At 49.4% G+C, this 143,137-nt stretch overlaps 2 protein-coding genes and 1 long non-coding RNA gene across 8 annotated transcripts; 1 reads left to right on the plus strand and 2 right to left on the minus strand.

Annotated features, from left to right (window-relative positions):
- The first annotated feature begins 13,540 nt into the window (after positions 1-13,540).
- Positions 13,541-34,572, plus strand: ADRA1D (adrenoceptor alpha 1D). The gene is made up of 2 exons (XM_060613162.3): positions 13,541-15,521; positions 33,159-34,572. Exons 1-2 carry the CDS (start codon positions 14,393-14,395, stop codon positions 33,761-33,763), a joined length of 1,734 nt encoding a protein of 577 aa, XP_060469145.3. The 5' UTR covers positions 13,541-14,392; the 3' UTR covers positions 33,764-34,572.
- Positions 34,573-42,460: 7,888 nt separating this feature from the next.
- Positions 42,461-92,068, minus strand: SMOX (spermine oxidase). Of its 6 annotated transcripts, XR_013554572.2 has the most exons (10): positions 91,868-92,068; positions 66,219-66,452; positions 62,727-62,953; positions 57,817-57,990; positions 56,895-57,654; positions 56,176-56,336; positions 54,215-54,304; positions 52,961-53,764; positions 45,907-46,178; positions 42,461-43,247 (listed from the first exon to the last, which is right to left on the minus strand). XR_013554572.2 is itself a non-coding variant. In XM_060613106.3 (8 exons), exons 2-8 carry the CDS (start codon positions 66,424-66,426, stop codon positions 53,627-53,629), a joined length of 1,758 nt encoding a protein of 585 aa, XP_060469089.1. In that variant the 5' UTR covers positions 66,427-66,452; positions 85,545-85,740; the 3' UTR covers positions 53,262-53,626. The 6 variants fall into 6 exon arrangements, 4 of the variants coding, with proteins under 4 accessions (XP_060469119.1, XP_060469089.1, XP_078300367.1 ...); XR_013554573.1 differs by lacking the exon at positions 45,907-46,178; XM_060613106.3 differs by lacking the exons at positions 42,461-43,247; positions 45,907-46,178; positions 91,868-92,068 and adding an exon at positions 85,545-85,740 and having other exon boundaries at positions 53,262-53,764.
- Positions 92,069-128,932: 36,864 nt separating this feature from the next.
- Positions 128,933-138,089, minus strand: LOC145715332 (uncharacterized). Its single transcript, XR_014137368.1, has 3 exons — positions 137,894-138,089; positions 130,776-131,110; positions 128,933-130,177 (listed from the first exon to the last, which is right to left on the minus strand). It is a non-coding gene; the product is annotated as an uncharacterized LOC145715332 (long non-coding RNA).
- Between the last annotated feature and the right edge of the window lie 5,048 nt (positions 138,090-143,137).

Below are 143,137 nucleotides of genomic sequence, written 5' to 3' on the forward strand. Positions count from 1 at the left end.
ATTGTTCAGCCACAAAATGAATAAAGTACTGAAACCTACCGAAATACAGATGAGTCTTTAAAATACTATGCTAGGGGTGCCTGGGTGGCTCAGTCGGTTAAGCGTCCGACTTAAGCGTCCGACTTCGGCTCAGGTCATGATCTCACAGTCCGTGAGTTTGAGCCCCACGTCGGGCTCTGTGCTGACAGCTCGGAGCCTGGAGCCTGCTTCGGATTCTGTGTCTCCCTCTCTCTCTGACCCTCCCCCGTTCATGCTCTGTCTCAAAAATAAATAAACATTAAAAAAAAAATTTTTTTTTAAAGTAAAATACTATGCTAAGTGAAAGAAGCCAATCACATGATTCCGTTTTAACGAAATGCTCAGACTAGGCAAAGTCTATAGAGGTAAAAAGTAGATGAATGATTGCCTAGGACAGGGGGTGGTGGGTATGGGGGAATGGGGAGTGACTGTCTATGAGTAGGGGGTTTTCTGGTGGAGAGAGTAAAGAGATTGTTCTAAAAATGAATTTGGTGATGGTGCACGCATCTATGAACCTGGTAAAAACCATTGGATTGTATTCTTTATTTTTTTAATGTTTATTTATTTTGAGACAGAGCGCGCACGTGCGAGCAGGGGAGGGGCAGAGAGAGAGAGAGACAATCCCAAGCAGGCTTCCCACTCAGCATGGAGCCCAACACGGGGCTTGAACTCACCACCCTGAGACCAAGACCTGAATTAAGATCAAGAGTCAGATGCTTAACCGACTGAACCGTCCAGACGCGCACACCCCTCCCCCACTTGTCATTTTTACTGCTTTCCTCATAAAGTCCTGTTTTGTCTGCTATTAGTACCGAAACACCATCTTTTTTGTTGTTGTAAAGATTTGCCTGGATTTTAACCCTTTCGTTCCCACCGTCTAGTGCTCCTTGATTTATGTGTGTTTCTCATAAACAGCATAGAGCTAGACTTCATTCATGTAATTGTTGCTTTTGCTTCAGTCTGAAAATCTCTGTGTGTATGGCTTAGATGACTATTAAGTGACCATCATTTATATATTTTTCTGATGGTTGCCATTACACTGGACTTATTTCTACCATTTTATTTTGTGTTTTCTATTTACCTGCTTCCTCTTTGCTTATTTTTTTTTTCTCCTTCCCTGACTTCTGTGAGATCACACATGCTTTCTTAATTCCGTTCTTCACCCCCACCTGTTTGGAGAACACATATTTTCATTCAATAAGTAGTTATCTTTATATATACTTCTCATTTTCACATGTTTCTCACAAACATCTAAGCAATATCTGTATCCCCTCCTTTTTTTTTTCTTTAAGTTTATTTATTTTGAGAGAGAGAGAGAGAATGAGCAGGAGAGGGGCAGAGAGAGGGAGAGAGAGAATCCCAAGCAGACTCTGGGTTGTCAGCACACAGACAGACACTGGGCTTGAACTCACAAACCACGAGATCATGGCTTGAGCTAAAATCAAGAGTCAGACGCTTAACCCACTAAGCCACCCAGGCGTCCCTGGATTGTATTCTTTAAATGGGTAAATTGTATGGTACCTGAACTGTATCAATAAGGTTTTAATTTTAGAAAATAATAAAACTATGCAAAGAAGAGCACCCAAGACGTGACCACACAAGGGAGAGTTGTTTCTTGGCCAGATGCTGCTCACCCAGCTTCTTCACACTTGAAAAAAAATTCTTGAAACTGTAATTATAGGCCCCTGTCTACTTCAACTTCACTTTTCAAGAAATGGAAAAGGACCACAATAACCCCTTGCTCCCGTTCAGTCTCAGCCTTAATACTCTAGTGGCAGGTGCACTGAGGGGGGGCATCACCTGCTAGCTCATTTAAGTTGCTGCGTGGAATTAAAACGAAAACCAGGGGCGCCTGGGTGGCTCAGTCGGTTGGGGAACCGACTTCGGCTCGGGTCATGATCTCGCGGTCCGTGAGTTCGAGCCTTGCGTCGGGCTCTGTGCTAACAGCTCGGAGCCTGGAGCCTGTTTCAGATTCTGTGTCTCCCTCTCTCTGACCCTCCCCCGTTCATGCTCTGTCTCTCTCTGTCTCAAAAATAAATAAAACGTTAAAAAAAAATTTTTAAACGAAAACCAGCATTTTACTCAGTCTTTCAGTATTTGCTGGACAGTTGAAAACTCTTGCAACCAGGAAGCATGTGGATTAATGAGCCCAGAGTCAAAAGAGTGGCTTCCGCCTTGGATGGTCAGTGGGCCAGTCATGACAAATGACCCAAGCCGAGTGGGGACCCAAGGGTGGACAGAACAGATATGTTCCTGCCCTCGTTCAGCCTCAAGTCTAGTAAAAGAGGCAATCATGAGCCACGTCCTCAGCCCAGGGGAGGACCCTAAGGGACAGTGACAATACTGCAGGAGCTCCTGAACGAGAGGCCACACAAGGACTAGGCAGTTGAGAAGGTCCAGATGCCCACTGGCAGTCTCCCATGGGACCGGAGTGGGGTAACATACTGTTTCTTCATCTGGGTGATGGTTACACAGGTGTGTTTACTTTATAACAACTCGGCAAGCTATTTACCTGTGATTTGTGCATTGCTGTCTCCATACGTTACGCTTTCATAAAAAATTTACTTGAAAATATTCCGATTCAAATATTCCACTGGAATCAAACGTAGACACCTTTCTGCATCTCTCTGCACTTCCTCTCTAACTATGGCGCCCACTTCCTCTCTATGGCGCCCACTTCCTCTCTAATGCAACTCACGCACTCCATCCTCATTCTCTATGCTCTAAGCTCACCAGCCTACATTTGGTGGCAGAAATGCCCAAATTGCCCTGGCCTGAGAATCTTCTACAGGCTTTTCTTCTGCCTGAGGTGCATTTGTCTGTTCTTCGCGAACTTCATATTTCTAAAAATCCCATCTGAGTTGAAATGGCATCCCCTCAGAGATGCCTGACCTCACCGCTCCACCTACATTGCCCGGCGCCCTGCAATGTGGTCCTGTCACAGTGCCCTGTGCATGTTTCTCATTGCACTAGACTCATTGCACTTTTGGGTCTTATCACCTGTCTCCCAGGATAGACTATAGCATCCATGGGAGCCAATGCTGTAGCTCACTCAACATTTTACCACCATGCCCAGTAAAGTGTTCGATGTGTAACACTTGTAAGAAGTGTTTGCAAATGAGTGAATAAAGAAACCGAAGGCAATGCTCAACCCAAGAGGGGAGCAAGGACATGGCCTTTCAGGCGCTGTGGCAAGACAATAAGTGAGGTGTGTTGGCAGAATCTAGTCACCCTAGACTAGCAATACTGGGAGATGATGAATTACAGTTACTCCTAGAGTCAACCTTTCAAGGGGAAGGTTGAATGGTATTAAGTGCATTTAGTAGCACAATGAAAGGAACAAAGCCCCTGTAATTCCCACCATCTCCTTACCCCTACCAACCTGGGAAATCGGTGGCATCACAGCATCTTGATTCTTAACACAATGGCACAGGGACAGTTCTGGCTTGTCAGAGGATGTGACTGTCAAAGCATCTTTGTGTGCAGGTGTGATGATGCTTTTCCCACACAGCAGGGACAGACTGCAGGCTGTAATTTTGCCCTGGCTCCCTATTATCAAAACCATACCATTCCTCCCTAACCTTAGAGTATATCTAAAAGTACTCCCCTAAATGTACCAGGTGCAGCCGGGGAAGGTCTCTTAACGCCGAAGGAGATGTTTAGAAAGTAGGAAGAGCTTAAATCAGCTCTGGTCAGAGAAAAGGCCAGCACCCCTGGGTCAGCCCTACACCAGTAACCTGCCCCCGGAAGGAAGCCATTGGCCAACCTCGGTGGCCTACTCTGACCAGCCACCTGCCCACAGCCCAACCCCTCACCTGAGTACAGCCTAACCCTCACTCTGTGCACAACCTGACCCTCACCCTGCCCACAACTTGACCCCTCAGCCTGGCCTCAGATGGACCCCTTGATTCCAGGTACACACAGTCTTGCCCTTCAGTGTACATCTTATTTCCTTATCCATACTGTGAACTTTCTGGGGCAAGACACCAATGCCTCCTGAGAAACTGAATATACAAGTGGACAATGACCAGACCATATTGGACAATAGACCCCTTCCCCACAATCTCTAGCAACCAGCCCAGGAAGTCAAATGCCCACAGCAACCGGCCTAGAATGGTCAGAAATTGTTCAGTGACTTCCAGCCTCTTTATTTCATGTACCCACGTCCAACCCAGGACCAACCAGGCAAAGGCAAATATGCTTCCCAAGCAGTCACATTAGATGCCCCTCTTCTAGCCAGGCTCCTTCCAGGGTCCCCAACAACCTCCAGTCACTGCATGCGTGCCTGAAGCCTTCCTTTCTATGTTTGCTGTAACATAGCAGCAAACATAACTTTCCCATAACTGTAACTTTCCCGCTCCCTGCCTGCCTTGAAGTCCCTGACAAATGCAAATAATGGTGGCTGACTCCCTTGCTATGACAGACTCTGAATAAACAGTTTCTGTTTGTTCTCACCTAGGTGGTCTTCCTTTCTGTCCACAGTTTTCCTGGAGGTCCCAACAAGACACTGCAGCCCCCAGCCTTTGGCCAGGTGCGTTATATGCTGACAACGTACTCGTGACTTCAAATCCACACCAGTGTGGTGAGTCAGCACTCCGGTCTGAACTCCCCTCTCTTTGCAGTGAGTCCTTAGCTACTTATTAGCTGCTCAGGGCCCAGGTTTTTTGGTGGTGTCTCCTTTGTTTGCATTCTTGGTAGAATTGGGCCATCCCTCTTCACCTCTTTGGCTGTCTTTTGTGCTTCCATTTTATGCTGTTCTGTTAAAATTCTTGGTCACAGGAAGGAGAATCACAGGCCAGAACACAAGCAGAGGCCCCCTGTAGACCTGTAGATCAAGCGAGCCTCACAGAGCATTGAGTTTGTAGTTCTCACCGCACTAGAATCCATTCAAAGTGCTGTGGGTCACCAACAAAGCTACATAAGGTTCCTCTTCCATCTCAATACCTTGTCTAGACGGTCTTGTCTCCGGTTTTTCCGAAAGAGCACAAATTGTCAGGTCTGTATTTAGAGACAGTCAACTGTCAGGACAGGAGGTCCTAAGACACAAGGGGCCAAAGCATGATGTCTCTACCACCCACTGCCAGCTCTCATGGGGTCATCCAAGTCCTTTCCTCCTCCAGGAAAACCCCTGCCTCTAATTTGGATGTTAGAATCCAAATTCTCGTACCTGTCTTTCTAAATGGCCTGACTTCACCACGGATCATTTGGACCCTCAGTGGCCACTCTGGGGAACACGTGACTTGCACACAATTGTTCATGTGAGAGAACTTTAGAAAACAAAGGGAAGAGGATATTTCGATCAGCGTACAGAGGTCCCCAAAGGAAATTCTGACTTAAACATTGCTTCACTGGAAGATTCTTTAGCCAAAGCTAATGAATAATTTGAAAACTTAAGTAACAGCAAACAAGCCTCTGCCTTTATCTTCCCCCTCCTTGCCCTCCGGTTACTTCCCTAGATGCAGCCCTGCCTCTGCCCCTCCCACCCTTCCACTGCTCCCCCTCCAGACCGCCAGTGACTCCTCCCTCCTCCTCCCTGCCACCCCCTACCCTTTCCCCAACAACTCCAAAGATCCTTAAATGCCAGTCACTGCTAAAGGCTCATGCCTACCACAGGCCAGGTATCCAGACAACTGTAGAATTTAAACCTTGGACCAGAACTGAATGACTGACTACAACGAAGGATTTCCCTAAATCCAGAGAAGACCAGCAACTATTCATAGAGGAATGCAGAATTCTTCTGGGAATTGAAGAATGGGACCCAGGGTTACCTGAGCTATTATCAATTTCACACACATTGCTCCGAACCTCACTGCTGAATCCCGGATGACAGAAGTTAATGAAACTGACCGGGATCTCTCTTACCACGGTAAACCCCACGGTCAAAAACAGGCCCAAAAAGTAGAGCGAGATCCCCAAAATCCACACCTGAAACTTCTCTAATAGAAGTCTGTTGGGCCGGGTGCCTGGGTGGCTCAGGAAGTTGAGCGTCTGACTCTCGTTTTTGGCTCAGATCATAATCCCAGGGTCGTGGGATGGAGCCCTGCATCAGTCTCCACATTGAGTGTGGAGTCTGCTTGGAATTCTCTCTCCCTCTCCCTCTGCCCCTCTCCTCTGCTTGTGCACTCTTGCTCTCTCTCTCTAAAATTAAAAAAAAAAAAAAAAAAAAAATGTGTCGGGCCACAATTCTAATCATGCAAAAGAAGAAAAACTAGGCTATGGTGCCCTGTTGTTTGCATTGCTGTTTGTGTTTCAAACACCAACCTAAACATGTTCGTGAAGGTATTTTGTAGATGTGATAAACGTCTACAGTCAGTTGACTTTAAATAAAGGAGATTACCCTCAATAACGTGGGTGGGTTTCATCCAATCAGCTGAAGGCCTTAAGAGCACAAACTGAGGTTTCCCACAGAAGAAGAAATTATGCCTCAAGACTAACATCAAAACCCTACCTGGGGCACCTGGGTGGCTCAGTCGGTTAGGCAACCACCTTCACTCAGGTCATGATCTCACAGATCGTGAGATCGAGTCCCGCATCGGGCTCTGTGCTGACAGCTCAGAGCCTGGAGCCTGCTTTGGATTCTGTGTCTCCCTCTCTCTCTGCCCCTCCCCCATTCAGATTCTATCTCTCTCCTTCAAGAGTAAATAAACAGTAAGAAAAAGAATTAAAACCCTACCTGAGTCTCCAGCCCACTGGCTTGCCCTACAGATTTCAGACTCAGGACTGCTATTTCATTCATCTCTCACCTGAATTTATAGCCGGCACTACAGATTTTGGTCTTCCTAATGCACAACTGAGGCAATCAATTCCTTTAAAATATATATATATATATATATATATATATATATATATATATATATATATTACAAGGATACGTGTAGGTATTATAAGCAAAAGGCACACTGGTAAAAGATCATTCCATTTTACAAAAGAAAAGTCCCTCCATTTAGGCCAATGAGGGTGCTCCAGAGAAGGAAAAAAACACTCAAAATCCTGCCTTATCCATAAACATCCAATGTAAATGACTGCACATAGCGATGGTCACCATTAACAATTCTTGGTAGACATAAGTGCTACGGTTTATACAATAAACCTTCTTTGTTCAACTTCTTCCTCGGAGTAAACATACCACCCAGGTGGCAGATATTTCAAATAGCTCACGGAATTTCCCTGTCCTCCAGCCCGTAACGATAACCCTCAGGCCTTGACTGAAAAACTTTCCTTCCTGCTCTGTGTGAGGCCCCTGCCAATTTAATAGAAAAAGATATATTTGGCCAACAGAATTGTGACACGAAGTGTATACCAGAGGGACTCTTTCTTCAGGTTCCAGAGGACTTTTCAGCTCATAATCAAGTCGGGTCTGTTCTGGGTATGCCTTTACCTTCTCCTTTAGATTTGATGCATACACCTAAAAAAGCCCTGGACACCATTTGTGACTCTCGAAAGGAAATGCTTTGGCAGCTAGGTGCCAATCTCAACCAAGGTGTATTCGTTTCCTGTGGCTACTGTTACAAAGGAAACAAACCAGTGGCTTGAGACAACAGGAATTTATTCTCTCACAGTTCTGACAGTGGAAGTCCAAAATTCAAGATGGTGGCAGGGCCACACTCCCACCAAAGGCTCCTGCGGGGGATCCATTCCTCGCCTCTCCCTGCTTCTGCTGGCAGCTGGCAATCTCTGGCCTCCCTTGGCTCCTGGTCTCTGTTCTCTTGTCTCTGTCTTCACGTTGCTTCCTCCTCTGTGTATCTGTGTCTCATCTCCCTGTGGCTCACTCGTACCAAGATACTTATCATTGGGTATGGAGTCTACTTGGATAATCTGGGACGATCTCCTCATCTCAAGATCCTTAACTGAGTTGCTTCTGCACAGACTCTTTTTCTAAAGAATGTAACATTCACAGGTTCCGGGGATTAGGAGGTGGACACATCTTTTGGGGAGCCACCAGTCAATCCACTACACAAGGTTATGAAGCTAACTAAACCACCAAAGAATAGGTCTCTGGAGGGATTCAGAGAGGCCCTTCTAAAACACCAACATTTAGCTTCTGATTTTCAAAAGGAAGAATGGAGACCAAAAAAACAATCTCTTCGTAACCTTTACTCACATAATCTCTGGCACTCTCAAGGTGGCCAGTTGGTAGGACCAGATGATCTCAAATGGATATTAGCTGAATGAGTCATCAGTGTTCCTCTGCTACGTATGTGCAGACCCAGAGCAGCCTTCTGCCCAGATCAGAGCACTCGCTGGGCCCTGCAGTGTCCAGTGACCACCTTCCTTCAAAGGCCTGAGGCCCTAGACGACAGCTCAAGCCAAAAACTACAGGAACATGTCAGACGCGTTCCAACCCTGGGCCCTTTTGATTCCCTTTCGGGAGCAGGGACATGTACCACTGCAGTCCAGCTCCTACTGGTGCCTCCCAGAAGCACTCCTCCTAGAACGAAGGTGCCCGCTCCTGCCCTAGACAGACCAGGCTCCCTGGAATGTAGGAAGTCCTCCCTAGTTACCTCTTGCAAAAGGCTGGCAATCAGGGACAGAGACATATGCTCTAACCCTCGACAACACTCAGAGGTGTGCAGTCCTTCATGCTTTGACTCACTCACCGGTTTCTTCATTTGTTGATTCACATGTTCCTCCACCGACTGAACAAACTCCCTGAGCAACTTCAAGAGCCCAGGCCTGCACTAGCTGCTGGGCACAAAAAGACAATTATGTCAGTCACTGGAAATCCCAAGAAGGCCACTGTCTCCAGATACCACAGGTAAACAGCGAAATTACAAAGTACTAGAGAGGAATAAATCAAAGACAATGGAGACCCAAAGGAGGTGAGTGGGATTTTTGCAGATACTTAATCCCCACGTGGGACAGTTATTATCACCATTTTACATTCATGGGGGAAATGGGGGATCAAAGAATAAGTGACAGGGGCACCTGGGTGGCTCAGTCGGTTGGGCGTCCGACTTCAGCGCAGGTCATGATCTCACAGTCTGTGAGTTCGAGCCCCGCGTCAGGCTCTATGCTGACAGCTCAGAGCCTGGAGCCTGCTTCGGATTCTGTGTCTCCCTCTCTCTCTGCCCCTCCCCTGCTCATGCTCTGTCTCTCTCTGCCTCAAAAATAAATAAAAACATTTTTTAAAAATTAAAAAAAAAAAAAAAATCAGTGACTAACCTACGGAAGAGAGAAGAAGGGGGAATTTAGTAGGAGCCCAAGGGATAAGGCATGAAGAACACTAAAGTGGGGAAGGCCAGTCTCACTTCCTAATTTTCTTCCTGGGATACTTGGGATTTTTTTTGCTTCCTCCATCCCTCTATCCTCCAGGGAATCATTATCAAGGGAAATCCTCCTTTTTTCACTGTCTTCTCCCGCAAATCTTGGCCCAGGAGAAAGGAAATGGAAAATGGCTTTGGGCCATCGTATTTGTGAGCTGGAAGGTTGACATCCCAGCAGGAGCTGTCTCAGCCTCCCTAATTGGGATTGGAGTCATGCAACCCTTCCTGGCCTCTCCAGTTGATTATAGGCCACTTCCTCTCAGTTGACCGGCCTATTTCAATTCTGTGTTAGGAAATCTCCCTCGTTAGCATTTGCTGCTCTGTTTGAGGGTCAGAGAATTGGTCAGGTTAGCAAAGTTTATCCCTGGAACTTTCTCATCGTTCTTTTCGTTTACCACAGAAGATTCTTATGGACCGTCTTCTCCTCTCCTGGCATTACACACAATGGGTAATCTGATCTCAGGGGCTGGATGAGATAGTAACTTTGTATGTCACCTCTACCAGCAGGTACAAAGAAAATGTGATGTAGTGAGAAACACTGGTTGTTGGAGTTAGGAGATCCAAATTATAAGGTAGACTTTTCAGCACTGATAAAGGAAGATGAGAGATTCCCCATTGGCGGTGGGTGGATTCTACTCTAAAGGGATCGCCAACTCTCCATGAAGGTTAAAGCAATGCTAGCTGAGTCTCCACTGCTCACTTTGATTCCCCTTGTGCATTCCCAGAGCTGAGTGAGTTGGAATTCTCACCATCGCCAGTTCATTGGTATCCCAACTCACCTTTTTGTAGCAGGCTGTGCTGGCCATGTGCATGGTAGGATTGGTCAGAAAGGAAGAGCCACATGAAAAGCATCCACTGGGCCTGGATGGAGTGTTAGCTGGGGTTCAGAGAAGCCAATCTACTTACTCTTCTCACAATCCATCCACGAGGCATTGCCTAACTAATGCCCACATCAATTCTTCCTGGGACTCTTGCTGTCCTGCAGCACAGACAGACTGGATGGTCATCAAATTCATTCCCTTTTCCCTGGGCAGTTGGCTGAACCACATTTCCCCCTTGCATCTAAGTGGGGGCATGGGCTTGGACAGAAGTGTTGTGTGTGGCTCCTAAAATGTCTGCATAATCTGCCGCAGTCCCCTCTGTTCTTTGGGCAGCTGGTCGTTGACAGTTTAGAAAAGGTCTCCAGGATCCTGGAGAATTTCCAGGCTCTGGGAAAGAGTGGAGCCACGCATTGGAAGGAGCCTGGATTCCTGAGTCGCCTCATAGAGATCTGTCCCTGAGAGCTGCCGACCAGGTACATTCACACTGGATGTTGAGTAAGCGAGAATTAAAGTTTCGTTGCACTAAGCCACGCACACTCGGGGGTTGTTTATAACAGCTTTTAACCTACCACAACTAATCTCTGCCCCACTCGGAAAGTTTTCCACCCCAGTGGGTCTTCCAACTCTGTACGGTATCCTGCTTCTCAGCTTATTTCCTCTCCTAAGGAAAATTTAAAAATAAATAAATAAAAATTAAAAAGAAAGAAAGAAAGAAAAAGAAAGAAAGAATATCTCTTAGGAGCAGAAGCAAACACAGCTGCAAAGCAAACACCAACTCCAAGGGTCTGCAGAGCCGTGGGCTGCTTGCCAGGCTCTGAGTGGGGTATCGTTCTCTTGGCTCCCGTTCCCAGCCTCTACCATTTCCACTGTGACGGGAGATACAGCCACTAACTTCCAACTCCCCTCATTTTAAGCAAAAATTAGCATAAATAATCAAATCATAACTGGCCTCAGGGCACGTGGGTGGCTCAGTCAGTTGGGCGTCCCATTCCTGAGTTCTGCTCGGGTCATGATCTCATAGTTCAAGGGACTGAGCCCTGCATCGGGCTGTATGCAGAAAGCACGGAGCCTGCTTGGGATTCTCTCTCTCCCTCTCTCTCTGCCCCTCCCCCACAAATGCATTTTCTCTCTCTCTCAAAATAAATAAATAATAAATAAACCTTTTTAAAAAAATCATAACTGGCCCCAAGTTCCCTGCAGGCTCAAGGGATGGGGCTAGAAGGACAGATTACAAAGTATCTCCTTCCGGCAGACAACATCCTTTCCCCGGATTCTCCCTGACCCACGACCACCAGGAGGTGCCAGTCCTGAGCTCCGAGCTCTGCTAGGTTGAGGGTGAGGGGAGGTAGCCTTGAGGCCTCCCCCCTTCACCCATCACCCCTGCTGACCACAGTATGTATCTGGGGCGAATGGCGCAATTAGGGAGATCAGGAAGGCTGAGATCATGGGTCAGTCAGGATTATAGGTCCGGTGGTAGTCAGGGGTACAGTCAAGCGCTGGTAAGCTTAAAAGTTAGGCTAGGACTAGAGATCCGTTTGCAGCTGAAGAATAGACTGGATGTCCGTGTTCTTCACAGGGACTGATACCGGGAAGTGGCAGCTTTAACCAGGTCTCCCAATGATATGTATGAGTTTGCACCCTTTCAGATTCCACTGCTATACGGGGAGGGTGGGGGGGAGTAGTGGAAAAGAGTTCCTCTGGATTTAGATCTTCTTTGAAGATTTAATCGGAGAGAGTCTCCCGGACTCAGATATCAAACCAGAGAAAACTTCTCCTCCTCCTAACTCTTAGGAACGCTTTCTGCTATTTGAATGTGAGCCCCAGAATGGCAGGGACTTTGCTTTATTCAACATCATATCCCCACTGCCAGCAACAGTCGCTGGTTTAAAGCAACCGTCATTACCTTGTGTTGAATGAACGGATAAAGGCTGGTGGGGTGGGAGGGAACTGGGGGCTGCTGGTCCCCGTAAACAGGATACCTATCAGGAACACCTTCTCCATCAGCATTCTCTCCCATTCAGCATTCTGACTCTGAAAGTGACAACTGCCTGCAGCATCTTCATGAGGGAGGAGGAGGTCCAGATCTCCTCAAATCCCTCATGACCTTTCGTAGGGGCTGAAGTCCAGGTTAACCAGTGCAGGAGTTAACTTCTCAGTTGTAGGATGAACTTCTCCTTTTTCTTTACACTTGCTCTAAAGGGGGTCTCATAAGGGAGGGGAGATAAACGCAGCTGCTAAGTTGTCCATCTTAAATAGAAGCGTTTGCCACTGGATCGCAGAGAACCCAAGGGCCACCAGGGCTCGCCTTGCTTTCATTCCAACTCCCTACAGTAACTTCTCAAAGACCCAAGAAAAAGGTGGACGATGCAATGGGAAAACTGAGGGCCTTGGAAAAGCTGTTTCTAAGCTCAGACTCTAACAGCTTTGGCTTCCTGGGCTGGGGAGGTCGGTATGAGAGGGTGTTACCCATATCTCAACATGTCTCCCATTTTCTGCTGTTTCTCCAAAGCACTTGCTCATCTAGGACTCTCAAACATCCTGCCCTGTGTCATCCACAACTAGCGGGGCACCAAAGCCGTGAGTTCTCCACCTCTTCCCAGACAGCTCTCCAAATACACCCTCATCTCCCTGGAACAGCTCAAGCCTTCCTCATCCTGCACCTACACGCTTACCTCTGCCCTGCAATTCCCTTCTCCCTGCCACCCAGAGTGTCCAGCATGATCCCTACCTACCCTGCTTAGTATCTTAACGTCAATCAAAGGAATGATCCCTTTTTGTCCCTCCCTACCCAGTCCTGCTAGTTAGCAAGAGTCTCCTCAAACCCAACCCTCCACCTGTGTCTCCGGTTCATACCAGCTCCACAACCCCTCGGCCCTCAGCCCTCCCTGTCCAAATCTTGCCCTGCCAAGCCTCACTCAGCCAACAAACCCAGGCACCCTTCTCAGGCTTCAATGCATATTAACTTATCCAGTGTTCACATCATTAAATAGACACTAACTTCTCTTATCCTCATTTTACAGATGAAGAACTGAGACACAAAGAAGTCAAAGAGCTCATATGGGACACAGCCCAGATTTGGAGTCAGACAGTCTGCCCACCCACCCCTCCCACGCCCACTCTTTAACCATCGGGCCAAGTGCCCTTTCCCACCCTCCTGCACTTAAAACCCTCCCTCCCCAGAAGAAGGCCACTTATTTAGTGTAGCAAAGAAGTTTTATTACAACTTCTGATAGGAAGCAAAGTAACAAGGCAGAAGTTGGTATATGCGAACCGATGTGTGGTGGGCAGGGTCCGAGGGCCTTAACCATATAGTCTTTTGTTCCTTTTCCCATCACAGGCCACACTGGCATCTGATCCCTCCCGGTCTCTCTCCACTCCACGGCACTGGACGGAGGTGTTTGAGACCCTCGCCCGGCCGGCGGCTTGAAAGGAGTAAGGAGGTGCGGCAGATCCATCCAGGCAATCCCAGGAGGCGACCCGCCGCGGTATTGCGCGGTCCAGTCCGCAGTCCGCAGATCCCGGGCGCTTGCTGCTCTCTGGCGGCCAGAGCCGGGAGCCCGAGAGCCCGGGGACCCGGGAACCGCGCCGTCTCCGCTCCGCGCGCCCAAGGGCACCAGCGAGTGACCGAGAGTCAGGGGGAAAGGGCGGGAGGAAAGGGGACGCGGCGGAGGGGCAAAGGGGAGGAGGTTCGGCAGAGGCGCGGAAAGGGGCGCGGGAAGGAGTGCGGAGCTGACCGCCAGAAGAGAGGGCGGGCGGGGGCACCCGCGGCGACCTGCTGCCTCGGGGCCGGAGCGGGCGTCAGCGCCGCGGCCCCTCCGGACCCCAGAACTGCCGCTCGCCCGGCGCGCACTGCCCCTTCTCCCGGCGAGTGGGGCGCCCCCTCCCTCGGCGCCGACCGCCCCCTCCTCCTTCCCGGCGCTGCCCCTCCTCCGTCCCGCCCCCCGCGCCCGGTGGAAAGCGAGCGCCGCAGTGGCTTTGCCTGCACTGCCCGGCCCCTGAGCCGCCGATCTGCCCGCTCGCCTGGGCACGCTCAGAGTGCGGCGCGCATCCCCGGCCCCCGGCTCTTCGCTCCGACTCCGCGACACCAGCCTCGGGAGCCCCGGCCGCCGCGCCGCCGGCCCCGATCCGCTGGCGGACAGCCGCGCTCCGCGTTACAGCAACTCGGGCAGGACCCCGACGGGACCCGCGCGCCAGGCTGCCGCCCGAGCCCCGCGGCTATGCCCGGGGCCCCTCGCCTGTCTGGCCTCTCGTCCTGCGCCCGGGCCCGGCCCCCGACGGCCGCGCGTTGAGATGACTTTCCGCGACCTCCTGAGCGTCAGTTTCGAGGGACCCCGCCCTGACAGCAGCTCCGGGGGCTCCGGCGCGGGCGGCGGCGGGGGCGGCGCGGGCGGCGCGGCCGCCTCGGAGGGCCCGGCAGTGGGCGGCGTGCCGGGAGCCGCCGGCGGCGGCGGCGGCGGCGGCGTGGTGGGCGCGGGCAGCGGCGAGGACAACCGGAGCTCCGCTGGGGAGCCAGGGGGCGCGGGCGCGGGCGGCGAGGTGAACGGCACCGCGGCCGTCGGGGGGCTGGTGGTGAGCGCGCAGGGCGTGGGCGTGGGCGTCTTCCTGGCCGCCTTCATCCTCACGGCCGTGGCGGGCAACCTGCTGGTCATCCTCTCCGTGGCCTGCAACCGCCACCTGCAGACGGTCACCAACTATTTTATTGTGAACCTGGCCGTGGCCGACCTGCTGCTGAGCGCCACGGTGCTGCCCTTTTCGGCCACCATGGAGGTTCTGGGCTTCTGGGCCTTCGGCCGGGCCTTCTGCGACGTGTGGGCCGCTGTGGACGTGCTGTGCTGCACGGCCTCTATCCTCAGCCTCTGCACCATCTCGGTGGACCGGTACGTGGGCGTGCGCCACTCGCTCAAGTACCCCGCGATCATGACCGAGCGCAAGGCGGCCGCCATCCTGGCACTGCTGTGGGCCGTGGCCCTCGTGGTGTCCGTGGGGCCGCTGCTGGGCTGGAAGGAGCCGGTGCCCCCTGACGAGCGCTTCTGCGGCATCACCGAGGAGGCAGGCTACGCCGTCTTCTCCTCGGTGTGCTCCTTCTACCTGCCCATGGCCGTCATCGTGGTCATGTACTGCCGCGTGTATGTGGTAGCTCGAAGCACCACGCGGAGCCTCGAGGCGGGCGTCAAACGAGAGCGCGGCAAGGCCTCCGAGGTGGTGCTGCGCATCCACTGCCGCGGCGCCAGCACCGGCGCGGGCGCCGGCGCCGACGGGGCCCATGGGACGCGCAGCGCCAAGGGCCACACCTTCCGCAGCTCTCTGTCCGTTCGCCTGCTCAAGTTCTCCCGCGAGAAGAAGGCAGCCAAGACGCTGGCCATCGTCGTGGGCGTCTTCGTGCTCTGCTGGTTCCCCTTCTTCTTCGTCCTGCCGCTTGGTGAGTGACCCCTCTCCAGCCCCTTCCCTTCCGCCTTGAGCCTGTGGCCGTGCCTTCCCTGCACCCAGACTTGGATGGCCTTCCCGGGTGGAGGGTGCCTCTCCACCTGAGCATGGAAGGTTGACTCAGTAACCCTCCTGGACTCTTAGGCGGGTGCACTTTGTGGGCGACAAACGAGAGGCCTTTCGTGCCTGCAGGATTCATTTTCCAGGCTTCTGACTTCTGTCCTCCCTCTGAATTGCCGTTCCGAGCCCAACCCCCTAACTATAAAAGGTCGGTGGAACCTGTGAGGGCACATGCCCATAGCATGTGGTCAGCGGTGTACATGTTCCTCTACATACCAGCCCTCCCAGCACACACCCAGATGTAAATGCCAGACCCCCTGCCCCTCCCCCGGAGGTGGGTGCACTGTGGGTGGGCCTACTTTCATTCAAGGCCAACATGCATGTACATTAGCAGGTACTGGAAGCCACCTGCTTTTTCCCACACTCACTCCTCCGTGTCTGTGAAAGCCCTGGGCTCTCACTTCCGAAATCTCCTCTTGGGGGGGGGGGGGGGGGGGTGCCTGTGTGCCATGAGAAGGAAAGGGATAGGGGCAAATTATCAAATGGGAAGTTAATATCGTTCATGGTTGTTTCTGACATTTACTGAGTCCTTTTTCTGAGAACTTTCTTATCTCTTTCGGCAGGCTCCCTGCCGCCCTGGGAGGTAGGCGGCTGTTCTCAGGGGCTTAGTTCCACCCCTGAAGGCCCCTCCTAGAGGGCCTTGGGCTGGGTCAGCACAGGGAGCAGAAGGGGAGCAGCATCTCTGGGGACGCATTTGCCCTGAGTCATTTTGCCCATGTCTGCAAGCTCAGTTTGGGGCCTCCCGAGCTGCCTTTCCCAGGCCTCGCTCCCTCCACACTGTGCGGCTGAGTCAGGAAGGGGACAAGGGCTTCCCTCCTGCTCCCCTGCAGTCCCTCTCCACGCAGCAGCCGGAGTGAACTTTATGCATTATAGATTAGCGTGTCGCTGTCTACTAAAACCCCTCAATGCTTTCCACACTGCCCTGGAAACAAAATCCAAACTCTCCACCATGGCCTGTGAGGGTGACCTTCAAATTTATTATTGTCCAAACCAAAATGAGACATTATGAATATTTATGCTGGGATCACAGGCACAAACCAGGACAGCGGGGGCAGACCCGGACACAGGGTCCCCCTCCTGGAAGGAGGGCCTTGAGTGATGGCCTCATGACTTTGCCACCCTACCGCTTCCTCACTGCGCGCTCTGGCTCCCCTGACCCTCTTCCAGTTCCTTGCCCACACCGAGCTCATGCCCTTGCATTTGCTCTTCCCTCTGTCTAGCCTGGCTCCCCCCACCCCCATCCCCGGCTAACCTGAGGTCTCCGTTTCAGTGTCCCCCTTCAGAGAGGCCTTCCCAGACACCTCAGTCTCAGCGTGTCCTTCTCTGTATTTTTCTCCCTGAGGGGACAAGTTTCTGTTCCCTCACATCTGCGTGTTGCTTGGCTGGTGCCTGACCTCCCCGCACTGGCCAGAAGCTCTTCAAGTCCAAGGCTGTGTGGTCACCAAATCCACAGTGCCCAGCACAGTGCCTGGCATGTAAGGAGCAACGTAGCACAGCAGCAAGCCCCGCGGGCTCCGGCTCCAGATAGCCTGGGTTCAAGTCCCAGCTCTGCCCCTGACTCACTGTGTAACTTCGGGCAAATCCCCGAACCTCTCTGTGCCTCTGTTTCCGCATCTGCAAATTCAGGACGGTGGTGATGGTAGCAGTGCCCACTTGCAGGGCCACGGCAGGAGTTCAGTGAGTTATTACGTGTGCATACAAACGTCACATGTCGTGAGTGCCATGTAAGCCATTGCTATTATAGTAGCTGCTTGCTGAATATATCAGCTGCTCGTTGAATAAATCACTGACTTGGAAATCAGCCAGCCAGAGGCTGCGGTGGGGGTGGAGGGAGGCAGGGACACTGAGCCACACACTTGGAGGGTTGGGCAGGCAGGCAGGAGAAAGCCAGTGCGCCCCCCCCCCTTTAGAAACCTGCCCAGGATTTAGAACGTTCTGCCCCCCCGACCAGACTCACCACCCAGGCTCCTTTCTCCCCCCAAACAACCCCCGCCATGTCCCTGCCCAGCTGTGCCCCGTCCCGGGTGCCCTCATTCCCCTCTGCCGTTCGCTTCACACTGGCCCCCTGTAGGGAATGATCAAGCTGTGTACAGAATTATGTTCTTTTATAATTTGGGGTTACAGAATGATGAACAGATAAGGAGAAGACAATATACCAAGCGCCCCTGTACCCATAATCACCCATATTGAACAGATGTTAACATTTTGCCATATTTGCCTCAGATCCTTTTCTTTCTCTTTTCGAAGAAATAGAACCCGGCCTCAAGTAAGTCCCCTCCTGCTGTCCCTTCTTCCTTTTCTCCCTCCCTCCCGAGAAGTGAATGTGGAGTCTGTTACCCCCATTCGTCTGTTTATACTCTTATCGCTGACATCCCCATCCATAGTAACGTACAGTGTGACTTTAGGATGTATGTAAATGGCATCAGGCCGTGCACATCATTCTTGAGTTTGCCTTTTCATTATGTTGGTGAGATTTATCCACGCCGGTCCATTTTAGCAGCAGTATCGTATTCCGTGCGAGGGTGTTCCCGTGGGGTGTTGATGGAGGCTTCTGCCGGACGTTAGTTTTCACGTTTTTCACTGTTAACAGTCAACAAAGGGCTACTGGGTTTGTTTGTTTTTTGGTTTTTGTGGGGTTTTTTTTTTTTTTTTTTGACATTTAGAGCACGTGTGCTGCTTTTCCAGGAAGTCATCCCTACATTTCCATGGCCTTTGGCTCTTTTTCAATCCTTCCATCTCTGCTGCTCCTCACGCTTGGTGTGGGACCCCCAGCGTGTCCCTGTCTCCTCCCTCCTGCCAGTCTGTGCTGTGCCCAGCCTCCTGAGCCCCAGGGAAGAGCCCAGAGCCCTGGTGGAGCCAAATTGAGTGGAATCTGGCACTAAGGAGTACGCAGGACAGAGGCCAAGCAGGGAACCAGAATATTCTGATCCGCCGTGGTGTGGCTTGGAGGGTGGGGCAGGGCCCCAGAGAGAAGGGGGAGCAGAGCTTGTAGTTGGGGCGGGAGTGGCCTGAGGGCTATGCAGAAAGGAGAAGGGGCCAGGAGGTCCCGACACCCCCAGCACTGGGCCCAGGCCTGGGAGGAAGGAGGTTTCTTTGAAGGAACAGGGAAAATTCTGAGCAACAACTTTTGGGGGGAATGTGGGATCCAAGGGGATGGTATATCTTGGTATGAAAGTACCAATATATGGCTGGGGCGGGGGATGCTGGGAACTTAGATAAAGGGGACCAAGAATGGAGGTGGTTGCCAAAACACGAGCATGGGGTACAGTCTCGCAGAAAGAGGATGGAGGGACAAAGAGAAGAGAGGGGCTGGGGACAGTGCTTCGGGGAGCACCCACTTTGAAGGAACCAGAAAGCGGCAGAGAAGGAGAGCACCAGGAGGACAGGCATCTCCCTCCTCCCAGGCCCCGGTCTCCATGCCAGGTGTGACCAGCACCAGAGTTGGAAGGATTGAGAAAGAACAGTGTGTGCCAGCTCGGACTATAGACTGTGGCACCTAGTAGGGCCACAACCTAGGGGTTGTCAAACAGACCCAGGGTGCCCCTCACCCAATCCTCTGCACACAAAGCTGAGTGGAAGTAGGAGCCACAGCCACAGCGGTGACACAGCCAGTGAGCAACCCCAACATCCCAGAGACCATTGAGACCCTTAGGAAGGGATCCCAGTGTCCCAGAGGGTCACTGGTCCTGGGGCCATGGGACTGCCATCTATAAACCTGAAATGCTGTGGGTCAGGCCAGCGTGACAGCTGAGAGAGACACAAACCCGTTGTCCTGAACCACGGAGCCTCTGGGGGCCCAAGACATTGGCTAGAAAAGACTGAGTGAGACGCAGACACCGCATCTGAAATCCTGAGGGGCCAGGAGAGGGATCTCCCACACCTCCACTGTCCCCTTTCCCCATAAGCAGCAGCAACAGCAGCAGCAGGGCACATGACAGGCAGGCAGAGGGTCAGCTCAAAGAACCTGATGTTCTTTCTATCACGTGTCTGACCCCAAGATGCCAGTCACAAGGCCAGGAAGGGCGGCATTGGCTCCTTCTGGGGCACCCGGGGAGCTGTGTATGGACACAAGAAGCGTCGCTCACCCTCATGGGAGGGTGCCCACCTGCCTGGCATTCCCTGCTGATGCCCAGCTGAGCCATCCCGTCCACCAGAGTGCCCCTGCATCCTGGTTTGCCTAGGACCAGTCCTGGTTATTTATGCCTGTGGACGGGCATGATTACTAGTGATGCTCCCCTTTCAGTCTCAGAGGTGTTCCAGGCTGAACAACAGAATATACGGTCACCAGTTCTTGGGGCCTGTGGAGGAGGGGCTCTTGGAAGCCCTTTCAGATATGTCCCCCCTCCCCTCACCCCAGCAAGCTGGCGCGGAACTTAGAAAATCACAAGACATTGTGTAAAGGCCCCTCCTGACATCTAGAGGAACCCAAACTTACGGAATACGTTTGGAGAGGGGCAGCAAGTTTGTAGCTGCTGCCTGAAGACTTCCACCGAGGACGCCCAGAGAAAGGGGGCATGGTGCAGGCTGGGGCCGGCCGGAAGTACACCTGATTAAAGCCTCTGGCCCAGGGCACTTAATGCAGGAGTCCTCTCACCCCCCCAGAGGTATGGGCCAGTGTTTGGGGTAGAAATCCCTGTGGGCAAGAGGGGAGCAAAGGAACTGGGGGAACCTTGCCCTGGCAAGCCCCCATCTGCAGAAAAACTCCCCCCTGGGACCTATACACACACACACACACACACACACACACACTCACTCACTCACTCATGACAGCCCCACCCTAGCAACCACAGGCAGACCCCCATCCTGCACTTGGTTGGGCAGGTCACCAAGCCTCACTGGCCTCCGAATTGGCCTCAGAATGTGCTCAGTCACGCAAAGCAGCCTCGAGGCTCAGAGCGCACAGTCCCCTTTCCAATACAGGGCGTACAAGCTGTCTGGAGGCTCAGATACCAGAAGTCCCAGGACAGTCCAGCCACAGTCCCAGAACCCCACCTCCAGCCATCTGTGAGCCATACCTGGGCCTCCCTCCCACACTGTCAGTCTCAGCCCTGTGATATCACTGCCCACCCCGACCACCCCTATATTTAGTTAGGTACTCCTTCATGCTCCCCTAACACTCCTCACATGTTTTGATCACAGTGCATTGTAATGGCCAATATTCTTACACATATCGCAAAGCATGAGGGCAGAGGAAACTATACATGTGTAGATACAGAAACGTGAAGATATTTGTGGGGTGCTCTGTGGCTTGGGAGACGTGGAATGGAGAGCCTGTAAGAAGAGGGGTCACAAGATGAGACAGGAGGCCATCAACAGGAGAAAAGGGAAACAAATTGTGGTGTTTTCATTGGCTGAACTACCACACAGCGAGGAAAAATAACAACCGTGTTGCCTGCAGTTAAGGTGGATGAATTTCACGGACGCTGTGTTGGGCAACATAAGCCAGATCTGAAGTTAAAAGCATGCATACTAGATGATTGTATGTGTATGAAGTTCAAAACCAGGCAATACTCATTGATGAGAAAAATCAGAATAGTGGGTATGTGTAGTAGGTGGTATTGACTGGAAGAGAGAGCAAAGAAACTCACTATATGCTAACTAATTTGGATGTAAATTTTAAAAAATAAAAAAAAATTAATAAAAAGAAGCCTTCTGAAGGACTGAGAATGTTCTAGATCTTGGTCTGGGCAGTGATTACATTGGGGTGTGCACATCACATAGTCATCAAGCTATATTCTTGCAACGCATGTGCTTTCTAACTTGACTGTCATCATCTTGTGGCTTAATTAGAGAGAAGACAGGAGGAGGCAGAAGAGAGGCTTGAGCCATGCTGAGGAATTGGTGTCCAGACTGGAAAGCACACATTGGCAGCCAGCTACGGAGGGTAGCATGTGCATGTGCATCTGAGAGTGTGGAAGGACTCATCTCCCCAAGTTCCCCGAGGTCGTGCAGGGACCTACGGTCACAGGGGGGAGCGGTGGGGGATGCTTTGCTGCAGGTCCTAAGTAGTGGCATCACTGTTCCCTGGCCCAAAAGCCTGAAGAAAGGGCTGGCAAGCCATCCCCTCTCCGTGCCTTTGCGGAACCTGGCACATAGTAGGTGCTCAGTTAATGTGCACAGAGGGAGGGAGGGGTAGAACCCACATCCTCCCTCTCTTCACATCCTTCCAGGACAAGAGTCTGAGTGGCAAAGCACAGCACTCTTTTTTGTTTGTTTTGTTTTATTAGGAGAAGAACACTTAACATGAGACCTGCCCTGTTAACGCATTTTGAAGTGTATGATACAATATTGCTAACTGTAGACACAGTGTTGCACAGTAGATGTCCAGAATTTATTCATCTTAAGTGAACGTTATACCTGTTGATTGACAACTCCCTTCCCCCTCCACCAGCCCCCGGCACCCACCATTCCACTCCTTGATTCCCATGACCCAGCTTCAACATCGCCAACCCAAGGCCAGTCTTGGTTCATCCCAAACCCCACCCACTGCCCCACCACTGAGGATTCTTTTGAAAGAACATCCAGACATCATATCAGTTCATCTGTAAATTCTTCAATATATATTTCTAGAATGCAAGAACTTTTTGAAAAATAGCCACAATCCATTATAATGCAAAAAAAAATGATTGTTTAATATCAAATACTGTCTACTTAGTGTTCAGATGTAGCCAGTTGCCTCATAAATTTGTGGTTTGTTTGAATCAGGATCCAAATAGGGTACATGTTGCAGGTGGTTGATTTGCCTGCTAGGTCTCTTAAATTGTAAGATTCTCCTCTCCCCACCTTTTCCTTGCAATTTATTTGGTGAGGAAACCAGATCATTTGTCCTAAAGAGTTGCCCACAGTCTGCAGTTTGCATCCACATGGTGCCATTTAATGTGTCCCTCTGTTCCCTGCACTTCCTATAAACTGGCTTGATCAGATTCCGGTTCAGGGCTTTGGCCAAGAATTCTATTTGGCGCCGTTAAGATTGGTCAGAGGCTCAGATGCCTGATAAGATGTTTCAGGCTCAGCTTGTACTTTTTTTCCCCCCAGAACCTGGGAGCCACCATTTCTCTGAAGAGCCTTAGTTTCTTTTAGTAGTAAATGATCATTTAAAGACCACAGTCTGAGCTCTCAGCTGTTCAGTGATATTGAGTTAGTCCCTGATTCAGCAGATAGAGCTAGGAAGTACTAAGAATGAATGAATGAATGAATGAATGAATGAATGAATTTATGAATGAGAGAGAGAGAGGAAGAGAGAGAGGGAGACAGAGGAAGAGAGAGGGAGGGAGGGAGGGAGGGAGGGAAGAAGGAAAGAAGGAGGGAGGGAGGGAGTGAAGGAAGGAAGGAAGGAAAGAAGCAAGGAAGGAAGGAAAGGAAGGAAGGAGGGGAGAAGGAAGGAAGGAAGGAAAGAAGCAAGGAAGGAAGGAAGGAAAGGAAGGAAGATAGGGGGAGGGGAGAAGGAAGGAAGGAAGGAAGGAAGGAAGGAAGGAAGACCACTGACAGGGTGTACCTAGGAACTGCTCCTCTGCCTACATCCCTGCTGCTACAGAAGGGTGTCCAAGGCCAGACAAGTAGTTCCCTGCCAGCCCCACAGAGTTCATGGATCCTGAGGCAAGCATGGGGGGCACAGGACTTCTGATCTATTCCTGGTCCGTCTCAAGCCAGGGGACCTACCAGTTACCTCTCACCATGGAAAACTGGCAAGGCAAGTTATCCAAGAGAATTGGCTTGGCACAGCTGGCCCCACAGTGCCCTCAAATCACCCCTCTGTGTTCTCACAATTCATCTGAGAACGGGCCCCTATCCAGGTCTCTTCTTCCCAACAGCCTTCCATGATTGTGCCCACTTCAAAATGGCCTTATCTCATACCACTCTCCCCTTCCCCTTCCCCGTTCCAGTGATCCTAACTTCTGTGTTGGCCTCCAGCGTCTCAGGTGCCCTGCTGCCTCAGGGCCTTTGCACATTCCCTTTCCACTGTCTGGAATTCTTTCGTCAGATGGATGCATGGCTCACTGCCTCACAAGGTCTTCAGGTCTCAGCTCAAGTGTGCTTTATTAGGCTTGTCTGACCCTTTAGAGTATAGCAAAGAGGTCTGCTGGTGGCAGAGGTCCCAGCCTCTCTTGACAAAGGAGCTATTGAAAGCCACTGAGTGAGACATTGAGAGAAGTGGCAGAGAGAAAGCAAGTCTAGGGCTGGGAATTCCTTCTCTCCTAGCCCTGCTGGCAAGAAGATGCCTGAATATCTAAATGAATGTGGTATTTTTTTTTAATGTTTATTTATTTATTTCAGAGAGAGAGAGAGCAGGGGAGGGGCAGAGAGAGAAGGAGACAGAGAATCCCAAGCAGGCTCCACACCATCAATGCAGAGCCCAATGCAGGGCTCAAACTCACGAACCCACGAGATCACGACCTGAGCTGAAATCAAGAGTCAGAGGCTTTACTGACTGAGCCACCCAGGCACCCCTGAATGTGGTATTTTTAACCCCGCTCTATCTCTCTGGCCAGAGAGAATGGCTGCCTGGGGATGGAAAAGTGACTCGTGATGGAGGGGGTGGGAGAGGGGGCAGGCTGGGGTGCAGCCTGATATTTCATGGTCGGCTGCAAGTTATGAGCAAGACTGGCTGTGAATTCTGACATTCTGCCAAGAACAAGTTTCCTTGTGGTGATGCCAGAAGAGTGCTGTTAATCACACAGTCCGCCCCATGGCTTCAGAGCGGCCACTCCTCAGCGAGGCTTGCTTGGCCAGATCGGTCCAGCTGCAGGCCTAGCCGGCTCCTCAGTAGCATCTCCTACACCTGGACGTCGCCGGTCCTTAGGAGAGGGGACTGGCTTGTGGTCATCAAGGCCCCAAACACAAACCTCACAGGCTGTGTCAGTGTCCCCAACCATGTGTGGGCCAGGCTGGCCCAGCCAACATACCATAGGATAAACTTACCTGCCAACAAAGGAGAGGCCCTGCCTTTTATGACTGGTGGACGTCCAGCCCTCCCTGGACATTAGGTTAGGCTGCTGACAGAGGCGCCCCAGTATAGGGAATGGGGAAGGGCAGGTGGGAGCAAGCCTGATGGACGCTCACGTGAGAGCAAGGTCAAGGAGAAGAGAGAAGCAAGCAGGAGTTGTTTGTGGTCTGCGGTCATCTCCCACCTGCGTTCTTACTGCCTCTCCTCACAGGCACCTAAGTACAACCCCTCAGCCCCTGCTCTGGGGTCAGGCACCTGTGTTCACGGCCAGGATGGAAACAGCCATCAATCTCATTCTTGCCTTCGAGAAACCGGGAGCCTAGAAGGGTAGACAGAGCAGTAACAAATTTTACTAAAATGCAGGCTTGCATGAAAGGGCACCCAGGCTTGGTGGGGAGAACATCTGACCTGAGGCCAGAGGACGGGGTGGGAGGAAACAGTTGGGGCCAAGCAGAAAGGCAGGAGGCCAATCCCTGTGGGAAGTCCTGCCTGCAGCTTCAGCCTTTGGCTTGGGGGCAGATTTGGAGGGAAGCAAGCTGTAGACAGCACCGTGCCCTAAAAAGCCTTGAATGCAACACCAGAGAGCTGGGCTTGGTCCTCAGAGCCACCAGAAGCCACTCACGCTTTTCAGAGGGATAAGGAGAGAAACCCGTTTTAGAAAAGGCCTCCAGCAGCTATGTGCAGAGTGGAGAGGCCAGAGGACCCCAGGGGCAGTCCCAGCCATGCAAACAAAATGAGATGCCAGACTAAGCAAAGGCTTCAGGAGCGAGGTGAAGGGAGGGGGACCCCCTCGAGAGAGAAACTCAAATGTCCCGGGCGTGATGGCCGGGTGGACACGTAAGGTAGAGAAGAGGGACTCCTTCGGCAAACAGCAAGCGTTCAGCACCTACTGTGTGTTCGGGGTGCTCAGGAGATCTCTGGGGCCACGGGAGTGCCGTGCCAAGCAAAACAGGCACGAGTCCTGCCCTGTGGACTTTGCTGCAGAGAGAGATGATGGACAAAATGAAAAATAGCACGGGAGACGGCAGGAAGTGCCAGGGGGCAGCAACGGTGCCAGCTGAGGGGGGTGGGGGGTCGCAGGCGGGAAGACCATGCAATTTTCCGTGGGAAGACAGGGAGATGTCACCACGAAAGTTAGGGCATGAGCCCTGTGGGTATCTGGGGGAAGAAGATTCTAAGGCAAAGCAAGTGCAAAGGCCCAGGGTGGGAGCGTGTCCGGCATGTTCAAGAAGCAACATGGAGGGCAGTGTGGCTGGAACAGTTGGGGGGCAAGTAGGAAGAGGGGACAGCAGAGAGGTTGGGGGCCACATGTTGAGCTGTGTAGGTCATGGGGTCTTAACAGAGAGGGGGAAGGGCAGCTTTTAGAGAGTCTGGGAGGCCAAGGAGTGATATGATCCATTTATATGTTTAAAGAGTCACTCTACGGTCGCCTGGGTGGCTCAGTCGGTAAGGCATCTGACTCTTGGTTTCGGCTCAGGTCATGATCTCGCCGTTCGTGAGTTCGAGCCCCATATTGGGCTCTGTACTGACAGCACGGAGCCTGCTTGGGATTCTCTGTCTCTCTCTCTCTCTCTCTCTCTCTCTGCCCCTCCCCCTCACATACATGTGCTCTCTCTCTCTCAAAATGAATAAACATTTTTAAAAAACAAAAAAATAATCACTCTAGCTGCTGGGTTGAGGATAGATTGCAGGGTATAAGGGTGCAAGCAAGAGACAGTGGGGAGGCTACTGAGTTCCTCAAGGCGGGAGATGATAGTGTCTTGTACAGGGTAGGAGGGCCCCTGGAGTAGGGTACTATTGAGTTCTGACCTCAGGCCCTTCCTCTCTGCCTTCAGTCACTCCATTCTATAGCCACCAGCCTCGTCATTGTTCTTCAAACATGCCAGGGCCACCTCAGGGCCTTTGCACTCGCTGTTCCCTCTCCCTGCAATACTTTTTCCCCAGGTGTCCACATGCCTCATTCAGCTCTTTACTCAAATGTCACATTCTCAGCAGGCCTTTCCTGGCCACCTTATCCAAAATTTATACCACCACCCCCAGCCACCCACAGACTCATGAACACACACCTCCCATCTTCCTTCCTTGCAGTACGTTTTCTCCTTAGCATATTTTATTACCTGATATGGTTGCATTTTCCTTGTTTATCCTATGCATTGCCGGCCTTGCCCAATGAAATGTAAGCTTCACGAGGTCAGGATAAGTGTGAAATGCCAGTAGACACCCAAGTAGAGACGTCTGGGAGGCAGGTGGATCTGAGTCTGGAATCTGGGAGAGCCATCTGAGCTGGAAATAGAGCTGCGGGCATGATCAACCTAAAGCCAGTGTTTAAAACCACAAGCTGGGGGGGGGTGCCTGGGTGGCTCAGTCAGTTAAGTGTCGGACTTCAGCCTCAGGTCATGATCTCACAGTTCGTGAGTTCAAACCCCGCGTCCGGCTCTGTGCTGACCGCCCGGAGCCTAAGGCCTGCCTCATATTCTGTGTCTCCCTCTCCCTCTCTGCCCTTCCCCTGCTTGCACTCTATCTCAAAATAAATGAATATTTAAATAAATAAGTAAGCGGGGATGAAATTGCCAGGAGAACGCAAAGGGAAGAGATTACAAAGACTCTTCTGAGAAGGACGCTCCCTACATTTTGCAGCGGAGACGTGCGGAAGAAGCAGCAAAGGAAATTGACACCGAGTAGAAAGTCCAAGAGCGTGGCGCCCTGGGAGCCACGGCTGTGATGAGAGGAGTCAGGGATGGGTGAGAGCGGCGTCTGCAGGTTGGGATCTGGGAGGAGTGGGGCTGTTGCAGCAAAGCAGTGAGGAGCAGGTGCGGAAGAGGCGTCGGCAGGTGTGGACAGAACGAATAGAGAGAATGACGTCATAGCCTGAGAACCAGCAGAGAGGGGGCAGCTGTGACAGGGGCATGCTTGCAGGGGACTGATGGATGGAGAGCACCATCAGCAGGGATGCTGACCTCGGGCAGGAGGAGAGACCCCTTTATTACCAAGGAGGAGGAGAGGTGAGGAAGGCTTGAGCAAGTGCCTGGCTTCTTTAGCTTCTGTTTTCTCTGTGAAACAGGAAGCGAGATCAGCTGCTCCAGAGGAGGCAAAGGTGGGGAAGTAAAGGCTCAGGGGGCTGGTGCAGGACTTCGGGAGAGCGGGCTGAGGGTGAGCGGCGAGGTCACTGGACGCCCCGGACAGAGCTGAGGGCGGGGACCCTAATGTATTCAGGGAGCCGGTGATTCGCTCCAGAGTTAGGGTCTGGATGGATAAGTACAACCCAAATCCAGAAGGATGCGGACACGGGAAGACTGAGAAGGGGCATCTGAGGTGTGAGTGGATAGGAGTCTTGGCTAAGCAGGGATGATAGGAGAAACCCAAGAGGCTGGCAGAAGGTCGAAGTACAGAGAAGAAAGAGAGGGCGAGGAGCTGCAGTGAGGAGGGGAAACCGGGTTTTGAGTGAAGAAGTGCTCAGGCTTATTTTTTAAAAGGCCCTCCCCAGCTGCTGTGTACAGGACAAGGTGCGGGGCTTCTGGGGCTGGAGCAAGGGGCTCACTTAGAGGGGCACTTTGAGGAGCGCCTGGGTGGTTCAGTCCATTGAGCCTCTGACTCTTGGTTTCAGCTCAGGTCATGATCTCATGGTTTCGGGAGTTTGAGCCCCACATCAGCCTCTGCGCCGATAGCGTGAAACCTGCGTGGGATTCTCTCCCTCCCTCCCTCTCTGCCCCTCCCCGGCTCACGCTATCTCTGTCTCTCTCAAAAGTAAATAAATAAAACTTTTTTTAAAAAAAAACTACGGAAAGGCACTTTGGGTAGATGAGGATAGTCATTTGAGGGTGGCACCAAGTGGGGGGATTCCAGGACCGATAGTTGTTGGTGACGGATGGGATGCAGGGTGTGACAGAGAGAGGGCTTGGAATGTGTGGAGCACCTACGATGTGCCAAGCACACGTGGAGAGCTTTCCAGTTTAAAGATAAGATAGACAGGGCCGCCTGGGTGGCTCAGTCCACTAGGCGTCCGACTTCGGCTCAGGTCATGAGCTCACAGTTGGTGAGTTCGAGCCCCGCGTCCAGCTCTGTGCTGACAGCTCGGAGCCTGGAGCCTGCTTTGGATCTGTGTCTCCCTCGCTCTCTGTCCCTCCCCCGTCCGTGCTCTGTCTCTGTCTCTCTCTCTTTCTGTCTCTCTCAAAAATAAATAAGCATTGGGGGGGGAAAAAATAATAAGGGTAAGATAGGAAACCCACAGTAGCCTGCAGCTTGGCCCTTAGAAGTGAGAAGATGTGCTATGGGGAGAGTACACCTAACCGCCAGGTTGGGAGGGGCAGCGCAAGGAGGGCTTCCAGGTGGAGGCACCTCTGGAGCTGGCACTAACAGGTGGAGGAAAGAGGAAGGGCACTCCAGGATGAGCAGAGGCCAGAGGGCGGCAAGAAGCGAGCGTGGCCGTTTAGCCGATGCACGAGAAGACGGAAGTGAAGACTGCTGAAGAGAAGCGGGAGCCACAGGGGAAAGGAGAGCCAGGGTGTGACGCTGGGCGCCGGGAGAGAGGGGTGGGAACTGAGGGAGGGTGTCCCACGAGGGCCGCTGTTTCTAATGACCGCTGCCAAGTTGAGCTAGCACACCTGGGCCCTCGGCCTGCAGGGAAGGTTGGGGACAGTGCGGGGAGTGGGAGAGGGAGCCAGCTCGGGGACGGAGAAGGGGGCTGCCGGGTACCGAGACACAGCGGCCTGGTCTCAGAGCCCCCTGTGCTCATTGAGGCTTTCCTGTAGCTGGGCTATGGGGCTGGCAGAGGCGTGCAGTGGGCCCCTGGAGAGGGACGAGAAGGCAAGACAGGCGAGGTTGGCCTGAAGTAGCCACAAGCCCGAAAGTCCAAGTGGCTAGGGACCAGCAAGCTGGGGGTGGCCCAGAAAGGGCTTGTCCACCAACGTCCCCACAGCAGGCCGGCATTGCAGGGACAGTGCCCGTCAGCCAAAGGCCCATCCTCAGGGATCTCGGGGCAATTCCCCATTTCATCCATGCACACAAAGGGCCGGGAAGTGCCCACAGGCCCCTCCGACCCCAGAGATCTTTGCTAGAGGTTGGAGCCGGTGGGGGGCGGGCAGGACAGCAGGGAGAGTGAGACTGGGTGCGGGGAGGCATGGAGGGCAGACGGCAGCACTCTGGGAAGCGCTGGGTGTGAGGCTCAGAACTGCCACTTGTGAGGGGAACAGAGGTGCTGTTGCCTGTGGAAGCTGGAGCCCAGGCACGGACGTCTGTATCTTCCGGGCAAGATGTCTGCGCACAGTGGGCAGAGAGCACATGAAACGATTGTGCCAGATGCTGTTAGTGACCCGCCCACCCCACCCCACCCCCTGGACCTCGAGGGGCGCATGGGCTGACTTCCACCCCAGGCCTGCCGGCATCTTTGCCCAGGGGCTTTCTCCACCCACCAAAATCCTCATCATCCACTCACACAGCAGGCAGGAGGTGTGGGAAATTAACACCCTTGGGAGTAGTCCAACCAGTGACTGATGGGAATGGGTGTATAGATACCCCACCTCCCTCACTCCGCTGGTGGGATGGCTCTGAGGTCCCTGAACTTCACGGTCTCCCAGAGCTCCCAGGGGGATTGTGCCCCCCAGTTGCCCGCAGTTCGCACCTTGCACTTGAATCCTTGCCTCAGGGTCGGCTTCTGGGAGAGCCCAAAGGAAGACAGAACCTCAGCAGGACACAGTAGGAAAATCTTGGGGCAGAAAGGCTGCGTGGTTCCCGGTTCTTTGTGTGTAAGGAATTCTCAGCCTGTAGCAAGCTTCTGCACAGGTTGCTTGAGCATAAATTAGAATAGTGTTTATAACACAGCCCGGGGCATAGTACAATACTCCATATCACCCACCGATCTGAGTAAACACCACGCTGATAACCATGCTGTTTGGCCGGCTTCAGGCTCGCAGCTGAAAGCATAGTCCACTGATTTGTCATCCTGCGCTAAATATAAAAGAATTGTGGCCTGAGTCAGAGTTATTTTCAGCACTGTGTCTTACTTTGCAGCCATTGAGGGATGCTATTCAGAGAGCCACCTTCCTGGAGCCTGAGGTCAACCCTGGTGGCCCCCACATTCCGAGGACAACTGTCCAACTCCTCTCCCGGGGGAAACTATCTTCTCAACATATGCTGACTGATTGCCCAGCCTCCCCCGAACCCACCAGGTCTCAGCTTCTGTTCCTGGCTCCTCTCCAGAGCTGGGAGCTGCGTCCCTTCCCGGGGCTGAGTTGTCCTCTCTCAAAAGCCACAGAATAGGGAGAGGGGAAATAAAGACACACCAGTGTTTTTATTAAGAGCCTGCTAAGTCCTGCATCTGAGATGTATTAATCTTCACAAATCCCTTCCTAGGAAATATTCTTTTTATTTACTTATTTTGATTTTTTTTAATGTTTATTTCTTTTTGAGACAGTGACAGAGCACGAACGGGGGTGGGGTAGAGAGAGGGAGACACAGAATCCAAAGCAGGCTCCAGGCTCCGAGCTGTGGGCACAGAGCCGGATGCGGGGCCTGAACTCACGGATCTCGAGACCTGAGCTGAAGTCGGACGCTGAACCGACTGAACTCCCCAGGCGCCCCGAGAAATATTCTTGTATTTCACAGAAAACGTGAGACTTGGATGGCCAAATAACTTGCTCAGGGCTGTGTGACCACAGTATGAGAGACCTGTCCCTCGTGTTGCTGTGTGACCTTCCTCTTCTGCCACCATCACCATGTCTCTTGGTACCAGGAATTCTCCCTATGGCGGGAGGTGGGTGATGTGCAAGGGCTCCCAGGTCAAAGAAGGGGGCACGGTGCCTCTGCCCCCTCTGGAGGGGACCCTGCTCATTTTTCTTTGGGGGCAAAGAGAAGAGAGAGCGGGTCCCCTGACTTGTCAAGGACCCCTGCACCTGGCCTGCTCAGCCTCACGGGCACCCACCCACAGCTTTTGCCTGGGATGCCATGCTCTCGCCACCTTCCCCCTCCCCCTGCTGCTGCTGAGGATGTGAGCATGAGACGGTGGCTTTTGCCTTCTGGGTCGTGCCCTTGCATTTTGTCAGGTGCCTTTTGAAGACGTGACTCTTTCAGGTCCGTGGTGGGGATGCCAGGGGAGAAGTTTGTGAGGAGGGTCTTTCTGACACAGCTCAGATCCTAGTGCACCTACTCCCTCCTGCCTGGCGCTCTGCTCCCGCAAAGCCATCCCCAGAGGCTTGCCTGACCACTTCCGCTGAGACAGCCCCCCTGACCTGCATTCCAACAGCCATGGGCATTGTGTTTATTGAGCCTTAATTCTAGGCTCTGTCACTTGCCTGCTTGAAAATATCCATGACTCCCAACTACTCACAAATAAATACAGAGATTCCCAGCATTTTTTAAAAAAATTTTTTTATGTTTATTATTTTTGAGAGAGACAGAGCACTAGCGGGGGAGAGGCAGAGAAACAGAGGGAGACACAGAATCTGAAGCAGGCTCCAGGCTCCGAGCTGTCAGCACAGAGCCCAGCGCGGGGATGGAACTCATGAACCTCAAGATCACGACCTGAGCCAAAGCCGGATGTTTAACCGACTGAGCCACCCAGGCGCCCCTGAAATTTCCAGCATTTAAGGCTCTTCACCATCTGTCCCAAATGACATTTCCTCAGCGTATCCCATAGGACACTCCCAGGCCCCAAAGTTGTAATCCTCTTACCCACCTGTCCCCTCCACTCCTAACACCTGCTCCTCGTCCTGCCAGACTCCAGTCCATCCTGTGAGAACCCTGGTAGCCCCACCCCCACCCCACATGCTGAACACTGCCATCACCCCCATCTTCATTCCCTTGATATTTTATGCACATAGCTACTGAAAGAACCTGGCCATGTTTGTTGTGAGCCCAGCACAGTGCCTGATGTGGGGCAAGCCTTGGTCAACATTTAATTCAAAAGTTCTTACCCTTTCTGTGCTAGAGACTACCTGGGCAGCTGGCAAGCTTGTGGAGCCCTTCTTAAGAGTTATGCTTTCAAATGCATAAGCCAAAATACAGAGGATTGCAAATAAAACCGATTTCACTGAAAACATCAAAATATTTGTGAATGAAATCTGCGATCTAGTAAGTGACGTGCTTCTGGGTTAAGGCATTAAAAGCAGGGTTATCTAGTGGTGGGTTCTGATGACTGTCGTTTCCAAATAGGAGCATACACAACATTGCAAAGCATCTGCAGCAACTGAATGTGATAGGAAAATATCTGCGGGGAATCAGGTGAATCTGCCAAGCCAGCACCAGTTTTGAGCTGGCTCAATTAGGTGGAATTCCAATTAGGTGGAATCAGGTGAAACTGCCAAGCCAGCACCAGTTTTGAGCGACAAGAGCCGTGATTTCCTATGGCTGGGTCTCATTCTATTCGGGTTTATTGGCTACACTCATCATGGAGGGAAATGCTCCATATCAGGTAGAAGTGAATAAAATGGAAGATGATTTTTCCTCCAAGTCCGTGGACCCTTCGAATTCTCTCAGGGACCCCTTGGGGGAGATACGTTGAGAGCCCCTGGTGGATGACCTTGCGCCTGAGGGCATCTAACAGGCGTGGGTCTCTGCCCCCCTCCCTCCCCGCAGGCTCCCTGTTCCCGCAGCTGAAGCCCTCGGAGGGCGTCTTCAAGGTGATCTTCTGGCTCGGCTACTTCAACAGCTGCGTGAACCCGCTCATCTACCCCTGCTCCAGCCGCGAGTTCAAGCGCGCCTTCCTCCGCCTGCTGCGCTGCCAGTGCCGGCGTCGCCGGCGCCGCCGTCCCCTCTGGCGCGTCTACGGCCACCACTGGCGGGCCTCGACCGGCGGCCCGCACCCCGACTGCGCTCCCGGCCCGGGCGCCGCGCCTCCTGGAGCCCCGCTGGCCCTCACCGCACCCTCCGCCCCCGGCTCCCCGGGCACGCCCGAGATGCAGGCTCCTCCTGTCGCCGGTCGTCGCAAGTCGCCCTGCGCCTTCCGCGAGTGGAGGCTGCTCGGGCCGTTCCGGAGACCCACCACCCAGCTGCGCGCCAAGGTCTCCAGCCTGTCGCACAAGATCCGCGCCGGGAGTGCGCAGCGCGCAGAGGCCGCCAGCACCCTGCGCGCGGAGGTGGAGGCGGTGTCCCTAGGAGTCCCCCACGAAGTAGCCGAAGGCGCCACCTGCCAGGCCTACGAATTGGCCGATTACAGCAACCTCCGGGAGACTGATATTTAAGCACCCCGAGCTAGGCCCTGAGCTAGGCCGGGGAGCGCGGTGAGGTGAGGGCAGGGAGGGAGGCTGGCTTTGTTCAAGAGGCCGGTGCGGCATCAGGGACCCGGACACTGATCAGGGCGGCTGCTCTCTGGCCTCCCTGAGGAACTGGGGCCGGGGTAAGGCCTTTGAAACTTGACAAGTTTTGGCCCCCTCCTGACACAGGTGCCCGGAGCTCCTTCTTGAAGAGGAAGGGGCTTTGGGCTCCGTGGGGCCACTGGCTCCCAATCCCTGTTTGAGAAACACTGTCCCATCCCTGCTCTGAACCCTGGGTAGACAGCCTCAAGTATGGCCAGGTAGGCCTGCCTCTCCTGGGGAGGAAGGGGCACAGAGGCCCTGCTTGGCTGTCTCCAACGCCTCCCCTGGGGAAAAAGTCCATGGGGCCAAGGCTTCTCAATGGACAGAACTTCTCCTTACTGCCGACTGGAGGAACCCAGTGGACCTGCCAACACCACCAACAAGCTTTGGTGGCAGATTGGGTGACCATCCTACAAGCCTGTTGTATTGACCCATGGACCCACTCCCCCCTACAGAGGCTCTATCGTGCATACCCCATCACCCGGCCCTGCCCCTCATTATGTCCAAGGGCCTTACTGTTTACACTCTGTACGTAGTGCCTGTGCCCATCACTTCTTGCTGGGATCTGGAGCCATCAAACGGGAAGAGCTTTGTTTGTCATTTTGAGACATATTTATTGGTAAGAGTACTTCTATTTTGTCCAAACTGTGCAAACTGTCCCTCTTTAGCTTGTAACCCATAAAGAATTACTTTTTTTTTTTTTTTTTTTTCTAAAATCTTTCAAGTTCTAAAGCCCCACAACAGGATAGATTGGGTCTGCATTCACTTTCTAATTGCACCTTAAGGCCTCTTCAACTGATGGCTGCTATCCTCTGGGAATTTTAGCTTGACCAAAGGACTCAGGAGTTTGGTGGCTTTTAAAATTCACATGATTAGTCTTGGGAATCAAACAGTAATCATAAGCATAAATTTTCGCTTTGTCAGTCTCCCCAGATGTATCTGTGATGCTCTGAGGGCCTCAGTGAGGAAGGTGGCCATCAGTTAAATGGGTGAAACATTACATGAAAAAATATACAAGCCCATGTAGACAAGTGTACATGATGAGTGAAAGAACACCTACCTAGGAACCATACTTGTTAGCTTTGAGTGAAATGTCCAGCACTTGTCACATTCTCAAGAGACTGCAGGTAATCTAGTCTTCGGCTGGATAATATCAATCACATACATACAACCAGAGTGGGGGTGGTGACTGTGGTCCCGTGGAGAGCTGGTTAGGTGATACCCCAGGGTGTCTGGAGTGGGGATTTTCTAAAACTGGAAGAGCCAGTTGCTGGGCCCCATGTGGACCAGTAGTTTGAGCCAGAAGTTTCCATCCTGTACTGAGGAAGTAGTCTGAAAGGTGCTTGAAAGGTCACCACAATTTTATACCTCTCACCCCAATTTTATAAGGTAAAAAGACTGCCATTATTGGTGCCCAAGAGCAGACATTTCATACTGTGGGTCTACAGCAGGGTCTAGACCCTCAGGCCTGGCATCCCCCGAAGGCCCAGGAAGGGCAGTTAAGGTGGGGGGTGCTGGGAACATGCTGCAGACCCCAGAGGGGGCCCACTTTACGGCACATTGGCCACCCTAAAGCTGGGGACACTGGGGGACAGTCCTTGCTCTTTTCTCACCGAGGTGGGGGCCATTCCTCAAATCAGGGGTCAACAAAGGGACAGACCCCATTGTCAACGAATTGAACATTGGGCTCCCGGGCAGGGGTTCAGTGGCAGGGGAGGGTCTCTGAGCAGGTAAACATGGGCTCCCACATGCCAGGGCAGGTAAGCCCACAGGAGGCCAACAGCGGGGACAAGGGAGCACGCTGGGGAGGGAGCCTTCATAAGGGGAATTTTGGGGGGTCCTCCCTGTCCTGTCGTGGTTAACCCATTAGGCATGAAGGCAGGTGGGGCTGGCAGCCTGCCCAGTACTTTCTCCAGGCACAATGACTAATCAGCAAAACATGTCTGATGTTCAAGTCTCAGCTCCCATCTCCTGGGCACCGAGGCCCTCTGCACACAGCTGTTTCTTCCTATACCCCCATACCAAGCCTTCAGGAGATCAGGGAGAGCTGCAAAGCCTGCAGAGAGGCTGTGCCACAGCTAACACACTGAGTTGCTGACCTTGGTGTCAGGACATGCCAAAGGGTCAGAGTAGACACATCTGATTAGAGATACTGTCTCTTCGGTACATAGAGAAATGAGGCCGTCGTCTCCGGGAGGCCCCCAGGAAAGGTCAAGGTGGCTGGGAGAATGGGAAGACTCTCAGCACTGATTAGAATGGGAATAAGAGTTCCTTTACACAATCTTCAAGAAATGGGATGAGGCCTTCAGGGAGTTTGTGAGTGGGAAATGGATGGCCCTGTGAGATGGGACAGGGCAGAACGAGCCTCCAAAGACACTGGCATTTGCCTAAGCCCTTTGCCCCCACCATCCTTAGAAAGTCTCATTCCTGCTTCCCACTCCGGGCCCCAGTCCAGTCTGCCCGCCCTCCCCATTTGAGCTGGGCTCTTGCCACCCATCTTGCCTTGCTTCCCACACTCTTTCAGGGACCTCTGTCCCCAGCATCCCCCAGAGCCGCTTTTGCAAGTCACCTGGGACGTCTCATTTCCCCGACCTCCTCCCTCTGTCTGCCACAGTCCACGCTGGTGGCTGAAATGTTCTTCTCCGCACCCAAGCCACGCCCCTGGGATCTCTTCTGGTTCCCTGGCCACACACACACTCTCTCTCTCTCTCTGCCTCCTGCGCAGGCGCCTCTCTCTGCCATTATATGTCCCCCAAGGTTTTCTTCTTCCTCTTCTCAACTCTCCGCACGATCTCATCCATTCCAAATGATCTCAGTGACCACTTGTATATAAATGGCTCCCAAGTTTGTCTATAGCTCCAGATGTGTGTTCACCCTCCACCCGCCTGGGTGGATCCCAAACACCCCAAATACCAGGCCACTTGCCTCCTGCAAGGTCATCTCCTCAGCTCCATGTGGGGATGACAAGGCCACTGGTGCTGAGGCCACAAGCTCCTGGAAGCCCTGAGCCTGCCCACCTTCTTCCCAAGATCTTTCCAGATCCCCTAACCCAAACGAACCCCCACGTATCCCTCAGCCTCCCTGGTAGCTTGCACCAAGGTCATCCTGGCTTCAGACCCACTGCTAGAATCCGTACTTGTGCATGGGGAGAAGGCCGTTCCCAGAACTGCTCAGGGCTGGGTGTAAGTGTTCGTTAAATCCTGGATTGATGGAGCTGGCCAACTGACCCTTCCCTGGGACACTGCCCCATTGCCCACCTAATACTCAACACCACTGTCTCACCCCTACTGGTTCCGCCCATCCTCACAAGGCTGGAGCCTGTGTCCTCCCCCAGCCAGACAGCCAGCTGTGCCTGGACTTCTGCAGGAACACCCGCTCTATGTGCCTTCCGACCCGCCACCCCTCCACCTGGAGCCCCACCCCAAGCCTTTAGTGCCTCCTGCTCCAGGCGCTGACAGGTCCTGGCAAAAGGTTTGGGACCTTGGTCGCCCTCCCTTCGCGACCTGTCAAAGCCCCGACTCTTCAGTGCCCTCCTGACCCTGTTTCTATTTCCATCCTATTACACCCCCAGGGACTTACATGTTCACCGTCTACTTGGAAAGAATTTCCTTTTTTTCTTCTTCTTCTTGTGGCTCCAGCGAAGCACAAAACCAGATGCTGGTAAAGGCTAAACCGCTCCCGCAGCCTCTGCTCAGAAGAGCTCTCTGGGGAGCCCTGTGGACTCAGGTGGTGTTGGAAGCAGGGTCTTTGGGCAGAGGGGCTGCTCTGGACTCTCCTGCAGTTTGGGGCTGGCTCTCTTCCCTTCCCCACCCACCCCCTGGCAAGAGCAGGGAAACAAAAGGCATGCTGGACAGGACCCCAGCCTACATTCTCAAATTGCTCTGGTCTGGGGAGGAACTAAGCAGGAAATGCAGGATGCATTTGGAATCCAGAAGAAATCCAAGAACTGGGGCCATGACAGCCTGAGCTCTCAGAGCTGGGATCTGGAGGGAGGGATGCATGGGAGGCAATTCCAGGGACCTCCCCCATGACATTTATGGGCATTCCCTCCAGGGGTTCATCCTTCACATGACTTCACCATACCGTTGTGTCTGCCTCTTTCTGTCCTGCCGGAAAACAAAGAAAGGGTCCTCAGAGGGGCCAGATTGGCCCCACTCATCTCTTGGGCCAAGCCCCAGAGGTCATAGGTCACTGGCCAGCCTATGGATTGGCTAATTTGGGGTCAAGTCTGATCAGCTGGGCAGGCAGGCAGAAGTGGGTCAGATCACGTGGTATAAAACACAGCTGTCCAGGTGCCAGTGTCCGTGGGTGGAGTGATATTCCCAGATGGGCCAGGAGCAGACAGCCATGGACATCTCTAGCACGCTGGAAAGGTGAAGAATGCAACTGCAGGTAACGAGGACGCTGAGGGACAGCTGCTTAAACATGGGGCGTCATCTTTCTCACTTGACAAGTTACAGGGTGGGTGGTTGCTGGCATTGTTCATCGCAGACACAAGCTCTGCCTCTGCCTTCTAATCTCTGCTGTGTTGACTTACATACTCTCTGTTGCCTGATCATGACCAATGTTTCCAAAATCCACATTCTTATTCAAGACAGAGAAAAAAGGAGAAAAGTCTGCTTTTATCAAGATAACAAAAAGCTTTCCCTGAGCCCTTCCCCTAACACACCTCCACTCGGGTCTTACGGGCCAGAACTGAGTCCTATGACCACCCTGCAAGGGAGACGGATGAAGTCAAAATAGGTTGGATGCTTGGGAGCGGAGGTCCACACTCAGCCTACCACGTGATTTTGTACAGCCCACAACCTAAGAATGAGTTTTACATTTTTCAGTGGAAGGGGTAGTAAGGTGGTTGAAAGAATATGTCATGATGAGAAAATTACACAGAAGTTTCCTCTTGGCTCACAAAGCCTAAATTTTACTATCTTGCCCTTTACAGGAAAAGTTTGTCAACCCTTGCTTTAGGGCAACAAGGATCCCAGCCTCCCACTGGGCACACTGCTATTCTGAAGAAAATTAGAATCCTGGCATCAGGAAGAAGCAAAGAATCACTATCCAGCAGTCAGGCTCAGTGCCCACTATCTATGCCAGTCAATACGTTTCAAGCCCGCATCCACTTATCTAATCTGCAACAGCATAAGCAAAGAGCTCCCCCTCTAGGAACCTGACAGAAAGGGGTTTTTCTGGAAGCCCCCAGCCTTGAGGACATCTTCCCAGACTGGCCAAATGTGTAGGATTTGGAAAGAGACTGGCGAAAAGGAAAGGGAGCTACTAGGAAGGATCAACACTGGCTGTGTCTCAAAAGGCTCAGTGGGACATTATTTGCTCAATGAACGTGCCCCCAGCCAAGGTGCAGGTTCTTAGTATTACAGGTCTAGAAAATGGATCCAGTTAGGGCTCCACAGTTACCAGCTTCCTATAAGCTGACACAGACAACCTAACTCACTAGGACATGAAGTTCCTAAGCCCAAGACCAATGTGCTCATTTTTAATGGAAAAATATAGCTGTATGTTTACAAGCCAGTGTCCTCGTGATGACAAATGAACTTGTTGGGAAGCCAAACTGTGGTCTGAAAGTCCCTTAGTGCATTCAGAGGCTGAGCAGGGAAGTTAATAGAAAGAGCTGTTGGTTTAGTGCACCAGGCACAGGGCTGCATCCTAGTTCACACATTCACCTCCTTGTGCATCCTGCCTGTTTCCATGATACATCCCTCTTCAACCACCCATCCAAACGACTCATGCCTCGATCCCAGCCTTTTGTCTTTCTCTGTGCCTTTAAGTTCGCTTTACCTATCTTCAATCTCATCCATCATGGACACGTTTCAGTCTGGAACCCTCAGAAACCAGCTCTCAGGGAACATCTCATGGTCGTCCTAGTGGGTCTACAAGCACCAAATGCCTGGACCTCTTATAGATCAGGTGGTTGGTGTTCCTCTAGCTTCAGATGTGAACGGCACAGGTGGGGCCCACATGCCCTCTGATGCATTTCAACCAGCTAGCACCCACCAACCAATAACAAATGGCCAGGCAATGGTCATTGAACAATGCATGCATTTGATAATATTTACTGAGCACCTACTTATGTGCCCCGTAGATGGGGAGACATCAGTGTACAAAAGAAAAAAATTTCTGTCTCCACAGAGTCCTCATTTCAGGAGACACAGAAGTGATGGGTAATAAACAACATAAAATATACAATAGCTGGTGACAAGGAAATGTAACAGGGAAAGGGAAAAGAAGTACTGAGGATGGGGGAGATCACCCTTTTAAATCAAGTACCCAGGGAAGTCCTCAGATAGGAGGTGATGTCTGAGAAAGGGCCTGAAGATGATGAAGGAGTGAGCTATGCAGACCTCTGGGAAAGAGCATTCTAGGCAGAGGGAGCAGCAGGTGAACCAGTCCTGACTGAGGAGGACACCTGGTGCGTTCAAAGGTTAGCGAGGAGGGCCGAGTAGGCAGAGCATCTCAGGCAAAGGAGGGGAGCAGGGGCTGAGGGTGCCAGACGCAGTAGGTGATGAGTGCCAAAGCGTGCAGGGCTGTGTAAGTCACAGCAGGACCCCGGCCTTCCAGGTGCGGAAAAGTGAGTCGGGTGGTGCCTTCGGAGGGCTTGAGGAAAGAGGAGACAGACAGCATTGGACTCTGGGTGAACACGGTCACTCTGACTGCTGTGTTGGGATAAAAAAGCAAAAGGACCAGAGCCGAAGCAGGAGACCAATTGGAGAGAGGTGACGGCAATAATCCGGGCAGGAGATGATGGTGCTGTGGCCACTGGCCCAGTGGCCACAGGGATGGAGAAGAATGACAAAAAAGGTAGATTCTAGAGATTCTGCAGATGGCATTTCCACGTGCCACACCCACACTCAACATCCCAAGCTACCATCTAGACCTGCTGTCTTGTCAGGAGTCCCTAACAACTCAGGAAAGTTGTTTTTTTCCTGCCCCTCTTCTATCTGTCTCCCTCTATATTTAAGCATATTCTCAAGTCCTATTCTCGGGTTCCTTTTCTTTCCCTGTCGCCATCCACAGGAACATGCATGTGCCAAGTTTGCATTTCCAACCCCAACACTATCTCTATAAGGTTGACTCTGGTCATCCGTACACAAATTTTCTCCTGACTTTACTGCTGAAAGTCATACACACTGTTGATGTGGGAAAGACTTTTTAAATAAGGACAGTATTTCCAACTTAAGATGGCATCCTGTCAAGCCCTTAAGAGCCCTCCCCTTAAAACACCAACAAAGACCTAAAAAGAGGATAGAAATTCAAAACAGATCTGTAGAGTAAGGATATCAGTCAACCATTTGCAAATTCAGCAAAGACTTCATGCTCACTGGACTGTCCAGGCTTGTGGCTCTGGGGTCAAAAGAGACCTAAGAGCAGAGTAGGACAGCAGAGCTTCTCAGATGTTCCATTTGATGGAAGAGGAGTAGCCATCAGCTCTGAATTTTTAGAACAAAGTTCTTCCTCATTAGCTGAGAACTGGGTAGTTTGGGATAGAAGATCTCTCCTCAGTCTGATAGAACAGAACTAAAAGAATGCCCATTGGCTTCTGTCTCCTCCAACTCTTTGAGCCAGAGTCAAGCCATGAAATGCATCCTCCAGGGAACTGAATCCCTTGGCCCGTTTCTGCCAGGCCCCTTTGTGGGACTGAGCCACCCTTGTACCCTGGGTGGCTCCCCCATCTATGGGCCCACTGCTTGTTCTATCATCAGTGCCTAGAAATATCCCCTTTGGGCTGAGTGACTCCCCAGAGAGAGGTGTATCAGTCAGCTTTTGCCACAGTAATGCTGCAAAACAAACCACCCGTAAATTCACAGGTTACAAGAGCAAGCATTTGTATTTCTTGTTCATGAGTCTGTCTGCAGGTCCTAGGTTTGGTTCCAGGCTTCTGTGGACACGGATCTATTCCATTTTTCTCCATATTCTCCAGGAAACATCAGCTATCAGGGGCACGTTCTTCCCATGACAAATGGCAAGTACATGAGAAGTGAAACCCAACTGTGCAAACGTTTAAAACTTCTGCTCATATCACATCGTGTCATGTCTATTCACGTTCCACTGGGTGAAACAAGTCAGATGGCCAAGCCTAAAGTGATTATGCAGGAAAAGAAACTCTGCTCCCAAAGGGAAAGGGAAGTGATTGAACATTTGCTGAATAATCTTCCACTCTATCACAAGTGGCTGGGTTAGGACATCAACATATGAATGTGGGGGACACAATTCAACCCAGAGTAACCTCTTTAGTGGGAGGAGATACAAAGTCACATGGCAAAGCATGGGGTCACAGGGAGGAGGGAAGAACTTTTGTCATCATCTACCACAGTGGCAACACCAATCTAGTTCTTGCTCTGAGCCTGAACGAACAATGGCCCAGACTGGAACACCCACTCGTGTGGCCTAGAACAAGGACCCCACCATCCCAAGCCCCAGGTTTCTCCGTCTGTTACTGGGGGCTCACATGTTCCGTGAGAAGCAAATGAGATCCTATTGTACATGTGTGTTGAAGAAAAGAGTTATAAAGAGAGACTGTGGTTTTCTGACCCAAATAGGGTATCATACAGGCATAAAGGCAAGAGGCAAATATTCCCAGACATGAATGAATTCTTCTTTTAAAACAGTACCCTTCGAAAAAGCCCAGTCAACATAAACACAATGAAAAAGAATAAATCTGAAACAAAAAGGGGCTATAACTGAAGTCCTAGAGAATACTGTGAACAATCTGAAAGCAGTAAACGTTTAAACCATCATGAAAAGGCTGATTTTCTAAGAAAATATAAATCCCCAAAATTGCATCCCGCCCCAAAAGTAGAAAATGTTAACAGAATGTGATCATAAAAGAAATTAAAACATCAAAGTTCTACTTCCAGAAAAACCAAGTGCAACCAGTTTTGCAAGTAAGTTCTTTAAACCTCCAGGAACCAGATATTTAACATTCTATACACACTTTTCTAATGCATATAGTAAAAAGATGCAAAGCTACCCAAATTATTTTAAAAGCCCAAGAGGGGAAGAAAGAAAAGCCTGGAAAGCCTAAGATAAAAAATCTTAGGTCACTTGTGAACATAGATGCAAAAGCCTAAATAAATATTTGCACGTGAAATCCATCAGCATATTAAAATAATAATATGTCATGACCAGTATGATAGATTGTATTATAATTATGAAAACATTTGCTGCCCCAACCTGCTGGGTACTTTTCTGCAGGAAGATTATATGCCTATTCACTGACATCAAGCAAATTCAGCCACTGATTTGCTTTGACCAATAAAATGTAAATAGAAATAACATATGCCACTTCTGAGTAGAAATGTTAAGATGTTCCAGTATCTCTCTTTTCCATCTACCATGAGATGCTCCATCAACGTGGGCCCTAGAATTAAGAAGACATGAAATCAATCCTTAGGGCTCATATGTCATGAGCAAGAAATAAACATCTGTTGTAATTCACTAAGATTTAGGGATTGTTACCAGAGCAGAATTTAGCTTAAGCTGACTAATACACCAAGGTGAAGATGGTCTCCAAAATACAAGGAAAACATTGGAAATATTAATGTAATTAACACATTAACAGATAAATGGAGAAAACCCCTATGATAATCTCAATTGATACCAAAAAAGCATTTGATAAAATTCAATATTCACTCATAATAAAACAGTTACAAACTAGATCTTGAAGGGGATTTCTTCAACCTGATAAGAGGTACCCACCAGAAACCAAAAGCAAACAGCATACTTAGAAACTGCAGAAGCATTCCCATTAAAGTTTGGAACAAGGCTATGATCCCCTTATCGCTCCTTTACTCAACATTGTACCAGTAGCCACACTTAATACAATAAGGAAAGAGAAAAAGACACAACAGGTACATCAACAGTAAAAAAAAAAAAAAAAAAAAAAAAAAAAAAAGGACTATCAAATTTGGCAAGTAATATGATCTTCTACCCAGAAAACCCGAGAAAAGTCCTGGATAAATAATTGAAACTAATAAAAGAGTTTGCATTTAGCCAAGTATTAACCCAATATTCAGGAATAGCCTTCCTATTCCCCAGCAAGACAAAAAATCAAATAATCATTTGATGGCATTTCATATCAGTGGGGAAAAGGTGGACCACCCAACAAGAAATAATCGGGATAAGCAGCCAATCCCTGCCTCATACCACAAGTCCACTAAAGATCTAAACACATAAAATAAACGTTTAAGAACTCTTTTTAAAAAACACAGAATCCTATCTTCATGACTTGGGATAGAAATGCATATTCTTAAATAGGTTACAGAAAGCACAAACCATAAAAGAAAAGATTCATGAAAGTTTGTTCTTTCTGAATTTAAAGCTTCTATATGTCAAGAGACCCCATAAACAATGCAGCTGACTGGAAGAAAATATATGCAATTCATATCATGGACAAAAAGACTATAATCCTCAATATATATATATATTTTTTAACTCCTACAAATCACTAAGAAACTACCAAAACTGTGGGCTAAGGGATAGGAGAGACAACCCACAGGGGGGTGGGGGGGGGGGGGGGGGCGGCGCCGGGGAGAGAATTTCTAACAATCACAAGAAAAAATATCACTAGTTGGGAAATGCAATTAAAACAAAAATGAGACACCTGGTTTTACCTACCTGGTGACAAAAAATAAACAAACACGAATTTTTCATTACACTGAGTGATGGCAAAACGGCGTAGATACAAGTGCTCACATACCCCATCTATGGGAGTGTAATTTGGCAAACCGCTTTTCAGGGTAATTTGGCAGTGTCTTCCAAAACTGAAAATACTTACACCCTATGATCCAGGGACCTTTACACGGTGCACACAGAGGCACTGTCTATGGTTATTACGGCATTGTTTATAATAACAAATAACTAGAAACAAGAAAACGTCCATCCTTGGCAAAGCGGATACTTAAGTGAAGCATGGTCATACAATGAAATGTTATGTATCAGTTACAAGGAATATATGAGATACATAATTTCAACAGAGAGTTCTCTTTTTGTTGTGTGAACAAAAAGCTAATTGAAAGAGAATATGGGGGCACCGGGTGGCTCGGTGGGTTAAGCATCCAACTTTCTTTCGCTCAGATCATGATCTCACCATTCATGAGTTCAAGCCCCGTGTCAGGCTCTGTGCTGACAGCTCGGAGCCTGGAGTCTGCTTCGGATTCTGTGTCCCCCTCTTTCTCTGCCCCTCCCCCACTCGTGCTCTGACTCTCCCTCTCAAAAATAAATAAACATTAAGATAAACTTAAAAAAAAAAAAAGAAAGAGAATACGTACAGGGTGATTCCATTTATCTAAAAATACATATACATACAAAACACTATATAATTTTCATTCACATATTACGTATGTAGAAATGTATTTTTATATTTTGGTAGGACAAACACCAAATTCTTAAGATGGGGGATCAGAATTCAGGAAATGATCACAGGAAACTCCAGCTTTATCTGTAAAGTTCCTTTATTTTTAGGAGAATATTTTCACAAGTACTTGTGTCACTAAAAACTAATGTTTAAAAATCTGAGAATTTTCGGGGGTGCCTGGGTGGCTCAGTTGGTTAAACATCTGACTTCAGCTCAGGTCATGACCTCACGGTTCATGAGTTCAAGCCCCACATTGCGTTCCACGCTGACAGTGCAGAGCCTGCTTGGGATTTTCTCTCTCTCACTCTCACTCTCCTCTCTGCTCCTCCTCCACTTGTGCTTTCTCTCTCAAAATAAATAATAAATAAATTTTAATAAATCTGAGAATTTTATATCAATTATATTATTACCTTCATCCATGTAATAAACTTTTTTGTAGCCTTGTTAAATACTTGGATGCTATGGGGATATGAAGAGGCAGTCACTGCGAACCACCTAAGACACATAATCGCATTATTGGCAAACAAGGCAGGTACGATGATGACAGTAAAAAATCAAACTGAAGTGCCCTGGGAATTCAGAAGACAGAAATTTACTTCTAGAAGGGGCAGGGAGTTATGGATAAGACAGTAAAATCACCAGAAAGCTCATTAAAGGGGATTACCTGGATGCTGAGTCTTAAAGCTTTGGCAACCTGGGAGAAAATCTTGAGACAAGCAAGGGAGAAATGACACCTTCTTATAGGGAGACACAATTGTAAAGACAGCGGATTTCTCATCAGAATCATGGAGGCCAGAAGAAAGGCACAACATTTAAGTACTGAAGAAGCTGCCCATCAGAATCGTACATCCAGTGAAAATGTCCTTCAGAATGAAAGGGATGGGAGGAGGCTAGAATGATCCATGTGGTGATGAAGACATCAGTAAGAACTCACACCTAACACAGATACGGATAGGTACATTAAAAAATACTCACAGATGTGTAGATACATAGGTTAGTATACACACAGCTCTGTCAGCCGAGAGGGCCTAGAAGCAATGATACCTCCGTGGCACAAGCACACCTAATGCCCAAACCTTGGTTTCTTTTTTTCTTTTTTTTAAGTTTATTAATCTTGAGGGTGGGGGGAGGGCAGAGAGGGAGGGAGAGAGAGAATTCCAGGCAGGTTCTGCATTGTCAACACACAGCCCCACGCAGGGCTCTAACTCACAAACCGTGAAGATCATGACCTGAGCCGAAGTTGGATGCTTAATCGACTGAGCCACCCAGGCGCCCTATCAAAAGGGCTAGGATTCCGTACAGAAATGTCTACTTCTATGACTAGGGCAGGATGTCACAGGATGAGCCTAGAATATCTTGTAGTGCCAGAAAGTAAAGAAGTACTCCAAAAAAGAAAAAAAACAAAAACAAGCCACACACACATTGATGGGGGTATGTCCAAGGGACATAGGAGTCCACTGAAAGATTTCCCAGTGATCAAAGCTGGAACAATATAATAACAAGATTAAGTAGTATTGGACAATCCAAAGTATAAAATAAATACCCATGAATCCATTCTGATACATAAAAATAACTGAATAAATTAATAAAGGATTGGGATGGGGGGAGACACAATGCTCCTGGGCAGAAGAATCCCAAATAAATTAAGGTAGATACTCTAAAGAAGGGGAGCATCACTCCTTACTTGCGGCTGCACAAAGTGACTTCTTTCCAAAGAGTAGAGCATGGAAAGGAGGAAAAGACTAACTTCCCGGTGCGGAAACCTGACAAACACAACCTCAACCAGTGAGCAAGGCTCATATCAACAGTCCTAAGTCATGTTGATGGTACCTATACTTGACACGATGACACAGAATGGCACTTGACTTCTGTGGTTTTCCTCCCCAAAACCTATAACCCCAGTCCAGTCATGAGAAAAACATCAGAAAAATTCCAGTAGAGAGGTAATCGTACAATATACCTGGCTGCATTCCTCAAAATTGGTAAGATCATCAAAAACAAGGAGAGTCTGAGAAAATGTCACAACCAAGAGGAACCTAAGGAAACATGACAACTAAATATAACCTAGTATCCTGGGTGGAATTCTGGAACAGAAAAAGGGCATTAGGTAAAAACTAAGGAAATCTGAATCAACTATAGACTTTTGTTAATAATAATGTACCATCATTGGTTCTTTGAGTTGTAACAAGCATACAATATTCATGAAAAAATGTGAATAATAGGGGAGATGGTTGGGGGAGGGGACTCTATATATTTACTTCTTCCTACATCTGAAACTGTTCTAAAATAGTCTACTGATACCACAAAAGAAAAAACCCTGATAGAACGAAAAGGATACATAAATACAAAATTCTAATTAGACCCTTTAACACTATTCTCTCAACAATTGCTAGAATTATATAGAAAATCAGCAAGGATATAGAAGAAACCAAGAATACCATCAACCAACAGGATATCATCAACATCCACAGAACACTTCATTCAACAATAGCAGAAAACACATCCTTCTCAAGCCCATAAGTCATGTACCAAGAGAGCCCATATGCTGGACCATAAAACAAACTCAATACATTTAAAACAGTTTAAATCATACCGTCCAACTTTGTTTGGGAAACCAAATAAGTCACGTTTTTTATTCATTCGTTCACTCATCTACTTAGTGAATGTATTTATCAAAGCATAATTAAATCTTGTTTGAGGCTGGCATACAAAAGGAAAGCACTAAAAGTCTGGTAGAGAAACGGAAGAGAACGGGAGGGTATGGAAGGCGGGAGGGAGGGAGGGAGGGAGAGAGGGAGGGAGGAGAGAAAAAAAAATCTCATCTCAGGGCCAACAAGGTCCCTTTTTACTGTTAAGAATGAAAAATAAACGATACTCCAGAATAAGTTACAATGTTATTTTACCCACTTACTCAACATAAATTAAAGGTATTTTCTGTGATTTGTTGGGAGGTCTCTTTGTTGTTGAATTCAGAAAAGACCACAGAGAATCCAGGGCACACACGTTCTCCCTGCAGCCAAGAGGGCTGTAGTCCTATATGGCCAGCAGATGGCGCCAAAGGACAGGTTTCAAACGATGAGGTCGTCCTCACTTCCAGAGACCCTGGAGTCAGCAGGGATCCTCCCTGCCTCTGCTAGCCTTAGTGAGAAGGGGAGCCAACCCAGCCCTTCCCGTGTGTGTGTGTGTGTGTGTGTGTGTGTGTGTGTGTGTGTGTGTGTGTGTCTTTCTGTCTCTCTCTCTCTCTGCAACCTAAGGATCCCCACCACCAACTGCTAGGGTAAGGATAGTGAGAATGCAGAGAGCAAGTGTAGAAACACTGGCATGAAAGGAAGGCAAGGGAAGGTGGTAGAAAGAGGAGAGGGTGCTGGAAAGACAAGAGCATCTTGAAATGTGGATTGGAAGGATGGAGTAGAGAGAAGGGGGAGAGGAAAAGGTGAGGCAAGGTCCCTGAGTTTGGAACATGAGATGCACAAGTGGAGGGTCACATACTTCCTTTGGGGTCAGGGATGGGGGAGTGAGGGGGGGGATAGGGGTGGTCCCTATAAGGACGGGTGTTTAGATTAGCTATTTGTAGACCTGCGGAGGAAGTTGCCTCCAATGGCTTCTAGTGAGCCTGTGAAGAAGGACACTTTGGGAGACATTGTTGTCTGTTGACAGTGAGGAGACAGGGGGGTTCGGGGGTTGAAGGGGAGAACAGACAAGGGAAATCTAAGAGGGTTGCCTCAAAATTGCTCAAATACTGAGCTCATTGAAATAAAACATGCCTGACATTTTGCATCCCCTAACAGAAAGCCAGGTTTTGAACACACCTGCAAAATCAGCGTCCAACAACCACTGCCGAAATCATGAAAGGCGAGAGCGGATTTTGTATCCGCATCTCCAGTTAAACAGTATGAAGCAACCCCTTCCTTTCTTACATTAAATGCCTACCATCAGCTCAGATGTCCTGGATGCCACCTTAGGGCCACGAGTCTTCCGTTCTGTTGAGATTAGATTACCCTGCCCAAATCAAGAGCAGCCTCAACAAACGGCACAGCCAGTCATTATGAGAAAACACGGCCTCGTGTAACTCTACCATTATGTTTGGCAGACCATTAATTAGGCAGGCGGTTCTCTAGAACTGAACCAGCAGCCCACCTCGCTCTGCACCTTGGGCTTACCCTTGGGCTCGTCTCAACAGGCCCAAGTAAGTCAATGCAGGGAAACTCAAATCAGAGATGCTTCTCTCCTACCTTTGTACACTGTGCAGACATTCCAAGTGGCTCCCACGAAGTAGGAGCTGTTAACCTGTCCCATAGCAGCAAAGGTGGAGAGGCACGGTACTTGCCAAGTACCCCAGGCCCCTTGAAGAAACAATTCTGAGGCTTCCACATGGCCACAACTGAAAGCCTTGCTAATGAGGTCACTGATGCCCACAGCACAAAACACCATGCAACTATCCTACTAGAATCCTATGGCCAGAAAGAAATTTCCTCTCAAGTGACCTTCTCTAGGTGACAGGAAATGTACAGCAGGTGTTGACGTGGGTGTTGGCCCGAGCATGCCACATTTGCCGCCCCTGATAGAGTCCTCTGAGTTTCAATCAAGGCCAAGGCTGCTTCAGAGACTTAGTCACAGCAAGGAATTCATCCCGTGTTCCTGGTACATCTAATCTGTCTTGCTTCTGAATGGCCCTTGCATTTATCTGCCTCAAATATGTGTATTTAATGTTTTATTTATTTTTGAGAGACACAGATTATGAGCTGGGGAGGGGCAGAGACATGCAGAGACACAAAATTCAAAGCAGGCTCCAGGCTCTGAGCTGTCAGCGCAGAACCCGATGCGGCACTCGAACTCGTGAACCATGAGATCATGACCTGAGCTGAAGTCGGACGCTTAACCGACTGAACCTCCCAGGCACCCCTGCCTCAAATCTGTTTTTGAAGCTGCCAATCATAAATGCTACCCACATTAAATGATTGTTTGATAGGGAGGCAGCACCCTGGAAGGCTCTGGCAAACTCTCCAGGGCCACCGCTCCCATGCCTGTCCCCACCTTTCCCCCAGGGCTGTTCCCTTCCCCCTCAGATGGCATCCCCTGCAAGCTGCATGGCCTTGCACAATCCCACACTGTCCTGGGAACCTCAATTTCCCCTGCTGTGAAACAGTCCCCACCTCCCTCACATGGCTGCAGGTGCCTAGATGCGGGGACATAGGCAAGAAGTCTGATAAATGGTGACATACTAGTAAACACAAGGCCAGTCCTTATCACCAGGCAGCCAGAGGGACATAAGTAGGTCCTTCCTCCCTTTATCTGCTTTCAGGATGTCATCCCTCTTGCAAGAGGAAATTTGTTGGGTCAACACAACCGTATATTTTTGGATGGAAGGGTGGAGGGAAGGATGTCCTCAGACTCTTTTTTAAACGTCATAAATTGAGTTATATCACACACACAGAAAAGTTCATAAACCTTCAGTGTGTAACCCAGTGCATTTTTACGAACGTATACACCCATGCAACCACCACCCAGGTCAAAATATGGAATAGTTCTGTAACCAGAAAGCACCCCTTACTCCCTCCCAGGCACTGCTCTGTCCCCTCATATCTAACACGATAGTTTTATAGGTTCCTCAACTTCCCAGAAAAAAACCACACAGCATATAGCCTTGTGACTGGCTACTTTCACTCAACATAATGTCTTTGAAATTAATCAATGTTGCAAATATCAACTTGTGTTTTTCTATTGGTACGTAGTATTCCATTGTATGTTGGTAATACGGTTCGCCTGCTTTACTATGGATGGACATCTAGCCGCTTCCAGTTTTTAGCTATTACAAACTATGTCACTATGAACATTCTGGTACATAAGTTTGATGGGCATATGCATTCTTATCCCTTGGGTGGGCACATGCCAGTTTTAGTAGAATCTGCCACAGAGTTTCCCAGTGTGGTTTGCCCATTTCCACTCTCTCCAGCAATGGCCTCAGGTTTCTTTCCTTTTCCTTTTTTTTTTTTTTTTTTTTTTTTGGTGGCACCAGCCTCTTCTTTACATGGTTCAATAAATAGAATGAGCCTGCAATGTGGAGTCAGACCTCCATGACCTTGGGTGCCATTACTTAACTCTTGTAAGACTTGTCTCCCCACAGGGATAAACTGCCCTCCCCAGCCTGAGTTGGCATCCATATCAAATTAAGAGACCTGTGCACCCAGCATTAACAACTAGCACCTTGCCTGGCTCTAAGTGACTATTCCCTCCCTCCCTCCCTTCAGCTGTCACCTGAAGCTCCCCAGCGTGCAATCATAGAATAAACATTTATAGCGCTCTGACCCTCATAGAGTCCTTTAAAATTCCCCTGCCAGTGAGCCTCAGAATCGACCTATTACTTTCTTCCCCCATACTTATGTGACAGGCCACTTCTACTCATCCCACCACAGTTAGTGGGGAAAATCCAGGACACGGGGAGGGTGCACACTGGATCACTGCCTCCCAAGGCCAAGTTAACAGAGGATGCTTCTTGCAAAGCAACTCTGGGCCAGGAGGGAGATACACCCCTGGACCAAAGCAAGGTCCAAATTTACATGGTCTGTTTAAGTGTTGTTATGGAATGATCTCCAAGATACATTATGTTGACTAAAACAAGCAAAGTGCAGGACAGGATGAATACTTGGTCACTTTTGTGTAAAAAGGAGAGAGCAGGGCCCATCTTCATATTGACATATCTAGAAATGGACACACAAGGCACTAATCACATGGGGTGTGGGGAGCAACAGTGGTACTGGGGGCAGGTGTGGAGGGAGGGGTCTCCACAGATCCTTTCATGACTTTGAGCTTGAACCACATCTTTAGCTCCTCCTATAATTTTTATACAGTTACAATCTTTTAAGCTATGTGGCAGGCGATTATGAACCCCTGACCTAAACTCCAGGGGGGACCAACCTTGGTGAAGCAAGGACACCTGTTAGCTGTGTGGGCATGGCGGGTGTGCATGCAGGGAGGGTGTGTCGGGAGGTGCAGGTAGGCATGTGTGTAGGCGTGTCTACGTGTTAGACATCTCCATCATAACCCAAGGAAACAGGGGACAGGATGTAGAGTCCTGTTAGGGGCAGTGTCTTCAACCTGTGAGAAGGGAGCCCAACCTAAGTGCACACAGAGTTAGGCCGGGGCGGGGGGCGGGGTGCCGAACCTGGATTTTCACAATTTCCTCCACCACCCAAACCCCCCAAGTCTATACAATTCAAACTCCATCATTAGCAATCTGGAGTCAAATCTGTAGTAATAAAATGACTAACTGTTCTTTAAGGTTCTGTGCATGTGTATGTCAACGTAGTTGTGTGTAGCTGTAAGGGTGTGGGGTGCTGTATCTGTGTGGGAGTGAGTTTATGTAGGTGTGTGGATGTGTGGATGTACTGTATGTGCACACAGGTGAGTGTATGCGTGTGTGCACACGTGTGCAAGTGACTGTATGTATATGCAATGTGTGTGTAAAAAAATAGCAGAAAAGACTACTCGCCCCACCCCCCCGCCCCCCGTAAGTGATAGGCCCTTGGAATACAGCAGGTGAGAAATACTTAGGTATATCACCAAAAAAAAGTGGCCACCCTATCCACCTTCCCAGAAGTCAACAGCAGCCACCCCAAAGGTCAGACCTAGGGCCCCACAGCCAGGTGACACTGACTGATAATTAATGCATCTGAGGTTGGCATGGAGCCACAACAGATGTCCCCTCCCATGGAACTCACCTTCGCTCCATGTGGCCATGCCACCCAGTAGGGCTCTGAGTAGTCCAGCAAAGGGCCGGTGGGCAGACACAGGCCCATCCTGAAGGAGCTGAGCTGAGTAGTGAGGAGCCCTTATCCCTGAGGGGTCTCGCCGGCAGCAAGGCAAACAACCACAAACAGATTGAGGTGAGGGGAGACCCCTTCCAGTAAGGCAGGCACCCTACCTTCTGGGGGCACAGCCAGGCCACAGCCCTCCCACCATCCCCTCATTCAAAGAGGATATGCTAACAAAAACTACAGACACACACATAAGAGGCTGAGGTAAATGGAAGAGACGAGCTGAGGGGTACGGGAAGGGCAAGCCTCTTTTATTATCCCAAATTGCAAAGTATTGAAGGCACTTACAATAACAAGGCAGGAGGGGAGGGGAGGCACAGGGAGGTCAGAGGTCAGAGGTCAGAGCACAGAGGTAAATCAACGGGCCCCACCCTGGTCACCACCCGGCACAGAGAAAAGGAAAAGCTACAGGACCAGATCTGAAGCCAGTCAGGGTGTCTAGCTCTACGAAAGGTACAAATCCATTCTACAGTGGATTAGGAAATTAGGAGCACACGGCAGCAAAGGGCAGGGCTGGCAGTCACGAGTTAGTGGCTCTTTAAGGAACACGCTCAGGAGTGAAGAGGGCCCTCAGGTCCCCTGCTGGAAGAGGTCCTGGTACATCTCGATGAGACGGGCAGCCTCGCGCTGGCCAGAGAGCAGAGCACCATGGGTGGTGGAGTAGTACTTGCGGTGAGTGGCCTCACCCGAGAACAGCACCTGCATGGGCTGGGCCAGGGGATGGGGAAGTGAGGGGGGAAGAGCAAGAAAGGCTAGGAGGCTACCTGTCTGCCCCAGGAACCCCCCCATCCATACTACAAGTCAGAGAGCAGGCACCTGAGATGCAGGTATCGCTGCTTCCACGGGATGAGGAGTTGCCCATCCCACCTGGCCACCTTCCCCTGCTTCTTCCCCAGACATCCAGGTCTCAGTTCTTTCTGCTCTGAGGCTGCTAGGAGTCCCAGATCTGCAGTCTCAGAGGCTCATTGTGCCTCTTACTAGTGAACTCAGGGCAAATGGTTTAACCTTCCTAAGGCTTGATTTTCTCATCTGCAAAATGGGTTTATACCACCTACTTCTGATGGTGGTTGTAGGGATTAATTGAAATAATGTATCTAAAGCACTTAGAACCTGGAAGAACATAAGCACTCAATAAAGTTAGGCGGTAATTTAACAAACCTTTATGGAGCCCCTATTAGGGTCCAGGGACTGTTCTGAGCACTTGGAAGATAAAAGGTGACCGGGCTGCTGCTTTGAGGAGCTTCCTTGCTGGTGGGGAAGCCAGACACGAAACCCAATTACTAAACGGCGTCATGTGTGACTTGATGGGTGTTTGGGCAAGGTGCTGAGAGCCCAGAAAAGAGGCCCCCTGTAAGGGGGATTGCACAAAGCTTCCCAGAGGACAGGACCTTTGGGCTGCTTCTCAGAAGATGCTAGGTAAACAAACAGGCAAAAGACATTTCAAGAAGAAGGAAAAATGAGGGCAAAAATGCACCAAAGCAAGGGACAGTGAGAATTTTGGTACAGCCGGGGCTCCACCTCGAGAAAGCAAGCTGTGTAGGTAGGGTCCAGGCAAACTACAAGTGCTTGCATTCCAAACTTAAGTTTGGACTCTATCCCACTGCGTCTCAAACTGAATGTGCAAAGGCACCAACTGGGGATCCCGGTAAAATGTAGGTTTTAATTCAACAGGTCTGGGGTGCACTGAGAGTCTGCATTTCTAACACAATCCCACATGATGCTGATGCTGCTGGTCCGCAGACCACTCACTCTGAGAAGTGCAAGCTTTAACCCACCAACAAGGAGCCCACAGAGGTCGTTAAGCCGCAGAGGGGTGGGGGGAGGCTTATCGTGGCAGAAGTAGGCGAGCTGCCTACTCCCACATCCATTCTGCTCTTTCTCCTCGGTAACAAAGCCCTGATTTTTAACTGGATACATTGCCATCCAGAATAAAAATGACGCATCCCAACCTCTTTAGCAGCTGCTACAGGCATGTGACTAAGTTCTGGCCAATCAGTTTCAAGTGCACTGTGGTTTAGAAGCACTGACTCAGCCCCAGGGGTTCCTCTCTTTTGCCTTGTCTGCCCTGAGAGTGGCAGCCTCACAGCCCTCTAGAACCACAAAGTGGCCTTGAAGACGGAGCCAGGTGCCAATGGTACTGGGTCCTGATACCTACCTCTGGATCTCCCTTTGTGTCTCTGTGTGATAGAAGCAAACTCTGTCTGCTTTAGGCCCCAGTTACTTTCATGTTGTTTTGCTTTTTGCTGGATGCACTAGTCCTAACTTGATGAAGGTGACAAGAGAAGGTATGCTTTTCAGGAGGATGGCGTAGCATCTAAGGGCCTTTTCCTCTCTCCTGCTGAGCACAACCAGGCATGCCCAACACACGCTGGAAATCTTCTTCACCAATTACACCAAAGAATTGTTTTAAATATAATTCTGCTGGGTTTTAACATTTTTTTTTTTTTGTACGTGTCTGCTTGATGGGGGAAACTTGAAGTCCGCTTTATAAAAACAGAAATATATACAATTTTTTTCCTCAGATTTATTATTTTTCTCTATTATTTATTATATAGTTGATATAATTTAGGGGAGGGACAGTACTCTCAACTTTATTTTCTGAAACATATTAGGGGGGAAAAGTAAATAAAACATATTGGGGAAACTTACTTCTACTGAATCAGCGCTGTCCAACAGAACTTTCCATGGTGCTAGAAATGCTCTATAGCTACACAATCCAACAGCCACTAGCCTCACGTGGCTATCAAACTTGAAATGTGGCCAGTGCAACCAAGGAGCTAAATCTTTAAATCTATTCATTTAAATCATAATTAATTTCAACTAAATGTAGCAAATGGCTAGAGCATAACATGAAATGGCTCAGCTTTTACAACCTCAAGAAAGCTTTTAATATCTGTTTGATTCCATTTTTTCTTCCAGATGTGAAGTGCACGTGACCTTGCTTTCTCCTTCATCATCTCCTTCATCACAGGAGCTACACCGTCTGCCTCAGCTTGTCGTCACTCCTCGGCGGAACACCACCCTCCCCCTCCCCCCCCCCCCAACCAAACCCACACACAAAACCCCTGCCCCCGCCCCCCGCCACCCCCCAGGACCTCCTCACCCTGCACCCCGCTCACCGCCAACTTGGAGCTCTCGGTGTATGGCAGGGGCTTGGCCAGCTTCTCCACATCTGCCCCACTAGATCCCACCTGCGTGTACGAATAGGAGCCTCGGAAGTAGGGGTTGCTGCCCCAGGCCGAGCGCAGGATTCGCCGAGGTTTTGGAATGTTGGGGTTCCCTGTTGGGAAGTCGCAAGAGCCGAGGGGAAGGAAGATGATAAATGGCTGCACACAGAGGACACCCCTGAGCGGACAACTGGCACTCCACCTCCCTGGCTGCAAGGCCAGCCCCCGCCAGCAGGCAGGGGGACGCAGGAAGAGGGGTGGAGAGGCTGGGGGCTCTAGCTGTTGGCCCTTCAGTGCCTCCCTGCGGACCGCCCAGCAAAACAGCTCATCTCTCTGGGTCCCTCGATTTCCTATATGAAAAATGTTCAACTCAAAGGATCTGACAGTGACACACAAATGCATCTCACAGCGGGGCAGTATGGGTAGGAAATGGGCGACCGGAGGTTTGGGAGTGATACCTGAGTTTTTACCATCAGCCCTTAGAAGAAACACAGCACCCACGGTTTTCAGGGTTTCAAGTTCCAAAGCGCGTGCGGAGGGGGGGGAGGGGTGCTCTCCCAGTGGGCACGCCCCTCAGCTGCACCATCTGGGGATGCGGAAGAGCCACCGCAGGCGCAGAAGATGCAGAGGGTGGCAAAGGACCGGGAGGGGGCGGCGGCGCGGGGACACACCTGTGAACTGCCGCAGCATCTCCGTGCAGATCTCGGCCACCGCCTCGTCGTCGCACTTCTCCATGACGAGGGCCTCCTCGCCGCAGATCCAGCCGCTCAGCACGTGGCCGTAGCGCTCGGGCGGGTAGAGGACATCGAAGCCGCAGATCTTGCGGTACCAGAGCTCCGGCGGGTAGGTGAGGGTGCCGCTCTCCGCCTCATCCTCCCACACAAACTGTATGCTGTTGCACTCGGGGCCCCAGAAGGGCTCCTCGAATTCCAGAAAGATCTTGTCGGTGGTGCCGATGCCCAGGCGGTGGATGGCGGCCACCTTCTCGGTGGGCAGGCCCGGCCGGAAGAAGCTGGTGTACTGCCTCTTGAGCACGCCCAGCGACACGGTCACGATCACGTGGTCCGCCGGGATCACCTCGCAGTCCTCACACTCCACCAGCACCGGCCACTGCTCGTCCTCATCCCGCCCATCCCCCCGGGGCTCCTCTCCCCCCTGGCCGCCCTCCCCAGCGTCAAGGTTGTGGTCACCCTCGCCCCGGGGCTCAATCTCAGGGCCCCGGGGGCGGGCCGAGGCCTGGTCCCAGTGCACACAACGGACGGGTTTCCCCAGCTGGATGACGTGGGCGGGGATGCCCTCGGCCAGCAGCTCCACAACCCGAATGAAGCCCGAAGGGATGATATGGTGGGCCCCGGGGATCTCGGTCCACTCCCCAAAGGCACTCAGGGACACATCGTCCATGCTGTGCGAGCTACTCTCACAGCTCTCCACCTGCGGGAAGAGCCAGAGAGGAGCCGGGTGACCACCAGGGCCAGGCAGGGGTCAGAACGGGACCTCAGAGCAGCCCCGCCCTCCTCGGACCCAGATGCCCCAGGATCCGTCTTCTTCCCTCTGGCATCTGTATTCAACAAAGTTCTGAGAGGACATGGATACCTTCAGGTACTGCTGGATCATGGCGAGTTTCAGGCACTTGGTGGCCTCAGGGTCGTCAGGGTCATCCCTGATGCGGTTGCGCACCTCCTCCCGGGTGAACACCCCCACGCTGTTCTGACTCTCAGCATTGACTGGTTTACCATGCCGGAAGAACTCCTGGGTCAAGTTATAGACCTGCCAGAGAAACCCCAGGAGACTGAAAACACACCTCTCTTCGCACCTCCCTCCATCTCAGACCAAAGGACCCCAGCTCAAAAGTCCCCACGTTCCCGATGCTCCCGGATATGCTGAGCTCATGGCTCCTCATCCTTGGTGAATCAGTGTGGCACTCCGTGCTGCGCTCAGGCTACACCAACAGGGCCAAGGTTCAGGGCTGGCAAGCTGTCCTGGACAGCCAGCCAGCTTACTTGCTTCCAGATCACCATCTAAGGCCCCGTGGGTCTACGAAGGAGGGATGGAGCCCTGGAGGCTCTTCTGCAGGGCCCTTGCTGAAAACAAAGGAACCACCCCCTCAAGGGCGCTACGTGCCCTAGCAGACCACCCACTGCAGAACCTGGGTCTGCACACCTTTCACTTTTCCAAGAACCAAATGCCCAAACCCTCTCCCTGCCACTCCTGCCCAAGCGTATCTGCTTCACCCTCTCCCAGGAGGGCAGTCTGGAACTGCTGCCTGGTCAGTGTTTGGGGGAGAGGGAGCAGGAGGAGCCTTGAAACCTGACCTCCCGGGAGCCCCTCCCTGGCCCTGCGCAGGTCCACACAAAGTGCCCCTTTACTGCAGAACCCAGACATATTTAAGCAAGATGACCATGTTGGGGCAGGGCATGTGGTGGGGAGGGAGGCTCCAGGGTCCCAAGGAATGAAAATACATTTCACAGGCATATTTTGGCAAGAACTCCAAACCATACCTTATCAACAGAAAGCAACAAACAGTCCCTTAGAGCAGGGTCCTATTATGTCCCGTGCCTGCCAGGCACGTAACTCCCACCAAACACTGGGCAGATCTCCCTGAAGAAACTAAGCCAGTCCTGGGCCAGTCATGGCATCCCCAGAGGGCAAGGTCTGAGTCCCAACATTCACTCAACAAACTTTTACGGGGCCGTGCCAAACACAGATTGTAACAGTGAGGAAGACGGACACAGCCCTGAGCCCCTGCCTTCACTCAAACTGGGGAGATCTCATAACTGGGCTGTTTCTACAGGATGCGCTGTGACAGGAAATAACCCTCAGGTTTTGAGATCAACGCAGATGACCTTGGACAGTTGGCAGTGAGAGACAGAGGAAAAGTATTTCAGGAAGAAGGAACAGCATACTCAAAAATGAGGGCGGGGAGAGAGAATGTAAGCGACTCAGTCTTGCTGAAGAGGGCAGCGAGGAAAGAGAAAGTTACAAGATATGATTTTGGAAAGGCAGTCAGGGGTGGGGCATGAATGACTAAGAGTCACGTCAAGGACTCTGGACCCTGGCATCACTGAAGGGCTGTGAGCATGAGCACACGCCCTCTCCCTCCCAGGACACTGGCAACAGGTGGGCTCCTTAGCCAAACATCTATGGCCGGTGCCAATTAGTGGTGTGGTTCCCTTCCTAAAGCGAGTCTGAATTCGGTCAGCACACGTTCACGGGAATCATGTCTGCCCTGTAAATAATCCAGCCCTGGTAGAGGCCCTGAGGCTGCAGGGTAGAGAAAGGAAGGTGACATTACCCATCCCCTACCATTCCACTCGGGGAAAAGCCTCCACATGAGATAGAAACATGAATTAAACATGTCTCTGTAGTACACAGTCTAAAGAAGAAGATGAGTTAACTTGTTCACTTTTCCTCCCTACAGTCACACGATGCTGGGCGTTTGGCCTTAACCGGAGTCCTCAGCAAATTCCTCACCCAGTACCACTGCCAAGGAGTCAGGCTTTCAGTGTGCCTCCTCCTCCCTGGGTTTTCTTCCTTGAGTGATAAGCAACATGGTAGCCAGTCTTTAGCTTATGTCGACCAAAGGCCGGAATGTACAGCTGAGGACAGATACATTTAGTCCACCTAAACACGATTCTTTGTGTCCACCACCAACTGGGACAGCCTGACCTGCACATGGGGTTGTCCTATGGGTACAGTCTTCTGTCCTGGATTAAATTACATCTTCCCAATGTGACCAAGGGAAATGGCACAGGCCTGTAAACAGTTAATAATATTCACCCCAATTCTCATTGAGCACTTTTCCATCAGGATCTCATTTAATCCCCGTGACATTCTGAAGTGGGTTTAACTATGTCTGTTTTACAGGTGAGGAAAGTTAAGACTCAGAGAGCCCCCAACAACTTGCTCAAGGCTACACAGCTAATTAGTAGAACTAATATTTGAATCAAGGTAGTCTTGCTCTAGGGACTAAGCTCTATATGACACGAGTGCACGAATTCACTTATTTGTTAACAAATGTAACAGACTGAAATGAGTAGCCCTTCGAAGTCACCTCTGGAGGGAGGCTGAAGATTTATTGTGAAGTCACCCTCCGGCAGGGCTTCATATGCTTAGAGCATATCTCTTCAGAATGGCCTCCAGCTTTGGTTAGGAACCACACACAAATAAATAGATCACTTTCCTCAGGGTTAACACCTTCTCCTGCCAACCCGAAGCATCACCCCTCAGACTGATAACCCATTTTATCCATGCTACTCTCCACAAGTCACACTCTTCGTTTCAAAAGTCAAACCCACAAGCGGAAACTGATGATGATCTACTTTTAAGTTTATATAAGAGAATAAGTAAGTCATGGACCCTGAAAAGTCATTCTCAAGAGGCATCCATGCTGAAAGCACTCACAATAACCTGGATTTCAGGACGTGACTAATTCCCAGTAGACCAGGAAGGTCTACTTTGAAGAATACTAGTTCTTATCCGCTTGCTAACAATTCAGTCTCCTAGCACATGAGTAAGAACATACAGTACCATGGGATTGCATATAACATACCTTGTGGGTGTACACATATAAGTCACAGCATGCCTGCCCTCCACTGAACAAGGACCATCCCCAAAGCAAGAGTCACTTCTCCTTTTCCATACCCAAGAGCCAGAAGATGTACAATAGGTGCTTTTTGGCCAACTTACTGACCCGGAGTGAAGGGTCGTTATACTACAAATGACAAGCAATCAGAAGGCAAGACCTACATGCTACCTTGCGTGTTAAGTGCAGTTCGCAGCACCACTGAAAGATACTAAAAATATGAACATTTTTTTTTTTTGAGAGAGATAGAGAGTACACAAGTGAGTGAGGGGCAGAGAGAGAGAGAGAGAGAGAGAATCCTGAGGCAAGGCTCAAGCTCACCTGTGGCAGGGCTCAAGCTTACCCAATATGGGGCTTGAACTCATAAACCGTGAGACCATGACCTGAGGGAAAGTCGGATGCTTAACCGACTGAGCCACCCAGGCACCTCCATGAACAGTTTTTTAAAAACCTGAACAAGACAAGGATGCATGTCATTGCCACTTCTATCCAACACTGTACTGGAGATGCTATCCAGTGCAATATAGCAAGAAAAGAAATAAGTGGTCTTAGGCTGTGCTGTCCAATACAGTAGCCACTAGACATTTGTGGCAATTTAAAATTAAGTTAATTAGCTCCTCAGTTTTACTAGCTACATTTCAAGAGCTCAAAAGTCACATGTAGCTAGCAATTACCCTACTGGACAGTGCAGGTCTAAAACATCTCCATTATTGCAGAAAGTTCTACTGCACAATGCTGGTGTGAGGATTAGAAAGAAAGAAAAAATTCTCATTTTTTGGTATAGTATTGTATACATAAAATTCTAAAATATTATTAGAATATAAATTAAAATAATATCTTAATAGAAGGAAAAAATTATCGTGTTTTGGTATAGTATTATATACATAAAATTCTAAAATACTATTAGAATATAAATTAAAATAATATGTTAATAGAAAGAAAAAATTCTCATGTTTTGGTATAGTATTATATACATAAAATTCTAAAATATTATTAGAATATAAATTAAAATAATATGTTAATAGATATAATATTAGCATTAAAATAATACTTCATCAAGATAGCTAAAATCAACATGTAATATAATCAGTTATAGTTCTATACATTGGGAAAAAATTGAAAATAAAGGGTTTTTTTGTTTTTTGTTTTTTGTTTTTTTAAGTTTATTTATTTATTTTAAAAGAGAGAAAGAGGGGCGCCTGGGTGGCGCAGTCGGTTAAGCGTCCGACTTCAGCCAGGTCACGATCTCGCGGTCCGTGAGTTCGAGCCCCGCGTCAGGCTCTGGGCTGATGGCTCGGAGCCTGGAGCCTGTTTCCGATTCTGTGTCTCCCTCTCTCTCTGCCCCTCCCCCGTTCATGCTCTGTCTCTCTCTCTGTCCCAAAAATAAAATAAAAAAAAAACGTTGAAAAAAAAAAATAAATAAAATAAAATAAAAGAGAGAAAGAGTGCGAGTGGGGCAAGGGCAGAGAGAGTCCCAAGCAGGCTCCGTACTGTGGGGCTCAAACTGATGAACCGTGAGAGCACGGCCTGAGCTGAAGCTGGACACTTAACCGTCTGAGCCACCCAGGTGCCCCAGAAAATAAAGTTTTAAAAAATTACAACTTAAAAGAGTATCCAAAAGCAACAACAACAACAATCACTACCCAAGTACCCAGTAATAAATCTAATAAAAGGTGCTTAAGGCTTTTCTGAAGACATATGTAATCATCTGTATCAGTGACTTCTTACCTCGTACTTCTCCACCCCTCACCTTCATCCTGTCCTCAAATTGTCCTGCTTTTCCAAATACGGGGCCCAGAGAGTGTGCAAAGACATAACCAGGATCATAGAAGACCCCAGCAGGCACTCAACTCCCCCCACACTGCCGGCGTGCTCCCCGCCTCCCACACCCAAGGGTCCAGCTGCCCTGCTAACACCTCACCTCGTTGTATAAATCACTGAATTCCTCAACCACGTCCTTGGGGATCCTGTGGCCACGGTTGGTGAGGTAGCAGGCCACGCCATTCTTGGAGTAGAGGCTGATACGGCCCACGCTGCGCTCCCCATCAGTTGTCTCTTCCAGAAGGCCATTGGCTTCTGCTAGATGATAGATGGGATTCCCATGGGAGCCATGGATCCAGGTGGCTCCCAACTCAAAGGTGGCGTGTCCTGACGGTGACAACAACAGGCCCTTAGAGGGGCAGGGACTTCTTCACAGAGGGCCAGAACACTGCCTCAGCCTTCTTCCTCCAAGAGGATCCTTCCATCCCCTCAACAGAGCAGGAAGGGGAATTAGGCCCCTATCTGGCAACCAACCAAAGTCTTCAGTGAAAAGCTCCCAGGGGAAACTACATGTGGCACAAAATGGATTCCACTTTACAGCTGAGATAACTGCCACCCTGAATGCTTTTGTGATTTGCCCCCAGAGTCGCTTCACTGGACTAGTTACAAGGCTCTGCTTTTCCATCCCACCTTTGTCTAACACAACACCAGACACTGAGCCCTCCTTTTTCATTGATGGCTCTCCCTCAGGAGATACTGTGTGGGCAGCTGAGGGTACAGTGGTCCCAGTGAGGGGAGAGAGGTTACCTGAGGTCCTCTGGCCCAAGGTCCTCATCTGACCTTACCCCAATTCCTCAACATTCTCCAATGGTCCCGGAGTCTAAGCCCCGATCCCAGACAAAAAGTGGCCCCCCTCCCAGCTCAGTCTGAGGCAGAGGAGGGAGGGCAAACATTCCAGGTTGGAAGACTCCTCCTGAAGGCAGTCTCAAATAGACTTCCAGAGAAAACTAAACTCTGTCTTCCTAAGGCAGAAACACCTTAGGTGGCAGAACCCCAGGAGTCTGTCTAGGGCAGGGGGCAACTCCTGGACCCAAGTTGGGACAGGGCTAGAGCTGGTGCTGGTCCTACCATCCCATCCAGAGCCAAGGTACCAGATGCTCTGAGGAAAGCTGCCTCTGTGCCTGGGCCTCAGTTTCCTCTTCCGATGCTGTAGGGATGGTGGCACATTGTCTCCTTCCCTGCCTAGTTCCCAAGGAAGTTGAAGCAAAGCAAGGGGAAGAGAGAGGAACATTTTTTGGTGTTTTGTTTTGTTTTGGAGGGCTGAGTCAAGATATCATGTGCAGTTAAGTTTTTTGCTGAGACAGTCACAATAATTCCTCCTCTGTCCTTGTACACATAGCCCTTTGCAACGTGACCTTGCCAGTCCTCCCATCAGGAGGTAGAGTCCATTTCCCTACCCCTTGCATCGGGGCTGGCCCTGTGACTTGCTTTGATTAACAGAATGCAGTGAAAGTGATGTCTGCGGCTTCCGAGCCCAGGCCTCAAGAGATCTTGTGGCTTCCACTTTCACACTCTTAGAATGTGACCACCATGGAGAGGTTTACCCTGTTGGAGACATGTGGCCCAGCCAAAAAGCCAGTGCCAACCACCAGACAAATGGGTAAGGCTGTCATAAACAAACCAGCCCCGGTCAAGCCACCGGATGACTGCAGGCGAGTGGGAGATTCCAGGCAAGACCAGTGAAAGAACCACCTGCCTGAGTCCTGCCCAAATTCCCGACCCACTGAATTTAAGTAAATAAAATGGTACTGCTGTAAACCACTACATTTTGGGGTGATCTGTTATGCAGCAATAGTTATCTGATATGCCATAACAGACAACAATCACCCCTCACCCCAGGAACTGGCCATTCTTTTTTTGTGCATCCCCTCTCCTGGCTGTTTCTAATTAAACCACTAGTTACTAAAAATAGCCCTGTATATATGTATGTGCCAAACAGCAGGCAAGAGAACAAAACGGTCAACCTCGTGCTACCGCCAGTGAGACAGAATTTCCTGAGGTCTCTGGGAGAAGATGCAGGAACGTGTATGTCCCTTTGTCCAGAAGGTGGGCAGATGGGATGGCACCAAAAAACTAAAAACCCAGTGCCCTGCTTCCAGTGGGTTCCTAGTGGGCATTGAGAGTATTTATTACTAATCCTCCTTTAATTCCTCAGGCTTGGGGTTCCCCAAAGTGTCTTGCCTGGTTTGAGCTCCCAAGAGAGGAAGAGACCTCGGGGAGGGGCCTGGACCCTCCCCAGGGCACGCAGGGAGCTCCAAACCACACAGTCACTGGGCAGTGACATCCAGGCGTGGGACAGCACCCTTCCTGGACGGACATTTGGCAAAAGCAGGAATGAGGTGAGGAGCTTGAGGTCGGCAGCAAACTCAGCACCCCACCCCTATTCCCCAGGCTCTGCAACAGGGGGGGTGGGCAGGCCCTGGTCGAGAGATATTTCCTGCCCTCGCCTGCCTGCCCCTCTATGACTGCGATCCTTGTGACACCCCTGCATCAAAGGGCACCAGCACCATCCAGTGTCCCTGGGGCTTCTGGCCCTCGACGCCTGCCCCGACCACTGAGATTCAGAGCCACCACCTCACATCGTAGCAGGTCCGCCCCTGGTTTCAGCCCCGTATGTCTGCACACACAACACACACAAATTCGCCCTCCCGAGGACATGCTCTCCCCGCTCCTGGCGGAGTCTGCCTTGATCACATACATCACTCCACGCGTATGGCCCCTTCTGCTACCTGCCCAACTCTCCCCATCACCTGAAGTCTGCCCAAGGTCCCCCAAGTCAGGAAGGCCCCCACCGCCAACAGGTCACCAGATCACGCTTCTTCGCAGCTTCCCGCACCCCATCTCTTCACCCTGCCGCCTGTTCCATGCGTGGCATGTCTCAGCTGTCAGCTACCCCTGAGACTAGGCCATTTGTCCTCATCTTCTGTTTCTGCATCATACACTGAATGTCTTATCAAGACTCAGGAACCACAATGGGAGCTGCCCCTTCCCTACCCACTCGGTCTCTCATTGGTCAGACCCCTGGCTGGGAAGTGCTGACCTCCAGCTGCATTTCAGGCAATTCCCCCACCCCTGGTAAAATCTGCCCAGTCCTGGGGAAAGTCTCTTACCTGGAGGCTTTCTCCAGAGGCCTCATTACTCTGTAACCTGGACAGATCATCTTCCCAGGCAATGCTAAGATCTGCCCATGACCCACAAGGAGGCCCCAAGTCCCAACCACTCTGCTGCCCTGAGCTCCTACTGTCCCAAGACTAGCTCTCAGTCATGATATGTTAATTCACACTCAAGAGGTAATGACTAATAAGAACTTACAGAATTACTCTTCTTGTGAAGCAGAAACTGGTCCACCCACTGCCGAGACACTGGCCTGGGTGTCCTTTCCTTCCTAAACACTTGAACTCTAGGTCATGTTCCAAACACGAAGGCCAGAGCCCCATCTTGCCCACCTCAGAGGGTTGCTCAGAGGGCAAAGGAAGCTTCTGGCAAAGGCCCACTTATCCCAGGGAAAAACCAAAATAATGAGATTTGAGGCAGGGCCAGAGCACTGAAGGACAAAAGGTGACCTTGGCGTGGGTGGAGGGGGGAAACTTACCGAGTTTCACGCTCTGCACGCGGCCTCCGATGCAGGTGGAAGCCTCGAGCACAGTGACATCCGTGAAGCCCTGCTCCAGAAGTGCTTTGGCCGCAGCCAGGCCAGCCAAGCCAGCGCCGATCACCACCACGCGAGGCTGTCCCCTTCTCCGTAGGCCACGACTGAGAGGGTCATTCGCACTGTCGCCACTGGATTCACAACTTTGCATACCGTCCGCACTGGCCTCCTAGGAACCTGCAGGGGGCAGGGGTGTCACAGCTTACCTGCTCTGCCTTCACTTCCCACCTGTCCCATGGGACACTCATGAGCTCTGCCCTCAAGGGGGCGGGGGAGGGGGGGACCTCCTTGAGCCCTCCTGCTCTTCCGGAGACCTGGACAAGAGGAGCCATCTCCAAAGGATGTGGCAAGGAGGAGGACAGACAGAGGGAAGGAGAGAGGTAGAAAATATGCACTGTGGGCCCCCGCCGGCAAGCAGGACTGCTGGGAAACCACCCTAAGCCCCTGGGATCCGTCAATCCCACCCCCAACCTGGTAGGCACACTGCCTATTCCCCAAGGCTGAGACTAGAGCCAGCCAGGAAGGTGATGACCCAAAAAGACCAAATTCAAGAGAAACTATTGACACTGCTGACCCTGAACAAGCTCGCTCTGACACGGCTGCTGTGGTCCAGCTCACACCAATCCCAGATGCCCACACAGACGACAGGATGCTCACACGGACCCCAGGATACTCACACAGACCGCAGGATGCTCACACAGACCCCAAGATGCTCACACAGACCGCAGGACACTTGCACACACAGCGCTGGACCCTCTACTTTCCCTCCCGTGCGTGGCTCTTCCCTGGCATTCTTTCTCCTTTGCCCCTTCTCTCCTCCTCTAGCTTTCTGTTAGTCTTTCACAGCGTGAATGAAGTGGCAATTTGGTGGGCAGGACATAGTCCCGCCCTCCCCCCAGAAAGTGCCACGAGGCCGGTATCGGACGAGCCTCTGCTATTCCGGGTAGTTCTCTGGTTGTTTTCCCCCAGCCACCCAGCCCCTCAGTCACCGCAAAGCAGCAAGGAGCCCAGGAAACGGTGGACTGTGAGGACCCATGGCACCAGAGGCCAGACATCAAATTGACAGTTACACTAAGCCAGCTTGTTCAGAGACGCCAGACCAGGGAGCTGATGGCTAGGCAGCCAAGGGGGGTCCCTGAATCGCCCCAGTGCTGGGAGAGGCTACCGCCTATTCCCAGAGTGACCACGAGGGCCCCAAGGTGCCTGTGGGCCATCCCAAGGGGCCGCTCGGCTCTCATCCTGTCTCTGTTCCCTCCCTGACCCAAGCAACTTCGATTCCAGTTGTCTTTGCTGAGGGTTCAGTGGTAGAACCTACTAACAACAGGGGAGGAAGGGTGTCTGGAAGGTGGCTGCTGGGCAGTGCAGCAGACAGGGGACATAAAACAACTGTCTCCCCTACCTAACAAAGCTCAGTATAACCCTTCCAATGACACAGCAGCCCCACCCCCCAGAATACGCCCAAGAGAAGCAGGACATAGTCCACCAAACACACATGCTAAGGAATGTTCATAGCAGCTTTATTTATAAGAGCCAAAACAACAGAAGCAACCACGGGAGAATGGATAAATCTTCTGCACTATGTGCAGCATTTTCATGCATATTCTTCAACAATAAACAGAACCAGGGGGAAGAATAACTGAAAACAGTCAGGAGGGAACTTTCTGGGGTGGAAGGAATATATATCTTGATCTGAACGGTGGCCACACAGTATACATACAAAGATCCACCGACCTGGACAGGTAGGATTTGTGTCATTTTTATATGTATGTGTGTGTACCTCAGTAACCATTCAGATATTCATTCCTGGCAAGGAAGGCAGGCAGGCAGGCAGGCAGGAAGGAAGGAAGAGAGGAAGGAAGGAAGGGATGAAGGAAGGAAGGAAGGAAGGAGAGAAAGAAAGAGAGAGAGAAGAAGAAAAGGAAGAAAGGAAGGGAGGGAGGGAGGAAAGGGAGAGAGAGAAAGAAAGAGTGGGAGGGAGGAAGGAAGGGTAGAAGGCAGGAGAGAGTAAGAGACAAGACAGAAAAAGAGACAGAGAAATTAAAAGAAAGAAAAAGAAAGAGGGAGGAACAGAGAGAAGGAGGAAAGAAAGGAAGGGAAAAAGGGAGGGAGAGAGGGAGGAAGGAGAGAGAAAGAGACGAGAAAGAAACAGAGAGAAAGAAAGAGGAAGGAAAGAAAGAGAAAGAGACAGAGAAAGAGAAAAAAAGAAAGAGGGAGGGAAGAAAGAGAAAGAAGGAGGGAGGAAAGAGAAAGAGACAGGAGAGAGAAAGAGAAAGAAAAAGAAAGAGGGAGGGAGGAAGGAAAGAGAATGAGAGATAAAGAAAGAGAGGGAGAGAAGAGAAAAAGGGAGGGAGGGAGGCAGGGAGGGAGAGGAAGGAAGGAAGAAGGAAGGAAGGAGCGAGCAAGCTACATACTGACTTCTTACATCTGGTCTGATCATTAAAGCTTCCCCCACCTTGAATGGCGCCCCTCAACATCTCTTTATCATAGGCTTAGCAAGAGGGTCTTTTTCTAAATACTCTGGGGCTGTTCCTCATGCCTCCCGCCACCCACTCCGCCGGCAGACGCCATACCTGGGCACCTGGGCTTGGACGGGCCTGTCCCCCCACTCCTGCCCCCAAATTCCAGGCAAACCCCCAGACCCAGGCCGACCGCCTGGGTGCCCGGGCAGTTCCCTAGACGGCCGGAAGGTGGCGCCCGCGGCCCAGAGCCCTCCGAGGCCGAGTCTCCGCTGGAGGCCGGGGCTCCCCGCCCCCTTCCAGGAGAAGGCGGTGCGGCTCCGCCTTTCCTCCTCCCTGCAGCTCCGTTCCCTCTCCTATCCTTCCCCGCTCCCTCCAGCGAGGTTCCTTTGGGCGTCTGGGAGCACGGGGTCGGGCGGCCTGGGTCCTTTCCTCCCTGCGCCCTGCCACCCTCCCCGCCCCCAGGTTCTCCTTCCGGTGGACTAAATTTAGAGGGGAGGGTGTGGCTGCCTGCACCCGGCGGCCAGGGCGGCCAGCGGGAGGAAGGGTCGCCGAGACGACGCGGGGTGGCGTCACGTTGGTAAACACACTGGGTGCTCGGAGCTGCCGCTGCCGCTGACGCCACCTGCCAGGCACCCCGCGATGCGACGTGGCGCTGCCGCCCGCCCCGCCCGCGTGCCTCACCCCCAGGACTGGGGGGGGCCCTGCCGGCGTGCTGGTGTCCTGGCTCCATCAGCACCCCCCGCCGGGGCCACCCTCCAAAACCGCCTTGCTTATACAGTAAAGGGGGGGGGGGGGGGAGGGGACCGCCGCAGTTCTCAAACCTGACTGGTGCAACCCCTTCTTGAAAATTTCCTGCGGGCTCCAGGTGTGACTGGGATAAAACTGGGAGGGACCCACTCCCCTCTGAAGTCTCCTCACAAAACCTCTAGTTCCCGTGGGGCACCCCGTCTGGAAACCGGGGTCTAGTGAAGCTGGAAGCTATGGGGAAAGGATACTTGGGGCGCAGCGCCTCCCCAGCCGGCTACCTGAACTTCTGGCTACCCTCAGAAGTGGCCAGCTGGTCCTCACTACATTGTTGTGACAGTCGAATAAGGCCTTATGCGGATGTGGCAAGACGGACAATATTTTCAAGAGCCTCAAGTGTGAAAATCATTTGTAAAGTTCTATAACTAAATTCTGAGCAGAGAGCCTTGGGACGGAGGCTCAGAAATGCCCCGTGGGGAACGCAGGTGGGCAGTTGCCTTTAAGATGAACACAGAAAGGACCCTGAGTTCCCAATGTATCAGAGACCTTGCACTCAAACAGCACAGGGGTGAAAGTAGGTAATGAGCAAGGGCCATGTGGGTCACCTGCACCCATGACCTCCTCCCCCCCCCCCCCCAAGGAATCCCACAGGCCAGTTCCTTCCACGGGTCAGAGAAGCCTTACACAGGGCCCACAGAAGGCAGAGAGCTGAGAAAGCTGCCCCATGGCCCCCCATATGGACACACGGAGCCAACACACCCTGGAGTCCAAACTGAAAGGGACAGAGAAAATCATGTGTAGGAACGCCTACTCCGTGCCAGGCCCTCAGCGAAACGCTGAACTGGGCCTTCCAGTGCTGTTATCTCCAGCCAGGGTGGAGAGGAGAGGGTGAGAAGCAACTTGTTTTCTGTTGATTTGTGGCATCTTTTCCTTTCAGCTTTTTTTTTTTTTTTTTAAATTTTATGAGAAACCGGCTTATTGAGGAAGAAGAATCAGTTCATGCTCCTCGGTGCCTGCCTGTCCTTCTCTCGCCTTTGGGAAATAAATAAATAAATAACATCCTCCTTGATCTGTATGCACAGGAGAAACAGAACACCCTGTACTTTTTGAGCAGATAAAGGAGAGAAGAAAAAAGTGCTGGCTCAGCCAGGCAGGGGGGGGGGGGGGGGGGGGACAGGGAGGGGGAGGAGGGAGGCACAGGGCAACGGACACTTGTCTTCTTGCTCCTGCTTCCATGGAAAAATGAGGGTGGGAGCCTGGGGCTCCCATGTGCCCAAAGAGGCCAAGCCTGGTAGCTTCAAGAAATCAGGCCAGCCATGGCATGAGTATCCCACCCCCACTCTAGATGCCCCACTGCCTCCCCCCAAACCTCTGCTCTGGCCTGCCAGCCAACACCTCCCCCTGCTGCCCACTGCCCTGACTGAACCTGCCCAAGAAGCCAGTCTGGAAAGAAGGCAGCAGCAGAAGAGAGGAAAAGAGGGAAGAAAGGCCCCATCCCTTTGGCAGGGTCACCCAAAAAAGAAGGATGAAGATGAGAAAGCGAGGCGACAGAAATGGGTGTTGGCGTTGTCACTTTCCCACCCCACCTTCTCTCAACATCCCCACCAGTTGCATCATCACCTTCAAATTTACCCTCCAAGAAGCGCCTCCAATTGCCAAATACCAGAGACGTACTTTAGTCCTGGCCTCCGACTGCTGACCCCCTCTTGGAAATGCCCAGTACTGAGCAGGGGGCACCAGGCATCTTCTTGTGCTTCCCCATCATGATTAAAACCACAGGACTGCCAAGCGGTCCCAAGGCTCAAAGCTGAATGCATCCTCACAGGAAGACCTGCCCTTATCCATCAGGTCAAGCCATGTCAACCCCCCAGAATCACTGTCGCCTCTCCCCTCAGTTTCCCCCCACACACCCCTGCCTCCTCCATCTGAACTGTACCCCTAGAGAATTGCTGGGCCTGCCCCAAGTCACGCCCAGGCCTCTCATAGACCAGGAACGTAACCCAGCAATTCACTGAGCTAACCGTGTACCAGGCATAGGGAAGGCCTCGGCATATCGGCCCTTTGCCCTCTGGACTCAGCTGACCTTTCTGGCTTCAATTCTCACTCAGATGCCCCCAAACACACACACACACACACACACACACACACACACACACACACACACACCCCAACTTCACTAAAGTCTTGGGATCCCCGGCACTGCCCACTGAAGGCCTCATAGGAAATATCCCTCTCTCACACATGTCACAGAAGCCAGCTCTGGATTCTCTTGACACGCACACCCTTGTACGGAGTATTGGTTATGCAGCTGTGTGACTGCACGGCTGTATGTTGTTGGACCCACCAGCAAGGCCTGCTCCCACTGACCTTTCTTGAAGCACCCTGGAAAGGGGAGTTCCTTCCACTGGCTGGGCTCTGCAGTGATCCCCCACGTCCCCACCCCCGTCCTTCTTCCGTTCCCCAAGCATGGACATCTCACCCCAAGAAATCCTATTGTCTGTTATTCCGTAATGAGGCTGCAGCCCCACAGTCACGGAGCAGGGCGTGGTCCCAGGCTACACTGGGTGACTCTCCCCGGCCCCCAAGCCCTGGGAGTGAACTGCAAGGAAGGGTCAGTAGCCCAGTTCACTGCAGGGCGCCCCTTCCGCCTCAGGCTGGAGTGCACTTCAGCTCACTTCAATCGGCAGGTCACTTCCCTCCCCAACAGCAGCCACTATAACAAAATACGGGCTGCCACAAAGGGCCAACTTCCCAGGTGCCCCACCCCCTCCCAAAGTCAGCCTTCACAAGAAACAAAAAAACTCTACCCATCCTTGGCTCCCCTCTAAACACAGCCTACTCTTGGGGTGTCTGGGTGGCTCAGTCGATTAAGTGTCCGACTTCAGCTCAAGTCATGATCTCACGGTTTCTCGGTTTGAGCCCCGCATCGGGCTCTGTGCTGACAGCTCAGAGCCTGGAGCCTGCTTCGGATTCTGTGTCTTCTGACCTCTGTCCCTCCCCCGCTAGCACTCTGTCTCTCTCTGTGTCTCAAAAATGGAAAAAAAAATGTTACAAAAAAAAAATTAAACACAGGCTACTACTCTCAAATGTGTCTGCCTGTCTTTTTCTCAAGGTCACCTCATTCTGAGCAACCCATTTCCCAGAGGACAAGAAGACGGCCAAGGCAGCTAGCACACCCAGCTCACCTCACCTCACCCTTTAGGATCCAGCCTCCTCCAGCCGAAGCGCTCCACTTCCCACCTCCAAGCCCCATGCTTCCTCACAGGAGCCCTACCCAGGGCTCTGGGGGCCACCTGCACTCTCCCCTAACCAACTTTGGGGACTTATAATCCTTTCCTCTGAACAGATACTACTAGTGCCCAAGGGCAGCAGCCCTACCTCAGTTTCCCTGGAGGGACCCCTCTCTGCTTCAGGCTTCTAACAGATGGGAGGGAGGGGCAGGGAAGCTGGGGGGCTGGCCCAGGGGAATCTCTTTGGACTGCCTGGCAGGTCTGGGGAGGGATTTGGATTCTCCTGGGCCCCCCAGACAATGCAATTATTCTTCAAATGTAAAAAATGCCCAGAAATCCCAGACCAGCTGCTTTGCACAGCCACGGAGACAAAGGGGCTCTGTGTCTGCATGTGAGGCCCCTCCCACTCCTCAACCCCAGGGAGGGGCTGGGCCCGAACTCCTCCCCACCAGACCCTCCCCAGCCCTCCTCACCCTGGCCAGCCAGCCAGGAAGTGAAAGAGGCTGGGCTGCTGGGCCAAGCCTGGCCAGCCACAGGGGCATGAGGGTGGGCAGTGAGAGGGCATAAGCATGGGGACAGGGCAAGGGCAGCCTGGGAGCCCAGACACCCGGGTTCAGGCCCCGGCTCAGTCTTTTCCTTACCAGGTGACCTGGACTAGTGGGTTCCCTTCTCTGGGTCCCACCCGGCCAACACCTCTGAACTTAGCCCAAAGACACAGCATCTGTACCCCACCTCCTGGACACACTGGTTGAAGCCCATCTGATGCTTAACGGCCTCCTTTAGTCTTCCAGCTTTCCCATCTGTAAAATGGGCATAGGGACCTCTACCTGGTAGGACAGCTGGGAGGAGTAAATGAGACAGCACCTAGCAGGCCCACCTCTGAGACAGCAGGAGAGGGAAGAAGACCCCTGAAGAAACCAGTACAGGGGCTTCACCTGGGACCCAGGACTCCATCTCACTTATAGAAGAACCCCAGTCAGCATCTGAGCTCAGACCCAGGCCTCAGCCTATGGCTGCAACCCTAGTATCAGACCAGACCTTAACCCTGACATCAATCAGAGTGCATGGACAGCCTGTGTTTGACTGGCCCCAACTCTGAGTCAGCCTACATCCTACCCAGTTCTGGAGGGTCGGGTATCAGAGACAATGGTCATTAGGCAACCCCAAGCTCATAAAAGGGAAGGCGTGGGAGCCTCATTCCACAGAGCCCACCCACCAGCAATGTTCTCTGGCTGCCACAGGCCCACGTGGGCAAGGGGCTCTGGGGGCCCCATCTTCCGTCCTGGCACTCAGACTTCTCTCCCAGCACAATGTCTTTGTTACCCACATCTCCTCCTCACAACTAGATGCATAAAGTCAAGTCCCTAAAAGCGCAACTTTAAAAGTCTTTGTAAGCCTTTTCAGAAAAGAAGCGGGAAGCCTATACTGCATCCTGCATGGAGAGAGGCAGCCCTTGACTTGGTGTATGGGGGGACAGAGCCAATGGCACGGCCCACACAGGCACTGGCAGGCAGGAGGGAAGGGCATTCCTGGAAAGGTGAGCTCTGTGTCCCCACCCCTACTTCCCTTGATGCTCCCTGGACCCAGGAGGATGGTTCCAGGACCCCAGTTTATAGCCGCCTACAGAGACAGGCCTTGGAGATAACCCAGCCCAGGCTAGAAGCCTCGCTGGGGGTGGAGGAGGGGAAGCAAGCATGGAAGGAAGCCAGAGAAAGGGTAGAGTGTTTCTGATGGGCCTAACGCTCAGCCGGCAGGCAGCCTCCACGACTGTGTAGCCAGAGGGAAACAGGTAGAGATGGGCCAGGGCGGAGCCCCAGACCACATTCCTGCCCCCACAGTCACACTGAAACAGCTTTGTCCCACACTCCACCCTAGAGATCTCACCCTGAGCACAAGTAAGTGAGTGGCTCACACTCTGATCGTAGATCAGGTCAGGGGCCAGTCATGACCACTTCTAAACACTCGGCCATGAACCTCTCCAAATCTGGGCCAGCCCGACCGGCTCAGCTTCCACCTCCGACCCCCGCTCCTCATCCCCCATGCCCTGGGTTCCCATTTTTGTGCGTGACCGCAGGCAAACATCCTCTCTGGCCAGGGAGGCAGCCAGCTCTGTGCCAGCAGGGCCCATCTTCTTCCCCTCAGATCCCAGAACTTTCAGGTGCAAGCAAACCCCGTGCCTCTTCGGCCCAAGGAGAGGTCAGGGGTCTGAGATGTGGACTGTGGACTCCTAGATGCTCCTGGAGAAGATGAAATTACCCAGACAGCCGCCTCTGCCCCCAACCAGTGAGGCCTTGGGAGAGTCCATTAGCACTTGAGCCTCACTTTTGAGCCTCACTTTTCCCATCTGTAAAATGGGAATAATAAAATGGGAATAATCACCCTTGCCCGGAGTGAGGCTAGCCCGGACCCCAGACCCTATTGGCCGGCTTCCAGGGTCTCCCAGCAAAGTCCTAAAGGCACAGGTCTCATTCTGGCTCGCTTCAGCAGCCCTCAGGATAAGACCCCAAGGCCTGGATTTCCTCCCTCCGAGCAGGACCTGACACCCAAACTCTGAGTCCCCCTCCAGGAAGTCATCAAGCACACATGTGTAAGAGACCACTGTGTGTGGTCCTTACCACATGTGTAAGGACCACTGATCGCTGTCCTAGGGACCACGCTGGTGCAGGGCTGCCCTTGGTGAGCAGAGCAGGCTGTGGGCAGAGTGGGCCTGAAGGGAGATGGTGCTCACAGAGACACTCCTCTGAGAGGAAGTTCTCCTACAAGGGCTGAACCTGAGAGAAAATTAGCTTCAAGAACAAGGCACCAGTCCTGTTCTGAGGCACCCAAATCACTATGGCCCTTGGGGAACCCCAGGAAGAAACACTTACCTCCCTCCCCGCTTCCCTTCCCCTACTTCCTCTCTCTCCCCTACTTTCCTTCCTCCCCTACTTTCTCTCTCTCTCTCTCTCTCTCTCTCTCTCTCTCTCTCTCTCACACACACACACACACACACACACACACAATCACAATCACAAAAACACACTTTCCTATGGTTCACTTGATGACCTAGCTTAGTAAACAGTCCCCTCTTTTGAGAACATGTTCTAGCATCATGGTTTGCATATAGGTTCTCCCTGGGATCAGATCACTTGTTTTTTAATGCCAATGGTTTGAATCTTTGTGACTTATTAGATGAGTGACCTAACCCAATGAGGATAGACAGTGCCTGCTTCAGGACACCTGGGTAGCTCAGTCAGTGGAGCATCCGACTCCACCTTAGGTCATGATCTCGCAGTTCGTGAGTTCCAGACCTGCATCGGGCTTGCTGCTGTCAGCCTGTTAGCACAGAGACCACTTTGGATCTTTGGTCCCCCTCTCTCTGCCCCTCCCCTGCTTGTGTTGTATCAACAATAAATAAACATTAAAAAAAAAAAAAAAAAGAGTGCCTGCCTCACAGGGTTGAGTGCGACAATGCAAAATACTTAGCCCAGAACCAGGCATGTAGCAGCAATGGTTTTTATATTTGTTTTCCTACAGGCCCAAGTGCATACTAATCAGGGTCACCAAGGGAGGCCTGGGCCAGGAGACCAAATGTGGCAGGGACGTTGAGCCAGTAGAGAAGTCTCAGACCTTCCTGAAGGATGACTCCAGAGCAAGACCTCCAGGCCTCAAAGAGAACCACCCCAGCCCATGGTGATAACTGCCATGGTCTGATGACAGGGGAGGAACAAAGATTAGGAGAGAAGGCCATCCCACTTCCTGGGGGTGCTTGGACCTCCCAGGCAAGACCTATGAGGCTGTAAGTACAATGAAATGACCACCCATGTGGTCACCAGCCTCCACGATGGCCCTCGATGACCTTTGTCTCCTAGTACTTGTGCCCTAGTGTAGTCCCCTCCCAAGCTGACCTGTGTAACCAATAGGATATCATAGAAGTGACAGAGCATGATTTCTGAAACTGGGTCAGAAAACATGCTGTTGCGTCCACGTGCTCTCTTGTTAATCAAAGGGAAGCCGGTCACCACCTTGTGATGACACTCCAGAAATCCTATCAAGAGGCCCAGGAGGCAAGAGTCCTACCACCAGCCAAACCATCTTGCCAAGCTGTGAGTGAACCACCAGGAAGCAGATCCTCCAGCCCAGGCAAGCCTTCGGATGAGTGTGGCCCCAACCGACATCTTGATTCCACCTCCTGAGAGACCTCGAGCCACAAACACCCACCTAAACTGCTCCCAAATTCCTGACCCACAGAAACTCTGAGGATGATGAATGTTTATTACTGTTTTAAGCTACTACATTTGGGGGTTGTTTGTTACAGCAATAGGTAACTAACTACAGTCAGCAATTCTGTCTCCCCAGAGACCCCCGAGGGAGAGACCCCCAGGCAAAATCCCCATTCTACCCAGGAGCCCAGCTCCCTTGTTTCTGAAATTCAGGGCTGTGGCAGAGTAAAAAGACAAGGTGGCCCAGGCCCCACAATTTACAAGCCCACGAGACAGGCACTCCTACCTAACCAGGGATTCACACTCACCTGGAGATTTTTACAAATGACCAATCCCCAGCCCCCATGCTGGGTCATCTAAATCAGACTCTTGGGGCGGGGGCGTACAGGACAGGGTCTAGCTCTCAGTGATCCTGGGGAAGACTCGATTTCCATCTGTGGAACAGTAGTTGCCCTCATATCTGCTCTGCTTTCTCATGAGTCCTAAGCTCTCCAATCAGAAGTCTTCAGAGAGATTTAGATGTTTTCTCTCCCCCAAGATACAGCCCTGCCTGGCACTGCATTAGTCCCTGGGGAGAACACAGCAATGGATTAAAGAGAGAATGTACATGATGTGATAACAGCCGTGATGCTGAAGATGTGATAACAGCTGGGATGGTGAATGCGGGAGAACATGGGCCAGGCACCTAACGGGGGCAGGGAAAGGAGTCAGAGAGGATTTCCAGGGGATACCTGAGAAAGGAGCTCCAGCAGCAGAACGGCAAAGGCTCGGAGAGACTGCTTACAAGATCAACTCTCAACACCGCTTTTCCCTCCCTCCAGGGCTCCTCCTCCAAGCTGCTGGCCCCACGTGGCCGCATTCACCTGACCTTCCTCTGCAGCTGCAGCCGCCACCACCTAAGCCACTCTGCAGGCATGACGGGCGCCCCTGAGCTTCCCCAGGTGAGTCGGCCACGCGTGAAAGCTTGCCCCAGTGGGGGCACCAAGGAGAAGGGGCAGGATGGCCCCGACACCCCAGAGGGCACAAGATTCCACAGGCGGCATCCCAACCCTCCAGAGAATGAGGCAGGATGGTCACGCTTGCGCTCAGCAAACAATACAGGCATTGCAGACCCAGCATAGTGCAGGGTGCAGAGCAGTGAGATGTCCAGGTGAGATGCCCAGGACATGGAGCAGGGGTGAGGATGGGGAGGAAGCCTTAGCTGCATCTTAAAGCAGGGGGGCATGTTCCAGGCCTAGGGTGTAGCCAGTGGGGAAGACACTGGAGATGCATGAACAAGGCAGGAGAGAAAATGAGGCCCAGGGAGGGGAGGGGTGAAAACACGGGCGGGAGGAAGCAAGGGACAGACTTTTCATTCACTCATTCATTCATTCATTCAAAAATGTTTGGTCTTCACACCCATTAGGACGGCAACCATAAAAATAAATAAATAAATAAAATGGTGAGGATGTGGAGAGATTGGAACCCTTGTGTGCTGTAGGTAGAAATGTAAAACGGTGTAGCTGCCATGGAAAACTGTGTGCTGGTTCCTTTAAAAATTAAATATAAAGCTACCATGTGATCCATCAATTCCACTGCTGGGTATATATGTGGAAGAATTGAAAGCAGGGTCTTGAAGACATATTTGGACACTCATGTCCACTGAAGTATTATTGACAATAGCCAAAAGGGGGAAGCCACCCAACGTCCAGGGACAGATGGGTAAACAAAATGGAGTATATGCATGCAATGCAGTATTATTCAGCCCTAAAAAAAAAGGGGGGGGGGGGACATTCTAACACCTGCTACAACATAGATGAACCTTGAGGACGTTATGTTAAGTGAAATAAGCCAGTCACAAAAGGACAATTACCTTGGGGCACCTGGGTGACTCAGTCGGTTAAGCTTCCAATTCCCACCCAAGTCACGATCTCACAGTTTATGGGTTCGAGCCCCTCTTCAGGCTCCAGGCCGATAGTGCGGAGCCTGCTTGGGATTCTCTCTCTCACTCTCTCCCTCTCTCTCTGCGCCTCCTCCACTCACACTGTCTCTCTCTCAAAAATAAATAAACCTTAAAAAAAAAAAAGGACAATTACTACATGATTCCACTTATACGAGGGACTTAGGGTGGTCCAATCCGTAGACACAAGTAGGACGCCAGGGGCCAGGAAAGGGGGGAGATGGGGAGTTAGGGTTTAATGGGGCTAGTTTCAGTTTGGAAACATTAAAAAAAAAAAAACCTGGAGACAGACAGTGGTGGGGATGGTAGCACAACACTGTGAACGCACTTAATGTCACTAAACTGTGCCCTTACAAACTGGTTAAGGTGGTAAATTTTAGGCGATGTCTATTTTACCCCCAAAGAAACCGTAAGAAACAACTACGGCCACAAAAGCGTTTGGTGAGTGCCAAACCTTACGGCTGGCACTCAGGGTACAGCAACGACCAGAGGCCTCTGCCACCCGACCCCCCAGGGGATCTAACAGGTCAGGGTGACAAGTTCCACCAAACAAAAGAGGAGCAGGGTGAGGGGAGACGCAGCTGCTCTGCGTGGGGAGGTCAGGGAAGTCTGGCCGATAAGGTGACATTGGAGCAGAGGAAGTGACAGGCAGGAGGGGGGGATCAGAGGATGAGAGTGCTCCGGTGACCTCCTGGGGATTGCTGGATGACAGGATGTGGGGGTGAGGGCGAGGGCAGGAGCAGGATGACTTGGGTGACCAGTCATGACACGGCCAATCCTGACAAGTTCCGTGTCAACTAGTTTTCGCCTCTCCCCTTCACGACAAGCCTGTGGGGAGGAAGGGTGAGAAACTGAGGCTGAAGAACTTGGTGCGGGATTCTCGGGCAGGGGGGAGGGCCCAGGGGCTATCACGGCCCGGAGCAGCAGCCCCCTGACCGGGGCTCGTGTCCCCTTGCGGAGATCCACCCATTCCGCGGAAGGGACCCTTGAACTTGAAGCCTGGGAGGCGTGAGCTGAGCGGGCGGCAGACGAGGTGGCTTCCCTGCGGGGCTTCTCCTCTCTCCCTGCCAGGAGCCGCAGCCTCGGGTCTGGAGTGAAGGAGGACAGCCCAGTCAGCACTTTCCACGGACTCTTTCAAAACCACTGACAAGAACCGAGGCTGTGAGACAAACTCAGCCCGGGCACAGTGCCCCCTGGCCGGCCCCTCGTGACTGCACAAAGCCCGTCTGTGCTGCGGCTCCAAGCCCGGGGAGGAGGGAGGTCTCCTGCGAGCCCATCCTCTCTCCTGAGCCACCACGGGGTCCCCACTCTGCCTAGCCCAGGACACCCCGCCCACAAAGAGGCAGCCCCGGTGGCAGGGCTGAGCTGCCCAAGGCTTGCCGAGCCCAGGCAGGGTTCGTGGGGCCGTGAAATGCTTAGCACTGATTCCTACCCCTCCGCTGTAAACCCTTTTCCGGCAAGGCCCCCTCTCTTATGGCCTCCCCATTCACCCCAGCTTATCACAGGCGAAGGTGGCACACATACCATCACAAAAGGAAAAAAGGAAAACAGGAAAACATCCTCGAGAAACCCAGCCACCAGACACACTCCGTAGCAAACTTCTCTTTACTGAGCCCTTGGTGTGCCAGGCCCCGTGCTGGGGACTTTCCATTCACTGAATCATTTAATCCTACACCCTGCTGCCCATTTTACAGATGAGGAAACAGGCTCTCAAAGGTTCCCAGATGGGATGAAGGCCACCCAGAGAGAGTGAGGGGCAGAGCAGGGCTTGACGACACTGAGCTCATCTCTTTCTGCCCACTGCTTGCTGGGTTCTCAGGCTCCCACTCAGCCTCCCAGGACAGCGGGCCCGAGGGCTGCCCTCAGCTTGGCACTCCCGTCTTACCCTCCCCACAGGCTGACACTGAACACATTGTGCCAGGCACTCGGGGCTGGCAGGAGGCATCCCCAAGCCTGGCGGCTCAGCCCAGCTGCCCTGCCAAAACCTAGGCTGCCACTGGGAGGCCACCTGCCTCCTGGCCAAGGTGTTGGTGGGGTATGCTGCGGCCACCCTAGCCTCTCTACCCGGTGAGGCTTGGCCTAAGGCTTGCCAGGCACTACGCTATGCCGGCCACAGCCCTTTGCCCTTGGTTTTGTCTTCCATAAACACCTGGCCCTGTCCAGGAATGGTGTTCTAATTGCTTTTGCCTACATGATAGAAAAGTCTAAGAGCAACTAACTCGTACTTCCTTCTAGACAGTCACCTCCTTTCTCACTGGCCCAAGACATTCCCCTCCCGGTAACTTCAGAATGGTTTCACTGTGCTCTTCTAACGAGTCCTAACACAGGATCGCCCAATAAAGGGCTCTCCATAAAGTTCAACCCTGAAGCAGGACCCCCACCCTCACCCCCGCCCCCACCCCAGCAAGAGCTGGAACCGGGTCTGAAAAGCCAGTGGTGTTCATTTCAAAATGCACACGTGGGCCCTGAGCCCATGATTTAATCCATAAAACACCTACAGAGTTAAGACGCTGAGCTTGGACAATAAACATATTCTTCAAGTCCTTTTGTTAAGTTCAAAGACAGACTTAATAACTCACCAGCTTTTGAAATCGAGAAATGTCTGTTCTTATAATTCTGTCATCATTATCACTATTTTTTGCTGAGCACATGTGAAGTACAGAACACAGTGCTGAGCACTTCACGTAGAATATATCAGTTAATCCTCACACCAATTTGTCCATCCCACAGAGGAAGAAACTGAGGTTCCGAGAGGTTCCATAACCTGCCATCCAACATAATGCGCTCCAAAAGTCACTTAGTAAGATATTAATGCTCAGGCTTTACGTTTTAAAACCAAGAAATGAGTCGATTTCATTGTCTTTTCCTGAGATAAATTTTCAGATTAACTCAAAAGTTTTGCATTAATTGTGTATGATTTTTTTTTTAATTTTTTTTTAACGTTTTACTTATTTTTGAGACAGAGAGAGAGACAGAGCATGAACGGGGGAGGGTCAGAGAGAGGGAGACACAGAATCTGTGTATGATTTTTTTGATTTTCTAAAATAAAGAAGATCAAAAGTCATCCGTGTATTTAATTTAACATTTAAAAGCCTCGTTTAAAGGGGCGCCTGGGTGGCTCAGTTGGTTGAGCAGCCGACTTCGGCTCAGGCCGCCATCGTGCAGTTTGTGAGTTCAAGCCCCGCATCGGGCTCTGTGCCGACAGCTCAGAGCCTGGAGCCCGCTTCCCGCTTCCCGCTTCGGATCCTGTGTCTCCCTCACTCTCTGCCCCTCCCCCACTCGTGCTTTGTCTCTCTCTCTCTCTCTTTCAAAATAAAAATAAAATATTTACAAGCTTCGTTTAAAAATCTTTCCCAAGGATGTTTGCCCATTGGTGATCCTAAGTGTCTCCAGTCCGAGTCATCTTTTTTTTTTTTAAGTTTATTTACTTTGGGTGGGGGAAAGGGGAGGGGGAGAGAGAGGGAGAGAGAGAGAATCCCAAGCAGGCTCCACAGTATCAGCACAGAGCCAGACTGAGGGCTCGATCTCACAAACCATGGGATCATGACCTGAGTTGAAATCAAGAGACAGCCACTTAACCAGCTGAGCCACCCAGGTGCCCCACAAGTCACCCTAAAATCTAGCTGACCTGAAGTCTCATCATTTTTGGCCAGTCCAAAAGAAGGACCCACCAGCCTCTCCTCCCTGGGGTCTAGAGTTTGGAGGGCTGGGCTGGCTTGGAGGAGAACTGGCAGTGGGTAGAGAGGTATGGTTGAAGGTCTGGGGACAGGCCCTGTAGGGGCTGTGAGGTAAAGAAAGAACATCACACCAGATGTCCTAGAACCTTGGCTTTGAGACCCAGTCATGCCATTCAGCACTGCCAGTATCTCCATGCTCCAAATGGGGCAACAGCTCATGCCTGGTGCAGCCATGTGGAGAGGACAGGAATTATGGGTCTGCCAGGGCCTGGCACAAAGTTGGCGGAGGGTGGCTAGGTTCTTTCTTCTGTTTCCTAATAACTTACAAATCATTTCCAAGTGCTTCTTCTCCTGGTCTTAAATCACACCTTCCTTAACATTCTCCCCCAAGAAGCAACTAGAAGATAAAGGAATCTGGACCGAGGAGGGTGGGGGAGGTGGGGGGCGGGGGTCTTCCCCTCCCCCACAGCCAGGCCACCCTGCTCTGGCTGAACCTGAATGCTTTTCTTCAGCTTCTGTCCCTCTCAGCCTCTGATGTAGAGGGAGCAGGAAAAGCCCTGGTGCCTGCCTGTTTGAGGAAGAAAGAGACGGGGCACCGAAGGACAAGGGCCTGGAGCTGGGCTCAGCAAGAAGGCTCAGGAAGCATCATCTGCCGGGGCCTCCCTGAGCGCTTCATCACTGCATCAGCCTGTCCGCCCCAGCGCCATGACAGCAACTTCTCCTGGGTCACCTTGTGAGCGGCCACACCCCATCTCCTCCACCTGAGCTACTGAACAAAGAATCCTCACACCAGGGAGGAAATGAGGTTTGGCAAGGGGCAGGGCAGGGTAGCCTCAGTGACAGTCCCCACCGGCCACCAGGGAGGGGAGAGGGAGTGGAAGGGCACAGGGGAACCTCCCCTTCCCCCTTCTGCATGTGCAACACCCCTTCCGGGAAGGTGACATGGTGAGATTCTTAACCTTTTGGAAAAGTGACTCAGAGCTCTGAGAATCTGAGGATAAGGGTCAAAGGGTCAAAGGTCTATAAGGGTCACATAAGCAACCCAGCCCTCCCTGTGCTTTGGGCCAAGAAGGGGCACAGCTATTCTGTGAGGAAACCCAATGTGTGCATTTGAAGGGGGTCCCGCACCGCCACCCCACCATCACTGCACACCCATGCCATATTTCGCACTGAATCATTGTTCTTTTTTTTTTTTTAATTTATGTTTTATATTTGAGAGAGAGAGACAGAGAGCGAGTCGGGGAGGGGCAGAGAGACAGAGACAGAATCCGAAGCAGGCTCCAGGCTCCGAGCTGTCAGCACAGAGCCCAACGCTGGGCTCGAACTCACAAACAGTGAGATCATGACCTGAGCCAAAGTTGGACGCTCAACTGGCTGAGCCACCCAGACGCCCCTGAATCACTGCTCTGATCCAACCACTGCCCTGCTCGAAGACTCTGATGGCCCTGGAGGCAGGTCCCTGACACCTTCCCCCTGCCCTCAGGGCCCCTGTCTCCCACATGCACCCTCTGGGTCTTCTGACTCCCACACCCAGAGGAGGGCCTGTGAAATCTCATTAGGTCAAAATCTCCCCACCCTGCCAGCCACTCCTCCAGGAAGCAGGTCCTTGCTACCCTCTACAGATTACTCCTCCAGTCTAATCAGGACCCCACCCTAAGCCCCACCAGGCTCTCTGGTGGCCTTTGTGCCTGTTCATGTCCCCAGCAACTGTCCCCTTCCCTGGGTCCCTCCTGGAGACACTGCCTACAGCCATGTCAATCCCACAAAGAGCAGCCAACCAGTATTTGCGTGTCACAATGGCCCTACCAGGGAGGTAAGGTCATCCCCATGGTCCAAATGAAGACACTGAGCCACAGAGCAGTTTGACTTCTTGCCCAGAGATCACAAACCCCCTCTCCAAGGTGAAAGGCTGGGAGACCTTAGGCAAGGAGATGGCAGGGGAAGGGGAGGGGAATGATCCTCCCAGAATCACACAGACCCCGGCCTGGCGACCGCTGTGTCCTAGGCACCACACACATCCGCCCAGGTCCCTTCCTCAACCACCCAGTGAAGTGAAGCAGAGCTGTTGCTGCAAGAACCCAGGGCTGACTCTAGGCCCACGTTGCCTTCAGATCAATCCTCCCTCTGCAGTGCCCTTGTCTTCCACTGACTGTCCAAATAGTATCCATCCCCCAAGCCCACTTCCCCCAGGGAGCTACCCATCCATCCTTCTGGGCCCACCCATCTTTCCACATCTTTCCACATCAGTCCTTGCCCACCAGGTGTTTTCCTGGTGAGTGGAACATATTATTAGGACACCTTCTCCCCAAAAAATTTTCATGGTCAAATCAGTTTAGAAAACACTAAAAGGTTTCTTTTTCTGCAGGACTTGTCAGAACCTTTAATTCTCCTAAATGCATTCTGAATCTCCCATAGGCTGATGGAATGAATTTGACAGTGTCTACCCTTATCTGTCCCCAAACCCTTGAGGTTTCTCAGAATAGTCTTTGTGAAATGCTGCCCCTTCCCACCTTTCAGAACAGCCTGGCACTGTACAGGGCACACGGGCAGGGATCATGGCAGGCGGTGGGGGGGTAGGGAAGAGTATCCTTTTAGGACATCGATGGGACATTTGGGGAACTCAGACTGAGAGCCCCTCAGTCTCTCCTTTCCACCCTCCCCCGGATGAGGTGACTGTCTACTCCTGCCAGCATCTGGAGGGACCTCACCTGACTGGGGCCCTCAGATACCACCCCCCACCCCAACCCCACCAGGCTATGTAGGGCCCAGAGAGCAAGGGGCCTCGGAAAATCCCTAAAGCAGGCTGGACAGTTCTTCTGGGCAAATTACTTAATCTACTCCATCATTACTAGTGAGTTTTAATATTAAACCAAAATTAAAATGCATTAAGCTGCCATTCTGAGAAGATGCGGTTCCCCACTCAGCAAACCCTGTCACCCTCCCCCCTGCTCCCCAGGGAGGGGACCAAGTCCTTCAGTTAACAGAAAACTAGGGCCTCAGAGGGTAGCAGACACTTGCCTGTAGTGGCCCAGTCAGGGGCAGCGCAGAGAGAAGCATCCAGGCCTCCTCACGTCCAGGTATGCAGGGAGGTGGCCCAAGTGGGATAAGACCCCAACAGTGGCTCACGTAACCATCGGTGGCCACTACAAAGACTCACACAGGCCAGGGAAAGGGATGTTGTACACACTGGGGGTGACAGCTTAGTAGCTGGGGTGACTTTGGGCACTTTTAGGAGAAGATGGCATGTCTGGGGCTGGAGTCAGCTGTCTCCCCAGTCTCCTCGGCCCCACCCTGGCTGCAGGAAGAGTGCTCACCCCAGATTGGCTACCCACAGGGCCGGGCTCAGCTGTGGGCAAAGATAAGATGCCCTGTATCCCGGCTGACTTGGGGCAGTCGCCTAAGACACCTTTTCATGGTCTTGAGAGTTCCTCACAGTCAGGCGCTCTGAAAATCAAAGGTCTCAGACCTTTGTCACTGGTCTGAGACCCAGACTCCCAGAACCCCTTCACCCAGTCCCACCTCCCAGCAGAGTGGCCCCTGCATCCCACAGCCTCTACATACTTCCCTCACCTCCCACAACACAGTCCACAGGAGCCAGCATGGTCCCCTTTACCTCTTCTAGATCCCACCTGACCTGCACCTGTCCCTGTACCCACCTGCTTCGGCCCCCGAGTCCCCAGTCTCAACCCTCACTACACAGAGATGGCCCATGGACCAGGTCTGCACCACCCAGGAGCATGTGGGAGATGCAGAGTCCCAGGCCCTGGCCCAGACCTACTGAATTAGAGCCTACATTTTAACGAGATGCCCATGTGATCCATGTCTATGTTAGAGTTTGAGAAGCACTTTTATAGACCACTGGTCTAATCAAGTCATTGCACCCGAGGCCTATAACCTTCAATGGCTCCCCAGGGCCTAGTGAATCAGGTCTAGACTCAGCAGCTTGGCAGTTAAGACCTTCCCTGACCTGGCTTCAACCCAGTACTCCAAGCTTGGGCTCCCCCTGCCCCCTGGGAATGTCATCCCCTCGTCTGTTAGCTAACGCTGCCCAGGACTTGGGGACCCTCTACAAGCACTGCCTCCTCCAGGAAGCTGGTCTGAACAGTACCTCATTATATCACATCTGGAGTGGCTCACTCATTTCCTGCAGAGGAGAGCTCTTGTCCTGTGTAGCCAGTAGCTCTGAGCACCAGGCTGGGGCACTGGGTGCTGACCACAGGTAAGAGGGTCCAGCACCCAGCTGGAATGTCCACCCTCAGCTCCAGCCTGACAGTGTCAGGCTGAGCCCCAGCTTTCACCTCAACTCAGTGGATGAGTCTCCCTGCCAAAGAAGGGGCACTCCCGAGACCCGTGGGCCTGCTGAGCTTCTAGCAGCCATGTGCTTACCCTGCGCCGCAGTTTCCCAAAATGAAAAGAATGCCACCAACTCTGCCTCCTTCTCTCCCTGGGGGACTGGAAGGATCTGCTGAGATAGATGAGCAGATTCCTTAAACTGTGGGGCTCAGAATTTGGAGCCAAGAAACTCCATCCCTGTATGGTCAGCAACCCTTGTTTGGCCGGCCAGCAAGACCCTGGGGAAGCCAAGTGACCTGCCCAGAGGCGTTCTCATGACCAAACAGGAAAGCCTCGAAGGACAGGGCTGCCACACCCACCGCCCGCCTCCCTCCTTCCTGGCCCAGTTCCTCGGGGCTGGCACCTCATGGGAAGTCCTCACTCCTTTATGCTGGGTGTGCAAGAAGCCACTCAAGCATGCAACCTCAGGAGTTGCCAACTTCTGCAACCTCTAGGGAGCAAAGAAAAAGTCTCTCCAATCCCATTTTACAGACAGACAAAAAGAGGTAAGGACAAGACCAACAGTGATATGGATTAAGCTGAATTCGAGTCCCATTTCTCCGGTCCCCCAGCTCTGCTCCCACATTCAACCCAGCCCTACTCAAACCTCCATGCACACTCCCCAAGGCCAAGTCCAAAGCTCCACCTCACAACATTGTAAAGTAATCCAAAAACAGGCGGTTTATCTGCAGAGCCCCTCCTGACCTCATGAGCTCTCCAGAGGCAGATGAAGAGGGGAAAGGGCCATGCTAAACCCAGAGGGGTGACCTTCTAATGGCATCCCGAGCAGAGAGCTGCTTTTGCACCAGAAGTACTTGACCTCCCCAGCACCCCAAAACCACAACACGCATGACGCCCAACTACTTGGCCTGGGCCTGGAGCCCTTTCTAGAAGAAAAAAAATGGGGCATGAAGCAGAGGACCTCAGCTGCCCACTCTGAGTGAGGACCCCTTCTACCTTCAGGGTATGGCTTCTTTCCTACCTCCCCAGCCTCCAAGGCCAGGCGCCTCTGGGAGTCAGGCAAAACCACTTGTTAGTTAAGAAGCCTTCAGCTGGTGTGGATGTGAGTGGCATGGGAGAAGTGTCACAGTGGAGTGGTTTACAGCACAGATTCTGGAGCCAGGCTGCCTGGGTTCAAATCCTCACTCTGTCACTACTGAGTTATAGGACTGTGCCTCAGTCTTCCCATCTGTAAAATGGGCATGAGACCTACATTCTAGAGCTGTTAAGAAGAGTAAAGGAGTTAATATTTGCAAGGTCTTTAGGCCATTGTGTGGCACCCAGTGAGTATACCAGGTCCCTGGCCCAGCCTCTTGGCCTCTGCTTGATTTTTCCCACCCAGGATATTCTCCTTGCTCCCACCTATTCCAGCTCAAGACCTTTCATAGGCATGTCAGCCTGACCTTAGATCTGAACCCTTAGCCCCTATTCCATTGTTCCCCTCACAGTGTCCCTTGGCCCTCTATTCAGGGCTCTCCCAGATCTGAGGTCCCCTAGCTCTTAGCTCTCCATTCTGAGATCACCAGCCACACAATTTAATTCTCAGCTGGCTCCTTTGTGCAAAGAAGAGAGCTGTGGGTGGAGAGACAAGGGTCTATAGAAAGATGCTCAGCTCCAGCTTCTTCTTCCAACTCCTGTCCTCCAGGGCTGGGCACCCAGCAGGCACCCAAGGGATAGGCCTGAAATAAATCTCTGTCTGCCCAGATCACCCCCATCTCCTGACTTAGAGAAAACACACACACACACACACACACACACACACACACACACACAGCCCTCTGTGGACCCAGCCTGGATTTCAACCAAAGAGAGCAAAGGAAATCATTTATGCCCAACCCACCACAACCCACACCAACTCTACACCCCCCAGACCTGCCCAATCTTCCCTAAGCAGACAGGCTTGCTTTTAAGCCTCCTGTACCCTCCCCATGTCCCTTCTTCACATCCCACTGGCCCTCTCCAATTTTTACAGCAGTTTATACAACTGCTTTTGTGGAAAGAAAATAAAAGTCCTTGGGGTCACTGCTCCTGCACTGACTGCAATACCCATGTCTTTCTCCCTAACCCAGCCCTGACCTTCCCACCTGGCTCAAGATTCCCTGAGAGTCAGCCAGGGACTGTGTTGGATGCTCTAGATACAGCAATGGGCCATTCAGTCAAGGTCCAGCACTTGAGAAGCCGGACAAAGTAAACAAATAACTGCAACAAATACTATGGACTGTGATAAATATAATTAAGAAAGGAAAGAAACCAGGTGCTATGACAAATTACAGGGGAGTGGGGAGGGGGCCTCTACCAAGACTGGGAAGGCACATTTAAGTTGAGACCTGACAATGAGAAGGAGCAGAGCCAGCCCAATAGAAAACCCTGGACGAACATTCCAGGCAGAGGAAACTACACAAGCAAAGACCCAGAGAAGGAAAAAGTTTAGGGTGTTCAAGGAGCCGAAGTGATACAGATGTGGCTATCAGGAAGAACGCAAAGGGGACAATGGTCAGGATAAGGGTGGAGGAGGTCAGCAGTGGCCAGATCATGGAGGGTCTGATCTTTGAAATTTTATTCCAATGGCAGTAGGGAGCTATCAAGGGTTTTAAAGGAATGTGATTATGTAATCACTATTTTTCTAAATCATTCTTGCTGTTCTGTTAAAACAGATTTGAGGTGGGCAAGTGGGAATTTGGGGGAAAGCAGGTAGCAGCTACTACAAAACCTGGGCAAGACCCAAAAGGTGGCTTGGCCTGGGGCAATGGCCTGGGGCCATAGCAGTGAAGTCAGAGCATGAAGAACAAGCCTGAGATAGATTTTGCAGCAAGAGTCAAAAGGACTTGCTGTTGCACTGGATGTGGGGAGGGGGGCAAAGGGAGGAGCTGGTACCATCTGGTCCTGTCTTTATTTTTTTTTTTTTTTAATTTATTTATTTATTTTTGGGACAGAGAGAGACAGAGCATGAACGGGGGAGGGGCAGAGAGACAGGGAGACACAGAATCGGAAACAGGCTCCAGGCTCCGAGCCATCAGCCCAGAGCCTGACGCGGGGCTCGAACTCACGGACCGCGAGATCGTGACCTGGCTGAAGTCGGACGCTTAACCGACTGCGCCACCCAGGCGCCCCTGGTCCTGTCTTTAAAGGTAGGTGGGTTATGGGCTATTTAGAGAAGGCCCAGGAAGGTCACATTTGGGGAGTGCAGCCAGGGTTCTGTGTCATCCATATGAAGTTTGCATACCTATGAGACATCCAGGATACCCTAAACCATCAGATGGGTGGCTAGCTAGAGAAGCTGGGGCTGGTGACAAAATCCGCTACTTAAAATCATGAGAAGAGAAGTGATGTACATTTAAGATCAGTGCGTTTGTAAAGTAATGCTTGATTTGAAAAATCGGAAGAAAGAATGAGGGCTTGGAGGATAGGTAAACAGTGGGGAGTCAGGAGAGCAGAGGGGCTGAGGACAGAGCCCTGGGATCCCCCAACCTTTAGAGCTGAATGAAGGAGTTGTCCCCAAAGACAACTAAGGAAGGGCTAGCCAGGGAGAGAGGAAGAAAACCAGAAGTCAAGAGAGGATACTAACTCTAGAAAGAGAGAAGATCAACAAGACCAAGGTGTGTGTGTGTTGGGGGGGGGGGGGGGGGGGGTCGTCAAAGAAGACCTGCTTGTAGGGGTGTGGGAATCACTGGAGACCTTGACTGGGGCAGTTTGCGGTGAAGTGGTAGGACCAAGCCGGGTCAGGTGAGCTGAAGGAGCCGAGGGATGTGCTCCAGAGGAGCAAGTGCGGACAGCTCTTTGCAGAAGTTCTGCTGTGAAAAGAAGTAAAGAAGTAGATCTGTAGCTGAGGGGGAATGAAGGATGAAGGAAAAAATAAAACCAAAAAAAGGAGCGATAAGTGAGGGGTGGAGGGTATTAAGGCATGTTCTTATCCTGTTGGGAATCGGGGGATAGGAAGCCACTTCTAACCCTGGAAAGAGGGGAAGTAATCGGAGTGTGGGACAGGGAGCAGACCACCTTGGAGCCAAGTGGAGGCATGGGCGTGTGGCGGGAACTGGAATGCTTTCTCCCTGCCCCCCTGCCCCCAACAAGAGGGAAGGGGGGCAAACGTGGGGCCTTCACTGCACACACTTTCCGATGCACGCCTACTCAACCCTGCATTCGTGCCCACTCCAACGACCCCTGGGGCTTGTTCCAAACACCAAGTTGCCCCCCACGGACTGGCACGGATGTGTCACCACCAGCAGGTTCTGCAAACAACCTGTGGGCACATCTTACCATTCGTGCCAGCCACTGCACTTATCGCGTCGAGGCTGTGGCCCCTTCCTAGCACTAGCTCAGAGGGGGTCCACCGGCCCTTCACCTGCCCAACCCCCAAGGCAGTGGCCTCCCTCAGTCCCTCCCCCAAAGTGAGCACTCAACACACCCTACCCCTTTCCCAGCCTGGCTCCCTATTTGGCCCTCTGGAGAGAGCGGCTCCCCGCCCCCGAGACCACCCGGACAGCCGGAGGGAGGGCGGCCCAGCCTCTCCCCGAGTCCCGGTCGTCGCCCCGGCGCCTTCTCTTCTGTCCCCAGCGCCCACCCCCCGGACCGCCCGAGTCGCCGCGGGGCGCCCGCGCCAGGCTTTGTCTGCGCCCACCGAGCGCGCCCGCCAGGCGCCCAGGGCTCTCCCCTGCTGCACGGAGCTCGGGGAGGGTCCGGCCTGCCCTCCACCTCCGCGTGCTGGCCTGGCCAGCGCAGCCCCCGCCCCGGGATCACCGCCCCGGGCCGGACCACCGCTTCCCCCGGCGCGAGCGAGGGGGCGCGGCGCCCACCGCTGTCCGCGAGCCTCCGGCACCGCCGCGCACCCCAGCCCTCCCGCGCGAGCGCCGCGCTGGCCGCCGGAGCCCCGGACCGCCGGAGCCTTCGGGGCCGTTCGGAGCCCCTCACCTTCCCGCGGCGGCCGCAACCCCTGCGGGCGTGAGCGAGGGCCGGGGGCTCGGGACTGGGGGGAGGGGGGGCAAGGGGACTGGGGGGCGGACGCTCTGTACCTTTCCCTGCTGAGCCGGGGAAGTGAGTCTGTGGCGAGCGGCGCTCCAGCCTCGGCCTCCTCCTCCTCCTCCCCTCTTCTTCCAGCCGTCTGGCTTCCTCCTCCAGCCGCCGCCGGGACCGTAGGGGCCCGAGCCAGCCGCCGCGGCCTGCGTGGGGCCCCGCTCCGCCTCGCGTCCCCGGCCCACCCCGCCAGGTCCGCCTGGGCCCGGCCCCCTGCTCCGCCTCGGGGCGGGGACGCGCGAAGCTCCTCCCCAAGCCCGGCCCCCAGGGAGCGGGGAGGCGGGGGCCGCGGGGGCCGCGGGAGCCGCGGGCCCCCGGGAGGAGGGGTGGGGGCCCGCCCCCGAAGCCCCCGGCCCAACGCTCCGTCTCTAGCTGGGCGCCAAACGTACTCACTCATCCCCGAAAGGAGAGTAACCAGCCCAGCCCTGCCGGCCCGATGCTGGGCGTAACTCGGGTCAAGGCTGCCTGCCAGGCGACCAGCAGAGCCAGGACGCGGGCCTCAGTTTACCCGCAGAGTTGGAGGGAAGGGGCGCCCCTCTCCTCCCGGAGCTGTCTTCACTCCCGCAGACCCTTCACTGGATCTTAGTTGGGGTCAGTGGGTTCGTCCCCAAGGGCCGCCTCATTTTCTCCCCAACACCCGTTGCCTCCCCTGCCACCGCCACCGCCACCACACTCTACCCCGCCTCTGAGACCTCCGCGCCTCAGTCTCCAATCCTAGACAGCAGGGGGTTTGCGCAGGGCGCACTCACGCCGCCACAGCCTGTCACTTCGCAGCCCACTACGTGGAAATGGCCTCTGTAAGAAAATAGCCTTCGCTGGGACGCGCTGCCTCATCCTTGGTTTAATAAAAAAAAAAACGAAGCAAATAGGTGTGAAACCAAAGCAAATAGGTGTGAGGGTCACTTTTTCTTTTCCTTTTTTAAAAAATCATAGTTATTTGGAAATTACTTGTTTATTCGCCATTTGAGATTCTGCAAGCACTGCTCTGGTCCCTTGTAGAGTTTTCATTTGTGCCCGTTTATGGGGAAGGTCACTCGGTCTCTGACCATTTCATTCTGTGAACATCTCCAGGGCCTCCTGGAGCTGATAGAGACCCAGTCCAAGGGGGGGGGGGGGGTGGTGGAAGCCTTGGATGGAAGCCAGGCCCCTGCCTTGAACTGTCTTTCAGGGTGAGGAGGGTGCCACATCTAACCTACACCCCACAGCCAGTCCCAGTGCAGAGCATAGGTCCGCATGAGTGGAGGCCAGGAGAGCAGAGGTGACCCTACAGAAATGGGGTTTGATGCTCCCCTGCAAAAGGGACCCACTAAGCGTACTGGTTACGGGGTAAGGACATGGTGCATTTGAGGCGAAGTTTCTTCTCAGTAGAAAAGTCCTGGTCATTGCCCACGCTAGTCCCTTCACCCAGAAAGCCTTTCTGCCCCAAACCCCTATATCCCCTTCGAGTTTAATGTCACCTTCCTCAGTGAATCCTTCCCTGTCACCAAGGAAGCAGAATGCTTTTGAGTAGGCTCTCAGAATTAGATTTCCTGGGTTTGAACTCTGCCTCCGTGTGGCCTCCCTGTGCTTCAGTTTTCTCATCTATAAAATGGGACTAATAAATAATACCCCTACTCCAAAGAGTCATTGGATTCAATAAAAATGCTAACATGGGCTTGACAGATTACAAATGACAGAAAACTACTCAGAATGGCCTGGTGTAAGCAAATAGGACATGTATATGCTCACATAACAGAAGACGCCAATGGTCTGAGATCTGCACACCAAGAGGTTTGAAAACTACCAAGACTTAGTCTTCCTGTCCTTATCTCTCTTCTCTGCTCCTTGCTGTGGCAAGATGGCTGCCAGCAGCTGTAAGTACCAACCTCACAGCTCAAGTCCTCATTGCTTTCAGCTGTCCCAGCAAAAAGCCAAGGTTACACCAAGTTGGCTCTGCTGGGTCACATATCATTGTTTGGGCCTGAATCACATGCCCAGCCCTGGAGTCAGTCCCATCCTAACCACAGGGATGCGGAGTGAGGAAGGGTGATGTCAGGGCACTGTTTACAATTAGAAGGTGAATGGACCCAGAGCTGTGTGCCAGACACCCAGAGAGTTCACATTTAAAAAAAAAAAAAAAATTGGCCATTGTTGGGAGCCTTCATCAAATTTCAGGGGTGGCCAGTACCTTTTGAACACCCTTCTGTGTTTAGGGAACTTTCCAGGAGCACGAACCCTGCCCCCCCTTCTCCAAAGCCAAAAATGCTCCTTCCCAGTCTTCTCTGCAGCTGGGGTGCTGGCACCAACCAGGCCCTGCAACCAGATGCACCACTGAAGATTTTTATGTGGAAGCGAGCATGTGGGAAGACAGGCGTCACCCAGAATCCGTTCAGGAAGATGGTAGTAAGGACAGCCCTGGAGGCATCTGGCTGTAAGGATGACTGTGACAGAGGTGCCAGAATACTTGCCTAAGGACATGTCAGTTGTCTCTCGCTGCATAACAAACCCCCCTCAAAACTCAGTGGCTCCAAACAACAATTTCTTATTTCTCACAACTCTTTGGGTGGACTGGGCTCAGCTAGACAGCTCTTCTGCCGCGTGCTTGACTGGGGCTGGAACAATCCAGATGGTTTCTCTCTCCATGGGACCTCTCCTGCAGAATAGCCTGGACTTCCTTACAACATGGCAGCCGGGCTTCTCTCTGGGGTGAAATGGAAGCTGCCGGGCATCTTGAGGCGTAGACCCAGAAGTGCCATTTCATTATTTCTACCACACCCTATTGGCTTAAGAAAGTCACCAAGCCAGCCCCTATTCAAGGGGAGGGTAAGCGGACTCCCCCTCTTGATAGGAAGGGTGCAGTGTGGTATTAGTTTGGAGGGCTGCTGCAGGAGAGTCCCACAAAGTAGATGGCTTAATCAACAGACATTCCTTGTCTCACAGTTTTTGGAGGCTGGAAGCCCAGGATCAAGGTGTCTACAGGTTCGCTTCCTTCTGCCAGGGAGAATCTGTTTCATTGCTGTCTCCGGGTTTCTGGTGCTTTGCTGGCAATCTTTGGTGTTCAGGGGCTTGTAGATCCATCACCCCAATCTCTGTCCTCATTCATCTTCTCACAAGTTCCCCCTGTGTGCATGCCCCTGTTCTGTGTCCAAGTTCCCCTCCTTATAAGGACACCTGTGGATTAGGGCCCATCCTAATAATTTCACTTCTACCTGATTATCTCTGTAAAGACACTATCTCCAAATACAGTCATATTCTGAGGTACTGGGGATTAGAACTCCAACATATCCAATAAACGTATGGGGGACACATAATTCAACCCATAGAAAATGAGCACACAGGAGTGCAAGGAATCCTTGGTAGCCATCTTACAGATAATCTATTACAAAGCAGAAGCCTCAAGGAATACACACCTCTCTCTTATCTCCAAGAATGGATTTCTAGGGTACACAGTTTCAGATTAGGGCCTAGAACTTATTTTATTTTATCCTATCCTATCCTATCTTATCTTATTATTTCTTAGAGAAAGTAAGCCAGGGAGGGGCAGAGGGAGAGGAAAAGAGAATCTTTTTTTTTTTTCAATATATGAAATTTATTGTCAAACTGGTTTCCATACAACACCCAGTGCTCATCCCAAAAGGTGCCCTCCTCAATACCCATCACCCACCCTCCCCTCCCTCCCACCCCCCATCAACCCTCAGTTTGTTCTCAGTTTTTAACAGTCTCTTATGCTTTGGCTCTCTCCCACTCTAACCTCTTTTTTTTTTTTTTTTCCTTCCCTTCCCCCATGGGTTTCTGTTAAGTTTCTCAGGATCCACATAAGAGTGAAACCATATGGTATCTGTCTTTCTCTGTATGGCTTATTTCACTTAGCATCACACTCTCCAGTTCCATCCACGTTGCTACAAAAGGCCATATTTCATTCTTTCTCATTGCCACGTAGTAGTCCATTGTGTATATAAACCACAATTGGAAAAGAGAATCTTAAGCAGGCTCCATGCCCAGTGTGGAGCCCAACACGGGGCTCAATCCCACAACTGTGAGATCATGACCTGAGCTGAAATCAAGAGTCAGAAGCTTAAGTGCTTAACTAGCTGAGCCGCCCAGACACCCCAGGGCCTGGAATTTTAAATACTTCTTACAAATCCTACCACCACCACCAGCTACCTTGGGTACAACCAATTTTTCTCTACCCACCCCCACCATGAGCCAAGCGGGTCTTTGGAGCCTGATTGGTGCAAAGTGGATTAGAGCTAAAATGGTTCCCTATTGCTTCCTCCTGGAACAATAGGTCAGGTTTAAGCACCTGACTAGCTGTGAGGCCTTGAGCAAGTTCAGCAAAAGCTCCCTTTTGTCGTTCTTAAAATGGGGGTGATGACAGGAGCCTGTGGCTCAGGGTTGTGACGAGGATTAAAAAGGAATAAGAGATATAAAAATCAATAACCAAGCCATCAGGCCCTCTCCAGATATCAGTAGTTATTAGCATCAGTCTCTGCCACATCCATACAACTGATTTAGATTCTGTTTTGTGTTGAAACATTAGTCAAGCACTGATCACAGTGAGACTTCACATGTGTGGAGCACTTTATAGTTTACAAAACACTTCCACACCCACCACCCCGGGGAGAGGTCAGAGTAACAAAGAAGGGCTTTAGGAAATTTACTAATTATAAGTAATGCTGGTTTCTGTAAGAAAGAGACCCAAGAACACAGTGGTTCAAACATAACAGAAATTCATATCTTACCTGGACAATAAAGAAGTATTCCTATTTCATAACAGCTTTCCTCCGCATTGTGATTCAGGGATCTAGGCTCATTCCAGCATGTGCCTCCAACAATCATCAAGGTCTTGTATTCATCAGCACAAAGCCAGCCGCAGAAGAAAACCTTAGCTTGAAAACTAATATTACTTCTACTCACATACCATTGATCAAAACCAGTTTCGGGGAGCCTGGGTGGCTCAGTCGGTTAAGCGTCCGACTTCGGCTCAGGTCACGATCTCGCGGTATGTGAGTTCGAGCCCCGCGTCGGGCTCTGTGCTGACTGCTCAGAGCCTGGAGCCTGTTTCAGATTCTGTGCCTCCCTCTCTCTCTGACCCTCCCCCGTTTGTGCTCTGTCTCTCTCTGTCTCAAAAATAAATCAACGTTAAAAAAAAAAAAATTTAAAACCAGTCTCATGGTCATACCTAACTACAAGGGAGGCTGGGAGATATGTTCTAGCTGTGAATCCAGGAAGGGTAGAAAAGTGACTTTTGGTGACCAGCCAGCAGTCTCTGCTATGAGGAAGTTTTTAAAAGTTCTGGAAGGGATGGGACATGTAGCCCCAAGGAAGCATCATTCATTCCCAAGGAGGATATAGTGGGTTGACTTAATGGCCACAATTCTTCACTTCCCCGTGTAGTATTTTGCATCCATATTCTTGCCACAATTGAGACAGGTGGAGTGTATCTTCCCACCCACTGATGTTAGGCTTGAACGTGTGGCTTTCTCTAGCCAATGAAATGGAATAGAAGTGGTGGTGAGTCTGTTTTGAGCCTCAGATTTAAGAGTTCCTGCATGTTTCCATTTCCTTTTGTGCTTTCTCCACCTCCATTAGAAACGTTCCCCTGGATAGCTACTGCCTTTCAGCCTGAAGCTGCAGATGAACACATGAGAGGCAGACCAGAGCTCAGCCCAGAGCCAAGAGCCAAACTCACCCAGACCATATCTTGAAGCACCTATCTGATCCAAGCCTAGATCAGCTAACATGCAGCCAACCTGTAGATGCATGAGAGCAGCACAGCCAACCCAGCCAGCAAACATACACGTGAGAAATGAATACTGTTGTGTGTTTCGTGGTTGTTACACAGCACTGTTGTTGCCATAGCCAACTGATAAAGGCAAAGAGCAACCTCACTTACCCGGGCTTTTCATAAGTATGTCAATTCCATGTGACTGAAGAAAGAATTAGAAAACAAGAGACTATGTGGCTCAAAACCAGACCTGCATAGCCATACAGTACATGAATATGGCATCTGATGTCAAGGCACACTGTATACTTCTGTCTGTCCTCTCCCCATATCCTGACTGGTGTCCTTAGGTTTCTCCACCAGGACAGGAGTACCTGATCTTCAGCCAACCTCTTTGGCTACTATATGGTTGTCCCGATGGAACGATGGTGTATCAACGGAAAGACACTAACAGACCCAGGCAAAGAAGGCAAGTTCCATCATTGTGGGTAAGCCTACAACTTTGTACACCCAGGAGTGGGAGACAGTGCAGCAGGCTGTGATGGAGAGACTAGCACCCATGGCCTTCAGGTCCCCACTGAAGGAAACCAGCCGCTGCTGAGACCACCCCATCAAGATGAGGCTCCCAACAGGTCTGCTAAAGCAGGTCTTCTGAGACTGCAGACAAAGCAACTGTGAAAACACAAATTCTGATTCAGCAGGTCTGGGGTGAGGCCTGAGATTTAAGCTCCCAGTTGAATGCCACTGGTCCTCAGGCCAGACTTTGAGTAGCAAATCTCCACAGCGATGGTATCAGTCTCAACCGCACACTGGAATAACCTGGGGGGGCTTTTAAAAGCACCGACACCTGGCTCCCATCCCTCCATAGGCAGGGGGCCTGTGGAGCACCTGGGAACTCTGGCTATTCCAATGTATAGCCACTGTTCTAAAAGCTCCCTTCACTGTTTTCAAGGGGTATGTGCCATCTTGCCCCCTCTCCACTTTTCTGGAGGCTCTGGCTCTCCGTTTGCCCACCCTTTTGCCAGGTAAGAGAATTCAATGTTTTTAACTAAAGTGATTCCCACGTTGTGAAAGAAGAAACAATTACAGGTGCCTGGGTGGTTCAGTCAGTTGAGTGTCTGACTCTTGATTTCTGTTCAGGTCATGATCTCACGGTTGTGAGATCAAGCCCCAAGTCAGGTCTGGCTCCGCACTGGCCGTGGAGCCTGCTTAAGATGCTTGCACATGCTCTCTCTGTCTCTCTCAACTCTGTGTGTGTGTGGAAGAAGAAGGAGGACGAGGAGGAGGAGGGGAAAAGAGGAGGAGGAGGAGGAGAAGAAGGGGAAGGGGAAGAGGAAGAGGAAGGAAGAGAAGGAGACGGAGAAGAAGAAGAAGAAGAAGAAGAAGAAGAAGAAGAAGAAGACGACATATATTGGGGTGGCCGGGTGGCTCAGTCGGTTAAGTGTCTGGTTTCGCCTCAGGTCATGATCTCATGGTTCGTGGGTTCAAGCCCTGTGTCAGGCTCTGTGCTGACAGCTCGGAGCCTGGAGCCTGCTTCAGATTCCGTGTCTCCCTCTTTCTCTGCCCCTCCCCTGCTCATGCTCTGTCTCTCTCTGTCTTTCAATGATACATAAATGTAAAAAAATAAAAAACACATATAAAAAGGCAAAATAGGAAGGCAAAAATGGAGTCCTTTAAATTGAACAAATGTGACCTTTTGAAAATCTCACTCTCCTGCCCTTCTTTTCCTCATTCCCTCTTGCACAGCACAAACACCCCCAGGTCTCCCTTCCATCCACTGGAAAGCTGGCTAACAGGATGAGCAGGGCTTTAACTAATTCACAACCAAGGGAAAATGCACAGGAAATGTGTTGCTTTTTAACTAGGATAATTTAATAGCTGTTTTATATCAAAACAAGGATAGGAACGTGGAATTGAGCTTAAATTTTATGTGAATTTTTGAGATGAAATCCCAGACTTCAGAATAATGCAGGGTTTGCCACTGACGGCCTCTGGATGGGGGGTTAAGGGTGGGGGCCAACCTTTGGGGGGACTTAGAAGGGTTGCCAGATTTAACAAATTAAAATACAGGACACTCAGTTCAATCTGAACCTCAGACAAATAGACTGAGTGGCAGAGTTGGGCACCCCCAAGCCCAGGTCTGTCTGGCTCTTCATCATAACAGTAGATACACAGTCAGGCTATGAGGCAGACCCTGGTGAGCTCCAGATGACCTCAGGAATTCCGAGAATCCTCTCGAAGCATCAAGGGGCATCCGCCTAGACTCTTAGCTACTGTGGATTTTGTTTGTTCTTTGGTTTTTTTGTTTGGTAATCTTTGTGTGCTTGGGCCCTGGGCTCAGAGTTTAGTAGGAGTCGGGTCCCGGGTAAGCACCCTGAAAACAGCGTCATCTTCCTGGCCTTGGTGCCTCCATACCTCTGTTTAAATGCCCATCACAACCACCACCTGTCTCCCCACAGGTCGGGCCTGCCTCCTGCCCCTTTCCCCACTCATACCACTAACCCCGGAAAACATCCTTGATCAATCCTGAACAATGCCACTGCATAGGATGTGGGGAAATCAAGAAAAACAAACTAAAATGTGTGTCTCAAGTCCCATGAATTAGGAGGGAAGGGCCCAATCAGGAGAGGCAGAGCAGAGGGGATGCGGTGAAGAGTGATCCATTCCACAAGCCTTTTGCCTTCTCTGCTCCTATCTCCCTTGTGCAGAAATGGGCATGCTGAGCGAGCTGCCTTCTGACACTGTTATTCCGGGCACTGCCCTTCTTGCTTCTGAGACCTCCCCACTGCTGAGGAGTTGTGCACTGGGCACTCAGCTTCCGTGGGGAGATCTTGTCTGAGCCCTGTGTTTGTGCCAAGCACACCGGGCCATGAACCCCAGCAGCAGAGGAGGTGACCTTGGCCCAGCTGATTGCCCCACAGCATCCCAGACATCAGACCATCAGACTAGGACCTCCTGGCACTGGTAAGGCAGACGGACCTGGTCATGGCTGAGTGTGTATGCTTGAGTGTGTCAGCACCCTGGTCCCCACCCCACCCTGGGGGGGCTGTGGACAACCTCACTGACCACAACGCACCATGTCAGCAATAAGTAAACAGGATGGATTGATTGCTGCCTCCATAAGCGGAGAGATGCCAGTCACCATCTAAACAGGAAAGAAAACACCCTGTGGGGAGAGAAGCCTTCACTATTCTCTGTGATGTAGGAGAGAAGGGGGAGGAGACAAATAGAGAAAAACAGATGGACACAGGAGTGAAGGAGAAGAAACACTGACGGAGTCAGACCCAGGAAAACAGGCAGCACCAAATCCAAGGTTTGGGGGCTGCTGTGTGTATACCAGCTGCTCAGTGCCCTAAACCCCACCCTCCTCCCCGTGGAGGCCTCCCGGCTCCTCCTACAGGCCCTGCTCAGACTACAGCTTGTCCTAGAAATCCTCAAGGATAAACCACCCCCAGGGATCCCTCTCTTTTGCACAGAAAAGGTCCAAAGGGTGTCTCCAGCCAGACATATTCCCAGAGGCTCATCTCTTCTCCTTCTGGGTCACTGCTGAGTCTCATATTGTAGAATACACGATTTCTCCCATTTTCAAATAGAGACACTGAACCCTTTGTGGGTCCACCCAAGGCCACCCCCAAGTGAGGAACAAATTTAGCCGCCTGCATCTAGCCTTTCGACCCCCATCATCCTTCCTGGTCCCCTTATCGCTGACCTTTCTCGGCGTGCCCCATCCCCTGCCGTGTCTTGATGGGAGCACCCAGGGCGGGTGACTCAGGTAGGGGGTGGCTAGGGCTGCTCACTTCGTGGGAGGAGCCCTTACCCATGAAACAGACCATCCTCTGAGTCACTAGGAGATCCTGGAGGTTGGGAGAAGCTGACTCATCCTCGTCTCTATTTTGTCGGGGAAGGAAAAGGCCTCACACACGGGGGAATGGCCAGTTCATCGTTCTTTTCTCCCACATAATTGAAAACTGCAATGGAGCCATGTGGAAAGATGGAGCAGGCCCCAAAAAGGTCCTTGTGACAACTCTAGAAGACGTGACATGGGGAGAGAAAGGAGAGCCTGGGGTCCTTTCACACCACGGTGGGCAGGAAACTCAATACTCAAATTTAGATTTGAAAAAAAAAGTACCTTTGAAGGACATTGTTTGTCTTGCAAAATAATCATTCGTTGGAAAGCTCTGAGTGTCTTTAAACAGCATTCCATTCGGGGCAGTTCCCCTGGGGGGTTTCAGATCCATCAGGGAGCTCACAGCGCTAGGAACGGCCGCCCTTCTGACCTGCAGGTCACAGGTCGCCTCCAGCGCCCTCGGTTCCCCCACGCCAGTTCAGAGCTTCTCAGACTTCCAGAATCACCTGGAGAGCTTGTGAAAAACACAGGTGGGTGGGCCCCACCCTAGCGCTTCTGATTCAGTAGGTTTGGGGTGGCGCCCCATCACCTGCATTTCAACAGGTTCCCAGGTGATGCTTGAGCGGCTGGTCCACGGAGCACACTTTGAGAATCACGACTGAGACCCACCTGCCTGTGCTCCCTGCCAGGAAAAGTCACCCGACCTCGTCACTGGTCTCCACCTGCTGTCAGGGCCGCAGGGCTCCACAGGGCACTCCGCCTTGCCCGCCCCAACGAACTTCCTGAGAAAGGGTGTGGTCTCTTCCCACCTCTGCCTGGATTTGTTCATACCTTCTCCTCTGTCCCCAAACTTCCCACGGCCCCTCGGCCCCTCGTGCGCCCAGCTCAGCCGGTGAGGAAGCAAAGGCCACTGCCTTCCCACCCCCAGATCTTCAGACCTGCCCGCCTGGGGCACACTCTCTCTCCCGTGCTCCTCAGAAATGGAGGACGTGCGGGCTCCCAACCTAAGGCCTCCCACACCACCCAGTGTCCCTCCTCCTTCGGTTCTCTCTTGGCTCCTACATCTTTCCTCACCCCCTCTCTTATGGGAAGAGTGGACCATTCCCATGAGCACACATTCCCCAGCATCTCTCATCTTTTGAAAAAAAAAAAAAAATGGGGGGGGGGGCGGTGGGGTGGGCAGGGCACTTGGGCGCTTCAGTTGGTTGAGCCTCGGACTCTTGGTTTCCACCAAGGTCATGATCTCACGGTTCTTGAGGTTTGTGAGATCACACCCTGCATTGGGCTGCGTGCTGACAGGGCAGAGCCTGCTTGGGATACTCTCTCTCCCTCGGTCTCTGCCACTCCCCTGCTCACGCTCAATCTCTCTTCTATAAAAATTTTTTAAAAAATGTTACTAAGTTTCCAAAAGGGGAGGGGGATGAGCTATCCTAGACCACGCCACACCCAGGTGTCCTCACCTCGGTCAGTCTCTCAGAAATATTCCAGACGGCTGACCCCTGCCTCCCGCTGGGAAGATCCTCTGCTCTGGGACCTGCCTCCCCCCCCCCCTTTCTCTCTCTCTCTCTCTCTCTCTCTCTCTCTCTCTCTCTCGCCCATGGCTTCAACATGGTGTCTGCTAAATCTGCATCTATAGCCCATGACCACTCTCCTGAGCTTGGATTTTATCCAACTGCCTATGAGCATCTCAAACACAGCATGCCCAAGACAAAACTCTTGATTTCCCCTGACCAGTTTGGAGGTAAAAAAATTTTTTTACCACTTTTTAAAGTTTATTTAGTTTTGAGAGAGAACGAGGGAGGGGCAGAGAAAGAGGGAGAGAGAGACTCCCAGCTCAGGCTTCTCACTGTCGGCACAGAGCTTGGCACGGGGCTCGATCCCACGAACTGTGAGATCATGACCTGAGCCAAAATCAAGGGTCAGACGCTTAAGTGACTGACTGAGCCACCCAGGCACCCCCCAAATTTACCATTTTTAGGTCTGCAGTTTAGTGGCATTAAGGGCACTCGCAGTGTTGTGTAACCATCACAACACTGCCACCCACCTCTCATTTCCAGAACTTTTCCATCATCCCAAACTGAAACTCTGTACCCATTAAATAATATTATTTAATATTGTTCCCCACCCCCACCCTCAGCCCTTGGTAACCACCAAGGCTTCTGCTTTCTGTCTCTTTGAATTTGACTATGGTAGGTACCTCTTATGAGTGGAATCTTTATCTTTTTGTGTCTGCCTGCCTACTTTTTCCTCTCTCAATTTCTGCCATCCCCTAATTGCCCAAGAATACTCCCCAACAAATAAACTGGAGACTGGCCAGCTGCTCTGAGAAGGTTCCTGAGGTGTTCCTCAATTTTTTTTTCAAGTATTTGTTTTGTTGTTTAAAACTTAAATACGTAAAATAAAACAGCCAAGAACGACATAACACCATGCTCCTACTTCTCAAATTTATCATTGTTGACATTTTCTGTCAAACTGCTTTGTCAATTTTAAATACAAGAAATAAAGCGTTATGATTCAAATTGTAAACTCCTTTTAAGTCCCACCACCAGAGACAACAGTAGATAAATTAAATATACATTGTCTAGCCGATTTTTATAGTGCACACTGAACCTGTATTTCATCTAATCTGAGACACGTCAGTTGTAAGATGCACTATTATTTTAAGCCCCACTTAAAAAGAAAATCACCGCCCAGGTGCCTGGGTGGCTCAGTCAGTTAAGCGCTAGACTTCGGCTCAGGTCATGATCTCAACGCTCATGAGCTCAAGCCCCAGGTCAGGCTCTGTGCTGATGGTTCAGAGCCTGGAACCTGCTTCTGATTCTGTGTCTCTGTCTCTTTCTGTCCCTCCCTGCTCGTTCTCTCTCTCTCTTTCTCTCTCTCTCTCTTTCAGAAATAAATAAACATTAAAAAGAAAAACACTATCAGTTTAACTATGGCATGACTTTCTAACCTTAGATTTTTATTTACTTATTAAAAGACCTCCTTTAGATCTATTTAGTCATATATTTTATCATACCATATTTCATCAAATCTAAAATGCCATCCATTTTAAGACACAACCTGATTCAGGAACTTTTTTTAAGGCTTATCTGTTTTTGAGAGACGGAGTATGAGCAGGGGAGGACAGAAAGAGAGGGAGACACAGAATCTGAAGTAGCCTCCAGGCTCTGAGCTGTCCACATAGAGCCCAACGCGGGGCTCAAACTCACGAACTGTGAGATCATGACCTGAGCCAAAGTCAGCCGCTCAACTGACTGAGCCACTCAGGCACCCCCAGAGACTTTTTTTAAGTATCTTAGAGTCAGTGAATTATGGCTTATCACTCATGTGCATAATAAGAAGACATTTTGAAGAACATAAAATTGGTTAAGTATTCCTAAAACTTCACATCTAAAGTTCCACTCATCTGTGTCACTTTTTAAAAGGTTAGTAGACTTCTTTTAATGTTTATTTATTTTGGGGAGACAAGAGAGAGAGTGCAAACAGGAGAAGGGCAGAGAGAGAGAGAGAGAGACACAGAACCCAAAGCAGGCTCCAGGCTCCGAGCTGTCAGCACAGAGCCCGACACGAGGCTCGAATCCACGAAGTGCGGGATCATGACCTGGGCCAAAGTTGGACCCTCAACTGACCAAGCCACCCAGACACCCCAGGTTAGTAGACTTCTTAAGAGTTTTAGGTTCGGGGCGCCTGGGTGGCGCAGTCGGTTAAGCGTCCGACTTCAGCCAGGTCACGATCTCGCGGTCCGTGAGTTCGAGCCCCGCGTCAGGCTCTGGGCTGATGGCTCGGAGCCTGGAGCCTGTTTCCGATTCTGTGTCTCCCTCTCTCTCTGACCCTCCCCCATTCATGCTCTGTCTCTCTCTGTCCCAAAAATAAAATAAAATAAAAAAAAAAAAAAGAGTTTTAGGTTCTTTGGTTTTTTAAGTTTCAATTCAAGTTAGCATACAGTGTAGTCGTGGCTTCAGGAGTAGAATCCAGTGATTCATCTCTTACTTACGACACCCAGTGCTCATCCCAAAAAGTGCCCTCCTTAACGCCCATCACCCATTTAGTCCATCCCCCCCACCCAAAACCCCTCCAGCAACCCTCAGTTTGTTCTCTGTATTTAAGGGTCTCTCATGGTTTGCCTCCCTCTCTGTTTTTATCTTATTTTTCCTTCCCTTCCCTTGTGTTCATCTGTTCTGTGTCTTAAAGTCCTCATATGAGTGAAGTCATATGATATATGTCTTTCTCTGACTGACTTATTTCGTTTAGCATAATACCCTCTCGTTCCATCCATGTTGTTGCAAATGGCAAGATTCCATTCTTTTTCATCGCTGAGTAGTATTCCATTGTATGTCATATACACATATAATAGAATACTATTCGGTGATGAAAAATAACGAAATATATATTATTAATATTAATATATGTTACACCTTATTTATTACATATTCATATATTTATGATATATATTAATATTAATATATTATTACATCTTCTTTATCCACTCATCAGTGTATGTGTGTATATATGTGTGTGTGTGTGTATACACACTACATCTTCTTTACCCATTCATCCATCGATGGACATTTGGGCTCTTTCCATACTTTGGCTATTGTCGATAGCGCTGCTATAAACATGGGGGTGCATGTGCCCCTTCGAATCAGCATATTTGTACCCTTTGGATAAATACCTAGTAGTGCAATTGCAGGGTCATAGGGTAGTTCTATTTTTAATTTTTTGAGGAACCTCCGCACCGTTTTCCAGAGTGACTGGATTTAAAGGAAAAATTGAGCAAAACATATAGAGTTTTCATGTACCCCCCTCACCCTCCCTCCCAATTTTCCCTATGTTGAACATCTTGCGTTATTGTAGTACATTTGTTTTCATTGATGAGCCGATTGTTTTTTTCCGATGAGTCAATATTGATGTATTGCTATTAACTAAATCCAATCGTTTATATCGGATTATATAGGGTTCACTCTTGGTGTTGCACATTTTATGGTTTGGCAAATGTGTAAGGACATGTAGCCACCATTACAGTGTCATATAAACCAATGGTCTTACTGTCCTAAAAAGTCCCCTGTGCTCCATCTTCATCTCTCTCTCCCCACCAAGCCCCTGGCAACCGCTTTTCACTGTCTCTATAGTTTTGCCTTCTCCAGAATATCCTATAGTTGGAATCACACAGCATGTAGCCTTCAGATTGGCTTCTTTCACTTGACCTAAATGGTTAATTGGTCCTCAAACTGTCTGTAAACCTGGAGGGATGTCAGTGTGTGATCATAGTGCCAAATCACTATACCTTTTGGTGAGCTTATTCTACTCTTTAATAATTTGAAAATTACTTCCCATGCTAGAATAAAAATGCCCTGAGGTGTTTAGAGGTTATTTGTATCCTCATAGGAATAAGGACAGAACATTTGAGGAGGAGGAAAGTTCAGATGTATTCGTCGAATCCAATTCTTGGTAAAGTACGTGGAAAAGTCCTCTGCCAAAAGGAGAGAGAAGGCTGGAAGGAACAGTTCTGGAAATTTGACATGACAACAACCAATGTTTTGGGTGTGTTGGGGACAGGGGGTTGAACACGCACACAAGCGTGTAATGAACAGCATTTACTTTCACGTCAAAGAAAGTGAGATTGTAAAATACCCTGAGGATTCCTTGACTTTTTTATTGTTGTTTTTTTTTTAAGGTATCAAGTACCTCCAGGAATGTTCACCCTTGTTAGTATCTGTTTCCGTAAGTCTTGAAAAACATTTACGTTGTGTTATCACCACCACAACTGATGTATAGAACAGTGCTATCACCCCAAAATAATCCCTCATGCCCCTTGGTTGTTAATCCCTCCCCCTTCTCCAGCCTCAGGAGACCATTGATCTGTTTTCTGTCCCTATCATTTTGCCTCTTCTGTAATAAATGGAATCATATGGTATGTAATCTTTTGTGTCTGGCTTCGTTCACTTAGCCTACTGCATTTGAAATTCATCAATGTTGTGTATATTAGTAGTTCATTCCTTTTCATTGCTGAATACTATCCCATTATATGGATATATACCAGATTTCATCTATTCACTAGTTGAAGGACATATGAGTTATTTCTTGTTGGGAGATTATGAATAAAACTGCTGTAAACATTTGCATCCAGATTTATGTGTGGACACTTGGATAAAAGCCTAGAAGTTGGATTGCCGGGTCATCTGGTAGGAGTGTAGTGAAATCTCAATAGTAGTTTTAACTTACTTTTCCACAATGGCTAATGATGTTGAGCATCTTGTCATGTGTTTTTTTGTCATTTGTATTTCTTTTGTAGAATGTCTGTTCAAATCCTTGCCCGTTTTTTATTGGCTTGCTTGTTTTATCATTGAATTGAGACTTCTTTTATATTCCTGTTTTTAAATAGAAGAGCCTTGAAATGATTCCGTCATGTGTTTCCTTTAACCCATATTTTTCTCTCTGTGGTTTCCATCACATATTTCGAAATAAAGGTAGTCATAGTCTTTCTAATGCAGCAAATAGTCTGACCTCAAAATTACTTTTTCTCAACCTCCTAAAGCATTTCATAGCAGTGCTTTATTTTCCATTCAGTAGCTCCTGAGAATTGGGCAAGTGGCAAAGCCATGAAGAGGAAATGTGTCTGGTGCTGGGAAGTGAACAGAATGGAAAAATACACAGACACGTTTACATCTCTTTCTTTCTTTTTTTTTTTTTTCTCTTCACCTATTTTTTTTTGCTTCCTGGCCCTTTCATCTGAGTTCATTTTCCTTCTATCTAAAGCAGTTATTGAACAATCATTAGTAAAGTTCTGCTGGGGATAAACTCAGAATTTAGATTTTTACATTTTATGGAAATGCCTTTATTTCACCTTTCTTAAAAGATGTTTTAGCTGGGTATAGAATTATATGGATTTTTTTTTTCCCAATACAGTGAAAGTATCATTCCACTTTCTTCTCACTTCCACTGCCAGCTGACTAAATGTTATATCTTTTTTCTGCCCCCTCTGGCTGTTCTTAATATTTTTCTCTGTGTCTTTGGTCCTCTATATCTAGGTGCAGATTTTATTTTATGTAGACTGTCTGGAATTGAGCTTCTTGAATATGAGGGTTGGTATCTTTCAATAGTTTCAGAAAATTTTTCAGTTATTATCTCTTCAAATATTGCTTCTGTCCCTATCTCTCTTGCTTTTCAACTTCTGGAACTTGGATTAAATATATATTCAAACTTCTCACTGTGTGCTCTCAGTCTCTGGCCCTCTGTTTGTATTTTCCTTCTTTTTGTCTCTTGGGCTTATTATCTCACTGTTCAAATAAATGCCCACAACATGAATCAAGAGTAATGTATTGGGTAGACTGCTTGCCGATGGCTCCTGTACATCTATTCTAGATACCTGTTAGCTAATCCTCCATTGGCTCAGACAGCATCCATCCATTGTTTTATACAGCTGATATTAACATCTTTGGGGAAAGTACTATTCTCGGAAATTGCTTTATAATTTAAAATCAGGGTGACCCAGTTTGCTTGGGACAATCCCTGCTATCCTTACATAAGTATCCACACTTCTTTCACTCTCATAAGTATTCTGTTTTGAAAATTAAACTATATGAACACCTTATTCACATAAAATACCCTGGCATCTTTGGGTTAGTGGCAACTACATATAGCATCACAGTGATTTGCTTATTTTGGAAATCTGTGCTTGTGATATTAATTTCTTTAGTGATTTTAGAATGGACGGTACAATGTTGAGGTTTTTTAAAGAATGCGTGACATTGTCATCATTCCCTATTTGCCTAAAATAATAGTTCCATTTGTCTCTGACATCACTAGACATTAAACTGCTTCTGTTCAAAGTCAGCAAAAAGCTTCTGGGAAACTGATTTTCAAAGCTCCGACAATAGTTGCCACGTGATACATCAGCCACACCCACCAGCCTCTAGTTGTCTTGAAATGTCTTTCGTGCAATTTGAGGGGGTTGGGAATTTCTCCTGCCTTGAGCCACCTTGCTTGGCAAGTGACAGGCAAGCTTTTTGGCCACAATGCTGCTTTATCCACTCATGGAAATCTTTATTTTATTTCATAAAATCCCTGGTTGTTGTTTTATAAGAAAAAATAGAATTACATGGGGTACCTGGGTGGTTCAGTTGGTTGACTGTCCAACTTTGGCTCAGGTCATGATCTTATGGTTTGTGGGTTTGAGTCCCACATCAGGCTCTGTGCTGATAATGCAGAGCCTGCTTGGGATTCTGTCTTTCCCCCTCTCTGTGCCTCCCCCCACTCACGCACTGTCTCTCAGAAAATAAATAAACTTAAAAAGTTTTAAAAAAAAGAGAGAGAGAGAGAAAAAAAATAGAATTGCAGAAATTCCTTCAACATCATGTATAGGCATCCTTTGTCTTATTGCACTTCACAGACACAGGATTTTTTACAAATTGAAGGTTTGTGACAATCCTGCATCAGGCAAGTCTGTTGATGCCATTTTTCCAATAGCATTTGTTCATTTCATGTCTCTGTTACATTTTGGTAATTCCTGCAACATTTCAAACTTTCTTATTATTATATGTATAATGTAATATAATATGATCTAATATGATCAGGGATCTTTGATGTTAACTATTGTAATTGTTTTGGAATGCCACAAACCATGTCCAGATAAGACAGCAAATTTAATAAATGTGAGTTCTGATTGCCCCACCCACCAGCCATTTCCCTATCTCCCTTCCTCTCCTCAGCCCCCCCTATTCCCTAAGACACAACAGTATTGAAATTAGGCCAATTACTAACCCTACAGTGACCTCTAAGTGCTCAAGTGAAAGCAAGAATCACACATCTCTCACACATCAATCACTCCCAGAAATGATGAAGTTTAGTGAAGAAGGCATGCCCAGGGCCAAGATGGGCTGAAAGCTAGGCCTCTTGTGACCAAACAGTTAGCCAAGTTATGAGTACAAAGGAAAAGTTCTTGAAAAAAAACTGAAAGTGCTACTCCAGTGGACACACAAATGATAAGAAAGTGAAACAGCCTTATTGTTGATATGGAGAAAGTTTGAGTGGTCTGGATAGAAGATCGGACTAGCCACAACATTCCCTTAAGCCAAAACCTAATCCAGAGCAAGGCCCTGATTCTCTTCAGTTCAATTCAATTCTGTGAAGGCTGAGAGAGGTGAGGAAGCTGCAGAAGAAAAGATGGACAACAGCGCAGGTTTGTGCATGAGGTTTAAGGAATGAAACAGCTCCATAAAACAAAAGCACAAGGTGATGTAGCAAGTGCTGAAGTAGAAGCTGCAGCAAGCTATCCAGAAGACCTAGCTAAGAACGAAGGTGGCTACACTAAACACAAGATTTTCAATGTAGATGAAACAGCCTTCTATTGGAAGAAGATGCCAGTCAGGGCTTACATAGCTAGAGAGGAGAAGTCAATGGCTGGCTTCAAAGCTTCAAAGGACAGGCTGACTCTCTCGTTAGGGGCTAATGCAGCTGGTGACTTGAAGTTGAAGCCAATGCTCATTACCATTCCAAAAATCCTAGGGCCCTGAAGAATTATGCTAAATCAACTCTGCTTGTGCTCTACAAAAGGGACATCAAAGCCTAGATGACAGCAAATCTGTTTATGACATGGTTTGCTGAATATTTTAAGCCCACTGTTGAGAACCACTGCTCAGAAAAAAAATTCCTTTCAAAATATTATTGGTCAGTTACAATGCACTTGGTCACCTAAGAGCTCTGGTGGAGATATATGAGATCAGTGTTGTTTTCATGCCTGGTAATACAACATCCATTCTGCAGCCCGTAGATCAGGGAGTAATTTTGACTTCTAAGTCTTATTACTTAAGAAATACATTTTGTAAGACTATAGCCACCATAGATAGTGATTCCTCTGAAGGCTCTGGACAAAATAAATTGAAAATATTCTGGAAAGGATTTACCATTCTTGCTACCATTAAGAACATTCATGATTCAGGAAGAGGTCAAAATATCAACATTAATGGGAATTTGGAAGAAGTTGATTCCAACCCTTAAGGATGATTTTGAGGGATTTAATACTTCAATGGAGGAAGTTGCAAGAGAACTAAAATTAGGAGTGGAGCCTGAAGATGTGACTGAATTGCTATGATCTCATGATAAACCTTAAATGGATAAAGAGTTGTTTCTTCGGGATGAGTAAAGAAAGTGGTTCTTGAGTTGGAATCTACTCCTGGTGAAAATGCTGTGAAGATTGTTGAAATGACACCAAAGAATTTAGAATCTTACATACATTTAGTTGGTAATGCAGCAGCAGGGTTTGAGAGGATTGACTCCAACTTTGAAAGCAGTTCTACTGTGTGCAAAGCTCTATCAAACAACATCACATGATGTTCATGAAAGGAGGAGTCAATCAATGTAGCAAACTTCAATGTTTTATTTTAAGAAATTGCCTACACCTAACGTGGTGAGCATAGAGTAATGTATAAAATTGCCAAATCACTATGTTGTACACCTGAAATTAATACAACATTGTATATCAGCTATACTTCAATTTAAAAAAAGGAAAGAAATTGCCACACCCACCCCAACCTTCAGCAACCACCATTCTGATCAACCAGCAGCCATTAACATCAAGGCAAGACCCTCCACCAGCAAAGATTATAACTCACCAAAAGCTCAGATGATGGTTAGTATTTTTTAACAATAAAGTATTTTTTTAAATTAAGGTATGTACATTTTTTTAGACATAATGCTTTTTCACACTTAATAGTGAATTTGCCTGCCAGCAGCTCATGGCTACCCCTTCTACAGAGAATTGCCCTCAGTTGATGGGAGCCACCTGGAGATTTGCCCCCCTCCCCCAACTCTCAACAGCGGTCTGTAGTCAATGACTTTGGTGGGAGTACAAAACTTCAGCTCACTTGCCTCAAAGTGAGACAGTTCTGTGGCCATTTGTGTTCCAGAACTCCCCATGGATCGGGCTCAGATGGATTCCAGCTGAGATCACATCCTTGCTTAGCTCCTTCCTCTACCTTATCCAACTTCCCTCAGCATCCTTATTCTGAGAGCCCTGTCTCAATAAATCATGTACACAAGAATCCCCAACCTAGGCTCTACTTCTAGGAAACATGACATATGATTGGCATATACCTATAAATGGTAATATTAGAAAACAAGAAAAGCAGAAAATTATTGTGCTTATCAGCCAACATTAAACATGAGAGAAAAGACGTGGCTCCTGGGAGGTTCAGTGGGTTAAGCATCTGACTTCAGCTTAGATCATGATCTCACAGTTCATTAGTTTGAACCCCACGTCAGGCTCTGCACTGACAGCTCTTAGCCTGGAGTCTGCTTCAGATTCTGTGTCTCCCTCTGTCTCTCTGCCCCTCCCCCATTCATTCTCTCTCTCTCTCTCTCTCTCTGTCTCAAAAATAAACATTATAGGAGTGCCTGGGTGGCTCAGTCAGTTGAGCGTCCGACTTCAGCTCAGGTCATGATCTCACGGTTCATGAGTTCGAGCCCCGCATTGGGCTCTGTGCTGAGAGCTCAGAGCCTGGAGCCTGCTTCAGATTCTGTGTCTTGCTCTCTCTCTGCCCCTCCCCTGCTCATGCTCTGTCTCTGTCTCAAAAATAAATAAAACGTTAAAAAAAATTTTTTTAAATAAACATTATAAAAAAAGTGAGAGAAAAGAATAATAAAATAAATCTGGAAAAAAGCAGATGGAATGAAATAATAAAATTTGGAAATTAAGTACATATATATTACATAATATATAAGAAGGCCCAACCCTAATAATACTAAAAATGAAAAAAGATGCATAATGATAAAAAAATACAGAAATTTAAACTATAAGCAACTATAAACTATGAACAGTTTTTGTCTACTAAACTTAAAAACTTAGATGAAATTCATATCTACTTAGAAAATATATCTATCCAAAGCTGACTCAAGAAGAAATAGAAAAGATAAGTAATTGCATTACCATTTGAGAAATTTAATCAAAAGTTTAAAAACCTATCCTTTAAAAAGGGGCTCTGGTGATTTTATAGGCAGTTTCTTAAAGCACTCAAGGAATAGATCATTCTAATCTCACGCAAACTGTTCCGGAAAATAAAAAAGAACATGTTCCAAATCATCTTATGAGGTTAGAAAAACCTTGATACCCAAACCAAACAAGAGCAAAGTAAAGAAATATCACAGACCCATATCACTTATAAGCATAGATATAAAAATTCAAAACAAAATTCTACAAACTGTCTGCTCTACTTTATTTAAAGCAACAACATATTATACCCTAGTTAATTTACTTCCAGAATACAGAAAAAGTTCAACATTAAAATATATTATTCACCTCATTATTAAATTTTAAAAATACACATATTATTAAATTTTTTAAAAATTTAAAAAATCTCAAATGAAAAAACATTTTTTTCTTAAATATCACTCATTAAAAATTAAAATTCTTGGGGTACCTGGGTGGCTCAGTTGGTTAAGCATCCGACTTCAGCTCAGGTCATGATCTCATAGTTCATGAGTTTAAGCCCCGCATCAGGCTCTGTGCTGACAGCTCAGAGCCTGGAGCCTGCTTCAGATTCTGTGTCTCCCTCTCTCTGTGCCCTCCCCAATCATGCTCTGTTTCTCTCTCTCTCTCCCTCTCTCTCTCTCTCTCTCTCTCTCTTTCAAAAATAAATAAACATTATAAAAATTTGTTTTTACTTAAAATTCTTAAGTAACTAGAAAAGAATGGAACTTCTGAAACCTGGTAAATGATATCCACCAACATCCTTTTTAAAGAGACTCTTAAAAACTGAGAACAAACTGAGGGTTGATGGGGGGTGGGAGGGAGGGGAAAGTGGGTGATGGGCATTGAGGAGGGCACCTGTTGGGATGAGCACTGGGTGTTGTATGGAAACCAATTTGACAATAATTTTCATATTTAAAAAAACAAAAATTTAAAAAAACAAAAAAATAAAAATAAAAAACATACTTAATAGAGAAACATTACATTTTTACTCTTAAAATTCTAGAATAAACAAAGAAACTCACTGTCATTGCTTCTATTTGCCTTGTATTGGAAGTCCTGGCCAGACTCCTTCCAAAACTTCAGGAAAACTAACTTCACATAGAAATAAGGAATAGAAAATTATCAAGGCCAAATCCTATATAATGTAATTATTTTTTAAAAAGGAGAATATGGGGCAAAATAACATCCCTACAGACAATGAACACGACTCAGAAAGATGTGCCCACAGTGTGCTGTTTCGAAGGGGCACATGCACCCCAATGTTTATAGCAGCACTATCAACAATAGCCAAAGTATGGAAAGAGCCCAAATGTCCATCGCTGGATGAATGGATAAAGAAGATGTGGTATATATATACAATGGAGTATTACTCGGCAATCAAAAAGAATGAAATCTTGCCATTTGCAACAACATGGATGGAACTGGAGGGTATTATGCTGAGTGAAATGAGTCAGTCAGAGAAAGACAATAATCACATGACTTCACTCATATAAGGACTTTAAGAGACAAAACAGATGAGCATAAGGGAAGGGAAACAAAAATAATATAAAAACAGGGAGGGGGACAAAACAGAAGAGACTCTTAAATATGGAGAACAAACAGAGGGTTACTGGAGGGGTTGTGGGAGAGGGGATGGGCTAAATGGGTAAGGGGCATTAAGGAATATACTCCTGAAATTATTGATGCACTATATGTTAACTAATTTGGATGTAAATTTAAAAAAATAAAATTTAAAATAAATAAATAAATAAAATTTATTTATCAGCAAAAAAACCCCCCAAAAAAATGATGTGCCCACAAAACAGATGTTAAAATGTAATCTTCTAGGGGCACCTGGGTAGTTCAGTCAGTTGAGGTCCAACTTCGGCTCAGGTCATGATCTCACGGGTTCATGAGTTCAAGCCACACATAGAAAAAATTAAAAATAAGGTAGAGCACTCAGAGAATTTTGAGTAAAATAAAAAATCATCTCATAAATGAAGACTAAACTAGAATGAACACAGGTAAGCTTCCTTTTAAGGTACAACCAGGGAATTGTATACATCACTTCCCACTCACATTTCATAGACTTGGATACATAGCTATATCTAACTGCAGAGGAATCTGGGAAATGGGGTCCTACCTGGGCAACCGAATGCCTAGCAAAAACTCCCACTGCCATAGCATAAAAAGAAAATAGAATAGGGTACAATTTAGTACTATTTCTAACAGTCCACCACTTTTGCCATGCAAACCCTTGTACCCACACATAGAAAAACTCTTGCTCCTCTGCAAGGGAGATGACCCCCAAATCCTATCCAATGAATGACTCCAGCTCAAAAGTCAAGATCTATGTAAGATCTCTTCATCAGGTCTGGATTAACTTCTCTGTGTTCAACGACCAATAAAATAAAAGATAAGTTATCTGGCCCCTACCACACATGGGGATGTATATAATGCTGGAGTGCAAACAGGATAACAACAACGAAAGCTCTCATCTGAAAAATGGGAGGATGGGAAACCTGCCTAGCAGTCAATGATTCAAGCTATGATCAAGCCCCACCGGGAGGGCAGGAGTCATGGAACCCAATACCCTGACAATGGAGTGAGTTCCTTGGTTGGCCCATTTAGTGCTGCTCATTTCCTCTTTGGCCTTGACATTCCCCACCTGGATATTAATTCTTCTCAATTTAAAATGGACTTTGAAACATGGGCTCTTTGGGGTTCTGTAGAGCTTTCACAGCTGGCTTCTACTGGTTCAGGTCTGGGGTTGCTTTAAGGGTTTTAGACCAGGCTTGGAATTTCTTTAGCAATCCATCCCCTTCAAACCCCTGGAAGGCTTCAGGCGTATTTATCCACACTCAATCTGATGTTTAAGTAACCTTACCCAAAGAACATCTTTTTGTTTTTCCTTTACCTTTTCTCATAACTTTTATTCATCGGCCTCTACACTATGACATCCTCCTGTACTCAGCTTAATGATAACTCCCTTAAGGGCATAAGAAATAATAGACTTAGATGTTCCAATGTACGTGTCTTTTCCAATACCACCAATTAATTCTCCAATTCTTAGAGGACACTGACCAGGTGTCCCACAATTCAACTCAATTCTGACACTGTCTACCTGGAGATACCATCAGCTCCCACATCTTCAGGACTCTGTCCTATCAGACTGACCCCCCATCCCACTGGCCACTTCAAATACCAATACCAACCAAAAGCCCAGGTTGTCCGCTGTACTTCTGACTGACCCATGGCTACAGATTGGAGGTTCCATGACCCCCTCCTTGAGTTTCATTAATCTGCTAGGGCAGCTCACAGAACTCAGAGAAACACTTTACTTACTAGATGACCAGTTTATGACAAAAGGAACAACCGGATGGAAGAGATGCGTAGGACAAGGTAGGGAGGAAAGGACATGGAGCTCCCAAGCCCTCTGTGAGCACGAATTTTCCCAACACCTCCATGTGTTCACCAACCCAGAAACTCTTCCAGCCCTGTCCTTTTGGGTTTTTATAGAGGCTTTACTACACAGGCCTGATTGAATATTCATTGGCCATTGGTGATGAACTCAATCTCCAGCCCCTCTCTGCTCCCTGGAAGTATCAGGGGGCAGGAACTGACCATTTGAACCCTCTAATCTCATGGTTGGGTCCCTGGCAACCAGCTCCCATCCTTGGGGCTTTCCAAAAGTCCCTCCTTAATATAAACTCAGGTGAGACTGAAAGGGATTTATTATGAACCAAGATACCTTTATTGTTCTTATCACTTAAGAAATTCCAAGAATTTTAGGAGGTTTGTGCCAGAAACCAGGGACAAAGACCAAATATGTATTTCTTATGATAAATTACAATATCACAGTTGTAGTCTGTGAAAGTAACAGCTGGATTCTGATCTTGCTGTTGGACAGATGCCCACTGTACAGCCAAGAACCCTTCCTATAAATGCTTGAGAAAGCCTTGAGATCCCAGCCCATCTCCTGCTTAGGATATCTTTTAAAAGCCACTTCTTATAGACACCCAAGTATCTGGGATGGTTCACCTAGAAGGTCCTCATGCTGCGGTTGCCTCCTCATGCCAGGTAGCCCTTTGGGGAGGGATCTGAACAATCCTTTTGCTTCCTCTGTGTGTCCACATCCGGCACAAGAAGACTAGCCCCTTTGACTCACCGCCTCTGGGGCTATAGTTACTTCCCAGACGTGATCACATTTCCACTTAGATCCCAGACAGTCCGTTCTAGGCACAGTCCTTTGATAAATAAAATTTTCGGTTGGTTCCAAGGCCAGTCTCCTGTGCCCTGCAAGCTCCAGGGGCATATATTCAGCTTTGTGAGTGGTACCATTGAGGCACCTCTCATTTGACCCTAGTTAAGGGGGAAGGACCACTCTACCTCATCCCAAGGAAGACAGACCCCTGGCAAAAGTGCTTCCAAAGAAATTCAAATTTTCTACTCTCTCTCTGCCTCACCAACCTCTTTGATGGGCCAGCATTGGGAGGGTCATTTAAGGTTCCCAAAGTTGGTATTTGACACCTCTCCCCACATCCTGTATAGGTGGTCTAGCAGGACTTCCCTTGGTACTGAGGTTGGGATGGTGCCACTTATTCTCTCCACTGAAATCAAGACACAAAGAACCCAATCCTGCCATATGCATTCACATCCTGCCATAATCAAGGGTGACAAACAACCCAGCAGAAATCTCCAAACCTCAGGGATATTTTTCAACTGGGAACATGAGGCTAAATTAAGCACTTCCTCTGTGGGAGGGAATGTTTGGGGGGGGTGGGGTTGTCATTTAATTCCAACTCTTTTTCATGAATGAAAAAATAAATAAATAAAAAGCATTCACCGGGAATATCCTCACAGCACGGAAATTCCACGGTCAACTCAGCTCCCAACACCACTTCCTGCTTCAGAAGGAAGATGGGTTCCGTTCCAGATATTCTGGGCCCAACCCTGGCTGGCTTCCCCGGATGGTGTGTTTATTTGGCAGTTGCCACATTCCTCCTCCACCCCCATGTCCCACCATAGCTTGCCTCCACCCCCTAGCTGATTACTGAGGGACGGTGGAGAATGGGAGACCCTTTACAAAGGGCCCTGCCTCCTCCATCCCTCCATCCCCCACTCTCAACTCCTCCCTCTTGCTCCAGGAGCATACCTTTATTGACCTCTCCCTGCCTTGTGTTCTCCTTAGCACTCCAGCCCCTGGAGCTCTTACTTCCACTCTTCTTGCTCCATGGAAACTGTTCTTCAATGATAACATCCTCAGAGCACCTCTATGCATCTTCATCTGACTTATTCTCTTGGGATCATTCCACTCGCTAGCCATTTCCTCCTTCCTTGGCAGCGTTCATAGTATCTTTGGCACTAGGTCCTGGCTTTCCTTTTTACCTTTCTGGCCACTCCTTTTCAGTCCCTTCTTCTAACTCTTAAATGGGGCAGTTCCTCTGCATTTGGCACTCAGCCTGCTTTTCACAAGACACACTCTCTTCCTGGGTGGGCTTCATTTGCCACGCATTTGCTAAAGCCCCACAAATCTGTACCTTCGGTCTAGACGAGTCCCCTGACCTTTCATATTAACTCCCAACTATCAGATGTCTCTGCCTGGATGAGCCTCAGGAACTTCAAACAAAACACACGCGAAGGGAAGCTCATTTCCCCTCCCACCCACCCATAAAATCCTATTTCTTTTTTTAAATTACCTGACTCATCGAACATCCCATATCGGTCCAGCTGCTCAAGCCAGAAGTGGGGAAGCTTTAACCAGTTTGACTTATCTCGCTGCTCATCCTCCCACATCCAGGCAAAGCCAAACCCTGCCGCACTTATCTCCCTAACGCCCTCACATCCATCTACTCAGGTTGACACTGTGATTATCCCCTGGATGACTGCAATACTCCCGGGTAGACCTGGCACCAGTTCTGTCCTTCTCCAACCCATTCTCCATTCTGTGGTTCATTCATTCAAACAACATTTTTGAATAGCTGGGCAGAGAAATTGCTCTAACATGAAAATCTAACCAGGGCGCCTTCCACCAATCCTGATGCCTCTGCCACTCTGAAATACCCTCCCTGACCACCCCCAGCCTCAGGGAGGCTCCCCTCCTCTACCACGGCCAGCACCAAGTCCTAGTGCCTCCCACAGCACCCACGGCCATCTGCCTAATTGTCTTGTTTCCTGACGAACACTTGGACTGCAGGCTTCCAGAGAACAGGACTGGGTCTTGGTCTGAGCTGTTCTACTCATGAAATGTTGAATGAAGAGTTGAGTAACAAAACAGGATATTATTTGATAATGTCAGGGAAGGCTTCGTGGAGGAGGTGCGGCTTGCAACAGACCCTGAATCTGCAGCTGATCTGGACAGGGGAAGCAATCCAGAGAAACATCCCGCGGAGGCAAATGACCTAGGGAGGGAGGGCTGACTGTCACTGAACCAGATTGTAGGACATTCCACAAGAAAATGGCACCTGAAGTCTTTAGAATCTTTATACTTACATGATTTATTCAGATGTGTTTAGACGTGAAATGTATCACAATTTACGTTCAAATGCCTTGGGAAAAAACAAAAGTACATATGTATAGATTAAGCAAAGACAAAACAATATCACCACTTTTGAGCCTGGGGGGGGGGGTATGTTGTATAATGTATGGGTGTTTTTTGTACTGTTCTTTCCATTTCTTTCTGTGTGCTGAGAAGTTTTCATAATACAAAGTTGAGGAAATAAAAGCTTTCCTTTTATAATGGGGGTAGGAAAGGAAGCTGGCACTCAAGGAATAAACGTGGGGTGGGGGTTATAATTATTCTCATGGTTTCATTTTTCATTGTTGTATACATAATTCATGTTGGTTTTAGAAAGTTTCAAAAATGTAAATAAAAACAAAGACATAAATAGACATCACCCATAATCACAGATCCCAGGGAATAAAGATGCTGTAAATGTTTTACTATATTTCTGTCCGATCTTTTTATGTTTTTATTTACCTAGATTCCCCTTGTCCCTCATACCACGCGCCGCCCCCCCCCCCATGCCTCTGGACAGACTTGGGGCCAAAATTACCGAGGTTTTGATGTCTTTGCTCCCAACCTAGAATTTTAAATCCCTGAAGTGCCAAAGCAAAGAGGTGGCTGGAGCTCAGACAGGTCGTCCCACTGTCCTGTCCAGCAACACCTGTTATGCTCCCAGTGGGCTCCAAAAGGGTAGCAGGTGAGAACCACATCAGGCCTGGGGCAGAAAGCTGACACTGAGGGAGAGACTGACACCTTCTGGGAGGGTGGTGGAGGGAGGGGTGATGGGGCCTCTGGCCTTGGTTACTATCTCTCTGTAATGGAACCCAAGCCCCAAGCTCACATATGTAAACATACCTCTAAGTCCACATATGCAAATAACATCCCCTGCACGCGCGCGCACATACACACACACACACACACACACACACACACACTTGCCATCTGCTCTGATACCTGCCAGGAACTACTAGGGAAATTAATTCATGCCTTGTCTTTGTTTTGCTTTTGTTTTTGTTTTCTTCTTTCGCTGAACACAAGAAGTAGACACTTTTCTCTTTCCCCTCTCAGGAAGGGCAGCTGGGGAGGAGAATAGTTAAAAGGTTTTTTTTTCCCCCCCTGTGAAACATGTCCCTCTGTTGTCTTCACCAAGAATAGACAAGCTGATTCTTTGAGGCCAAGAAGAAAATGGCCCCACCACAGTGGTGGTCACCAGCACCTGAGATCCAGGGGCCTCCCCAGCATCTTGGGCTACAGAAGGCTCTCCTGGCTGACTTCAAACCAGCTTGCAGAGGATAGTCACCAAGCATGGTCATCTTGGTAGGCAGGGCCTCAGAGCCAGGTTTATTTTTATTTTCCCAAAGCAAGCCAAGTGGCATTTTCTTTTCACATCAGGGTGTTGTGCATTAATTCATACCTGTTGCACCAACAACTCTAGGCATTTGGGGTAAGCAGCATTTTGGAGCAGTTAAAGTCTAGCAGTTAAAGCCTTGACCTAATTCACAGGGGGGCTCTAGAGAGTAATTCACACGAGAATGTCCCACCTTGAGACAGGGGCCAGCCTGTTGCACCCCAACCATCAGTCATTGGCTGTGGCCTACTGGTGGGGGTGGGGGAGGCAGGTGTGCACCTAACCTCTCAGGCGTTTCTGGGCACACAGGTTCTGCAGAGGGCAATGCTGAAGAGAAGGGTCAGCTGGAGGCTGTTAGCAGCCAACACTCACTCACAGGAGCCAGGGCATTGGGGCATCTGAGGCTACAGGAGATCTAGGTGGGCGCCAGATCGTCCCCTTCTGCACCTTCTGTCCTAGCAACAGCCCCATGCTGTTCCCACAGCAGCTCCAAGTGGCTTTCATACTTGAGTGAGGATCCCCTGGGGGACCCCTGCAAACGCACTTGCTGGGTCCTACCCCAGGGTCGGGCACGGGGCCCGAGAATGTGCATTTCTAACAAGTTCCCCGGCGACGCTCACACGGCTGGTCTGAAGTCTTTACTTTGAGAACCACAGCTCTAAACATTTGGGACAAGCAAGTCCCAGCGACTGAACGCTGAGTTATGACTGCAGATGGGCTTTCCTGATAAAACGGTCATTAACATCATGTGCTCGGCTCCCTGCACACCAATTTGGGGCAGGGTTTGGGGAAAGAACAAAGAGAAGGAGGGAGGAGCCAGAGCACAGAAGGCTTAGCCCCCACGCATGAGGCTGTTACCCTGGCTGGGAGCCTGAACTTTCTGAATGAAGAATGGGGGCAGGAGAGCCCTGGCTCCCCTCCTGGAGGCCACAAGGACTTGGGCTCTGAGAGCCAGATTTGGGTCGGCTCTGCTCCCGGCCTTCACACCCAGCCAGCGGCTTCCGGGGAATGATGCTCACAATGGGTCAAACCCACTGGCAAAGCAGGGCAAGAAGGTCTCCACGCGGCTCCCCGTGAGAAGCCAGGGCCCGAGAGCAGGAGGGACATGTCCACCGACCCAGATCACTAAAAACAAACCCAGGGTTGAACCCAGGCCTCCTGAGAGACTCTTACAAGCAGAGAGAGGCCTCCTGTGTGTACAACTCTGTCCTGATCCCCCTCCCACTCAATGGTAGGCCAGTGGAGGAGAGGCTCAGTGGCTCCTACCCCAGCCAGGACCCTTCCCTTCACAAGGTCTGGGAGACCCAGAACACTTCAGACACCAGAGGTGGGGGAGTCTTCCCACAGCCGTGCAATCCCATTTCTCCGGTGGCCACCGACCACCCTACCATTTAGCTCAATTCCGACACTATCTACCCGAAAGTATCAGGCCCCACAGGTTAAAACTACCCCCAGCTTCGGAATGTAAAATCGTTGCAGCCGCTGTGGAAAACAGGATGAAGGCTCCCCCCAAAATTAAAAATGGAACTATCATCTGATCTGGCAATCCCACTTCTGGAGATGTATCCAAAGGAAATGAAAATAGGATCTTGAGGAGATATCTGCACCCTGATTTCACTGCAGCATTATTCACAATAGCCAAGATAAGGAAACAGCAGAAGTGTCTTGTCAACAGATGAGTGGATAAAGAAGGTGTGGTGTGTGCGTAAAATGAAAGATTACTCAGCCATGAGAAAGATGGAAATTCTGCCATTTGCAGGGACTTGGATGAAACTTGAGGGCCTTCTGCTGAGTGACATAAGCCAGACAAAGAAAAGCAAATACTGTGTGATCTCACTTATGTTGCTGAGAAAGTAAATCTTAAATGTTCTCATCACAAAAAAAGAAAGAAATGATCATTACGTGGCAAGATGGAAGTGCTAGCCAACTGTGATAATAATCATTTTGCTACATGTAAGTACATCAGATCAACACCGCGTATGCCCCTTGAACTCGAACAATGTTATATGTCAATTACATCCCAATAAAGCTAGGGGAAATTAGACTGCTCCTCACTTCAAATGCCAATCCCAAGTCCAGACCACCCAGACTTCTGACTGACTGGCTGTAAAACCGGTTCCCACAACCCCCTCCTCAGCTCCAGTAATTGGTTGAATGGCTCACAAACTCGGGGAAATATTTACTCACACTTACATTACCAGGTTAATATAAAGGATACAGATTAGCAACCAGATGAAGAGGTTCATAGGAGTTGGGGAAGGGTCCCTCCCCCCTCCGACCAGAGGCTACATAGGGACCCCACCCTGAATCACCTCATTGGCATAAAGTCGCCTATGATCCAAAGGCCTTGTTAGGAATGACAAAAGACATTCCTATCACCTAAGAAATTACAAGGGTTTTGAGGAGCTCTGGGCCAGAAACAGAGACAAAGACCAAATACACAGATTTCTTCCTATTGCACTCCACATAAACTGGCTTTAAGCAAAAAGGGAATTCAGTGGTTCACATAACTGAAACGTTCCAGGGTAACTAGCTTCAGGAATGGCTTAATCAGGACTCAAACAATGTCTGCCTCTCAGCGCTGCCTTCTTCCTGGTTGGCCCCTCCAGACCTCTCGGCGGGTCCAACAAGAGAGAACCTCTTCCTGGTTAGAAGGTCCTGGGATCAGTTTGGTGAAGCCTGATTGGCTGATTGGTTTAGGTCAAAGGTAAACTAAGGGGCTGACAGGAGGAGAAGAGAGGCTCCCCAAAGGAAGGGAGAGTAGGGGCTGTAGAGCTGCAGACCCAGCAGCTAGACATTCAGCAGGTGTTGATGTCTACACGTCTGCACGCCTGGCTGTCCAGTCACCTGGTTGTCTAGTTATCTGAGTTTCTACTTGTCTGAGTACCTGGTCGCCTGATCAGAAGGGATCTCTCTGGGGGTAGGGTGCAATTGAGGGAACCAACTTGCCTCCATCAGGCCCTGAAACTGAAGAAGGAGAAGACACAACTTCTAGGTCCCTGGTTCCCAATTAGCTGAAGATGGGAGCTCTGGCGGACATCTTCGGGAAAACATGAGGGAAGGTTCCCACCTCTCCAAGAAGCCAGGGGGTAGACCCCGGCCTGAGTTCCTGGACATCCAGTCCCTGACCCCGCTATCCCTAGGGACTGGGAGCTACAAACATAGACTTGGGAGTGCAACAGAGAACAGAGATCCTTGTACCAGCCAGGGTCCCAGAAGGAAATAGATGCAAATTCAAATCGCGGTAATTCTGGGAGAGTTTGATAAAGGGCCTATTTACAGAGGCTTGGGCAGGGTATCAGGACATCTCAGGGGAAAAAAATAGTAGTGACAACTGGACTCCATCACTGGCTGGGGCTGGCGAGCCAAGGGGAAGGAGCTGTTAGCCAGGAGAATCAGACCCTAGAGACAGGGAGGGCAATATGGAGGAAGCTGCCTGACAGGAGCTGTGACCTGGCACAGGGACCCAGACAGGGGGTGGGAGTTTCCGGGTGGGGGAAGCTGGTGGAATAAATGCCCCCCCCCCCCGCCCATTCCTGGCTCCCTCCAGTTTCTGCCTCCTGCTCCCATTGGTGACACTCAACCAGAAGCAGGGTGCAGGCAGCCCACCGGGGCAGCCACCCAGCCCAGCCCCCTGGGACACAGAGCTGGGTGGACGAGCTGGGAGAGATGGGCTTAGGGAGAGCCTAGAGCACCCTGTGCACCAGGAATATGTCTGGGGGCTCCCCAGGGGCTGCTCAGACCTAAATCCAAAGGTCTGATGATTAGCCGCAGAAAAGGAAAGGGGCCTCAAGGGATCCACCCCACACCCCAGAGCAGACACAGCGAACACGGCAAGTCAGAGGCAGCAAAGGCCCCACAGGCTGCCATGACCCCAGGAACCTGGGGGCCAGCTAGCGAGAAAGGCCAGCTGCACAGAGAACACCGGCTCGAAGCATCTCTGAGATGACAGATGTCCTAAGCTGGGGAAGGGGCCCATTTCGACCCTGTGCCCTTGCGTCCTTCCCGAGTGCTCCAGGGTGCAAGGAAAGTTCTGACAAACTCAGTCGCACAGAAAGATAAGGGTCGCAGTCAGAGCCGGCTTCAGGCGCCTGCCCCCTGTGCCATCACGCAGCCCCCCCCCCTCCCCCCACTTGGCTTACTGCTCCGTTGTCCCTGTCTGGAAACTCTTCCTGATTTTTGAACAGGAAAAACTGCATTTTCATGTTGCACGGGGCTCCATAAATTGTGTAGCTGGTCCTGACTATAGTCTGCTAACTTTTGCAAAGCGTACCTCGAGGCCGTAATGCTCTGCCCCTGACTTCCTGCACACACAGTGCGACAGCGACAGCCACAAGGGGGGAGAGACTCGTGCTGGGGGCTGGGGAGTGTGCTTGTGGAGGCCCTTACACCAAGTCCTGTAGATGAAAGCCTCCACTTCCAGGGGCAGGACTAGCCCCACACAGAAAGTGAAGGCCAAGCACAAACCACCCCCAGGAGGCAGCCACAGAAACCAGGGGGGTCCTGGTGACGAGACTGTTGGATAAGGCCTAGGTCCCTGGCCCCGGCAGGCTGCAGGCTGAGGGGCTGTGTCACCTCCAGGTCCCCAGCCTAAGAAGGTCCAGGTTCAGAGAGCCCACACAGCACCAGCTGCCCCTGCCAAGGTGCCAGGGTTATCTGGCAGTGTCCGGCGTCCGGTGTCCTCTTACATCCTATGACACCAATTGGAGCATCTTAGGTATCTGCGAGGGGGGTGAGCCCCAGCCAGCCTGTGTGGCCCAAGGGCGGGAGGTCAGAAGCGGTAGAGCAGGGAGCCATCAGTGAGCCAGGCCCCTGCAGGTATCCCCCAACCTTTGTCCACTGCCCGATATTCTGATATTGCCACTCCTGGGCGGGGGGTGGGGGGGATGTCACAGAGACGGGCAAGAGAAGGGCAAGGGCGAGGTCACCCCAACAGCAACAGTCTGAGGACCTATTCTAAGGGGCACTAACCAGGCCCTTCAAGCAGTGCCATGAGAGAGGTACTATTTATCCCCACTGTGCAGAGCTCTAAGCAGAGTGGATACCAGCAGCCAGAGGAAGCCCCCGGGGAAAGAGATGCGGGTACCAGCAGCTGGAAGTGAAAACACTGGGCAGGGGGGCTCCACAGCATGCATGCGTATGGCATCAATGTGGGCCTGTGCACCCTGACTGCGTGTCCTGCTTGGCAATGCAGAAGGGGAAACGGGGTTGCTGCGTACCAAGTACCCACTGTCTGCGAGACCCTAGGCTAAAATCCCTTTATCAACAAGCACTCTCTCCTAACACCCCAGGAGTCTTATTAATTGCCCCCATTTCACGGATGAGGAAGCAGAGCCTCAGAAGCCCAAGCAGAGCCTTGGGTTTTTTGCCCAAGTCACACCCCGACGGTAAATGCCAGAGCTGAAATTCAAATCCAGGTCAGTCTGACCCCAGGGAAGGTACAAACAGAAATTTGCAAACCCGAAAGATGCGGGAGAAAGGAGATACTGCTGGAGATGGCCTTTCTTGCCGCTGAAGATTCCTGAGCCAGTAACACAACGGAGTATGGGATCTCAAGAGGTCCCTCAAGCTGTGGGGGGAGAACAGAGGGGCTTGGGGCCAGACTGGAGGCAGAAAGGGCCCTGAAAGGCTTTTGCATTTGTGGATGCTTTGCATAGCCCGTGCTTACCAGTGGTCCTGTGCTGTCCCCATGTGGTAGTCCAGCAGAATTGATTCCTTTGCCCTCCTAGCAAGTTCCAGGTGAGGTTGACGGTCTGGAGACCACAGTTTGAGAACCACAGCCTTAGTTGTTTCCAAGCGATCACCTGATCAAGCTTTCCTCCGGAGAGAAGGGGGCTAAAGAGGATCCTGACCTTTAACAGCCATGACCTCAGATGGAAGAGACCAGAAGCTGGTGGGAGGGCTTCTGAGGGTGCTGGGCTCAGAGAACAGTTAGGACTACTTCTGGAGGAGGCAGTAGCTTTGGGGCCCCTGTGAAATGGCTGCCTCCTTTCCCTATGTGATATTTAATAACAGAAAAACATTTTGGTCACTGCTGTAAGTACTTTACATGCCCTAATTCACTTAATTTTCACAAATCCTCTCAGCCTCCTGTATGGGCTGACTTGTAGCCAAAAAATTCATATATGATGTCCTAACTGCCAGTACCTGAGAATGTGGCTGCATTTGGAGATATGTCTTTAAAGACATAATTAAGTTAAAATGAGGCCATTTGGGTAGGTCCTGATCCAATATGACTGGTGTTCTTAGAAGAGGAGGAAATTTGAACACAGTCGCATACGGAGGGAAAACCTTCTACAAGCCAAGCAGAGGCCTGGGAAGAAACCAAGCCCAGCAAAACCTTGATCCCAGACCCAGACCTGTGGGAAAGTAAATTTCTGTTGTTTAAGCCAACCAGCTTATGATACTTTGTTATGGAAGTTCTTGCAGACGAAATGCACTTTCATTTTACAGGTGAGGAAACCGAGGCACATGGAGGTTAATTGATGTGCCAACAATTACCTGAGTTCAAGTTATCTGGCTCCAAACCATGTTCTTTTTTTCCCTTGTCCTCATCCCCTCCCCCTCCCCGCCCAACCACAGATTGAGAATTTTTGCAACTCTCATTGGACTATTAAAATGGTCACCTAGGGCCGCCTGCGTGGCTCAGTCGGTTGAGCATCCGACTCTTTTGGTTTTGGATCAGATCGTGATCCCGGGGTCCGGGGATCCGGCCCCGTGTTGGGATCCACGCAGAGCATGGAGCCTGCTTAGGGTTCTCTCTCTCTCTCTCTCTCTCTCCCTCTGACCCTCTCTCCCCACTTGCATACATTCTCTTCCTCTCTCTAAAACATAACAAATTAAAAGAAAAAAAAAAAAGATGGTCACCTAAGACTCATCACCTTGACACGCTCCTCCCACTTCCGTCCTTTCCTCCCCACTGCAGTATATCCCAGTGATTTTTCTCTGGCTCAAATCGATGTTGTCCCGCCTCTGCCTAAAGCTCTCAACGGCTCCCCACTACCTTCGGGATGAAGTTTTTCAAAGCCAGTTGCACACATCATGACACACCATCCCGCAATACTTCAACATGTGTTGTCACCAACAACTGGCATACCAAGTGGGTCTAGATAATGACCACAACCACTGGCGGTCTGTCTTCTCTTGCTTTAGCTTATTAACTGGTTCTGCTCCCTCCTCGTGTTTTGAGCTTTGCTGCTTTGTGCTGCATTTGCTGAGTCCTACTGAGCTTCAATAATAGATTTTTCCACCCGAAGTTGGAATTTTCAATAGTTGGCATTTAGGAACAGGAGTATGGGATTGGAGCCCTCCTTAACGTGGCCTTGGGTCATGAACCTATCTTTGTGTCTCATGGCATCATGTTTCAGCATAAGGCATGACTGGCGCTAGGCTCAGAGGAATGACTCTTTCTCCGTGACCGTTGGGTGTGTGACTGATGCCCTCATGTGGACGAGAGCAGTCATCATGCGGCCTGCTGAGGTTCCCACTTCCAAAAGCAGATGGCTCAGCTAAACGCTCTGAGGAGTCAAGGGAAAAGATACCATGGCCCTTCCATGACACAGACCGAAAGCTATTCCTTCAAAACGCTTTACCTCCTTCTCCACCTAACATGGCTGTACCACCTCGGAACCCACCTAAAATGCCCTTCTTAATATGACTTCTTTCACTCACCATAATTATTTTGCAATTCATCTATATTGTTACAGGTGTCAATAATTTATTTTTATTCCTGAAGTGTTCCTTTGTATCCCATTCATCTGCTGATGGACGTTTGGTTTGTTTACAATTTTTATTATTTACAAATAATAAAATAATTTTATGTGTCCACTTGACTGGGCCATGGGGTACCCAGATATTCGGTCAAACATTATTATCTGTGGTAATATTATCTTTGGTCAAATGTTATCTATGAATATTCACATATAGATCTTTGTAGGAACATTATATTTCTGTTGGGTGAATGCAAATGGCTTGGTCATGTGATCGGTGTGTGTTTAGCTTTTTAAGGAATGCCAAACTCTTTTTCAAAATGGTTTTACCATTTCCATGCCCAACGGCACTGTGTGAGAGTTCCAGTTGACCTTTGCCCTCAACAAAACTCGTTATGGTCTTTCTCTTTATTTCAGTTATTCTGGTAGGTGTATAGTAAGATTTCATTGTGGTTTAATTTACATTTCCTTAATGATGAGCTAGGTTGAATGAATGAGTGCAACTTTTTGTGCATTTATTTGCTATTTGTATCTCTTCTTTGATGAAGTATCAGTTCAAATCTTTGCCCATATTTTGTTGAGCTGTTGGTTTTCTTATCATTGAGTTTTAAGAGTTCCTTATATATTCTGCATATGAGTAATGTGCCTTGATGGTCTAAACCTACACGGGCCAGTATGGTAGACCCTAGCCACATGCAGCTATTGGGTACTTGAAATGTGGCTGGTCTGAATGGAGATTTGTTATAAGTATAAAATGCACCACAGATTTCAAAGATTTAGTGGCCCAACTTGTAAAATACCTCATTATTCGTCTGTATGTTGATTTCATGTCACGGTGATAAATGTTTTGAATAGCTTGGGTTAAATATATTATTACAAGTGATTTCACCTCTTTGTGTTTTTAATGTGGCTACTAGAAGACTTTGAATTACACAAATGACTCACATTATATTTCTGTTGTACAGCACTTTGAACCAATCATAACAATATCATTCTGTATCAGTCAGGGTTCTCCATAGAAACAGAACCAATAAGTTTGAGCAATTGATTGCAAGGAATTGGCTCATGTGATTATGGAGGAAGGTAAGTCCCAAGATCTGCAATGAGTTGGCAAGCTGGAGACCCAGGAGAGCCGATGATTTTGTTCCAGTCCAAGTCCAAAGGCCTGATAACCAGGATTGCTGACAGTGTGGTTTCCATCCAAAAGCTGGCAGCCTCCAGACCCAACAAGAGCCAATGTTTCAGTTCAAACCTGAAAGCAAGAAAAAAGTCAATGTCCCAGTTTGAAAGCAGTCATCTAGGAAGAACTTTCTTTTATTTGGGCAAGAGTCAGCCTTTCTGTTCCATTCAGATCTTCAACTTATTGAGTGAAGCCTACATTAGGGAGGGCAATGTGCTCCGTTGAGTCAACATTTGGGATGAAATGTTAATCTCATCCCTAAAAAACCTCACAGAAGCACCTATAATGTTTGACCAAATATCTGGGCACCCCATGGCCCAGTCAAGTGGACACATAAAATTAACCATCATATGTTTCCTGTTTTTCTAGCTTCGAGGGAAGCTAGACCCAGTTATGGGTAAAGAGATGTGAAGGGAAATCTGCTCAGGGAATCCCAGGAAAGCTTTTGCTCACACAAAAGGAGACATGATTAGTACTTATCCTTCTTTGTGTCTCCCTAGCTTACTTGTGGATGTGATGCCTGCATCTGGAGTAGCCATCTTGTGACCATGAGGTAATAAATGAGGGGAGAAACATCAATGTGCTAAGGATAATGAAGCAGAAATATGGGAAGAGCCTGGGTACCTAACGGTATTTGGGGTCACTGGAACAATACCAGCAATTGGCTTACCTTTGGATTTCTTCTTACGTGGCTAAAATTTGTTAAGTTCATGGTTTGTTGTTGTTGTTACTTGCAGCCAAATATATTCCTAACTGATGTTAGAAGAACAGTAGGTACTATTTTAGGCATTGGGGATTAATAACGCCCTTGAGGTAGAAAGACACATTTAGGGGCGCCTGCATGGTTTAGTTGGTTGAGCGTCTGACTTCGGCTCAGGTCATGATCTTGCGGTCTGTGAGTTCGAGCCCCGTGTTGGGCTCTGTGCTGACAGCTCGGAGCCTGGAGCCTGCTTCAGATTCTGTCTCCCTCTCTCTCTGCCCCTTCCCCACTCATGCTCTGTCTCTCTGTCAAAAATAAACATTAAAAAAAATTTTTATAAAAAGAAAGAAAGACACATTTTAAAGGGGGGGGGGAGAGTTAATACATAAACAAGATAATGTAAGACTGTGGTAATTACTATGAAAACAAATTAACAAATAAAGGGAAACTGGGTATAGCCAGGGAAGGCTCCTTTTGTGATATGATAGTTAAACTGAGCTATAAGGAACTAAAAAGGAGCTGACCACACACAGAAAGAAAGATACAGGCCACCTGGGTGGCTCAGGCAGTTAGTGAAGCAGCTGACTTTGGCTCAGGTCATGATCTCATGTTTTGTGAGTTTGAGCCCCACATCAGGCTCACTGCTGCCAGCACAGAGCCTGCTCTGGATCTTCTGTACCCTCCTCTCTGCTCCTCCTCTGCTCATGCTCTATCTCTCTCTCAAAAATGAACATTTTAAAAAATTAAAGAAAGAAAGAAAAAAAGAAAAGGACTTTCCAGGCAGAGGGAATAGCAGGTGAAAACACCCTGAGATGGAAAAGAGCTTGGCTGGTGAAAGAACTGAAGGAAGGCATGGAACCAGAGAAAGCAAAGAAGAGAGTGTAAGGGTGAGGCTGGAGAAAGAGATGAGCTCCAGGGCACACAGGGTTGGGGCGGGGGGAGCACAGAACACAGATGGGACTTGAGGTGCAATGCGAAAGTCTTGAAGGCTTTTTAGTGTCATAGCCAAATGGTGTTGAGTAAGAGAATTCTAGTTGCCATTTGCAACGTGGAAGCTTGAAGACCAGTAGGAAGAGGTTGAAGAAATAAAATAGCCACAAGATGAGAGTTAAGATGGCAGAGAAGTAGAGGGACCTGAATCTTCCTTGTCCCTCAAATACAGCTGGATTGAGGTCAGATCACTTAGAACACCCAGGAAATAGATCTGTGGAGCAGCAGAAGGATCTCCACAGTTGGAGGGGGACGGCTTGGCAGGATCAAGGTGCATGTATGTGAGTTGGGGGAGATAAAATGGTGGAGGTACGGAGGAGAGGGAACCCTTTCTGTGGGGAGACAAAAGGGAAAGAAAGAGAGAGGAATTGTGCAAGTGCAGCATTGAGTTAGCACAAGAGGAAAACCTCTCTGGACCACCGAGTGGAGAACGAGAAGTACTGAGTATCCCGGCTCATTTTTTGCAAACAACCTTTGAAGCTAAAACTCCCAGGTTTTGGAAGTGCATGACTTTCTCCAGAGTGGAGCCATGGTGTGCACTCCTGGGGAGGAGGGAGCTGTCCCCGAATTGCATAGTGTGGTGTAGCAGATCTCAGGGCAGCCCTGGTAGAGAACAGTCCCCATCCTAGAGTAGTTTAGGAAGAGGATGTATTGCCTCCTCAAGGACAAAAGACCCTGCGTGCCAGCCAAAGGTCTTTCATTAGCAGGGTGGAAAGGCTCCACCCTGGAGCAGGGGAGCAGAGTCATGCTATGCTGGGTCCTTTAAGACTTGGGGCTTTGAATCCCAGCCCAGCGCCAAGGGGAAGACTCAGAAGAACAGTGGCACAGGTCAAGCTGACTTCCCACGCTATTCTGTGAGGGCTGCCTGAACAGCCTGGGCTGAGATCTCTGGTCCAGGGAGAAGGGATTGGAGTGACACCATTTTCCCCCCAACACCAACATGGTGGAACTTCAGAGAGCAGCACAGTGGCCCCCAGTGGAGGCAGGACATGCTTACACCAAAACCCGCCCCTCTGTGCCTGGCAACTGATTATTTACTGGAGCAAGACTGACTGACCCAATGTAGCCTGCCTCTCCTCCAGACCAGCACAGCCACCACCCCAGGCACCAACAGACAACTCTTTTTCTTTTCTTTCCTTTTCTTTCTCTTTCTATTTTTCTTTCTTTATCTTTCTTTCTCTCTTTCTTTCTTTTTCTTTCTTTCTTTTTTCCACCCTCACTTTCTTTCTTCTGGAATCAGGCTCATAGTGCCTGATTTGTTTTTTTTTTTTTTTGTCATTTCTTATTATATATTCTTTTTGTTTTTTTATCAGGCTTTTTTATTCTTTTTCCTTCTTTCCTCTTTTCTTCTGCTTTTTTTTTTCTTTCTTTTCCTTTCTCTTTTCTTGGAATCAGCCTTATAGTTTTTTGTTTCTCTATTTGGTTTTCTTTTCTCCCCTTTCCGTTTTTTCTCTTTATGGGATCAGGTTCCCCCCACCCACCCACCCACTGCTTTTTTCCCCCCAGGGTTACTTCAACAAACAAATCAAAGCACACCTAATTAAAGCTCCAAACACTCCACACTGCAAGTAAGGAGGAGCTCTGCAGAGGACTGACTAGTGGTTAGAGCAGCCAAAATGCAACAGCAGAGTGCACACATCATACAAGAAACACTTCCTGGAGTGCCAGGCCCCGGACGGTGTATGACTCCTTTTTAATACAGTAGTACTCTCAGGTGCAGGGCACATAACACACTCTTAAAATATTTAAAAGACACAAACTTAGCCGAAATTACAAGATGGAGGAATTCTCTCCAAATGAAAGATCAAGAAGAAATCACAGCCAGAGACTTGCCCAAAACAGATAGAAACAATACATCTGAACAAGAATTTAGAACAACAGTCATAAGACTAATAGCTGGGCTTGAAAAAAGCATAGAAGACACCACAGAAACCCTTGCTGCAGAGATCAAAGACCTCAGAATTCTTCAAGATGAATTTTAAAAATGCTATAGCTGAGATGTAAAATAAACTAGATACAGTGACAGCAAGGATTGAAGAAGCAGAGGAGAGAATAGGTGAAATAGAAGATAAAATTATAGAAAATAAATGAAGCTGAAAAAAGGGGAAGAAAATTACTAGATCATGAGGGGAGAATTAGAGAACTAAGTGATTCCATGAAATGAAACAATATCCATATCATAGGAATCCCAGATGAGGAGGAGCAAGAAAAAGGGGCAGAAGGTTTCTTTGAACAAATTATTGCTGAAAACTTCCTTAACCTGGGAAAGGAAACAGACATCCAAGTTCAAGAGGCACAGAGAACTCCCTTCAAAATCAACAAAAACAGGTCAACACCATGACATATCATAATGAAACTTGCAAAATACAAAGACAGAGAATTCTAAAAGCAGCTAGGGGCAAAAAGGTCCTTAACCTCCAAGGGTAGACACATAAAGGTAGTAGTAGACCTGTCCACTGAAACTTGGCAGGCCCGAAGGGAGTGGCAGAAAATATTTAATGTGCTGTATATGAAAAATATGCAGCCAAGAATCCTTCATCCAGCAAGGTTGTCATTCAGAATAGAAGGAGAGATAAAGACTTTCCAAGACAAACAAACAAACGAAAAAAGGAGTTTGTGACCACTAAACCACCTACAAGAAATTCTAAGGGGGACTTTTTGAGTGGAAAGCAGCAAAGACTAAAAAGGACCAAAGAACATCACCATAAACATAGACTCTATAGATAACACAAAGACATTAAATTCATATCTTTCAATAATCACTCTGAATGCAAATGGACTAAATGCCCTAATCAAAAGACATGGAGTATCAGAATGACTAAAAAAACAAGATCCATCTATATGCTGCCTACAAGAGACTCATTTTAGGCCCGAGGACACCTGCAGATTGAAAGTGAGGGGATGGAGACCATTTATCATGCTAATGACCACCAAAAGAAAGCCAGAGTAGCCATATTTATATCAGACAATCTAGATTTTAAAATAAAGTCTGTAACAAGAGATGAAGAAGGTCATTATATCATAATTAAGGGTCTATCTACCAAGAAGATCTAACATTTATAAACATTTATGCCCTGAAAGTGAAAGAACCCGATTATATAAATCAATTAATCACAAACATAAAGAAACTCATTGATAATAATACCATAATAGTAGGGGACTTCAACATCCCACTTACAACAATGGACAGATCATCTAAGCAGGAAACCAACAAGGAAACAAAGGCTCTGAATGAAACATTGGACCACATGGACTTAACAGATATATTCAGAACATTCCATCCTAAAACAGCAAAATACACATTCTTCTCGAGTACACATAGAACATTCTCCTGAATAGATCATATATTGAGTCAGAAATCAGCTTTCAACAGGTACAAAAAGATTGAGATCATACCATGCATATTTTCAGATCACAATGCTATGAAACTTGAAATCAACTGCAAGAAAAAATTTGGAAAATACGTGGAGGTTAAAGAACACCCTACTAAAAAATGAATGGCCTAACCATGAAATTAAAGAAGAAATTAAAAAATACATGGAAGCAAATGAAAATGAAAACACAACAGTCCAAACACTCTGGAAAACAACAAAGGCAGTCCTAAGAGGAAAATATACTGCAATTCAGGCCTATCTCAAGAAACAAGAAACGTCCCAAATCCACAACCTAACTTTACACCTTAAGGAGCTAGAAAAGGAAAAGCAAATAAAGCCCAAAGCCAGCAGAAGGGAAATAATAAAGATTAGAGCAGATATAAATGATACAGAATAAAAAAAAAATAGTAGAATGGATCAATGAAACTAAGAGCTGGTTTTTTGAAAGAATAAACAAAATTGATAAACCCCTAGCCAGACTTCTCAAAAAGAAGAGAGAGGAAAAAAAGAAAAAAAAGAAAAAAAAAGAAGAGAGAGGACCCAAATAGACAAAATCACAAATGAAAGAAGAGAGATCATGACCAACATCACAGAGATACAAACAATTATAAAAGAATACTATGAAAAATTATATGCCAACAAACTGGACAATATGGAATGGACAAATTCCTAGACCCTCACATAGTAGCAAAACTCAAACAGGAAGAAATAGAACATTTGAACAGGCCCATAACCAGAAAAGAAATTGGTTATCAAAAATCTTCCAACAGGGGTGCCTGGGTGGCTTAGTCAGTTAAGCATCTGACTCTTCACATTGGTTCAGGTCGTGATCTCGCAATCATGAGATCAAGCCCCATGTCAGGCTCTGTGCTGAGCATGAAGCCTGCTTGAGATTCTCTCTCTCCTCTCTCTGTCAAAATAAATAAATAAATGTTTAAAAAAAAACTTCCAACAAATAAGAGTCCTGGGCCAGATGACTTCCCAGGGGAATTCTACCAGACATTTAAAGAAGAGTTAATACCTATTCTCCTCAAACTGTTCCAAAAAATACCAATGGAAGGAAAACTTCCAAACTCATTCTGTGAAGCCAGAATTACCTTAATTCCAAAACCAGACAAAGACCCCACTAAAAAGGAGAATCACAGGCCAATATCCCTGATGAATTTGGATGTAAGAATTCTCAACAAGATTCTAGCAAATCAGATTCAACGGTATATTGAAAGAATTATACACCATGATCAAGTGGGATTTATTCCTGGGCTGTAGGGCTGGTTCAATATTAGCAAATCAATCAATGTGATACATCACATTAATAAAAGAAAGTATAAGAACCATATGATTCTTTCAACACATGCAGAAAAAGCATTTGACAAAATACAGCATCCTTTCTTGATAAGAAACCCTCAAGAAAATAGGGATAGAAGGAAGATACCTTGACATCATAAAAGCCATATATGAAAGACTCACCACTAATATCATCCTCGATGGGGAAAAACTGAGAGCTTTCCCCCTAAGACCAGGAACACGACAGGGATGTCCACTCTCACCACTGTTGTTCAATTTAGTGCTGGAAGTCCTAGCCTCAGCAATCAGACAACCAAAAGAAATAAAAAGCATCCAAATCGGCAAGGAAGAAGTCAAACTCTCACTCTTTGCAGATGACATGACACTCTACAGGGAAAACCCAAAAGGCTCCACAGAAAAACTGCTAGAGCTGATACATGAATTCAGCAAAGTCACTGGATATAAAATCAATGCACAGAAATCAGGTGCATTTCTATAGACCAATGATGAAGCAGCAGAAAGATATATCAAGGAATTGATCCCATTTACAATTGCACCAAAAACCATAAAATACCTAGGAATAAATCTAACCAAAGAGGTGAAAAATCTATATACTGAAAACTATAGAAATCTTATGAAAGAAATTGAATAAGACACAAAGAAATGGAAAAACATTCTATGCTCATGGATTGGAAGAACAAATATAGTTAAAATGTCAATACTACCTAAAGCAGTCTACACATTCAATGCAATCCCTATCAAAATAACACCATCATTCTTCACAGAGCTAAAACAAACAATCCTAAAATTTGTATGGAACCACAAAAGACCCTGAATAGCAAAGTAATGTTGAGAAAGCAAACCAAGGCTGGAGGGTATCGCAATCTCGGACTTTCACCTATATTACAAAGCTGTAATCATCGATCAAGACAGTATGGTATTGGCACAAAAATAGACACATAGATCAATGGAATAGAATAGAGAACCATGAAATAGACCCACAAATATACGGCCAACTAATCTTTGACAAAGCAGGAAAGAGCATCCAATGGAAAAAAGTCTCTTTAGCAAATGGTGCTGGGAGAACTGGACAGCAACATGCAGAAGAGTGAATCTGGACCACTTTCTTGCACCGTACATAAAAATAAATTAAAAATAGATCAAAGGCCTAGATGTGAGACAGGAAACCATCAAAATCCTACAGGACAAAACAGACAGAAACTTCTTTGACCTCAGCCACGGCAACTTCTTATTTGACATGTCTCCAGAGGCAACAGAAATAAAAGCAAAAATGAACCATTGGGACCTCAAGATAAAAAGCTTCTGCACAGTGAAGAAAACAGTCAACAAACCTAAAAGGCAACTGACGGAAGAGGAGAAGATATTTGCAAATGACATATCAGATAAAGGGTTAGTATCCAAAATCTATAAAGAACTTACCAAACTCAACACCCAAAAAACAAATAACCCAGTGGCTGGCTGGGTGGCTCTGTTGGCTAAGAGTCCAACTGCAGCTCATGATCTCATGGTTCATGAGTTTGACCCCCACATTGGACTCTCTGTTGCCAGCATGAAGCCTGCTTCAGATCCTCTGTCTTCCTTTCTCTGCCTCTCCCCCACTTGTGCTCTCACTCTTCCTCCGTCTCTCTCTCTCTCTCTCTCTCTCTAAAAAAAAAAAAAGATTCTCAATATCACTCATCATCAGGGAAATACAAATCAAAACCACAGTGATATACGACCTCACACCTGTCAGAATGGCTAAAATTAACAACTTAGGAAACGACAGGTGTTGGCAAGAATGTGGAGCAAGGGGAATCCTTTTGCACTGATGGTGTGAATGCAAACTGGTGCAGCCAGTCTGGGAACCAGTATGCAGGTTCCTCAAAAAATTAAAAATAGAACTACTCTATGATCCAGCAATTGCACTACCAAGTATTTATCCAAAGGATACAGGTGTGCTGATTCGTAGGGGCACACGCACCCCAATATTTGTAGCAGTCCTATCAACAATAGCCAAATTATGGAAAGAGCCCAAATGCCCATCAACTGATGAATGGATAAAGAAGATGTGGTATATGCACATAATGGAATACTACTTGGTAATGAAAAAGAATGAAATCTTGCCATTTGCAATGACGTGGATGGAACTAGAGTGTATTATGCTAAGCAAAACAAGTCAGTAGAGAAAGATATCATATGATTTCACTCATGTAGAATTTGAGAAACTCAATAGATGCACATAGAGGAAGGGAAGGAAAAATAAGGTAAAAACAGAGAGGGAGGCAAACCATAAGAGACTCTTAAATACAGAGAACAACCTGAGGACGGTTGGAGGGGAGGTTGGTGGGGGGATGGGTTAAATGGATGATGGGCATTAAGGAGGGCACTTTTTGGGATGAGCACTGGGTGTCAAATGTAACAGATGAATCACTGGGTTCTACTCTTGAAGCCAGGACTACACTGTATGTTAACTAACTTGGATTTAAAAATTTTAATGTAATTAAAAAATAGTCACATACAAAGTCGCATAGTTAAATGGACATATGATGGAAATTCATAGGCAAGAGATCCACATGGCTTGAGACAGCAAAGCTCTCTCAGATCTGTAATCACTCGAAATCCACCAATGACCTCAGCTGACGGGAGCCGGTCGGTTCTCCCTACTTGACAGAGGAGGAATCTGTGATCCAAAGAGGTGTTACGTGGTCACAGAAGTCACTCACGGAATTAACCAGCCCTTTCGCCCAGTTTCCATGCCCGGCCCTCATGAATCCCAACGTTTTCTGAGTCGAATTACCATGCATTCCCCCATTAATCCCACCAACCCCTTTGCTTGTAAAACTACCCTCAATTATGCCAACTACAAGTGTTTACCCTGACCCCTCCCCCGCTCTTCACAGTCCCAGTGTTCCACTTCTGGAACCACAAATAGGCTGGGGGGAAAAAACGATTCGGGAGTCACCAAAGTTCTCACCAGATCCACGAGGGGGCAAAAGAGAGCTAACGGGCGTGCTGCCATCCATTCTCTGGCTCCCAGCCCCGGGAGGAGGAAATGGAACGCGGAGCAGAGAGGAGGCCGCCTCTGAGCTGGGATGGGTAGGCAGGGGCCAAGGGAAGGGGGTGGGGACCGGGAGTTTGTCAACTGCCCCCCTCCTCTCCCCCTCTCCCCCCCGCCCACCGTCATATCCACGGTGGGAAGGGCCTCTGTCACCGCCACTGCTATAGGCAGTGTGTGGTTCCGGCTGGAGTGAAGCCTCAGCGGCAAGACTCACCTGGAGGCAGAGGGCGGGGCTGTTACGTGGCAGTCAGCCATTGGCTGCGGGCTGCCGGGGGTGGGGACACAGAGCCTAGTAAGCACTTAAAGAAGTCAGTGGTGACCCAGCAGCTGGCAACGTGCACTACAGCTGCGGGTGGCGTACCAGCATGTAAAGGGACCTGGGGGAGGCACCAACAAGTGACTCCTTAAGTCCCCTGTCCAGTTTACTCCTGTCCCCTTCCAGCCTCTCTCGCTCTTTCCAGGGTAGGAATGGGGAGCCTATCCTGCAGACACAGACCCTGGGAGTTTTCATAACAGCTTGACAAAGTTCGTGAGAGTCTAATGGGTCCTGAGGCCCTGCCTCCTGCACTGGATCCTCTAGCCGGCTCCTCCTGGCCGAGCCCAGGGGAATCTCTTGCACAACATTTGCCTGTCTCCTATTTCTTGCCTGACTACAGAGGGATTAGGTCATACTTTTAGCTTTTGACCTATTTCTTTTTCTCCAGAGGACGAGGCTAACTTTTTCCTCTTTATGGCTTTGCAAAAAACCAAGGTCCCATCCTCACCACTTTATCACTTAAACTAAAAGGGACTTGTGACTTTTAGCTAAAAGGACGCTTATTAAAGCAGGAACACCGCATACGAGCTAAGATACCCACCCAGCTCCTGGTGGCTTTGGGAGCCCACTAAGCACCATGAGGTTTGAGAAAAATGAATGTCCAACATCTGAACCTCCTGCCTGTGACAAGCAATCCCCGCTGACTGAATCAGCACAGAAATTTAAATGAGATTTTTTTTCACTCCCATCTCCACAACCAGGGGCTTAGCCAATCCGACATTTCCACACAGGTCTTAAAGTCTGTAGCAAGTGATGCGAGGAAAGGGGAACTGTGGAGTCTTCCAGCAACATCTAGGGGCTAAGGATAGTGGGGGCCACGGTGTCCCACACCCACCCCCAGATGCTCTAACAGTGTGGTTTTGATGGTGGTGCTGGCTATCCAGTCACCGTTCCTTGTGCCTGTGTGATCTCTGGGTCCAGCTGCCCGGGTGTCCTGTGAGCTGATCAATACCCTTTCATTAGATTCCTCTGCTACTCTAGTCATAGCCTGTTTCTGCTGCTTACAACTGTGACCTGACTGATGCAGGGTCTCTGAAGGGTTGGGCAAGGAAAGGTGATATGATCTTGATTTGATCTGCCTTGCACTTTGAAGAAATCCAAGCACAGTGAAGACAAATGGGAGTAAACCAGTTAGACACTTAGGGCTCCTCGGGCATGGGTGGTGCCAGTGGGAGAAGTTGGATGGAACTTTAGAGGCAAAATCACATTGACTTGGTGATGTAGTGGATGGCGGAGAAGTAGAAAGGAGGCATCGTGATGTCACCCAGGTTTCTGTCTTTTGTAAATGGGTGGTGTGGGAGATTGATCGCAAAAATGGCCCCATTTCCCTCCCCTACCATCAATGTGACTTTGTAGTGCCTCCCATCAAGGGGCAAAGCCTATTTCCGAACACTTTCAAGCAAGGCTTAGCCTTGAGACTTGTTTGGCCAGGAGGCCGGGGTGGAAGTGACAGTGTATCAGTTCCAAATCACAACTTCATGAGGACTTGTATGTTTTCACTTGCTTTCCTGGACCCCTGCAATTGTTATGTGAACAAGCCTGGACTGGCCTACTGGAGGGCCATGCCACACCAGCCAGCTCCCAGTCAACCCAGCAACTGCTCACTCATGCCCAGCTAAGATTAGCTGAGCCCAGCCAACCTATAGACCCATGAGAAATAATAAATAGTTAATGCTTTAAGCCACTAAGTTTTGGGATGGCTTGATATGCAGCAAGAAATAACTGATTAGATAGATAGATAGATAGATAGATAGATAGATAGATACTAGAGAGGGAGAGAGAGAGATCCACCCTGACTCAAGCCCATCACCCTCTGGCCTTTCAAGTATCTCTGGTTACCTGATCTTGGTGGTGATCTCCTCTACCCACAAGTTTGGACTTTCCTGTCCCAAGTCTGCCTTTACTATATTTGAATTTGCTCTGCTTTTTTAATGTTCTTTCTTGGGCATCCCAGCCGCAGCTCAGGCCAGCCCCTGGGCTTCCTATGCCTCAGAAGTCTGCCTATATCCCAGAATCCCTGCACCCAGCATCAGTCCGTGTTGCTGGCCTTTGAGATTTGCTTTGCTTGAGTCCTCCAAGTAGGTAAGGGCTGGTCACAAAATGCTCTATGAGCCTGGGTTCTCAATCTCAGAAGAGATTCAAACCCTTAAGGAGACACTAGGCCCCAGCACAGAGCAGCTGGGGGACCCCATGCTCCTTTGTTCCTATTTTCAAGGCCTCATCTGTGCCCTTCTAGAGCTTCTGTGACTCGCTGATCCTTCCATGACCTCTTTGACAGGCTGCCCTCTGCTCCTCTCCACCCGGTACTCAATACTGGGCCCCCAGGGAGTGCCAGGCTCTGTGTAAGTCTCAGCCTGTGTGGGTCCCCAGAAACCACTTCGTCCCACCAAACTCAAAGGCCCCCAGGCAGCTGGTGGAGATGGGGAGCTGGGAACTGACCTAGGACCTCTGTTTTGCCTCCTGTGAGTAAAGATTTCCCAGAACACAGTAGAAAGGACAACTTTATTGAGTAAAACCCCATCAACTGACATAATTTTCACATCTTCACTTTACATCTTTCCTTGGCAGACAAGAGGCATCTAGGCCTGGTGGAGACACAATTTTCTCTTTCTATCATGAACTTCTGCCATGTGAGGAGAGAGAGGAGGAAGTGAAGACTCTTCCCAAGACCTAGGGAGAACCTGCTTCACATCTTCTTTCCTGGGCACTAGGGAGAGGCTGTAGATAAAGCAGATGGGCCTGAAAGCGTGAAGAACACATACTTCAGCCTAGTTATCTGGGATGCCTGTCCTTCCGGGCATAGAAACAGCTGTCGCCCTGCCCACATCCACCTCACCTACCCCAGATGCCCCCTGCCATGGAGGCTGCTCATCCTGGGCTCTCTGTCAAACAATGTCAGAGCATGTTGGGGGATAAATCCATCAGTGATCCAGAATATGGGGGCCTGTGGCCTCTCTGTCTACTACAGCTGCCGGTGGGTGTGGGTTAGCAATGGCTACAGCCCCTGGGAGAGGATGTCCAAAGGGCTGTTCTAGGGAAGGCTTGCTGAGGGGCACCGAGCCTTGGGGAAAGAGGGGGCAGCAATGGCGGACTTTCCCCAGCCCCCTGCCTGTTCAAAGTGTATGCTCATCTGACTCTCATAAGGCCCTGTGCCTGCAGTTCCAGGCAGGCACCTGCAGAAGCAGGGGGGGCCTCTGGGGCTCCCTCATCGATAGAATCTACAGTCTGGCAAAGAACATGCGGAGAGGAGGAGGCAAAAGAGTGAGGGTCACGCCAGACTCCGGGGGAGCTGAGGGAGGTCATTCCATGA

This window comes from Panthera onca, chromosome A3 (assembly GCF_046562875.1).
Source record: "Panthera onca isolate mPanOnc1 chromosome A3, mPanOnc1 haplotype 2, whole genome shotgun sequence".
NCBI lineage: Eukaryota > Metazoa > Chordata > Mammalia > Carnivora > Felidae > Panthera > Panthera onca.

Excerpts from the sequence above, each read along its gene's own strand:
- SMOX (XM_060613106.3), bottom strand. The coding sequence starts at position 66,426 with ATGCAAAGTTGTGAATCCAGTGGCGACAGTGCGAATGACCCTCTCAGT. Across the intron at positions 54,305-56,175 it reads CCGAGAGCTCCAAGTTGGCG|CAAGGAAGCTCCTCAAAGCA; the intron begins GTGAGCGGGGTG and ends CTTCCCCACCAG. Across the intron at positions 53,765-54,214 it reads CTAATAGGGGCTCCATAAAG|CCCATGCAGGTGCTGTTCTC; the intron begins GTTTGTTAAATT and ends CCCCTGGCCCAG.
- ADRA1D (XM_060613162.3), top strand. The coding sequence starts at position 14,393 with ATGACTTTCCGCGACCTCCTGAGCGTCAGTTTCGAGGGACCCCGCCCT. Across the intron at positions 15,522-33,158 it reads CTTCTTCGTCCTGCCGCTTG|GCTCCCTGTTCCCGCAGCTG; the intron begins GTGAGTGACCCC and ends CCCTCCCCGCAG.